The sequence below is a fragment of the Phoxinus phoxinus genome (genome assembly GCF_949152265.1).
Source record: "Phoxinus phoxinus genome assembly, chromosome: 18".
NCBI lineage: Eukaryota > Metazoa > Chordata > Actinopteri > Cypriniformes > Leuciscidae > Phoxinus > Phoxinus phoxinus.
This window is the reverse complement of record NC_136893.1, coordinates 2396058-2514953: the sequence shown is the minus strand read 5'-3', so window position 1 is coordinate 2514953 and position 118896 is coordinate 2396058. Positions and strand designations below refer to the sequence as shown.

Here is a 118896-nt window from a genome sequence, read left to right as displayed (position 1 = left end):
GGCCACCGGAGGAGTTTTGAGATCAATAGTCAAAAAAGACTTGACCCTCCCTTCGCCAGCAATAAATTTTTCTATGACCCTCCAAAATGATTGTGGAAAAAGGCATGACCCTCCCCGATCATTTATTGATTATTACTTCTGTACTGGTTTGCGCTTGGCAAAGATGTTCAGATATATCTATGCCTCTACACCAAACGTTCATTAAAAGACTCCTGCACACCCGCCTTTTTCAAACTGGCGCAGCGCTGACACGCGGTAGAAACTGCATGATTTGATTTGTTAAACATGAGGATTATCCGTCTGGCATGGCCGCTCACTCTAACATTAACCTAGATATTTGTTCGCTGTTCTTAGGCGCATAACCAAGTGTGTGTGCGGAGTGTGTAGCGCGCACTGCATGACATGGAGGCGCCGATGCGATCAACAGTGGAAACAACTTAAAATACTCTATTTATGGCCATACAGAAAAGAATAATGCATCAGTCGCAATACTTTTATTTGTGTAAACTCACAATAACAAGAAAACTTTTGCTTTCGTAAAATAAAATAAAACAATCAGGGTCTTTCATGGTCTCCGTGAACTGTAGCGCGTCAAAAAAAAAAAAAAAAAAAAAAACAGAAACATATCGTAGGCTATATAGCATACTAGCCTCAAATATATGAAAAAAATATCTATATAAAGCTTGATATGTCCACTTTTAAAAACGAAAAAAATCAAATCGAAAGCAAATATCATCTGATGTAATCCGTATGAAAGATGCATTTCTCTTAAAGGCGCACTTTACAGCGGAGATGTATGGAGACATGTTTGCAGCAGACACTGATTTAGAAAAAAATAGTTTATTAATAAACAATTAAAATGCATCGTTATTTTTAAATACATATTTGCCTGTTTTTGCGGCAAGATTATACATGCGCTTGAGCGCAGAATGGGCTATATCCCATGCAGTATTTAAGCAGAAATTAACGTGCGACTAGTCAAATATTTAGTAGTATATGGCAACAATACATTTACTATATTTGACATTATTTAATTAGTAAGTATCCAAAAGTATTTTGGAAACTATGATAGGCCTACATTTTTTCATGATTTTTTGATGAATAAAAAATTCAAAAGAAAAGCATTTATTTAAAAACGAAATATTTTGTAACATTACACATGTTTTAATGTCACCTTTGATAACTTTAATGCATCCTTACTGAAAAAAAATTCTGACTAGTCAAGTAAACCAACACATTTTTGAACGGCAGTGTACATTCAGTAGGTTATTATTTATTGCAATATAAACACTGTCAGATCAACAAGGTATCTCTTCATTTACCAGTCGAAGACGGAGCAACTTTCTGCTCTTATGTTTACTCCGTGCACTGTCAAGGTCTTCATATATTTATCGGTCTTTGCAGCAATTATTTTACCGCAAATACTGCATCGCACTGTTGGCATCGAGTCTGGAGAAATGTACCCACACTTTTGATCGACTTTTCCACATCTTTAAGGTAGCCTATTATGTGTGTGTCCTCGCGTCTCATATTAATATGTGCGCGGAGAGTTTGTGTGTGTCCTCCTCGCGTCTCATACAAGTATGCGCGTCGAGTTTGTGCGTGCGCGCGCGTCTCATATGAGTATGTGCGCGGTATCGAAATCTGGAACCGAACAACATGCCATTTTTCGATACTCGATAGTATCGAGGCAATTCGGTCGATACCTAAAAACTATCGAGACTCGGTACCCAGCCCTAAAGACCAGGTATAAATGCCCTCCGAAACGCATTTGAGACGGATTTGAATCCGATCGCTCAAACCACTTCAGGGGAGGTCTGGGCCACATTCCAGACAAAACTGAACAAGTGTAAATGCATCTGGTTGTTGAAACCACATATGTAAATTGTACTCCTCCCAAAAAATGCAATAAAATAAAAATAAATGTGAGAGCGTGTTATAGGCTGTCATGTTATAGCCAGATATGACGACGCTACTGCAACACGCACTGCAGATGAGCCAACGTGCAAACTATTTGAAGAATTGAAGATAGGATTTAAATCCGTTTTGCAAAAACGCATTTATGCGACCACACCAGATGTAAATGGAATCGTTTTGATAAATCAGATAGCTATCCGATCTGAGAAAACGCATGAAGTGGCCAGGTGTAAACAGCCCCAATGTAGCACGCGTTATTTGTGTTTGTTTTCAGACATGATAGCCTAACAGTTGTTTTATACTTGTCCTTATGCGATATCAAAATTTTTGATCGTGGATGATTTAATATCTCCACGATCTGCTTTTGAAGAAATGTGGTAGTATCGCTATCACACACACTACAGCGCACATTCTATCAGCTGCAGTTCTGGCGCCTCAGTCCCAAACTCGACGTAGGCTACATCGACGTAGGACACACTCACAGGACACTGCTTGTGATTCGCAATCACAAAAGTTTATTATTTGCTCGTGGTAAACATTTCATTGGCGTTCTGTTCTGACATGATGCACTTTTTCTGAGCGCGCGCGCACTGTTAAACAGCGCCAAACTGGACTTGATCTTTCGCGTCTGATTTTTGTTGGGTCAGACCCATCTGCTAGCTATGGGGGGACCGAGACTGAGAGAGCTACATGGAAAAATATGCACAAAACAAGCCACTTTGAAAGTTTGTTGTTTTCATGAATACAAAAGTTGGGTGACCCTCCCCCTAGACTAAAAAAAGTTGGATGACCCTCCCCTCAACAAAGAATAAAAAGGCATGACCCTCCCCTATTTTCCTCCGGTGGCCCATTCCATAAATACCGAACGGTCCCTAATCAAAGTTTGTTTCGGCTCTACAGCAGATCTAGAAGAAAATATTACTATATGATTTTGCAATGAAATGTGTGTTTGATCAGTTTGAGCAGGATGTCCTGGAAGCGTGTCTGTTCCTGATGGCGAGGGGTCGGGTCGCTATGACCGAATGGAGAGACCCGGTGATCGTGTCCAGGATGATTTCTGCTCTGGTGAGTCTCATTCACAAGACATGGACATCATGCATTCATAAACTGTCTAAACAACTGAGTAAAGTGATGGTTTAAACTAAGAGAACACTTATATCATAAATATACAGTACAGTTAAAACATATTCTCACCTAGGCTGCATTGATTTGATCAAAAATATAGTAAAAAATGTGTGAATATATAGTAAAGTGCAATTTATTCCTGTGATCAAAGCTGTATTTTCATCATCATTACTCCAGTCTTCAGTGTCACATGATCCTTCAGAAACTCTCTAATATGATGATTTGATGCTCAAGAAACAGTTATGATTATTATCAGTGTTGAAATGTTGTTCTGCTTCATATTTTTGAGGAAACAGTGATACATTTTATTTTTCAGGATTCTTTGATGAATATAAAGTTCAAAAGAACAGAATCTTTTGTAACATTATAAATGTCTTTCCTGTCACTTTTGATCAATTTAATGCGTCCTTGCTGAATGAAAGTATTTATATCTTTTTTTAAAAACATCACTGTTGATATTTGAAATCACCAAAACAAACACGCCCCTATCTTGATAGCTCCGCCCCCAAATTCACAAACTCTCTATCAAGCACAGACTCCTCCCCCCTCATGAGAGGACACGCCCCCCTTACTGCTGATTGGCTACAAGTTTGTTGTGGCGCTCAGTCCGATCCACTTTCAACAGTGTTTCTCAGAAACCTCTTTAATAAGATGCCGATTCCACACCTAAAAAGCACCCGTGTTGAAAGGTCTCCTCCTCTTCTCTGACAGGTGAACTCTAACGACGACCGAGGAGTGCTGACGGGTAATTGGTCGGACAGCTATGAAGGCGGGACGACTCCCACCGCCTGGAGCGGCAGCGGAGACATTCTCAAACAGTATTACAAGAGTTCAGGAAAACCCGTGAAGTTCGCCCAGTGCTGGGTCTACGCTGGAGTCACGGCCTCCGGTGCGTGCATAACCGCGGCTGTGTTTCTGTGGCATAAAACACGGGCACTTGCATAAAAACACCTGCTAAAAAACTGAATGTGATTGTTAACTGTCAAATGTGTTTATGCAAATCAGACGAGAATGATTGGCCAGCGCGTGATTGTTGTGATAACCGCCAGTCCTCAAGGGGGCGCTCTACATATAACAAACCTGGGAAAGTTTAAGAGAACTTCACCATTGTGTCGGCAGCCGTTCATAAAGTGTATAAATGTGTTTGTAATGCGCTTCTCTTTCTGTTTCTCTCTCAGTGTTGAGATGTCTCGGTATCCCGACTCGTTGTGTGACCAACTTCAGCTCCGCCCACGACACAGATCTATCCTTGACCACTGACATTTACATTGATGACAAGCTGGAATTAATTAAAGACAAGACCGATGATTCTGTCTGGTACGATAAAAACAACCATCCATCAATCAATGTCACATGTTCCTTTCATTACTGCCATTAATGTCATCAGTGTCATTTTATAATTACTGTATGTGTCATTTTTTTAAAGCATTTTTTAGATTATGTTTTTTAGATTTTCTTAAATAGAAGTGATCATTACTGACACTATCCATGAATATCAGACATTTCTGATTTTTGGAAAAGTCATGGGAAATCAGACATTTTCAGGGCCTATTTTATTCGACTACATCTGTGTAAATTGCCGAGTGCCAATGAGCTCTGTTCCTGTGTAGGAACTTCCACGTGTGGAACGAGTCGTGGATGACCCGGCCGGACCTGCCGGTAGGTTACGGTGGGTGGCAGGTGGTGGACGCGACCCCTCAGGAGCCCAGCCAGGGTTCGTACCGCTGCGGTCCCACGCCCGTCTCCGCCGTCCGCAACGGACAAGTCGACCTGAAATTCGACACGCCGTTCGTCTTTGCCGAGGTGAGCGCTTTGCCTTTTTTACCCTCATTTGCTGATCTGATGATTCATTTTGAGCACTGTATTAAATTTTATCTCTGAGTCAAAACATCTACTGAACTCGTTTAACTCTGTCTCAGGTGAACAGTGATAGGATCTACTGGCAGAAGAAACCCGATGGAAGTTTCAGTCAGGTCAGCGTGGAGAAGAACACCATCGGCCAGCGCATCAGTACCAAAGCTGTGGGATCGGAGGAGCGCATGGACATCACACACCTCTACAAATACCCAGAAGGTAACAAAACTAATGCATCTGTGTTCAAAACCTTCATGTAAAGCGTTTTTAGGAATCATAGACATATTTTTCTTTATTATCATGCATCTTTAATAGCAGTAAACTCTAAAATAATAACCCATTTCCATGCATATTTCATATTCATATATGGATAATTATGCATATTTAATTATTGTAATAATAATAATCTTAATTTCTATACAATAGCACATTTTATTCAAGAAATGCAGCTCAAAGTGCAAAGAGCAAGTAAAGAAATTCATTACTCATTACTGCTGTGATTTTCTGTTTGAAAATGTCTGATGAAGCTTTATTTCTTGTTAATTTAGCCACTGAATCAAATAAATACCTATGGTTGTGTTCGTTCTCTTTTAAGAGAGTTGAAAAGTAAGCAGATCTAGCAGTTTTTAAGGCCTTTCTGTATGCAATAGCACTATCCTTCCATGAAATGCGAAAAACCTCTAGTTCTGTTTTCTTCCAGCTGCTCTCCATTTTTTCGGGTGTGCTAGTTATACCACGGCGTTTAACTACTTTCCTTAATCTTCTAGTATTTGGAGCCGAGCTAATACTCCAACTCTTAAATAAAATGCAGCAACTCACACTCCTCATTCATTCTCTCCCTTTATCTTCCTGTCTCTCAGGATCGGAGGAGGAACGCATTGCTGTGGAAAGAGCCAGTCGCTTCGGCTCCAAGCCGACTCTGTACCCATCACCCACCGCCAACGACGTGAGCATTGAGATAGTCATGGAGGGGGCAGGACCTCGTATCGGTGGAGACGCCAAACTCTCCATCGTCCTGAAGAACAAGAGCTCAAAGCAGCGCACGGCCAGTATGCTGTACGAGGTGCTGGTCATGTACTACACTGGAGTGCTGAAAACCACCGTGAAGAAGGACCGGATTAATGTCGACCTCAAACCGCTAGAGAGTGAGTGGAGTTTGACTTTTAAATCTCCCTAAATTTAAGGTAAATTAATGCAACTTAAAGCTAGGGTAGGTAATGTTGGAGAGCTAGCCAGATTTGAAAGTGGCACCTCTTCTAAGCTCCGCCCCCTCCTGTCAGTGCTCCGTCCAAAGCTACACCCCCCCACAAACATGAACGCGCATCCACATTTGGAGTCAGCTGCAGGTCACAGGAAAGCCGAGTACTTCAGCACATTATGGGCATCAACTGTATCACGTAGCTAACAAAACACATATGCCACATCACCACAGTTGTCCCATTTATAAGCAATATATTAACGTCATTTTATCACAATTATAATGCAGAAACACTTGCGACTATGGCTGTGCAATATGTTCAAAATGTCATGTCCTAAAAGTCAGCTAAGCTGTATGTACCTACGACCTGTAACGCAACTGGCTTACACCGACAGAGAAGCTACTGTTAGCATTGGGCTAATACAAGATACAACAGTAACTACGTATCCTAACGTAACATATATCATGGAAATAACAAATCCCCCCGAAGCAAAACAAATAATTGCAGCCTTTTCTGTCTCAGACTTTCTTTTTTTAGCCTTTTTGTCAGGGCGAGTAGTTACAAGCAAAGCTGGTATTGGTAGTTTTGGCTGCATTTTTTCTGCCATTGTGCTGCAAACTCCTGCTTAGTTGGTCTAGTGAGCTAAATGTTTCCGGAAACGGTGACATGTGATTAGTGCACGCAGGGGTGCTCGGGCACGAGACATGAAGGCATCTGATTGGTTCTTTACATTCGCACCGAATGGCAGTGATTGGTCAGAGTTTTTACTGTCCTACAGCTGCTACAGAGGTCAGATTTTTTTCATTCCTTTTTCTGAACACATAATGTATTGACTACTATCAGAATGGAACGACGATTTCACCAAGTATAAAAAAAAATGTTTCTGAACAGGATTACCTACCCTGGCTTTAATGCAACCTTTAGCTAATCAAGATCCATAAATCTCAGGCCAATCGAAGTGATAAAGATGCTGTTCACGTACAGTTAGTCATTAACCAACTATGCTGGATTATTTACTGGATTATTTACACAAAAACTTTTCACAAAAACAAAAACACGCATAGCCTATTAACATTTTCACTACAAAATCCCAGTTTGTTCCTCACTTTTGATGTTGGATGAAATCCATGGAATTTGAGGAATATGAGGATATATATATATATATATATATATATATGAGGCATTTTATAAATATTTTATTTACTCTTTATAACACAGGCAGTCTACTCCAAAACTTCTGTGGAAAGTGACACTCAGTTGTTTTTATGGTTGTCATTAATGCCATGTTGTCTCCCTTCAGCCAAGACGATTCCCTGGACTCTGCTGTATAAGGAGTACATGAATCATCTGGTGGATCAGGGCGCTCTGATGCTCACGGTCACCGGACGGGTCAATCCGACCAAACAGATTCTGGCCACACAGTTCAACTTCAGACTGCGCACACCAGACCTCATTATCACTGTAAGCCAATGAGACTCGTCGTTATTTGTCACGTGTAAAAAGCACAACATGTTTTTATGTTTAGTGATGTTGTATTTTGGTTGCAGTTACATTATGTTACTGTAAAGTGTCATTATAGTAGTGCATTATATTCTGACTTGTTCACTATATTCCAAGACTTCTGAAGTCATATAATGCTTAAAGAAAAGGAACAGACTCAACATTTATTCTCTCTATCTTAGATCTAAAAACTCATTCTCTATTTTGTGTGTGTGTTCAGTCACGTCACGTGTGAGAAGCTGGTGAAGCACATCTAAAGGCACCATATTTGAATTGTACACAAGTGCGAATGAGATTTGAGAGTTGCAGGGGAGAGAAAATAAATTTGTATAGTTATGCTCAGTTAAAAACAGCGTAAAAAGTGGTTTTAGAACGAAAATGATTTGCATGTCTTGTGTCCGTAATTTCTGTCCATTTATAAAAGTGTTTCACCTTTGCTTTTACTTGAATACAAACACTACAGGCGAATTCAGATCATCACAAAAATAATCTCTACATCTGTTTGTGTTTGTGTGTTTCAGCCTCTAGGGGACGCTGTGGTGGGTAAAGAGTTGACGGTCAAGATCACGTTCCAGAACCCGCTGTCACATGTGTTGAGGAACGTTTTGTTCCATATAGAGGGATTGGGAATGCAGAGCGTCAGAAAGGTCCCGAATGGGTGAGTGTTTAACAGCAGTTTAATTTCAGCTGTGACGTGTTCACACTGTAGATATGCTTCAAAACATTAAATATGATATTTAAAGAGTGAAAAGCTTCCAGAGAGTTGATATTGTCTTTGTGTCTGTCAGTGATGTGGAGAAGCTTGCGACGGTTACACTGATGGAGAAGTTTGTTCCCACCGTCTCCGGCTCTCAGAAGCTCCTGGCATCGATGGACTGCCGTCAGCTCACTCAGGTGCACGGATTCGCTGATATTGTGGTCAAAGCAAAGTGAAAAACACTGTCATTGTGAAGCCTTCTAATGCTCTCTGTAAAGCCTTCTAATGCTCTCGCTTCTCTTGAAGAATATGTACTAGATTTAAGGGTCATCTGCATTGAATAATAATTCAGTATTTTCATTCACATTAATGTATTTCAACAATAAAGATCCTCCATGTTTTAATTATATCCTGTCTGTCTGTTGTAATGTTTATATGAGCAGATATTCATTGTTCTCCAATGTGTATTTGAATAATAATTAGCAAGCTGTTTAGATTATACTCGACATCAGTTATAGAATTGAACACTTGTCTTTATTCAGATGATGCAGTTATTACAATATAAATCAAGAACCTCAATATTTCACAATTCAATATTTACAGCTGGAGAGGAGAGAGAGAAAATGGCTTCAGAGATTTCCATACAAAGTAACATGTAGAAACACCTTTACAGGAAATGTAGTATATTATGTCAAATGTAACCATATATAATATTAAATCATATGTCAATTTCATAGTATATTTGAAAAGCAAAAGCAAAGTATAAATGAAAGAGAAAAGCAAACAAATCATTGCGTTGATTAGAAATATATAGACTCGTAATGAATTGGCCATTCAAATGTAGCCGTGATGAAATATATTTGATTATAGTTGATGTTTTTTTGCACTTGTATATATATATTTCATAATTGTAAGTAAAATCGGTAACAATTTATAATAAGTATACAGTAATAAAGTATTTACAAATCATTTGCAAACTGTTAGTTTATAGTTGATTAACAATTTATAGTTAATACATTAATAGACTATATTCAAATAATGAGATCTTCATTCATTGTCACTTTAATTAACAAAGTGTTATTGTTTAATTCGCTATTATATAAAGAGTTAATGCTTTGTTAACAACTTATTAACCATAAATAGAACTCACTTTAGATTGTCATTAAATTAAGTGCTAACTTTATTAGACATTAAAGGGGTCATGAACTGGATTTTTATCTTATTTTATAATGAGGTGCACTTATAATGTTAATATAATTTTTACATAAAAAAATGGTCACAATTTAGAAACAAATGGCCGTTTTATTTCCTGATTTTAGCCTCTGATTTCTGTTTGAAGAGGCGTGTCTGTGTGAGACTTCAGTGTAAACGCCCACTGCTGTGATTGGCTGTCAAGTCAAGTCAAGTCAATTTATTTATAGAGCACAACATAAACACAACATTTGTTGATCCAAAGTGCTTTACAGACGGTCAATCTTATATATTGTTAAAAAAACAAACTAATAAAAGAACATTTCTACGTACATATACACAGTGTACCATACACAGCGTCACTCAAATGCCACTCTCTTTTCATACATATAACATATATATAAAAGTGAGTCTTTTGTATGCGAGAGCACAAATGACCAAGCAAATAAAATAATATAAAAGTGAGTCTTTAGACTAGATTTAAAAATGTTGAGCGATGGAGAGGCCCTGATATTAAAGGGTAAGCTGTTCCAAAGTTTAGGTGCAGCAACCGCGAAAGCTCTGTCGCCTTTGGATTTGCAACGTGAACGAGGGACAGATAAAAGAAGCTGGTTACAGGATCTTAATGACCTAGAGGTTGTATATGGCTGGATAAGTTCACAGAGATAAACCGGGGCTGATTTTTGTAGAGCCTTATATACAAAAAGAAGGACCTTAAAATCAACTCTGAATTTGATAGGGAGCCAGTGCAGTGAAGCAAGAACAGGAGGGATATGCTCCCGTTTTTTTTTGTCAGTAATCTGGCTGCCGCATTTTGGACCATCTGAAGCAGAGATAGAGTGCTTTGAGGAAGACTGACATACAGGGAATTACAATAGTCAATTGTACAATTGTGTGGATGACAATTTCAAGATCTTTTTGAGAGAGAAAATGTGTTACCTTCACAACAGATCTGAGGTGGAAGAAGCTACTCTTTACAACCGTGTTTACCTGTTTGTCAAATTGTAGTGAAGGATCCAAAAAGGACCCCTAGATTTTTTACATAGGGTCGTAAGCTATCACTAAGGGAGCCTAACTTACTTGTCAGAGTAGTATTGAGTGCAGCGGGGCCTAGCAGAAGCACCTCAGTTTTGTCAGTGTTTAGTTGCAGTGAATTGTTCGCCATCCAAATTTTCACTTCATCAAGACATGAGAAAAGACGTTGTATAGAGAAATAATTTTCAAGTTTGATTGGAAGGTAAAGTTGTAAGTCATCGGCATAGCAGTGATAGTTAATGCCATGTTTCTGGAGAATGGGGCCCAGGGGAAGCATGTATAGTGAAAACAACAAAGTGCCAAGAATAGAACCCTGGGGAACACCATAAAGGACGGGTGCAGTAGGTGAGGTAAACGACCCGATATTTCCTGAAAAAGTCCTACCCTTTAAATAAGAGTTAAACCATTGTAATGCCGTGCCTTGAACCCCTACTGTATTTTGAAGTCGTTTCAAGAGGATGTCATGGTCAATAGTGTCAAAAGCTGCACTCAGATCTAGCAGTAACAGAATGACAGATGACCCTGAATCAGTAGACAACAATAGATCATCCGTAACTTTAAGCAAGGCTGACTCTGTACTGTGAAATGTTCTGAAACCAGATTGTAGCTTATCCAAAATGTTAAAAGCATCTAAGTAAGAAGTAAGCTGTGAGAGCACTGCCTTCTCTAAAACCTTTGAGATAAATGGGAGTTTAGAAATTGGCCGGTAGTTACTAAGAACAGATGGATCAAGGTTAGATCTTTTTAGCAAAGGCTGTACAGAAGCATGTTTAAAAGACTCAGGTGGCTGTGACACTTCAGTGTAAACGCCCACTGCTGTGATTGGCTGTGACACTTCAGTGTAAACGCCCACTGCTGTGATTGGCTGTGACACTTCAGTGTAAACGCCCACTGCTGTTATTGGCTGTGAGACGCCAGTGTAAACGCCCACTGCTGTGATTGGCTGTGAGACGCCAGTGTAAACGCCCACTGCTGTGATTGGCTGTGACACTTCAGTGTAAACGCCCACTGCTGTGATTGGCTGTGAGACGCCAGTGTAAACGCCCACTGCTGTGATTGGCTGTGAGACGCCAGTGTAAACGCCCACTGCTGTGATTGGCTGTGACACTTCAGTGTAAACGCCCACTGCTGTGATTGGCTGTGAGACGCCAGTGTAAACGCCCACTGCTGTGATTGGCTGTGAGACGTCAGTGTAAACGCCCACTGCTGTGATTGGCTGTGAGACGTCAGTGTAAACGCCCACTGCTGTGATTGGCTGTGAGACGCCAGTGTAAACGCCCACTGCTGTGATTGGCTGTGACACTTCAGTGTAAACGCCCACTGCTGTGATTGGCTGTGACACTTCAGTGTAAACGCCCACTGCTGTGATTGGCTGTGAGACGTCAGTGTAAACGCCCACTGCTGTGATTGGCTGTGAGACGTCAGTGTAAACGCCCACTGCTGTGATTGGCTGTGAGACGCCAGTGTAAACGCCCACTGCTGTGATTGGCTGTGAGACGCCAGTGTAAACGCCCACTGCTGTGATTGGCTGTGAGACACCAGTGTAAACGCCCACTGCTGTGATTGGCTGAGACGCCAGTGTAAACGCCCACTGCTGTGATTGGCTGAGAGACGCCAGTGTAAACGCCCACTGCTGTGATTGGCTGTGAGACGCCAGTGTAAACGCCCACTGCTGTGATTGGCTGAGAGACGTCAGTGTAAACGCCCACTGCTGTGATTGGCTGTGAGACGCCAGTGTAAACGCCCACTGCTGTGATTGGCAAGAGAATAGTGATCTCATCATTGCAACGCCATTTCACGAATGCTTTTCACCATAAATAACAATGCAAACACGATGTAAGCGTTTCGTTGTGCAGTAACAGCATTATTGATTACATAACGGGAGTTTTGGCAAGTGTCCAGATAAACACTGTTTGATTGACAGCTCCAGCGATTGTAAAGGGAGCGTTATTTGATCGCTTTCTGTATATATTTTAATCACAGTTTAAATAACAGATTATGTTCATGCTACTAAGACAAACAGTGTGAAGTTGATAGTTTAATCACTGGCTTGATTTACTAATGCATAATAAAAATGATTTTGAGACAAAGAACATCTTTCTGAACTTGAATAATTGTGTCTCTCGTGCGTGCGAGAGTGTGTGTGTGTGTGTGTGAATGAGTGAGAGTGTGTGTGTGTGTGTGTGAGAGTGTGTGTGTGTGTAAGTGTGAGTGTGTGCGAGAGAGAGAGAGTGTGTGTGTGTGTGTGAGAGTGTGTGAGAGTGAATGAGAGTGTGTGTGTGTGTGTTTGTAAACATTTTAAATTTTAATGTAATTAATGTCCAATAAAGGTTGGATTAAAACATTTAATTAATAACTTTTTCTATGACAAAAATAAAATAAATATAAAATAAAAATAATAAAATGATCTGTGACTCGAGTCTCTCAAACACTGTACAAACTACAGTGTAAACTGTTAATTAACTATAAACTAATAGTACAGTACTATTACTTACAGTAAGTTCTTTATTACGGTATTATTATAAATTTATGGTAAAATCTACTTGAATGTGGTTTAGTGCAAAATCTCTTTTGGTTTTCATTTAGATTTTCTAATCCAGTAAAGGTGAGACAGGAGTGATGATCAGTGGGTTTGAGTTTTCACCTTCATCATTAAGGCCTGGGTTGAAATATGGATAGAGTTTCTCAGTGAAAGTCTGACCAGTGAAAGAGTGGATATGAGATCTGGACTCCACGTCATAAAAAGAGACCAGACCCTCTTCATAATCCACAAACACACCAACCTTCTCAGGTTTCACTCTCAGAGATAAAGAGACATGTGGATCATCACAAGCTTTATATTCATTCTCATTCCTCAGAATCACAGTCCAGAATCCCTTCTTAGGACTCAGTGGGATCCACTCCTTCCTGTTATTGGATTCTCTGGCCACTCCTAAATCCCACTCAGTCTTTCCCTTCACCTGCACCTCATAGTAAAATCTCCCTGAACTGAATCCCTGCTTTGACAGAACACAACAATCCACATCAAATCTCTTTGGGTTTTCTGGGACGTCCTGCTCAATGTCTCCATCACTGACTTGTTTTCCATCATCAGACAGGATGAGATATGGATTCGCTGTATCAGGATCCAGAGTCAAATCCACTGAGAGAGATCAGACATTATCAATCAACTTCAGAACAAACATTTTCAGATGTACAGTATATAATACAGATTATAAACAAAGTATTGCAAGTGTATTGAAGAAAATGGCATCAGTCACACTGTACCTGCAAACTTCTGCACAAACTTCAACCCTGTGGACACAGATGACAATATAATGATGAATTATTTACAGCAATAATTTCATGTTAACAGCGAGTTTCTCTCTATTAGCAGCATCAGTGGCATGAGAACATTTCACTAATAAAACCAAGAGACACATTTCCCTCATTTGTTAAGGAAACTTAAGCAGTTTTGAGTGAAGGGAAACATCTGTTAATGTTTAATGTTCAGTAATGTTTGACATGTGAAAGAGTTTCTGTTATGTTGAAGTTTTGATCGTCACCATTGAAGAGTAGAGCTTATGGATTGTGAATAACTGTATGTACTAATAATATGTTGCTTTGTTCAATAAGCAATAGCTTTGCTAATGTTAGCGCAGGAACAATTGTGTTTATTGTGCTGTGCTGAGCAGCATACTGTCTTTTACTTCTACAACATACTTAAGTCAAGTCACATTTATTTATACATCGCTTTTTTACACTACAGAGTGTTTCAAAGCGGCTTCACAGAGATAACAGGAAAATAATGCAACAAAGTTTGTGTCTAGAAGAAAATAGCGTCACAGTCCAGATTAAGTGAGTTCAGTGATGGATCATTTTTGTTGTAAAAAGTTATTCAAAAGGTAATTTCCGTTCACTAAAAAGTCAACTTAAATTAAAAAAGCACATTTCATGAAGAAAATATTGAATTCATTGTGTCATATATATTACATAATTTAGGAGATTTTACATGATTTATTCAGGTAGATTTCATTTAAAAAAAATCAAGCCTTAAAAATTCATCAAAAATATTACGTGTAATATTGTTACCATAATTTTTGTTTTATTATGTAACATTTTTTTACAGTGATTTGTATTAGTGTTTGTTCATGAATAGTCTCATCATATCACTTACATGTCTCTAAAGTAAGTTAAAGTAATACTGTAATAACTGGTTATAACAGTTCAAGTTTGGATATATCTGTACATAGACTACGTTTAGTAAGTGATTTTATCTTATAAGTGATTGTAACGGCCACCAGACGGCTCCACATCAGACTATTGTCATTCCCTCACGAACTACATCTCCCATAACTCCCTGCCCGGACTCTTCATCCATGATCACATTCACCGGTGTCTCATCATCTTGTTTAGCTCACCCCACATAAGCCCGGCTTTCTCCTTCATTATCTGTGAAGTCTTGTTTATTGTTACACTGCAATTCTGAGCTTTCTCCCTGGTTCTGGATTTCTTGCCCGCTCCGTGGATTACTCTTTTGCCGTGTTGTGTGTGTCTGCATGGACTGTGCCTGTGTTTGACCCTGCCTGTCCTGGATTACGTCTTTGGATTTCCCTGATCAATAAATACTGCATTTGGATCCTCGTCTCGGAGCAGTTCGTGACAGTAATGCTGACATGGCAAGTTTAAGTTATGACTATATTTTTCAAACATTGTGATCTTTTGCAGACTGAGACAAAATAATTGTGGTGATCTCATAATATTCCTGGAAAAACATAATTTCAAATAATTTAATAACAAAAATAATCGATACACTGTATTTGATATTCACATACCAGTTTGACTGATTTTTTCATTCAGTGTCTCATGAGTTTTCTTCAGTTCAGTCAGAGCTCTACACAGAGAGTTCACATTCACATCAGAGTCAATCCTGATCTCAGTCCAGTTCTTGGTGTGTGGACGAGTGTTCAGGGATGAGCTCATCTACAGCAGGAGAGAGAAGACTGGTAAATATGATCATTATTTTTAAAGCAGTTCAATATGTTTTACACAAGCTTTCTAACACAGTTGAGGCAAAACCTCTGTACGGATGGATATCACCATTCTTCATCTTGATTGATTACATGAAGAATTGCTTATATTTTCTGTATTAAAACAATTCTGAAATATTTAAATATGCAAATGAAGCATTGTCTAATTGAATATGCACTGATTTGATTAAATATCCAAAATTAAATATCAAAATCTAAATATTGAATAAAGTCAGGTTCAACATTCTTCTTTGATTTTGTTGACATATTAGAGGTAAAGGTTTTTACTGAGGGGATTTTGGACTTCTTTTTTCTTTTCTTTTTTTTACACCATAAATCAGAAGAGAGAAAAAAAGACAGAAAAAAAAATATTTGTTTGTAGGAATAAGATGTTGTATAAATCAGGTGAATGATATATGAACAAAACCTTTAGAATATAGACAGGAATAAAACTGTAAAGTTTGGTGTGTGTAAAGCTGCAGACGTGGACTGACTGAGGGTTATTTTAGTTTACACACACACACACACACACACACACACACACACACACACACACACACACACACACACACACACACACTTCTTCTTCTTTGGTAGTCCATCGTATCCGATGATGACATTCCACCTCATTTGCGGTGTACTCTTTCATGACTGTAGAGTCCAATCCTTGATCCACAAATTTTATGACATATTGAGCATGTAAAGTCCGAGTTTGTAGGGGCAGGCATGGTTGTATGTCTCCGTAGTCTTTTTTGATGTTTCCTTATATTTCTCTCAGATTCCAGCTGCTCTACTCCTGTGTGGCAGAGCTGCTTCCAGGTGGTTCGGTTTGCTGCCAATTCTTCCAGGCGTGATGGATTAATTTGACACTTTCTTAGTGATGTTTTTATTTGGTCCTTGTACCGCTTTTTCTGCCCCCCTGCAGAACGGCGGCCCGACACACACACACACACACACACACACACACACACACACACACACACACACACACACACACACACACACACACACACACACACACACACACACACACACACACACACACAGCCAAAACACTTGAGTTCAGTTTAGTCTTAATTGCATCCTAGTTAGTCACTAACTGGTAACTGATTACGCTCAGCTGTCTGTCATTGTTTTTTTTTATTTTATATTTTAAGTAATATTTTAGTATCTTTCATTTTAAAGTTAATAATTAAAAAAATAAAAATACATTTGTATATAATTTGTGTTTTAAATGTCTATAGTTTTGATTAATTTTTATTTCAGTTGTAGTTTCAGTAACTTTAGGACATCAAGTTACACTTGTGTGTGTGTGTTAAATAAACATAATAAAATAACTAGATAAATATACATTACCAATAATCTATTGGCATTCCAACCTAAATTCAAGGTCAAGATAAAATTGAGTCAAAGTGATAAAAGTGTAATTGAAATTAAATCACTCTGCACACTGAAAAGACAGAACACACAGGAGACCTTCTGCCACACCTCTGGACACTGACGTTGGGTCAATTGGGTGGACCTTAAAGAACAGAGTGTTTGTCCTGTAATATTGCACATAGACTGAGACAGTTGTTCACAGACCTGTATGAGACGTAGATGATCGTCAGTGTGTGAGAGCTGCTCCAGCTCAGTGTTTCTCCTCTTCAGCTCAGTGATCTCCTGATGCAGATCTTTAATGAGATCTTCAGCCTGTTTCTCTGCTGCTTTCTGCTGTTCCTCCATCATCTTCAGCAGATCAGACTGACATCTCTCAATGGAGCGGATCAGATCAGTGAAGATCTCAACACTGGAGGATTTCTCTTCCTCTGTGTTTCTCTGATGAACAAAACCATTTCTATTTGTTAATCTATTCCGTATTCACATATTATTTACAGGGATAGTTCACCCCAAAATTAAAATTCTATCATCTTTAATTAACCTTAAATCACATAAAATGTGTGACACAAAATAAATGTTTTGCTGCTCTTGAGGACTAGCTGTAGAAGAACTCCAATATAACTCCACACAACAGATTTGTGCTCTATGGGAAAAATAATGTGTTTGGAGCAACATGAAGGTTACTAGATGATGGCAGATGCCTTTATTAAATAGATTGAACTATTATGATGCATATCTTTTTTTTTATGTCTTTTCTGCTAGGATAGTTAGAGAGTGAACAGAAAGTGAGAGAGGGATCGGAAACGACCACGAGTCAGGATATGAACTCGGGTTGATCGAAGCACAAACCTTTCTCAGCTCTACTGAGTGTTGGATCTCTTGAATCTTCTTCATTCTGTCCTGGATCATCTGATGAACATCTATCTGTGTCTGAACCAGCTGATTCTACATACAGAGAAAAACATAGACACATTTATCACTGAATATAGCTTTCCATCTTCTTACAGTCTTTTTGTTTTTACCATTTAAAGATCAAATGAATTCAAAAATTATAGTTTGAATCTTTTAGTCCATGTCTGACTGTTTTGAGAGTGACAAAATCAGCTTTATCAGATGTAATGAAAGACTATTGGATTTAGCTGTTTTTTAAATAAAAAGGGACAGGTTCTTCAACATGTCAAGACACCGGAAAGAAAATGTCTAGGTTACTAATGTGTCATTTGGTGACTCTGAACAGATAACAGTGGCATGCACTTTCAGAGTGGAGGGAGACAGCCTTCGCTCCAACCTGTTTTGTAGGGCATCTACGGGGGTCTTCCCTGCGAGAAGAACACCAATCAACAAATGGGCTCCACTTCAAAGCATAAGCGTGCCTCGTAGAGGGGGCTCTCGCTGAAGTGATTGTGTCAACAGATGCCTCCAGCACGGGCTGGGATGCTGTATGCGACGGGCAGGCAGCCTCGGGTTCCTGGACAGGACCTTGACTACAGTGGCAGCTGAAGGGGACAGCGCAGCCAAATCTTCATCCCCAGAGGACTCAAGCCCGCCCGATGATGCAGCGATCGACATCCGGTCCTCTGCAGGAGCTCCGAATGAGATGCCGGGTCCCCCATGGGAAGGACCATCAACCACAGCCGGACTCCACCTTTTTCAAGGTATCTCAGTCTTTATCTCAACATCAACGATCAACGCAGTGGGTGCATGACTCATCAATGAATGCAACCTCAGCATGCTTAGATCCCAGACACGCGAGGCAGTGATCGTGGCCGTCAGATGGTGCCAGGAAACGACCACATCCAGAAACACAGGGGTGGAATGACATCTTGAAAAAGACGCAACGCCACACCTTTGTTTACTGTTTTAGAGAAATTTCTCTTTAGATGTTGAAGCGCCCAGGGGAACAGCCGCTGCACTTAAAGGGATAGTTCACTTTAAAATTATAATTCTGTCATCATTTACTCACCCTCAAGTTGTTTCAAACCTGTATTAATTTATTTCTTCTGCTGAACACAAAGAAAGATATTTTGAAGAATGTCAGTAACCAAACAGTAGTCTGTACCCATTGACTTCCATAGTAGGAAAAAAAAATACTATGGAAGTCAATGGGTACAGACTACTGTTTGGTTACTGACATTCTTCAAAATATCTTTCTTTGTGTTCAGCAGAAGAAATAAATTAATACAGGTTTGAAACAACTTGAGGGTGAGTAAATGATGACAGAATTATAATTTTAAAGTGAACTATCCCTTTAACCCTGCAAACACTCATCAACCGCTTTCTTATATACCAGGAAGCAGGAAGTGGCTTGCGATGCACATCTCATTCGCCAATGTGCATTGGCTTGTTCTGTTATCACCCGATGGTGATTGGGCTCTCAGGCGAGATCTCTATACATCAGTATATATGTAACATCGAATGTGACTGACTGATAGAAACTGCATTTCATGGGGTGTTTAAAGTGTTGTGTTTGTATCTCTTTACCTTCTTCTCTCGACTCTCCTCCTCTATAGGAACAGTGTTGTGAGTCCTGTGTTCTCCTTCAGTGCAGAACAGACAAACACACGTCTGGTCATCTCTACAGAACAACTCCAGAGGCTTCTCGTGTTTCTGGCATATATAATCCTCCAGATTTTCCACAGCATTGATGAGTTTGTGTTTCTTTAGACGTGGGACTCTGAGATGAGGCTCCAGATGAGAGTCACAGTAAGAGCTTGGACACGTCAGGCAGGTCTTCACCGCTTTCTGCTTTCTTTCATCACAGAAGTCACAGAACACCTCAGATTCTCCTAGATTGAGCTTCTCCTTAAAGTGTTGCACAACCTCTCTGAGTGTTGTATTAATCTTGAGATCTGGTCTTTTGCTGAATGTTTCTTTACAGAGTGGACAGAAGCAGGTCTGTGTGTTCGGCCAGCAGTCGCTCAGGCAGGTCCTGCAGAAGTTGTGTCCACATGGAGTGGTGACTGGATCAGTGAACTCTTCCAGACAGATGGAGCACTGGAGCTCCTCATTTAGTGCTGGACCTCTAGAGGATGCCATGGCTGAAAAGATAAGAAATGTCAATATATCTTCTACATTGCTGAAGAGAGCAATTTTGATTATTGTACTGAGTAAATTAAGCTATGTATGTTGCATGTTAAATATGTAGAAAAAAACCTAAAGAAACTAAACTAGGAAAACTAGAAACTAGGAGCCATAGTACAGCAAATGTAACAGGTTTTTACAACATTTTAATACCATCATAAGATTTATAAAAGACAACACAGAAAATGAGTGGAACTATAATTTTTCAAACAAATAACTTACTAAATAAACATCTGTAAACACTGTGTCATTTCTGTTTAATACAGTTTTCACTTTTCACTGAACTTTGTTTATTCTGTCTGCAGTTCAAGTACTTCCTGATTCTGATATGTTACATGAACACAGACTTTAATTTTACAAACGTTCTTATACTGCGTCATGCTATTAAACTAGAGAACTTACATTTCCATCGCTTACCTGTGAGTGAATATCAGATTTTATCGTTAATGTCAGAGATTCGGAAAATAAACGTTGTTTGAAGAAGCTTCCAGTTCATCTGTTCAGTTTCACTTTCACTGAAATCGTTACACACATGCAGTGACGTCATGTAGCTCCGCCCATAATCATAAACATGAAACGGTTCCTAATCCATCCATGCTGAGTGAGTAAACAGTGTAAGAAACTTTTAAAATATATGTGTAGTTTTGTTTAGTTCCTTAATTTTTGAAGAGAGCAGTGGCAAATGTCAAGTTACCACATACAATTGAAGTTTGTTTGAAAATGCACACACTCAATATTTTTAAAAGTTTTGAGGAAATAGCATTAAATAAAAGTCCTTAACTTTTTTCTGTTCAAAATGTACAAAATTTGTACAATGAGCGAGTTCATCATGAATCCATTTTCCAATCCGTGGTTTTGTCTTATCTTGAACCACTATTGTACTCCTATAATAAGTGTTTACATTGGGACTATTTTACACTGGTTCGGATCGCTGCCGCTGCGGAGTAGCCCAGCCCCAGGATCTGCGTGACTCGTCATAGACGTACACAGAGAGAAGTAGTTCCGGCTACTATGTTCTTCCGAAAGACGCATTATTCAGTTAATAAACGCAAGTTTATTATCGCTCGCTGTAGCGCCAAAAATAAAGCCTCACATTGATAAACTAAAGCCTCTCAAATAACATGCAAGTATTGACGTCCCAGACAGCAGTCATTTAGTAATAGCCTATATTCATTCTTTTTTTACCTACACACCAGTGTGAATAGGCCTACTGATAATTTTGTTATTGCATTTCAAATAGGGCCAATTAATAGGCTACTCCTAGGCTTATGTTTTTAAATTACAAAGGGCCTACCGATGTTTTTGTTATTGTATTTTCAATAGTATAGGCTATTATTTGTGCATAAACATATCTGGTTATAGTAGCTAAACATACCGTTTGTTTGAAAAGAATATATTTTGTCATCCTTTCTGTAAGCTTACAAGAGCGATGATATCATTAAACGTGAAGGGGGGCCCCCAAATATTTTCTTGGGAAAAAGGGGGTCTCAGACAAAAAAAGGTTGGGAACCACTGGTATAGAGTATATGTGACATAGAGTATGTACATAGAGTATGTTATAGCATACAGTATAGTATAGAGTATATGTGACATAGAGTATGTACATAGAGTATGTGTTACAGCATACAGTATAGTATAGAGTATGTACATAGAGTATGTGTTATAGCATACAGTATAGTATAGAGTATGTACATAGAGTATGTGTTACAGCATACAGTATAGTATAGAGTATGTACATAGAGTATGTGTTACAGCCAGGGCTTAATTTGAGCCGGAACACGCCGGAACATGTTCCGGCACCTCCGACATTGGATCCGGAACCTTTTTTATTGGATCCGGCACCTCCTGTGTCACTAAAGTTTGTGTAGTGTTCAATGTTTGTGACACATGACTTGCGCGCTTGTTGTACGAGTTGAGATTGCTGTTAGCCTCAAACGTTTCACTCAGGGGAAAAATGTCAAAAAGACAGGAAAGTTTGCTTAACTTTTTCAAATACGCTGGACAGTCAGATCCCAAACAAGCAAAAATCGTTTCCGCTGATCAAAAAGGAGACCACGGTGGACACAGTATAGTATCGATATCTCGTTATTTCGACATAATAAGGGGACATTCTAATCTGCATTAAGCCACATTAAGCGTTCTTATAGCCTAATGGTTTTCTATGGGAGAAAAATGCTTAACCATTCATATTGCGCTCATCTGGTTTTTTGTACATAGTAGCCTATTTGTTAGGATTTTAGTATCATAATGATTAGGCTAATAAATGCACGCACAATTATCCGTGAACTTTTTTTTGAACAAATGCCTTTCAACTTGTGTGTGCAAAATTCAGAATTAAATTAATGTGCAGAAATTTGTACAAATAGAGAGTAGGCTATGTAGGCATACTATACTGTTGTAGCCATTAAAAAAAGCGCGTTTCATATTTGTTAAAATATTATAATGTTTTTTGTTTTTTTTTTCATTTATGTTGATTTATGAAAAGTGAACAGCACGACCGAGTAAGATGCGCAATGTGAGACATGGAGCGGGTCAGACATGATTTTGACCGATGAAGTTGTTATAGAAAGCCTTTCTTTAAAACGAATTTCGTTTTGTATAAATTGTATCTTAATTTTAATCAATTTTTCATCAACCAATTGCCTGTATTTAATGAATAGGCCGACGAAACAAATATAACGGAGGCGCCCGCGCGCTCACTTGTATTGCACGTGAACTAGAGCACATTCTAACTTAACGAAACTCAGTGTATGCCTCACACAGACATGACAAATACATAAAATACACAAAGCTTGAAATGTCTTTAAACGAAATAATTCAAAACGAAAAAAGAAAAAGGCTACTCTCTGATAATCCATTATTAGGCTTATTTATGTGCATTTCTCTGCACATGCTGTCCCTGCAGAGAAGCTACGTAGCCAGTGTAATTTTTTTTTTTTTTTTTTTTTTTTTTTTGCTCCGTTACCTCCAACCCCCGTTTTGAGTCGCCGGATCCACCCCCCCTCTGCGCTCCGGGACCTCCCACTTTACAAATTAAGCACTATAGTATAGAGTATGTACATAGAGTATGTGTTACAGCATACAGTATAGTATAGAGTATGTACATAGAGTATGTGTTATAGCATACAGTATAGTATAGAGTATGTACATAGAGTATGTGTTATAGCATACAGTATAGTATAGAGTATATGTACATAGAGTATGTGTTATAGCATACAGTATAGTATAGAGTATGTACATAGAGTATGTGTTATAGCATACAGTATAGTATAGAGTATGTACATAGAGTATGTGTTACAGCATACAGTATAGTATAGAGTATGTACATAGAGTATGTGTTATAGCATACAGTATAGTATAGAGTATGTACATAGAGTATGTGTTACAGCATACAGTATAGTATAGAGTATGTACATAGAGTATGTGTTATAGCATACAGTATAGTATAGAGTATGTACATAGAGTATGTGTTACAGCATACAGTATAGTATAGAGTATGTACATAGAGTATGTGTTACAGCATACAGTATAGTATAGAGTATGCACATAGAGTATGTGTTATAGCATACAGTATAGTATAGAGTATGCACATAGAGTATGTGTTACAGTATAGTATAGAGTATGTACATAGAGTATGTGTTATAGCAGTCTCTATGGGATTGACAGGAAGAACGAAAGACCCGGCCGAACCCGAAGACTCGAGAGATGAACTGATCATTTCTGTTTCCGGTACAGAACCTCGGTAGTCCCGAGTCATATTAAAGATTCGTTCATGAACGACACATCGCTACTATACATTTATTTTTTGCACTTGTATCACATATTCATTTTCTTAATAATTTGAAGTAAAAACTTCTTGATTGTGGTTAGTGCAAATTCTTTTTTGGTTTTTATTTACATAATAAAACAGCACATCCATAGTTAATCTTTTCAGACTTAAGTTATTTTGTCCGTTTCATCCGACAGGAGTGATGATCAGTGGGTTTGAGTTTTTACCTTTATCATTAAAGCGTGGGTTGAAATATGGATAGAGTTTCTCAGTGAAAGTCTGACCAGTGAAAGAGTGGATATGAGATCTGGACTCCACGTCATAAAAAGAGACCAGACCCTCCTCATAATCCACAAACACACCAACCTTCTCAGGTTTCACTCTCAGAGATAAAGAGACAGGTGGATCATCAAAAACGGCATATTTATCCTCATTTATCAGAATCAGAGTCCAGACTCCATCCTCAGGTCTCAGTGTGATCGTCCCCTTCCTGTTAATGGATTCTCTTATCACTCCTAAACCCCACTCAGTCTTTCCCTTCACCTGCACCTCATAGTAAAATCTCCCTGAACTGAATCCCTGCTTTGCCAGAACACACAAACTCTTATCAAATCTCTTTGGGTTTTCTGGGACGTTCTGCTTAATGTCTCCATCACTGACTTGTTTTCCATCATCAGACAGGATGAGATATGGATTCGCTGTATCAGGATCCAGAGTCACATCCACTGAGAGAGATCAGACATTATCAGTCAACTTCAGAACAAACATTTTCAGATGTACAGTATATAATACAGATTATAAACAAATTATTGCAAGTGTATTGAAGAAAATGGCATCAGTCACACTGTACCTGCAAACTTCTGCACAAACTTCAATCCTGTGGACACAGATGACAATATAATGATGAATTATTTATAGCAATAATTTCATGTTAACAGTGAGTTTCTCTCTATTAGCAGCATCAGTGGCATGAGAACATTTCACTAATAAAACCAAGAGATACATTTTCCTAATTTTTTAAGGAAAATTTGAGGAACCGATTAAGCTGATTAAATTAAGGAAAGAAGGCTTTATTAAGATAATTAGTTAAATCATGCAGTTTTATTTAGAGACACCATTGTTAGTTCCCAGCATGCTTTATAAATATCGGAATTAAGTGTTATTTTATGTGTTTTTGAGTGAAGGGAAACATCTGCACGTTGACTGTGACTGTGTGTGGAAACGAAGCTTCGGACGTCACAGATCACGTGGTTATGGCGAAACTAATCAAGCTCCGATACACTGCTTCAATGTGAGACGGTTCGTTTTTTTTGATACAAGCTTCGAAGCATCGGTGCCGAACGTCACATCACTGGATTACTCTTTTGCCCGTGTTGTGTGTGTTTGCATGGACTGTGCCTGTGTTTGACCGTGCCTGTCCTGGATTACGTCTTTGGATTTCCCTGTTCAATAAATACTGCATTTGGATCCTCGTCTCGGAGCAGTTCGGGACAGTAATGATATGGCAAGTTTAAGTTATGATTATATTTTTCAAACATTGTGATCTTTTGCAGACTGAGACAAAATAATTGTGGTGATCTCAAAATCCTTGAAAAATGTAATTTCAAAAAAGTTAATAACAAAAAAATAATCTATACACTGTATTTGATATTCACATACCAGTTTGACTGATTTTTTCATTTAGAGTCTCATCATGAGTTTTCTTCAGTTCAGTCAGAGCTCTACACAGAGAGTTCACATTCACATCAGAGTCAATCCTGATCTCAGTCCAGTTCTTGGTGTGTGGACGAGTGTACAGGGATGAGCTCATCTACAGCAGGAGAGAGAAGACTGGTAAATATGATCATTATTTTTAAAGCAGTTCAATATGCTTTACACACGAGCTTTCTAACACAGTTGAGGCAAAACCTCTGTATGGATATGGATGATATCACCATTCTTCCTCTAGTTGATTGATTACATGAAGAATTGCTTATATTTTCTGTATTAAAACATTTCGGAAATATTTAAATATGCAAATGAAGCATTGTCTAATTGAATATGCACTGATTTGATTAAATATCCAGAACAGAAATCTAAATATTAAAATATTGAATAAAGCCAGGTTCAACGTTCTTGTTTGATTTTGTTGACATATTAAGAGTTAAAGGTTTTTACTGAGGGGATTTTGGATTTCAATCTTTTTTTTCACACCATAAATCAGAAGGGGAAAAAACAGACAGATTTTTTTTTTTTTCATCATGTTTGTAGGAATAAGATGTTGTATAAATCAGGTGAATGATGTATTAAGAAACCCCTTAGTAAACACCTTCAGAATATAGACAGGAATAAAACTAAAGTGTGGTGTGTGTAAAGCTGCAGACGTGGAGGTTTCTGACTGAGGGCTATTTTAGTTTACTGAAAACACACACACACACACACACACTTTTCCCTGTTTCCCCCATAATCCAAAGACGGCAACATTTCTAATTTTTCATTTAGTGTAACTTGATGTCCTAAAATTACTGAAACTGCAACTGAAATAAAAACTATAAACATTTAAAGCATAAATTTTATACAAATGTCAAAAAACAACAAAATGATTAACTTTACCTAAAATGGAAAATACAAAAATATTATATAAAATAATTAGTTACCAATGAGACTAACTAGAATGTAATTAAGAGTAAGGCCCTGTTTACACGAGAACGCTCGCGGGTGAAAACGTAAAAATATTTTATCGGATGTTTACACGGTGACGGCATTTTTGGGGCTTAAAAACGCAAAAAAGTGAAACCACCCTCCAGAGTGGAAATCTTAAAAACGCTCCACCATCGCGTTCCCGTCTAAAGGGTAAAAACGCGAAAGTCTGCAAGACAGTGAAGGCGTCGCATACGCGTTTACGTCACAGGCATGCGCCAGTACAGGAAAATAACAAAACATTATCAAACTAAAATATAGCATTAATTTCATTGACAAAAAAAAAAAAAAATTCTGTCATTTTTTAGCGACACGAAGAGCAGCGAGGGTTAAAGCAGCAGCTTTACCGTATTAAACATGAAGAACTGTGTCAGCGTCTCTTTCACTTTCAGTGCTCCACATCGCCACCTAGCCGTCTGGAGTGCACACTACATCCAATCTCACACACTTTTGCGTCACCATATGCACGCAGATTTCCCCCCCATTACGCTCGTCTAAACGCAGAATAAAAAGTGATAACGCAACGCCACTTTTGCGTTTTCTCTTCAGATCGTTTCCGTGTAAACACAGCCTCAAGTACAAGTTTTTAAAAACGGTCTCCGTGTAAATGATAAAAACGCAAATCTCTGAAGACGATGACGTCATGCACATGCGTATTATGTGTTCAGTCTATAGTGTTTCATCGCCATCTAATGGCCTGGCAGCAGAATACAGGGTTTTATATTTTATCCCTTCGCTTCAATCAGAATGATTACATGAAAAATACAATGTTCTGTCAATGCAAGTGGATTTACAGTCATGTTTGGTATCATTTGAATGTCTCAGTGTGATTGGTACAATGGTCTCAAGTCCAGAGAAAAAGACCAAAAGCTACAAGTTACAGAGTTTAGAGAGTAATACTTTAGTTACTGTCGAGGGAGAGGGATTTACCAGTGTCTTTCATCCAAATCACCTTCTCTCCTCAATAAGGTGTAAACTACACAAATCTGGGATCTTGATTAATGCAAACTCCAATTGTTAGTTCATGCCATTTGGAGGATGTTTTGTCTCGGTCTGAGTATTTATAGAAATGTTGGACTCAGGGTGATTCTGTAGTCTGATCAGCCCGTAATGCTGAAGGTCTTTTATACATAATGAACTTTATATTTCAACCAAATTGTTGTGGCAAAAATTCATCAAACAAACATCACTGCGTAAGGGAGAATTATACCTTACCCAGAGATATGTTGTTCGGAGCCACCTGAGTTCTTTGATTCCAGTGGTCGATCCCCCCGGGGCTCTGACATCGGCCGGCCTCTCTCTCTCAAGTTTACGAGGTAGAGCTGGAACTTACTCAGTCCAGGTGGCCAAACACCGTCCGATCTCAGGTCCAGGAGGCACGTCCAAGGAATCCCACTATTCTGACACCACATCTCAGACACGGTTTTAATTATTCTTATTTCTTTTGATTATTTTAATTTCTTCTATGTAAAGCACTTTAAATTACCACTGTTTAGCTTTGCATTTACTAAATGAGCACTGTGCCACTGTTCGTCCGACTGTTTGCACTGTATTTTATTTTCTAAACTGTTTTAATTATTCTTATTTCTTTTATTATCTATGTAATTATCTTAATCTCTTCTATGTAAAGCACTTTGAATTACCACTGTGTATGAAATGTGCTATATAAATAAACTTGCCTTGCCTTGCCTTGCCTATTTCATGTCAGGAATGCATATTTGACTCTTTATTTCTGAGCATTTTGTATTGTTTTGTATTTATTATCTTCGACATAATTATGTAATTGGCATTATAGATTTACCTGATTTACCTGATATTATTGAATCTACTCGATTATGTGGTATCCATGTTTCCGCTAATCTGTGTCCAGGGTTGATTACATACTAGATCTCAGGTTAGATTGAGCATGCAGCACATCAGGCGAGATACTAGATGTCTGACTAACTGCTTGACTTTAGTTAAGTTGTTATATAGTTGCATTCACTATAGGGGGCTAGACAAACATACAATTTAAATAATAGCAAGCAACATTACTTCATAGAATTAGCCATAACCTCTGGTTATTATTTATTTTGAAAAATAATTAATAATTAAAATACTGGCAAGCATGGGCGGCCTATTAAATATTATTAGTCATAACCTCTGCTCCGACTAATGATCAGACTGGCGAGTTTGTGACCGTGAGATTCAAGTTAACGGCCGGCGTGAGACTCTGAGCAACATTACAATCCGTATTAACAAGTACAATCTAGAGGAAAGAGTTAAATAACATAATAAAATATCTAGATAAATTACCAATAATCTATAGGAATTCCAAGCTAAATTCAAGGTCAAGATAAAATTGAGTCAGATAAAAGTGTAATTGAAATTAAATCACTCTGCGCACTGAAAAGACAGAACACACAGGAGACCTTCAGCCACACCATTGGATATCATCGTTGGGTCAATTGGGTGGACCTTAAAGAACAGTGAGTTTGTCCTGTAATATTGACAGTTTTTATACATAATGTACATAATGACAGTTGTTCACAGACCTGTATGAGACGTAGATGATCTTCAGTGTGTGAGAGCTGCTCCAGCTCAGTGTTTCTCCTCTTCAGCTCAGTGATCTCCTGATGCAGATCTTTAATGAGATCTTCAGCCTGTTTCTCTGCTGCTTTCTGCTGTTCCTCCATCATCTTCAGCAGATCAGACTGACATCTCTCAATGGAGCGGATCAGATCAGTGAAGATCTCAACACTGGAGGATTTCTCTTCCTCTGTGTTTCTCTGATGAATGAGAACAGTTATATTTGTTAATCTATTCCGTATTCACATATTATTTACAGGGATAGTTCACCCCACAATTAAAATTCTATCATCTTTAATTAACCTTATGTCACTTAAAATGTGTGACACAAAATAAATGTTTTGCTGCTCTTGAGGACTAGCTGTTGAAGAACTCCAATACAACTCAACGCAGCAGATTTGTGCTCTGTGGGAAAAATCATGTGTTTGGAGCAACATGAAGGTTACTAGATGATGGCAGATGCCTTTATTAAATAGATTGAACTATTATGATGCATATCTTTTTTTTATGTCTTTTTTGCTAGGATAGTTAGAGAGTGAACAGAAAGTGAGAGAGGGAATGGAAACGACCATGAGTCAGGATATGAACTCGGGTTGATCGAAGCACAAACCTTGCTCAGCTCTACTGAGTGTTGGATCTCTTGAATCTTCTTCTTTCTGTCCTGGATCATCTGATGAATGTCTATCTGTGTCTGAACCAGCTGATTCTACATACAAAGAAAAACATAGAAACATTTATCACTGGATATTAGGGGTGTAACGGTACGTGTATTCGTACCGGACCGTTTGGGTACAGGGCTTTCGGTTCGGTGCACGTGTGTACCGAATGACTGAATGCAATATTTTGTGTGCGGAACATAGGTACATTTTCGTGTTTCCACACGAACATATTAAGTGGCGGAAGTCTCCGCGTTCAGCGCAAATCCCGCCCTGCAGCTGATTCTAAAGTTTTACCAGTGTTTTACCCGTCGTCACTGTAACCTAAACCAATGAAATAGACTGCAGGGCGAAAAAAAGCTTTTCCGCTCTGCGTGCGCCGCCGCACTCTCCGTTCCGTGTGTGTGTGTGTGTGTGTGTGTGTGTGTGTCGGCCCACTGCGCTCTCTGCTCAATGTTCGAGTCCGTGTTTGCGCTGCGCGTTCTGCTCTGTCGTTAACGGCCCAAACACTCCAATCATGTACCGATCACGCACTGGAAAAGCAAAGTCCGCTCAAATAAGGTGAAATTTCTCAGTAGTACACTTCTATTTGCTGAGCTGGTATAGTTATATATATTTGAGGAATTGCAATTTATAACAGCAAATTGTGCAATTAATTAGTTAATTTTTTTTATCGATTCCCAGCCTTAATTTTTAAATATGAGCAGGCCTACAAGCTGGGATTGGTAATGCTGCACTGTAATCATAGTTATTTATTTATATTTTTCATTATATTTTATTATGTGATATTGGTTTGAGACTGAGAGTATTTTATTTAGTGGAGAACTTTGCAGCAGTATTTTATTTCTTATTCTTTTTTTATTTTATATATATGTTATTATATTTTATTAAAAAGTGTTTAAAAAAGTGTAAACAAACTGTTAAAAAAAAGTTTATAGTAATAAACAACCTGCAGTTTAATGTTTGCATTTCTTTCCCTTACTGTACCGAAAATAAACCGAACCGTGACTTTAAAACCGAGGTACGTACCGAACCGTGATTTTTGTGTACCGTTACACCCCTACTGGATATAGCTTTCCATCTTCTTACAGTCTTATTTTTTACCATTTAAAGATCAAATGAATTCAAAAATTATAGTTTGAATCTTTTAGTCCATGTCTGACTGGTTTGATCTTTATCAGATGTCATGAAAGACTATTGGATTTAGCTGTTTTTTTAAATAAAAAGGGACAGGTTCTTCAACATGTCAAGACACAGGAAAGAAAATGTCTAGGTTACTAATGTAACCCCCCATTCCCTGAAGGAAGGAACTGAGACGTTACATTGGACTGAACTGATGTAATGCGATCTCAGATTAGAGCCCAATCACCTTTGAGTGGTAACAGAACACGCCAATGTGAAATTTGCATTGGGTATATAAGGCAGTGTGCAAACTCTGACATTAAGTTTTCTGCTGAGGAGATGAGACGGGGTCCCAGACGTTTCTGCGGAGCTACAGGTGTTGTGTACAGGCATCTAGGTTACATTAGTAACCTAGACCTTCCCTATCAGTCAGTCATGTTCGACATAACGCCGAACTGAACTAACAAATTGGGAGGTGGAGTCAATACCGTTACAAAGATCGCAGAGTGGACTCTGCCGAGTGAAAGGCACGGGATCGCCAACAGGGAAGCCATACTGTGGAAGAATGCACATATGGGATCCTCTAGGAGGGGAACCACAACATATAGGCATCTAGTCTAGTACAGGGGCTGACCAACCGGGCATACACACAAGTACTAGACCTGGCGTCAGATTACTCGGCCGCATTTGACTGCCGAGGATGCTGGAGGAACTCCACCAGGGTTCAACAGTCGAGGAAATCGCCTGAGGAGCAGAATAGGTGCTCGTATCCCATCCTTAGAGGGGAATGGCACAGCAAGCGAGACACAGAGCCAGCCTATCCTCATATTACCTGTTTGTACCCAACACATGGGAAGAAACCGGCTCCATTTAGGTGTTGCCCAGCCTGCAGCTCTGCATATGTCTGCCAGAGAGGTGCCGTGCGCCAACGCCTAGGAGGAAGCAACTCGTCGAGTGAATGAAGTCCACCACCTGGTCTCTGAAAGGAGTGGTGGGAACTGTGGGAACGTTTCCAGGCAGGGACTTGATTTCCAGGCACGCTTCGTTGACCGAAATGGCCTACAGGTCCCCCTGCCTCTTAATGGATGTGAAAAGAGTCAGGAGCAGTGTCTTCAGAGACAGAATCTTGACCTTTACTGACTGCAAGGGCTCAAAGGGTGCTCTCTGTAGGGCCGTTAAGACCAGAGAGAAGTCCCAAGAGGGGATGAGGCGTGACTGAGGAGGAATCAACCTCCTGGCGCCTCTTAGGAACTGATGACCAAGTCGTGTTTCCTCAGAGACTTACCGTCTACTGCGTTGTGATGTGCTGCGATTGCGGCAACATACAAGTCAAGTCAGATTCATTTATATAGCGCTTTTAACAATATGAATTGTTTCAAAACAGCTTTACAGTGATAATAGGAAATTATAGTAACAGAGATTGTTTTGGCTTTACAGCAGACCTAAAGTCACTTCCGTTGCGAATATCATTAGGTATTAACTAAGGCTTGAACGACACCGTTCTAACAGAAAAACCTCAACGCGCTTCGGCCGCCCATCCGCACAAAATAGTGCCAGGTGGCTCGAGAACGCACTCCCAAAAATAGGTTCCAAGGTGCAAACGATTATCAGTTATCTCTGCACAAACCTACGCAACCTCTGCGCAAACGTCTGTGCAGACACCGACGTTGCGCACATGCACATCACGTGTTCAGTCCATAGGTATGCGCGTTTGAATATATATGTGCGCAGGCGTGTAGTCCTTCTTTACAAATCAACCCTCAACAAACTACTTGTCTGGGCTTAAAAATGTATAATACAGAATTATTTATCGCTTCCGTGTAGCCATGTGGTGGAGGGAGACAGCCTTCGCTCCAACCTGTTTTGCAGGGCATCTACGGGGGTCTTCCCTGCGAGAAGACCACCAATCAACAAATGGGCTCCACTTCAAAGCATAAGCGTGCCTCGTAGAGGGGGCTCTCGCTGAAGTGATTGTGTCAACAGATGCCTCCAGCACGGGCTGGGATGCTGTATGCGACGGGCAGGCAGTCTCGGGTTCCTGGACAGGACCTTGACTACAGTGGCAGCTGCCTTCCTGCCCCTGAACAAATTCAAGCAGTTCAGCACTGACTGTGCGCACTCATTCGTGAGACGTGCTGTCATGTCTAACTCCATACCGAGAAAAGAGATTCTCTGCATGGGGGAGAGTTTGAACTTTTCCCAGTTGACCCGAACCCCCAAACGGCAGAGGTGCCTGAGCACCAGGTCCCTGTGTTCGCATAACTGATTTTGCGACTTTGGCCCAAATGAGCCAGTCGCCGAGATACGTCAGAAAAGTATGTGTCTTTCAGGTCGATCACTGCAAACCAATCTTGGAGGCGAACGCACGTGAGGATGCATTTCTCCGCAGGGACAGAATTTCAGGTCGGGTTTTATCTTAAAATGACTTAAATACTTGAAATTTGGAGTGTTCCACTCGAGCCCAATGCTCGTGGCGGCCTGGGAAATCATGGCAGTGAGCTCTGGGTCAAGTCGAACAATGCTAGTGATCGTGGCCCTCAGATGGGGCCAGACATCCAGAAACACACGGGTGGAATGACATCTTGAAAAAGACGCAACGCCACACCTTTGTTTACTGTTTTAGAGAAATTGCTCTTTAGATTTTGAAGCGCCCAGGGGAACAGCCGCTGCACTTAACCCTGCAAACACTCATCAACCGCTTTCTTATATACCAGGAACCAGGAAGTGGCTTGCGATGCAAATCTCATTCGCCAATGTGCATTGGCTTGTTCTGTTACTACTCGTAGGTGATTGGGCTCTCAGGCGAGATATCTATACGTCAGTATAGATGTAACATCGAATGTGACTGACTGATAGCTCGAAACTGCATTTCATGGGGTGTTTAAAGTGTTGTGTTTGTATCTCTTTACCTTCTTCTCTTGACTCTCCTCCTCTATAGGAACAGTGTTGTGAGTCCTGTGTTCTCCTTCAGTGCAGAACAGACAAACACACGTCTGGTCATCTCTACAGAACAGCTCCAGAGGCTTCTCGTGTTTCTGGCATATGTAATCCTCCAGATTTTCCACAGCATTGATGAGTTTGTGTTTCTTTAGACGTGGGACTCTGAGATGAGGCTCCAGATGAGAGTCACAGTAAGAGCTTGGACACGTCAGGCAGGTCTTCACCGCTTTCTGCTTTCTTCCGTCACAGACGTCACAGAACACCTCAGATTCTCCTACATTGAGCTTCTCCTTAAAGTGTTGCACAACCTCTCTGAGTGTTGTATTAATCTTGAGATCAGGTCTTTTGCTGAATGTTTCTTTACAGAGTGGACAGAAGCAGGTCTGTGTGTTCGTCCAGCACTTGATCAGGCAGGTCCTGCAGAAGTTGTGTCCACATGGAGTGGTGACTGGATCAGTGAACTCTTCCAGACAGATGGAGCACTGGAGCTCCTCATTTAGTGCTGGACCTCTGGAGGATGCCATGGCTGAAAAGATAAGTAATGTCAAAATATCTTCTACATTGCTGAAGAGACCAATTTTGATAATTATAGCCTATGTGAATTAGGCTATGTATGTTGCATGTTAAATACTATTATAACTTACAACAATAAAGTATGTCCAACGATATCAAAGTCAAATACTATCGAAGTGCCTCAGACACTAATCCTAACCACACTGAGCCTAGGGGTGTGCGATATTACGATTTTTGATCGTGGACGATTAAAATGTCTCCACGATCTGCTTTTGAAGAAATATCGTAGGATCGTCCATTTTATCAGTTTGCATTTCTGGCGCCTCCGTCTCAACATACTGTACAGCGCGACGTATATCCACATGAAATGCAGAGGAACGGGACACTGTAGTTCATAAAAATTAATTATTTGCATGCGCTTTAAAGCCTTGCCGGTTAAACATGTCATTCGCTGCTGATGAGCTGTTCTAACGGACGCTTTTCTGAAACACCCGACGCGCACATGCACTAAAAGCATGTCTAACAGCGCCCGTTACTGAACTAAGTTATCTTTCGAGTCTTATTGCGCTAATACTGTCAAATACACACAAGGTTTACATAAACAAAGTTGGTTATGTCTAAAGTGAAAGAACAATAGAAAAAATGAAGAAAAAATCTGCTTGTCAAATGCGTGTAGACTCGTTGCGCACAGATCTTAAAGTGACAGTAGCCCTAATAGTAAACATGCTGCCGCTTGTCCTTAAAGGGACAGTTACCCAAAAATAAAAATTCTGTCATTATTTACTCACTCTCTAATGTTGTTCCAAACCTGTATTAATTTGTTTCTTGTGCTGAACACAAAAGAATATATTTTGAGGAGTGTGGCTAACCGGGCGGTTGCTGGTCCCTATTGACTTCCATAGTAGGAAAAAACTATTATGGAAGTCACTGGGGTACATCAACTGTTTGGTTACCCACATTCCTCCAAATAACTTTTATTTTCAACAGAAGAGGGAGACTTATTCGGGTTTAAAGCGGCTTGAGAGAATTTACATTTTTGGAGAACTATCCCTGTTAATAAAACAACAAAATACAAAGAGCATCTCACTCACTCTTGACTGAGAACTTTAATAGTAGCTTTAATAAGAATCAATGTAAAATTTATACAGTGAAGTCGATGTTGTGTTTTATTTTCATATTTGTTCATTTAATTACTTTCTTCAATGCTGTTAAATACACCTGTAGCTGAAAAAAGCACTGTTTATTTAATTTGTATATTAAGTTGTGTATGTGTATCTTTGTTCTTAATTTTTAATAACAAAGAAAATGACACAGATTTTTTATCTTCGCCACTTTGGCCTAAATGTCTGCCATTCTTTTTTATTGTATATTTTGTTACCTAAGGCTTTGTTTTTAAAATAGGGACATTAGTTTGGCTGTGATGCTCAGTCACTTGCAAAATAGTAAAACCAACATGAAAAGGAATCGTGATAAAATCGTAAATCGTGATTTTCCTGAAAAAAATCGTGATATGATATTTTTGCCATATCGCCCACCCCTAACTGAGCCTATAAGCTCTACCTTAAAGGTGCTCTAAGCGATGTCACACATTTTTTAGGACAAAACTTTTTTTTGTCTCATACAGCAAACATCTCCACACTGTAAAAAAAAAAAAAAGTGGTCACTGTAGACAGCCCAGGCTCCACAAACAGCAACAAAAACAAACTGGCCCAGCCTGGACCACGAAACATAACAAGCAGTGTTCCAGCCAATAACCGACAATATTGATTTGGGGTTAGGGGACGGGATGAGGAGGGAGGGTCTAGCTAGCCTCCATTTTGTTTGGCAATACTTCAAACGTCAACAAGGCTCAGAGCACCTTTAACTTCTGGTCTGAGACTGCTGGTTTTGTTTTAGATGGGCTCTGTGGCACTGCAGTTGTATTGAGTAATATAACAAACCCGAAGAAACTAAATAGAAACTAGGAGCCACAGTACAGCAAATATAACAGGTTTTTACAACAACATTTTAAAGTCCGCGTGAACCGAAAGTTGCAAACGACTTGAAGTGTTGTGACGCATTTCCGAGTGAAACGGAATATTGAACAGAGGGCAGGGTTTTACTTTAGCGCTCCTCCTCTCCATCTCTCGCCCATAGCAGAGTAACAGTTTGAGGGGAGTGGTTAAGCGATTAACCAACCCAAGCCGTCAAGCCTATGTCATCAGAAAAAGAACCATTCCAGACCCGGAAGTAACTTTTCAGACTTTGATTAAAGATAACTTCGGCAAACAATTTTTTTAAAGCGGCACTCTGTAACTCTAGCCACCGCTTTACTGATTTTCTCAACGAGCTCCCCCTACAGCTGCGGTGCGTATATTTTTCACATCACTGTCCTAAAGTCACTTGCGGCGCGCCGGCACCCTCCTCCCCCTTTCTACCGCTGCTCATGTGGTTGGAGCCGGTGTGGTGAACAAATGAGTCCCAGACGCACCAACTTTATCGTGTGGAGCTATGACTACCGAGGTGGGTAATACATCATAAAGCAGTTTGTGTTTCTCGTTCTTTCTCGCTCGTTCTCGCTTCTCACGAGACTTCCTATTTTCAACTTACCGGGACGTTAGTCCCAATGTTGCAAGGCTGGTTTTCCGCCTGGGAACGCTGGGGGGAGCGGGGAAAGTAACCATTCTCACCAGAACAGATTATTTAACCATCCAAATGATTTCTAAACGGATTTATTAAGCTTAAAAAGTTACCAAGAGCACCTTTAACTTGCACGGATTAATTGTTCACCACAAGACTAGTAATATCCGCTAACAAAGTAAATAGGGTCAATTTTGATTTAATGCCGACTTTAATACCATCATAAGATATATAAAAGACAACACAGAACATGAGTGAAATTGTAATTTTTCAAACAAATAACTTACCAAATAAACATCTGTAAACACCGTGTCATTTCTGTTTAATGGAGTTATGATTTTCACTGAACTTTGTTTATTCTGTCTGCAGTTCAAGTACTTCCTGATTCTGATATGTTACATGAACACAGACTTTAATTTTACAAACGTTCCTATACTGCGTCATGTTATTAAACTACTGAACTTACATTTCCATCGCTTACCTGTGAGTGAATATCAGATTTGATTGTTAATTTCAGGGTTTCGGGAAGGAAATGTTGTTTGAAGAAGCTTCCAGTTCATCTGTTCAGTTTCACTTTCACTGAAGTCGTTACACACATGCAGTGACGTCTTGTAGCTCCGCCCATAATCATAATTATTAAACAGTTTCTAATCCATCCATGCTGAGTGAGTAAACGGTGTAAGAAACTTTTAGAATATATGTGTAGTTTTGTTTAGTTCCTTAATTTTTGAAGAGAGCAGTGGCAAATGTCAAGTTACACCACATACAATTGAAGTTTGTTTGAAAAGGCACACACTAAATAAACACATGATTCAGTGCAATTTGCTTTGATTTCCTGGATCGGTAAAACAATAAAACGTATAAAAGCTTCGAATAGCTAACAAAAAAAAAAAAAGATTGTTAGTTGTTTTTAAAATCAACCTCACGGAGATAAAATGCTGAGCGTTGTCTGGCAGTGCACACACACGTCACGATCCTGAAGCGCGAATCTCAGCCATTTCAATTTAACGGATATTTTGGCCGTCCGCCTGAGGGAAATGTGATTTTACCCGCCGGTAAAACCACTAAAGAAAGAGCTCACGGGAGGATAAAACATATTAACACATTTAAAATATGCTTACAGTATAGTCTGCAGTGCTTGTTGTTTGCTATGGACGGTGAGGCTCAGTGTGGATTCTGGAGAAGCTGGAAACGACGATGACTCCCTGGTACCTGCAGAGATGAAGGCTGTTTTCTGGTCCATATAGGCCTGCTACCAATAGGTGGCGCTAATGCACTATTTAGTAGTTTATTATCCACTGTAAACGAAGCAGCAGCTGCTCACTCACTTTTGAAAGTTCACACAGTGCTCACAGATTCTGAAGAAATCTGTCTGTCAATCCTGGATATTAATATTTTCATCACAGAAATCCGTCAGCTGAAGAGAGAGAAGGAGCCACTGATGGAGAGAAACTGAAGGGATCGAGAGGTTTGTACAGGATAAAGATTCACTTCATCCTTAAATGCCTGAATTACCTGAAACTCTGTGTTTGTTTGTCTTTCCCCCGTTTTTCTTTTCTTTCTGCTGAGTAATGAACTAATCAAATTGATGTAACGTTATTGATTCGATTCTTACAATTCCAACATCTTGATATGACTGCAGATTATGACTGCAATGTTTATATGTACAATGAACATGTGATTGAACGACTATGATAGATACTGCTATTTTGACATATCTAAAATTGTTACATCCAGTCTGCCAACAGTTTATTATTCTTTAAAATAGTCTCCTTCAGAGGAAGTTGTTATATAAATTGAAAGTCGCTGTGATTCTGTGTTCCTCAGGAGCTGGAAGAGGTTTGAGTGTGTGTGACTGATGGACAGGATTCAGTGGAGCGTCAGAGATCAATTCTCTGAACACACAGAGATCCAGAGACACACACACTGGACTCACTTTACTCTGTTACACAGACGCTCAGGAGAGTGTGTGTGACAGTCATGGATCCACCGATTAAACCTGCTTGACTGTAACGCTGGAGAACAACAGATGAAGATGAGGAGAGAAACCACAGCTGAGGAAGAACAGAGCGATGATGATGACGATTTTATTCATTCAGGTATGTTTCTTCATTTTATTACTTTTTCATAATGTTTTACATTTGTAATTTCAGAACCTGTAACAAGAAAGATGGTTTCACTTGAGTCAAAGACAACAATTTTAAAAAGGCTAACAAGTGTGATTTTTATTGTAGCTTCAAAAGTTCTCAGTCCTCTTTTAACATGTGCACTTTTTATTTGCGATCATTATTTGAAGCTACAGCAGTTCTGCAAGGGAACTGACTCTGGGTTGTGAAGCACAGACATTTAACAACACATAACTGATGTTATCTAGATGTTCTGTTGTATACATCCACAAAGGCTAATGTGGAAAAAGCCTCGGATATTTTATGTAAAGTGGTACACCGGCTTCAAAGCATCTCCCCTGATGCACCTAATATTGTGATGGGAGATTTTAATCATTGTAAAATGAAAACATCACTTACACACTTTGAACAATATGTGGACTGTCCTACCAGATATGGAAAATGTTTGGATCTTTCTTTGTTATGGGTCTATTAAGGGGGCATATAAGTCGTCATTAAAGGAACACTCCGACTTTTTGGAACTTTAGCCTATTCACCTTATCCCCCAGAGTTAGATAAGTCCATACATACCTTTTTCATCTCCGTGCGTGCTATAAGTCTGTTTGACGCACCCACCGCTAGCCTAGCTTAGCACAAAGACTGGATGTGAATGGTTGCAGCTAGCATACTAATCCAAATAAGTGACCAAAATAACGCAAACATTTTTCTATTTACATGTTGTGATTTGTATAGTCACAGAGTGTACAAAAAATAAAGTCACATGAGACAGACATATTTTAACCGTATAAATCCTGGGAACTATTCTGAAGGCAAAGCACTGCTACTTGAGCGGAGTGATAACCGCAGCACCTGAGACGCGCCGTTGTTTCTTCTGTCAACAAAACCAGCGTGACATCTCAGGTGCTGCGGTTATCACTCCGCCCAAGTAGCAGTGCTTCGCCTTCAGAGAATATAGTTCCCAGTATTTATACGGTTAAAATATGTCTGTGTCTCATGTGACTTTGTTTTTTGTACACTCTGTGACTATACAAATCACAACATGTAAATAGAAAAATGTTTGCGTTATTTTGTCACTTATTTGGATTAGTATGCTAGCTGCAACCATTTACATCCAGTCTTTGTGCTAAGCTAGGCTAGCGGTGGGTGCGTCAAACAGACTTATAGCACGCACGGAGATGAAAAAGGTATGTGTGGACTTATCTAACTCTGGGGGATAAGGTGAATAGGCTAAAGTCCCAAAAAGTCGGAGTGTTCCTTTAAGAGCCCCTTTGGGCAAGTCTGACCATTAATGTTGTTTATCTAGCCTCTACTTATTACTTATTGTAACTTATTGTTTTAAAAAGGGAAAAAACAGAGAAGAAATTAGTTCCTGTTTGGTCTGAAGACTCAATTCAAGAGTTGATGGGATGCTTTGAATGTACTGATTGGGACTTTTTCAAATCCGAATGTACTGACTTAGATGATCTTACTGAAACTGTTACTAGCTATATTGAATTTTGTGAAGACTTGGTAATTCATAAAAAAACGTGTATGGTTTTTCCAAACAATAAGCCTTGGATTACTAAACAAGTTAAAAGTTCTATTAACTTAAGGAATATTTATTTTAAACAAGGCGACAGTATTTGGTACAAAGAGGCCAATGAACAAGTTAGAAATGAGGTGAAATTAGCAAAATTGCGGTACAAGGAAAAGATAGAAACTATGTTTACAAATGGAAAGTCTCATGTAGCTTGGGACGGAGTGAAGTCTATTATCGGAACTAAATAGAAGAGAAAATGTATTAGTTTAGGAGGGAAATCTGATTATGAATTAGCAGATGTTTTTAATTCGTTTTATGTAAGTTTTGACGATCATGATTTTTCAAGAGAATTGTCTGATTATAGGGGAAATTCTGTGATTCAGAACACTCCTGTTAAAATTCAAATTAATGAGGCTGATGTACGTAGCTGTTTTAGTCAGGTCAAGGTTAGAAAGAGTCCAGGCCCTGACCACATTGGTGGTAGGTTGTTGAAAAACTGTGCAGAGCAGCTTTCAGGGATTTATTCATTTATTTTTAATGAATCATTAACTTTCTAAAGTCCCTCGTTTATGGAAAGATGCCATTGTGGTACCAATTGCGAAAAAAATTAATTCTTCTTCTCTTAAAGACTACAGGCCTGTTGCATTAACCTCCTTGATTATGAAATCTTTTGAAAAAATAGTAAGGAAGGAGATTTTAACCCTAACACAGCCAGCACTTGATCCTATGCAGTTTGCATATAGATCTGGTAGAGGAGTTGATGATGCTACTTGTACCTTGTTGAATATGATTTTAGGACATTTAGAAGGCAAGAAAAGTCATGCACGTTTGCTTTTTATAGATTTTTCTTCTGCTTTTAATTGTGTTCAGCCTCACATTTTGGCAAAAAAAATTGATTGATACTTTCCAACTGGATTTAAATATTGTGTGCTGGTTGGTGGATTTTCTAACTAATAGATCCCAAAGAGTACGGGTCAATGGAGTGTTGTCGAATATTTTTATGTCCTCCACGGGTACGCCACAAGGTTGCGTTTTGTCTCCTCTTTTGTTTTCTTTATACACTGATGATTGTCGTAGTGTTTTTAATGGGAGACACATTGTTAAATTTGCGGACGACTCTGTGATTGTGTCTCTTCTCACTGAGTCTGAGCCAGATGTTGGGCCAGTGATCGATAATTTTATTCAATGGTGTGATGATTCATTTTTAAAAATGAATGCTTCAAAAACAAAAGAGATGTTTATTGACTTCCGTAAGAAGAGCTCTGCACCTGTGTTGCCTTCAATCATAAAGGGACAGCAGGTAGAAGTAGTTAAAGGGACACTAAGTATCTTTTTAGGTATTTTATTATCTAAAATCAATATTTTTATTCATAAATATGTCCTCAATGGTGTACAAATACCTCGGCCAATTATCTGACTTATCCTTATAAATGAAGAATTAATTATCTTTATATACATGGGACGGGTAGGTCCACGGAGGCTTCCATGTAGTTCCGCCATCTTGCAAAACTATAATAGCAGAGAGGGACAAAAAGTACTAAGCCAACACGTTTCCACAACGCGTTTTCGTTCAGAGCCAGCCAGTCACGTGACGTGACTGAAACCAGCCGAAACGCAGGTGCAGAGCAGTGAGAGGCGCTTGAAACTGCACCGGCAAGTTTAAAAGTCTGGATTACATTGTTATTATGGACCATACGCCAAGCCACAGGAGAAGAAAACATCGTCGCCAAAAAAGTCAAAAATAGAACGTAAAATGCGTGGGATATCCCCCTTTCTGGTCAAGTATCCCTGCCTCTGCTTAATTATTATCCTCCCCTCAAAGTGATCATAGTGCTAACAGACGGATCACAAAACTTATCACGGATCCGTGGTTTGATTAAAGTCAATTTTATTTTAAAATGATTACTCACTCACTCTTGAGCGTCTGGCGCGAGTGATTTCAATGTAAAGACGCGTTTATGCGCGTCTAGATGTCCTGTGGCGCGTTGTTTAGCGCGGCGCGGTAGACGCGAGCCTCATTCTACTCCAGTTTGCGCGAATGAGGCGAATTGCTATCACAGATAATGTCTTTCTATCATTTCACTGTAGCTCAGCATCGCGATGTAAAGTTAACGTTATTGCATGATCACAGTTCATATGTGTGGGGAAAGATAAGCTATTAGAGTAAAAATATTGCGTTATAGGCTACTTCAGTTAATAAGAAAAAAGATTTTACAATTCCTGCACATGCAGTGATGAAGTTCATGTTCTCATGATTTATTTGTATTAATAACAATGTTTCAAAACACCCCCCCTCGACGAATTGCTATTAGAAGACATCCTGTCAAAGCTTTTTGGTACATATCGCCAACCGTAGATGCAATGCGCATTTGAAAAAGCGAGGCGCTGGAGAGCAAAATTAGTTTGGATGCAAAATACGAATTCACCACTAGATGGGAGTAATTCCTACTTAGTGTCCCTTTAAACAATATAAATATTTAGGGACTATAATTGATGATAAACTACAATTTGAGGAAAGTACTGATATAATTAGAGGAAAAGCTCTTCAGTGTATGCATTTTTTAAGGAAACTTCGACTTTTTAACATGGATGTTTCTTTTATGAAAATGTTTTATACATGCTTTATTGAAGCCGTTTTAAGTTTTTCCATCGTCTGCTGGTATGGTAACCTTAATGTAAAGAACAGGAGGAAGCTGACAAGCATTGTGACAATGTGTAGCAAGATAGTGGGGACCGATTTAAGGACTATCTCACAGATTTATGAGTGCAGGACAACTAGGAAGGGCCAGGTAGTGCTTTCTGATGTTACTCATCCATTGTGTGCTGAATTTCAACTCCTTCCTTCAGGGCGGAGATTCAGACTCCCCTTGTGTAAATCAAATAGATATAGAAATTATTTCATACCGGCGGCAATTAAGTTTTTTAATGATTTTTTGGTAATTTATGGTAATTTATGTGTTGTATTGTTATTATGTGTATGTGTATGTGTTGTTATGGAAATTTTACATTTAGATGTGTTTCTTTTGCTTTTGTATGGGTACAACTTCCATTAACGATGAAGATTAATGTTTACTCATAAGAATTTAAAAGAATATAATCATATAAGCAAAAAGCACATTATTAAAGATATAAAACTAAGTTTTTATATCTTATATATAAGTTAGAACAAGCTTGAAGAAACAAAATGTTCACTGAGATGTGTGAAAAATGTGTGCGCAGCTTTGATCGAACTAAAGATAGACAAGATGTGTGAAAGAGAGCAGCAGCTAACAACAGGAAACTTTTGCAGACATGACGTTGCTCAGACCAGTTAGAATTTTGGGTTGGACATGAGCTAATGAGCTAAGACATCTCCATTTAAGGTAACAAAGGATTTTTACACAGGGTGTGTTAGGGTATATAACCTGGGCGAAAGGGACTAGCCTTCGCCTTCTCATGTCAGATGCTCTCTGCGTGAGAATGCCATGGGCCTTCTCATACTTAGACACTGTCTGTATGTTGAACGCTTATTTCATGCATGAAATAAAATACTTTGTTTAATCTCTTGAGAATCGACTTTGTCTCCTTCATCCAGGTTTTTGAATATTGATAATTTCCACAACAAATGGCGACGAGGATGGGATTGCAAAACCGATGATCGTCGTGAGGGGAACAGTTGACTGGCCATCCCGAGAGAACACTCTACGGCTCGAAATCCTCAAGTTTAAGGAAAGAGAATTGTTCAACTCCTCACGACGACCTAGGGGGACGCAATTAAAGAACTCACAGACAGTGAGACTCACAAGACGGTGAGAGGAAATTTCTTATGTAACAAATAAGACAAATTTTGTTGATTGATATTTGCGTATTGAATATTTTTTCCTAAAGAGTCACGTTTGGGATAGACCTGATAGCAAGTTCCCAAACAGGTCCGGGATAAGACCACAAAACGTATTAAAATTTCCCTAAAGAGCCAGGGTTTTGAGAATAGGCCTGGAAATAATTTCTCAAACACCAGACAGAAGCACTGGTCTGGGAAAGACCTATATTGACGAATAAAGGCAATTTGGAAAGACCTGCATCGACGGATGAAGGCAGGGCGTGGGGTGGCTGCGCCAGGGAAAAGTTAATACGTAGAGGAGAGCGTGGGTGGCTGCGCGAGGAAAATTGATAGATAAATATAAAGTAATAAAAGAATAAATAAAATTACGCAAATATAAATTGAACAAACAAAATTGTAAAAGTAAAAATGGGTAATGAAAATTCAAGAAGGAAAGATGAAGAACATGTTGATTTCTCGAAAGGTTCATGCAAAATGCAATATGGGTTAATGGGGGTTTAAGTGTGTCACATTTGACTAAAACTAAAGAAAATTGGTCGACTCACGTTGTCAAGAAGAAAGACAAAACACATAGCAATCTTGAAAATGACGGATCTGACATTGTTTCTTCTTCTCCCTATTATGGCGATTTTTGTTTTGTTTTGTTTTTGTTTTGTGAGAATAAGAGAGGAGGACAGGACGCATCCGGCTCATCTTCCAACTCCTCGCAATCCTAACCAGATTCCAGCCGCCGCAGAAGGACGGGGTCAAGCAGTTCCTAACGCACCACACAAAGAACCATGCCACCACTCTGCAGCCCTCCAGAAAATGAGAGTAAAGACTTTGTTCTTGGATGGATTGGACAGTGATAGTTCAAAAGCAATTCAAAAGAGCTGTGTCGGATGGCAATTTGCCTCCACAGTAGAAATGAGACAACACGCAAGACATCATGAAAGTGCAGCGGAAAATCAACGCAGCCAAGCAAGACAAAGACCTCATGTGGGCCCTGGTGACAATGCAAGGTGTGTATATGGGCAACAACAACTCCAACCATCACCAAATGAACCAGAGAGGCAATGGCAGAGGAAGAGGAGAGGACGTGGTCGGGGAAGAGGACGAAGCTTTCCACAAATGAGACGAGGACAAAATGATTCGGACATATGCTTTAACTGCAGACGTAAAGGACATTGGCGTGATGAATGCCCACACGGTGAAGGCGGGGGTCAGGCGGATTGAAAGGAGAAGGGGGTGAGCGACGGGGTTCCTGTCTCTCCAGCAGATGAGTATAATTTACCTTTATTTTCTGATTTCTGCTCTATGCAATGAAGACTTGCTTGCTAGGGTTTTTCTATAAGGCTAATATTTCTTTACCCTTGATAGAAATGACTGTTAATGACGTATCTTTACTATTTCTGCTTGACACGGGAGCTTCCAATTTGGTAATTAAAGCGACAAAGTTTGAAAAACCAGTTCCACTATCTGGGAAGACGACTTCTTCCAGAAGTGCAACTGGTCATGTGGTCATAGAACAATATTCGAAAACCCTTGAGTGTTCAATTGAAGGGGGAAAATAAAATAAAAATTAAGCATTGTTTTTTAATTACTAAGTTATGTCCAGTGAATTTAATGCGAAGGGATTTACTTTGTAAGTTGGGTGTTTCTGTTCATTGTAGTGATCAGGGCTTATCAGCTGACATGAGAATGACGCATGAAACTGAAAGCACAGAGGATTTTTCTCTGTTTGTATATGAATGGCAAATTTCTGACACATGTCTGACCACAAAGCGGCTCATGACAGAGTGTTGCCATCTTCTGAATCTATGAGAGACTCAGATTTACATTGCACTTCTCATGTAAGCACTGATCATGATGATGAATATGCACAGCGATGATTTAATGTTGACATAGAAATTGTGACGACTGACTATGTGTATGGGACTGACCAATGGTGTGTTTTGAATGTGAAATTGACTGACAAACAGACAGTGTTTTATGACATGGAAAATGCACTAGCCTCATATCGCTGGCCAAACCAGTGAAGGCTGAATGGCGTGACGCGGGTCCCTTCATGGCCAGGTGCCATGAACTGACCGACTGGGTCATAATAGATCAAAAAAAAAGAATGATCTGCCAAAGTGAAAATACCGTTTGATTTAAACAGCCATGTCATGAAAGACTGAGAGTTTGAGAGCAGTCACAGTGTTGGATGAGGAAGTGAAACTAAACAGACTGAGTTTAACACAACTCCCTGTCATAACAGACGGGTTGGAGAGAGTTTCCAAAATGTTTATGGGCTACTGATAAAAAATGATGTCTGATTGCAGATTGTGAGCCGATTCAAATAAAGACCAAATCCGACTATAGACCAAAGGAAAATGCAGTATCCACTAAAAAGGAAGTGGCAGTTTGTAAGTGCCAGGCTCATACTTCGGGTAGTGATGACGTTTCTAAAGGAAACAGGGCAGCAGATTTACAAGGCAGGCCGTGAATATAAAAAATGGACAATGGGGCCCCAGCTAATAATAATAAACCATGTTTACCTTCTCATTTTCTTTCAGGTATATGCAAGTTTGATGCATGGATTGGACCATGTCTCAAAAGGGAGGATGTTTACTATTATGCAAAATAACTGATTTACCAAAGTTTTTTCCACAGTGGCAGCAGATTTTTGCAGCAGATGTTTTGATTTGTGGTATTAACAATGTGGGCAGGGGTCAGGCAATGAGACAGGGGGCCATCCCAGGCCGCAGAGACCATTCTCAAATGTAATGCTCGATTATATTGAATTATTACAATCTGACAAAAAGAGATACTGCGTAGTGGCAGTCGACATGTTTTCAGAATGGGTAGAAGCCATGCCAACAACAAAGGCAGATTAAAAAAGGAATGGCAAAACTATTCCTACAAGAAATTATCCCACCATGGGAATTTCAAATCCTGAAAAATTATTAAGTGGCAATGGTTCACATTTTGTAAACAGTGCAATTTCAGCAGTTGAAGCATTCCTGGGTACATCCGGAATGGGGAGGAGCTAACTTACATGAGAATGAGAAAGAGGGGCTGGGAAGCACGAAATCCTCGAACATTGCCTGACACCACTATTTGTGAGCATGACATGTTGCAATATTGTGTTGAACGGGATAAGGTGTTCTGTGATATCTCAAAACAGGTCCAGGCAGCAGTTCCAGAGCCAGCTGAGACGGCCCTGCACAGCATCCGAGGAGAGTTCGTGTTGATAAAGGATCTGAGACGAAAGCATTGGAAGGCGAAAAGGTGACAGGGACCATTCCAGGTTTTGCTGACAACTCACAATGCGGTGAAAGTCGAGGAGAGGGCTTCGTGGATGCCATGGGACGCACTGTCGAGAAGCATCAGCTCATGCGGGTAGCTGCAACGGAAGAAGAATCCCACTCAAAGCTAACGAGTGCCAAACAGAGATCAGACTAACCAGAGACGTGTCATACCGTAGGTTACCAATTTGAAAACCACCGTCACTGGAGAGCAGACGAATCAATAGTAAGAGACGATTGTGCAATTTCAGGAGTGATCAGAACTGTATCAAGGACTTTGTGGAACTTTAACGGCGTGGGCATTGAAATAACCTGTCTGATCATATCAACTAGACCTGCCCTGAGACCAAAAATACATCGAGAAACGGGACTGATATCGTTCAAACAAGAACATTTTCTCGCCTGACAAGGTTGTAATGTGTGGCAATAGGTCACTAAATCTTATCCTCTTAATTGGTGTGGCTGTAAGCCTAGCACGAGATGATAGCATATAGAGGTGAAAATGACAAAGGGAAAATGGGGTAAGACCATGTATTTTTGTAAGGATCCATGTCAAGGGCAATATGTGTACGGAGGTAATCAGTACCTGAAGTACTGATAAAAGTACTGAAAAGAGTTTTTGGAATTAGAAGAAATCACTGAAAATTTAGGAGAATTAATAGGGTTAATTCCATGTACTATGTAGAAATTACTGAATGTGAAAATTCTATAGAAATCAAATTATCTCCAAAGAAAGTCAAAAGTCAGAACCCATCAGAACACAGCACTAGAGACTTTGACAATGTATGGGCAGTGAAACCACAATTAGGCGACGTATGTTTATGTAAATTAGGGACCCAACAAGGGGCAATAATGGCTGGTACAGCACACTGTAAAACCACGATAATCATGAATAATAACAAATGTATAACATCTAATGGTACAAATATCACATGTCCAGGTGACGACGATGACCTCGGAGAGACAACAGCTTGAAAAGTATGTGCACACCCTTCCTAAGAAATGGATGGGGTGCTATTATCCAGGACTTTTAGATGTAGGAACGGAGGTTTATTTGAAAATATGCAAAATGTTAGTAACCTCTTGTTGTTTTAATTTGACTGACGTCTATCAAAATGTATCAGACATAATAGAACCCATGAAAATGGCCATAGCCACTCCAGATGAAATGTAATCTTCACTAGATAATTGGTTCTTGGGCCTGCAGGGGTGGACGAAATTGTTAATAAGTACCATTATGCCAATCGGATGTTTGATTTTGATTTTTCTTTTAATGATTCCATGTTTAATGAATTGTATTTCTAGAATCACTGCTAAGGCAGTGACTGCCACAATGGTGAGAATGAGTCCAGGGGAATACACAACAGTGATAAGTAGAGCACCAGAGGACGAAGTTAAGGTGTTAGTGGCTGATGATGATGAGGATTATGAGAACAAGAGCGAACATGAGTTTGACTAGGAAATTAAGTAACCATGAGAAAATTTACCTGTTGTGAATTACTATGATTATGGAAGAGTAAATGTAAAATTGTGTGTATGTTCTTTGAATGAACATATGGGGGATTGTTATGGAAATTTTACATTTAGATGTGTTTCTTTTGCTTTTGTATGGGTACAACTTCCATTAACGATGAAGATTAATGTTTACTCATAAGAATTTAAAAGAATATAATCATATAAGCAAAAAGCACATTATTAAAGATATAAAACTAAGTTTTTATATCTTATATATTAGTTAGAACAAGCTTGAAGAAACAAAATGTTCACTGAGATGTGTGAAAAATGTGTGCGCAGCTTTGATCGAACTAAAGATAGACAAGATGTGTGAAAGAGAGCAGCAGCTAACAACAGGAAACTTTTGCAGACATGACGTTGCTCAGACCAGTTAGAATTTGGGTTGGACATGAGCTAATGAGCTAAGACATCTCCATTTAAGGTAACAAAGGATTTTTACACAGGGTGTGTTAGGGTATATAACCTGGGCGAAAGGGACTAGCCTTCGCCTTCTCATGTCAGATGCTCTCTGCGTGAGAATGCCATGGGCCTTCTCATACTTAGACACTGTCTGTATGTTGAACGCTTATTTCATGCATTAAAATAAAATACTTTGTTTAATCTCTTGAGAATCGACTTTGTCTCCTTCATCCAGGTTTTTGAATATTGATAATTTCCACAACAGTGTATACTACTGCTACTACTGCTGTCTACACAAAGAATTTCCTTTAAGGACAATAAAGTTTAACTAACTAACTAGACACACACGTAAAAGGACATGATGATTTTTCAGATTTTTCTCAGTGTTATTCTGCCTAACTCACACCACATCTACTGCCTTCTGCCATCTCTCACATTACAAAGTGAATACAATTAATAAACACAGACAAATATAAATGATGCGTACTTATGAGTTTCTTTACAAAACCAAGAACGTCACAGAGAAGATGTGAGATGATTTGCAGTGCTTAATTAATGCGCTCACACACTGTAAACGAGACGTAAACACATTTCATGGCATCTCTATCTTTGCTTAAGATCCTCTTATTGGGTGACAGTAAAGACAGTGCAGAGTTTTTTGAGGAGAAGAATCTGTAGGTTTATCGAGCTAAAATTTTAGTATTTTATGTACATTTGTTTTTTAAATAACTGCACAAAACTTACATGTTGAAACTTTTATAAGCAGGTAAAGTGTTCATTAGTCTTCATCATAGAATTTATGGAATTCTTGTAACAATCTATTGTTGATTCTAGTGCCGGTAAAATCATAATCATCGTTTTGAGGTTGTTGTTTAAAGTATCAGTTCAGGCACCGGTACCGTTTAAAAGTATCGATTTGGCACCGGTATAAAAAAAACTCCTGACGATACCCAACCCTATCAAGCAGTGTGTTGACGTCTGGGTCGGTGTGCTGTGGTCGTTCTGTCACTTCTGTCTAGTTTATTTCTTGGTTTTGTGACAGAGCTCTGACGCTCTTCTCTTGTCTTTGTCTGAGTGCCCGATATGAAGCGTGATCGAGCCGTGCGCTCTCTTGTCTGTGTGCCTTGTTTCATGTGCGGAGCGTGGTGTTCGGATCCCGGCACTTTCACACTGGGCTCGTTTGCTGCGGTCCGAGCCCGAGCGCGATTGTTCGAAATTGCCATCACTAGTTTTTATTTATTTATTATTAATAAAAAGCCCATTGCTCTGCATTTAAGCCCTCGCTCGTTTCATCAACCCCGGGGTTTTGATAAACAGCCGCTGTGGACGACGTGAGATTGACAGCGCAGACTTCATCATACGGTAAACACATCCCATCATTCCTCACTCACTCACTGACCACAACACACCCGTTGGGTTTCATTCATCCTTCATGTCAGTTTTACTTTTCTCTCTCTTGCAGGATTAATTTGGCAGCGGTTAATGACAGTGATGTTGGACTGAAAACAGACCTGATAACCATCAAACCCAGTCAGATTTGGTCAGTACACACACACACGCGCACACACACACACACACACACGCACACACACACACACACACACACGCGCACACACACACATATATATATACGCGCACACACACACATATATATACACACACACACACCCACACACACACACACACACACACATCATTCATAAAAACAGCTTTAACATTTTAATGAAGACATTTCAGATTGTTGGTTCCAGCTCACCACGCCCTTGGGAGTTTAAAAACCATCTTGTTTCGTCAAAACCACTGTAGAGTCAGGAGTTGCGAGTAAATGGTAAATGGACTGCATTTATATAGCGCTTTCACAGACCCAATGGCCACCAAGCGCTTTACAATATTGCCTCACATTCACCCATTCACTCACTCATTCATACACCGACGGCGGTGTCAGCCATGCACGGCGATCCAGCTCGTCGGGAGCAGCGGGGGTTAGGTGTCTTGCTCAAGGACACCTCGACACTTGGTCAGGTGGAACCGGGGATTGAACCACCAACCTTCCGGTTTGTAGACAATCTACATGAACCACTGAGCCACTGTCGACCCGTATTGAAAACGATCAGGATAGAGTATTTTCAACATGACATCATGCATAAACATACACGCCACTGCCAAGTGGTTTAGGATTAGTTGTGGGTGAGGGGTTAGGATTAGAAGTGCGGTTAGGATTAGGGAATCAGGTACTGACTTCAACGAGGGGGGTAATAATGTGGCAGGGAGTCAAAATTCGGCACAACATCTGTCAAATGTTCTGAGCGAAACTAACCATCATCCCCGGATGTGATTCCGCGTGCATGTCTACACCGAAACTAACCATTTCCCCAGATGTGATTGAAAACACGCCAAAAACCGATTATGCGTCTTGATAGCACGCCGCATGGAATACGAATTGGCGTGTCATACATACGCCATTTCATGAGACCAGTCTGGTATTTTAGCATCTATTTAGCATAGCATTTATATAGTTAGATTATTAGATAGATAGATTATTTCGTGTAACCTAGATAGTTAATTAGCATAGTTGTTAGTGTAGTATTGTTAGAAGCTTAGTTAGTTAGTAGCGTAGTATTGCATCACAGTTAGGATAGCTTCAAGTTAGTGTGGATTTATCTGTATTTAGTACAGTGGTCGGGATGGTACGATGGTGTAGTGTTGCATCATGTTACTATGGGGCATGTTGTCACATTTCACTTCCATTCTTTCGGGGTAAATCAAGAAAAAAGTATACACTGTATTAATGAAACAAAACCACATAATTGTAATAGACGTGTGTGAAATTAATGTGGTAAAAAATGTATTCTCTGAACCCCAAGTGGATTTACACACACTGAGAAAGTCAGAGAGTGTTCGGTTGTCCCGCTCTCCTCTATCAGGTATAGAATTGAACACTTGTCTTTATTTACATGAACCAAGAACCTCAACATTTCACAAGTAAATTCAATGTTAACAGTTAAGGTTAATGTGTTTTTATTATTATTATAGTTGTTATTATATATATACATATAATAATAATAATAATAAAAACACACCACAGATGCACAAGAAACATTTAACAATAAAGAGACGGACAGGGACATTAACAAGATGGAATTTTTTATTTTTTATTACAGATAATGTTTATTGCATATATATTATAATTTTATGTTAATTCCTATATCTAAAACAATATACATTCAGACGCAGTCAATAATACATATCTAATGTTGTATTTGTAGCGAGATACCAGCGGTCACGTGACAAAAGAAACCCGAAACAGAAGAGTGAGAAGACTCGAGAGATGACCTGATCATTTCTGTCTCCGGTACTTACAGCATACACAGGGTTCCTACGCAGTTTGGAAAAGTATGGAAAAAAGAAAGCAGAGTATGGAAAAATATTTGTCCCTATTTAGTTTTATATAATAGAAAATTAAGAATTTAATGAACATAAATGTATCATAGAAGTGTGTTTTCATGGCAGCTGTTTAGTGATTGTCAAACACGACTGAATTTAAGGTGCACTTCATATTAAAGATTCGTTCATGAACGACACATCGCTACTATACATTTATTTTTTGCACTTGTATCACATATTATTTTTTTTTTATAATTTTAAGTAAAAACTTTTTGATTGTGGTTAGTGCAAATTCTTTTTTGGTTTTTATTTACATAATAAAACAGCACATCCATAGTTAATCTTTTCAGATTTTGTTACTTTGTTTGTTTCATCCGACAGGAGTGATGATCAGTGGGTTTGAGTTTTCACCTTCATCATTATCGCATGGGCTGATATATGGATAGAGTTTGTCAGTGAAAGTCTGACCAGTGAAAGAGTGGATATGAGATCTGGACTCCACGTCATAAAAAGAGACCAGACCCTCCTCATAATCCACAAACACACCAACCTTCTCAGGTTTCACTCTCAGAGATAAAGAGAAAGGTGGACTTTCACCAGCTACATATTGATTCTTATTCCCCAGAGCCACAGTCCAGTATCCATCCTCAGGACTCAGCCAGATCTCCTCCTTCCTGTTAATGGATTCTCTTATCACTCCTAAATCCCACTCAGTCTTTCCCTTCACCTGCACCTCATAGTAAAATCTTCCTGAACTGAATCCCTGCTTTGCCAGAACACAACTGGCATCAAATCTCTTTGGGTTTTCTGGGACTTTCTGCTTAATGTCTCCATGTCTGACTTGTTTTCCATCATCAGACAGGATGAGATATGGATTCGCTGTATCAGGATCCAGAGTCACATCCACTGAGAGAGATCAGACATTATCAATCAACTTCAGAACAAACATTTTCAGATGTACTGCATATAATACAGATTATAAACAAAGTATTGCAAGTGTATTGAAGAAAATGGCATCAGTCACACTGTACCTGCAAACTTCTGCACAAACTTCAATCCTGTGGACACAGATGACAATATAATGATGAATTATTTATAGCAATAATTTCATGTTAACAGTGAGTTTCTCTCTGGCCGCATCAGTGGCATGAGAACATTTCACTAATAAAACCAAGAGATACATTTTCCTAATTTTTAAGGAAAATTTGAGGAACCGATTAAGCTGATTAAATTAAGGAAAGAAGGCTTTATTAAGATAATTAGTTAAATCATGCAGTTTTATTTAGAGACACCATTGTTAGTTCCCAGCATGCTTTATAAATATCGGAATTAACTGTTATTTTATGTGTTTTTGAGAGAAGGGAAACATCTGCACGTTGACTGTGACTGTGTGTGGAAACGAAGCTTCGGACGTCACAGATCACGTGGTTATGGCGAAACAAATCAAGCTCCGATACACTGCTTCAATGTGAGACGGTTCGTTTTTTTTTATACAAGCTTCGAAGCATCAGTGCCGAACGTCACATCACTGGATTACTCTTTTGCCCGTGTTGTGTGTGTCTGCATGGACTGTGCCTGTGTTTGGCCCTGCCTGTCCTGGATTACGTCTTTGGATTTCCCTGATCAATAAATACTGCATTTGGAACCTCGTCTCGGAGCAGTTCGGGACAGTAATGATATGGCAAGTTTAAGTTATGATTATATTTTTCAAACATTGTGATCTTTTGCAGACTGAGACAAAATAATTGTGGTGATCTCAAAATCCTTGAAAAATGTAATTTCAAAAAAGTTAATAACAAAAAAAATTATCTATACACTGTATTTGATATTCACATACCAGTTTGACTGATTTTTTCATTTAGAGTCTCATCATGAGTTTTCTTCAGTTCAGTCAGAGCTCTACACAGAGAGTTCACATTCACATCAGAGTCAATCCTGATCTCAGTCCAGTTCTTGGTGTGTGGACGAGTGTACAGGGATGAGCTCATCTACAGCAGGAGAGAGAAGACTGGTAAATATGATCATTATTTTTTTAAAGCAGTTCAATATGTTTTACACACAAGCTTTCTAATACAGTTGAGGCAAAACCTCTGTATGGATACGGATGGATATCACCATTCTTCCTCTAGTTGATTGATTACATGAAGAATTGCTTATATTTTCTGTATTAAAACATTTTGGAAATATTTAAATATGCAAATGAAGCATTGTCTAATTGAATATGCACTGATTTGATTAAATATCCAGAACAGAAATCTAAATATTAAAATATTGAATAAAGCCAGGTTCAACATTCTTGTTTGATTTTGTTGACATATTAAGAGTTAAAGGTTTTTACTGAGGGGATTTTGGATTTCAATCTTTTTTTTCACACCATAAATCAGAAGGGGAAAAAACAGACAGAATTTTTTTTTTTTCATCATGTTTGTAGGAATAAGATGTTGTATAAATCAGGTGAATAATGTATTAAGAAACCCCTCAGTAAAAACCTTTAGAATATAGACAGGAATAAAACTAAAGTTTGGTGTGTGTAAAGCTGCAGACGTGGAGATTTCTGACAGGGCTATTTTAGTTCACTGAAACACACACACACACACACACACACACACACACACTTTTCCCTGGTTTCCCCCATAATCCAAAGACGGCAACATTTCTAATTTTTCCTTTAGTGTAACTTGATGTCCTAAAATTACTGAAACTACAACTGAAATAAAAACTATAGACATTTAAAGCATTCATTTTATACAAATGTCAAAAAACAACAAAATTATTCAAATGTTACCGAAAATGGAAAATACAAAAATGTTTAATACTATTTTAATATTAACCCTCTGGGGACCAAAAACGCGCCCCCGCGTTCTGCTCGTGGTTTTTTTTAGCAATGCAAAATAAACTCAAAATGCTCTGTTAATTTTGATCTTTCATTTTCGTGTTATACATCAATCGATCCTGTTCAGTTTCAAAAATAAAATTCTGTATACTCACAATAAAAATAAAGTGTTTTGCTTTTTGCCAAATAAAGAAAAATCAACATGATGCGAGTTCTGCACTCTCTCTGTCAATATGAACTCCAATTTGAAACGCGTTCGAAAATGATCTGTAACTCCGCGGAAATTCAGTCAAACAGGCAAACATACCCACGGGCATAAAGCTTGAGATCGCATCTTTCAAATTAAGTCATTTATATTAAAAAAAAGAAATATTCTCAGCTTCTGTAATCTGTATGAAAAGAGAGCGATTCCAGTCGAGCTCATTACGAGCTCATTGACTTTAATTTGTTCACGCCTACTGACGGAGCGCGCTATTCACAAGATAATGTGTTAAGCCATCTATGCAAAACAGGTAAACGCCCCCAAGCAAATGCATTAAACGCTTCAAGTATTATCATTCAGTCACCTGCGCTTTGGGAAGATGGCACGATACAATAATATTCTTCAACTTTTTTTAAAAGGAATGTAGCTTCATCACTTCCTCCGCCTGCAACCCGGAGTGCGCTTAGCGACACAGTCAGAAATCAGAAAGAGTAAGTACATTTACCCACTATTATTACAGATATTATTTACAGATATTTTCACAAATTAATATGGGAAACATGTCGATTTTACTGGTTTTCTAAAGCCAAATTAGAATCTGGAATTGATATTTTTCCCGCAGTGCTGAATGAGAACAGCCATTAATATTATTAATAAACTATTGTTTTCTAAGTGGCTAAAAACATCTCCATCTCCGCTGTTAAGCAGATGCGCTTTTAGAGAGAAATGCACCTTTCATTCGCATTAAATAATCAGAAAGTATTAGCTTTCAATTCGAATTTGTTCATTTTAAAGTGGACATTTCAAGCTTTAGCCTACATAGGCTATATTTAGTTTCAGTTCTCGCGCTCCAGTTCACGGAGATCATGAAAGCGCGCCTGATTGTTTTATTTTATTTGACAAAAGCACAACGTTTTCTTGTTATTGTGAGTTTACACAAATAAAAGTAGTTATGAATAATGTATTATTATTTTCTGTAAGACCAGAAATGATAAGAGTATTTTAAGTTGTTTCCACTGTTGATAGGAAAATGCAAGTGTTCGCGTCCGTGCCATGCAGTGCGCGCTCCACACTCCACACAAACCCTTGGATATGCATCAAAATCTTGTGTTTATTTGTGATAATCTTAGCCCTGTATTATTATTGTCTAACCTGTATTATGAATGACATTTGACGAATTGCTTTGTTCCTTTTTTGGATAAAAGCATCTCTAAATATGTAGCCTAATAAATGTTATAATAATGATGATAATTATTATTATTATTTGCGTTCACGGACCCCAAACACACCGTGTCTTCTAAGTCAGGTGACTGTAAATGCGCAAAAACTTTTTTCATTGCAGTTTTGCGAAATATTCCTTTTTGCACAGTTGGTCGCAAGATTTGTGTGCTTTGCAAAGGACAGCTTGGTAAAAGGCACCACACTCTCTCCGGAATTCTAGGACTGCATTTCCCATCTCTCCCCCCGGTCATTATCTATTCCCATCCCTGCCTGGTTTGTCATATCATTCTCATCACCATCACCTGTTGATCATTATCTTCCCTTTATCTGGACTGTCTCCCCCATTGTTAATTTGCGAAGTCTTGTTTTGCCCTGCTGACATTACCGAGCGTTATTCCCTGTCTCTAGTTATCATCTGTCCCTTTGATCCCCGCCTGGACTCTGTTCTGTGAACCTTTGCTGCCTGCCTCGACCTTCGCCTGTGTTTCGTTACGAGTTCTGGATTGTCCCTTAAACTGTGTCTGCTCCAGTACATGTCTGCTTCTCTCTGCTTTATTACTTGTGTGAATAAAATACTGCAAATGGATCTGCAAGCCTCTGACTCACCCTTACAATATTATACTATTTATTTCTGAGCATTTTGTATTGTTTTGTATTTATTATCTTCGACAAAATTATGTAATTGGCATTAAAGATTTACCTGATTTACCTGAGATTATTGAATAGATTATGTTGTATCCATGTTTCCATTAATCAGTGTCCAGGGTTGAGTACATACTAGATCTCAGGTTAGATTGAGCATGCAGCACATCAGGCGAGATACTAGATGTCTGACTAACTGCTTGACTTTAGTTAAGTTGTTATATAGTTGCATTCACTATAGGGGGCTAGACAAAAATGCTATTTAATTAATAGCAATCAACATTACTTCATAGTATTAGCCATAACCTCTGGTTATTTTTTGAGCTTTAACTAAGTTATTATATAGGCGACCAAACGGAATTACTATTTAAATAATGGCAAGCATGGGCAGCCTATTAAATATTATTATTATTCATAACCTCTGCTCCGATCAATGATCAGACTGCCGAGTTTGTGACCGTGAGATTCACGTTAACGGCCGGCGTGAGACTCTTAAGCAACATTAGAATCCGAATTAACAAGTAGCCTACAATCTAAAGTAAAGAGTTAAACAGAATAATAAAATATCTAGATCAATATAAATTACCAATAATCTATTGGCATTTCAACCTAAATTCAAGGTCAAGATAAAATTGAGTCAGATAAAAGTGTAATTGAAATGAAATCTCTGCACACTGAAAAGACAGAACACAGGAGACCTTCTGCCACACCATTGGATATCATCGTTGGGTCAATTGGGTGGACCTTAAAGAACAGAGTGTTTGTCCTGTAATATTGCACATATTGACTGAGACAGATGTTCACAGACCTGTATGAGACGTAGATGATCTTCAGTGTGTGAGAGCTGCTCCAGCTCAGTGTTTCTCCTCTTCAGCTCAGTGATCTCCTGATGCAGATCTTTAATGAGATCTTCAGCCTGTTTCTCTGCTGCTTTCTGCTGTTCCTCCATCATCTTCAGCAGATCAGACTGACATCTCTCAATGGAGCGGATCAGATCAGTGAAGATCTCCACACTGGAGGATTTCTCTTCCTCTGTGTTTCTCTGATGAACGAGAACAGTTATATTTGTTAATCTATTCCGTATTCACATATTATTTACAGGGATAGTTCATCCCAAAATGTAAATTCTATTATCTTGAATTAACCTTAAATCACATAAAATGTGTGACACAAAATAAATGTTTTGCTGCTCTTGAGGACTAGCTGTTGAAGAACTCCAATATAACTCCACACAACAGATTTGTGCTCTATGGGAAAAATAATGTGTTTGGAGCAACATGAGGGTTACTAGATGATGGCAGAATGCTTTTATTAAATTAAATAGAACTATTATGATGCATATAAAAAAAAATGTTAAATGTATTTTTTGCTGTAGTTAGAGAGTGAACAGAAAGTGAAAGGGGGAATGGAAACGACCATGAGTCAGGATATAAACTCGGGTTGATCGAAGCACAAACCTTTCTCAGCTCTACTGAGTGTTTAATGTCTTGAATCTTCTTCATTCTGTCCTGGATCATCTGGTGAACATCTGTCTGTGTCTGAACCAGCTGATTCTACATACAGAGAAAAACATAGAAACATTTATCACTGGATATAGCTTTCCATCTTCTTACAGTCTTTTTGTTTTTACCATTTAAAGATCAAATGAATTCAAAAATTATAGTTTGAATCTTTTAGTCCATGTCTGACTGTTTTGAGAGTGACAAAATCAGCTTTATCAGATATCATGAAAGACTATTGGATTTAGCTGTTTTTTAAATAAAAAGGGACAGGTTCTTCATGATGTTGTCGTGTTGGCCCCTTCAGACCAGGAACTTCAGCATGCACTGGGACGGTTTGCAGCCGAGTGTGAAGCGGCTGGGATGAGAATCAGCACCTCTAAATCCGAGGCCATGGTCCTCAGTCGGAAAAAGGTGGGTTGCTCACTTCAGGTTGGTGGAGAGTTCCTGCCTCAAGTGGAGGAGTTCAAGTATCTTGGGGTTTTGTTCACGAGTGAGGGAAGGATGGAACGGGAGATTGACAGACGGATCGGTGCAGCTTCTGCAGTAATGCGGTCGATGTACCGGTCTGTCGTGGTGAAGAAAGAGCTGAGCTGCAAGGCGAAGCTCTCGATTTACCGGTCAATCTACGTTCCTACTCTCACCTATGGTCATGAGCTTTGGGTCATGACCGAAAGGACAAGATCCCGGATACAGGTGGCCGAAATGAGCTTTCTCCGCAGGGTGGCTGGGCGATCCCTTAGAGATAGGGTGAGGAGCTCGGTCACTCGGGAGGAGCTCAGAGTAGAGCCGCTGCTCCTCCACATCGAGAGGGGTCAGCTGAGGTGGCTCGGGCATCTGTTCCGGATGCCTCCTGGACGCCTTCCCGGGAAGGTGTTCCGGGCGCGTCCCACCGGGAGGAGAGCCCGGGGAAGACCTAGGACACGCTGGAGAGACTATGTCTCCCGGCTGGCCTGGGAACGCCTCGGTGTCCCCCCGGAAGAGCTAGAGGAAGTGGCTAGGGAAAGGGAAGTCTGGGCATCTCTGCTTAGACTGCTGCCCCCGCGACCCGGCCCCGGATAAGCGGAAGAAGATGGATGGATGGATGGAGGTTCTTCAATATGTCAAGACACAGGAAAGAAAATGTCTAGGTTACTAATGTGTCATTTGGTGACTCTGAACAGATAACAGAGGTATGCACTTTCAGAGTGGAGGGAGACAGCCTTCGCTCCAACCTGTTTTGTAGGGCATCTACGGGGGTCTTCCCTGTGAGAAGAACACCAATCAACAAAGGGGCTCCACTTCAAAGCATAAGCGTGCCTCGTAGAGGGGGCTCTCGCTGAAGTGATTGTGTCAACAGATGCCTCCAGCAAGGGCTGGGATGCTGTATGCGACGGGCAGGCAGCCTCGGGTTCCTGGACAGGACCTTGACTACAGTGGCAGCTGAAGGGGACAGCGCAGCCAAATCTTCATCCCCAGAGGACTCAAGCCCGCCCTCTGATGCAGCGATCGACATCCGGTCCTCTGCAGGAGCTCCGAATGAGATGCCGGGTCCCCCATGGGAAGGACCATCAACCACAGCCGGACTCCACCTTTTTCAAGGTATCTCAGTCTTTATCTCAACATCAACGATGAACGCAGTGGGTGCATGACTCATCAATGAATGCAACCTCAGCATGCTTAGATCCCAGACACGCGAGGCAGTGATCGTGGCCGTCAGATGGTGCCAGGAAACGACCACATCCAGAAACACACGGGTGGAATGACATCTTGAAAAAGATGCAACGCCACACCTTTGTTTACTGTTTTAGAGATATTTCTCTTTAGATGTTGAAGCGCCCAGGGGAACAGCCGCTGCACTTAACCCTGCAAACACTCATCAACCGCTGCCTTATATACCAGGAAGCAGGAAGTGGCTTGCGATGCAAATCTCATTCGCCAATGTGCATTGGCTTGTTCTGTTACTACTCGTAGGTGATCGGGCTCTCAGGCGAGATCCCTATACGTCAGTATAGATGTAATATCGAATGTGACTGACTGATAGAAACTGCATTTCATGGGGTGTTTAAAGTGTTGTGTCTGTATCTCTTTACCTTCTTCTCTCGACTCTCCTCTTCAATAGGAACAGTGTTGTGAGTCCTGTGTTCTCCTTCAGTGCAGAACAGACAAACACACATCTGGTCATCTCTACAGAACAGCTCCAGAGGCTTCTCGTGTTTCTGGCATATATAATCCTCCAGATTTTCCACAGCATTGATGAGTTTGTGTTTCTTTAGACGTGGGACTCTGAGATGAGGCTCTAGATGAGATTCACAGTAAGAGCTTGGACACGTCAGGCAAGTCTTCACCGCTTTCTGCTTTCTTCCATCACAGAAGTCACAGAACACCTCAGATTCTCCTAGATTGAGCTTCTCCTTAAAGTGTTGCACAACCTCTCTGAGTGTTGTATTAATCTTGAGATCAGGTCTTTTGCTGAATGTTTCTTTACAGAGTGGACAGAAGCAGGTCTGTGTGTTCGTCCAGCACTTGATCAGGCAGGTCCTGCAGAAGTTGTGTCCACATGGAGTGGTGACTGGATCAGTGAACTCTTCCAGACAGATGGAGCACTGGAGCTCCTCATTTAGTGCTGGACCTCTGGAGGATGCCATGGCTGAAAAGATAAGAAATGTCAATATTTCTCAATATATCTTCTACATTGCTGAAGAGAGTAAATTAAGCTATGTATGTTGCATGTTAAATACCTGTAGAAAAAAACCTAAGAAACTTAATACAGAAACTAAACTAGGAAAACTAGAAACTAGGAGCCATAGTACAGCAAATGTAACAGGTTTTTACAACATTTTAATACCATCATAAGATTTATAAAAGACAACACAGAAAATGAGTGGAACTATAATTTTTCAAACAAATAACTTACTAAATAAACATCTGTAAACACTGTGTCATTTCTGTTTAATACAGTTTTCACTTTTCACTGAACTTTGTTTATTCTGTCTGCAGTTCAAATACTTCCTGATTCTGATGTTACATGAACACAGACTTTAATTTTACATACGTTCTTATACTGCGTCATGCTATTAAACTAGAGAACTTACATTTCCATCGCTTACCTGTGAGTGAATATCAGATTTGATTGTTAAATTCAGAGATTCGGAAAAGAAATGTTGTTTGAAGAAGCTTCCAGTTCATCTGTTCAGTTTCACTTTCACTGAAGTCGTTACACACATGCAGTGACGTCATGTAGCTCCGCCCATAATCATACATATTAAACAGTTTCTAATCCATCCATGCTGTGTGAGTAAACAGTGTAAGAAACTTTTAGAATATATGTGTAGTTTTGTTTAGTTCCTTAATTTTTTAAGAGAGCAGTGGCAAATGTCAAGTTACCACATACAATTGAAGTTTGTTTGAAAAGGCACACACTAAACACATGATTCAGTGCAATTTGCTTTGATTTCCTGGATCGGTAAAACAATAAAACATATAAAAGCTTTCGAATCTAACGAAAAAAAAAAGATTGTTAGTTGTTTTTAAAATCAACCTCACGGAGATAAAATGCTGAGCGTTGTCTGGCCGATGTACAAGTGCAGACGTCACGATCCTGAAGCGCGAATCTCAGCCATTTAAATTTTAACGGATATTTTGGCCGTACGAGGGGAAATCCGATTTTACCCGCCGGTAAAACCACTAAAGAAAGAGCTCAAGGGAGGATAAAACATATTAACATATTTAAAATATGCTTACAGTATAGTCTGCAGTGCTTGTTGTTTGCTATAGGTGTGTGAGGCTCAGGATTCTGGAGAAGCTGGAAACGACGATGACTCCCTGGTAACGTTACCTGCAGAGATGAAGGCTGTTTTCTGGTCCATACAGGCCTGCTACCAATAGGTGGCGCTAATGCACTAGTAGTTTATTATCCACTGTAAACGAAGCAGCAGCTGCTCACTTTTGAAAGGAGTTCACACAGTGCTGCTCACAGATACCGAAGAAATCTGTCTGTCAATCCTGGATATTGATATTTTCATCACAGAAATCTGTCAGCTGAAGAGAGAGAGTCACTGGAGTAAAGATGATGGAGAGAAACTGAAGGGATCGAGGGGTTTGTACAGGATAAAGATTCACTTCATCTTTAAATGCCTGAATTACCTGAAACTCTGTGTTTGTTTGTCTTTCCCCGTTTTTCTTTTCTTTCTGCTGAGTAATGAACTAATCAAATTGATGTATTGATTCGATTCTCACAATTCCAACATCTTGATATGACTGTAGATTATGACTGCAATGTTTATATGTACAATGAACATGTGATTGAACGACTATGATAGATACTGCTATTTTGACATCTAAAAATGTTACATCCGGTCTGCCAACAGTTTATTATTCTTTAAAATAGTCTCCTTCAGAGGAACAGTTGTTATATAAATTGAAAGTCGCTGTGATTCTGTGTTCCTCAGGAGCTGGAAGAGGTTTGAGTGTGTGTGTGACTGATGGACAGGATTCAGTGGAGCGTCAGAGATCAACTCTCTGAACACACAGAGATCCAGAGACACACACACTGGACTCACTTTACTCTGTTACACAGACGCTCAGGAGAGTGTGTGTGACAGTCATGGATCCACCGATTAAACCTGCTTGACTGTAACGCTGGAGAACAACAGATGAAGATGAGGAGAGAAACCACAGCTGAGGAAGAACAGAGCGATGATGATGATGATTTTATTCCCTCAGGTATGTTTCCTCCTTTTATTACTTTTTCATAATGTTTTACATTTGTAATTTCAGAACCTGTAACAAGAAAGATGGTTTCACTTGAGTCAAAGACAACAATTTAAAAAAGGCTAACAAGTGTGATTTTTATTGTAGCTTCAAAAGTTCTCAGTCTCCTTTTAACATGTGCACTTTTTATTTGCGATCATTATTTGAAGCTACAGCAGTTCTGCAAGGGAACTGACTCTGGGTTGTGAAGCACAGACATTTAACAACACATAACTGATGTTATCTAGACACACACGTAAATTTTTCTCAGTGTTATTCTGCCTAACTCACACCACATCTACTGCCTTCTGCCATCTCTCACATTTCAAAGTGAATACAATTAATAAACACAGACAAATATAAATTATGCGTACATGAGTTTCTTTACAAAACCAAGAACTTCACAGAGAAGATGTGAGATGATTTGCAGTGCCAAATTAATGCTCTCACACACTGTAAACGAGACGTAAACACATTTCATGGCATCTCTATCTGTGCTTAAGATCCTTTTATTGGGTGACAGTAAAGTGCAGTTTTTTGAAGAGAAGAATCTGTAGGTTTATCGAGCTAAAATTTGAGTATTTCATGTAAATTTGTTTTTTAAATAACTGCACAAAACACATGTTGGGACTTTTATAAGCAGGTAAAGTGTTCATTAGTCTTCATCAGAATTTATGAAATTCTTGTAACAATCTATTGTCGATTCTAGTGCCGGTAAAATCATAATCATCGTTTTGAGGTTGTTGTTTAAAGTATCAGTTCAGGCACCAGTACCGTTTAAAAGTATCGATTTGGCACCGGTATCGAAAAAAAACCTGACGATACCCAACCCCATCAAGCAGTGTGTTGACGTCTGGGTCGGTGTGCTGTGGTCGTTCTGTCACTTCTGTCTAGTTTATTTCTTGGTTTTGTGACAGAGCCCTGACGCTCTTCTCTTGTCTTTGTCTGAGTGCCCGATATGAAGCGTGATCGAGCCGTGCGCTCTCTCGTCTGTGTGCCTTGTTTCATGTGCGGAGCGTGGTGTTCGGATCCCGGCACTTTGGAGCGCGATTGTTCGAAATTGCAATCACTAGTTTTTATTTATTTATTATTAATAAAAAGCCCATTGCTCTGCATTTAAGCCCTCGCTCGTTTCATCAACCCCGGGGTTTTGACAAACAGCCGCTGTGGACGACGTGAGATTGACAGCGCAGACTTCATCATACGGTAAACACATCCCATCATTCCTCACTCACTCACTGACCACAACACACCTGTTGGTTTTCATTCATCCTTCATGTCAATTTTACTTTTCTCTCTCTTGCAGGATTAATTTGGCAGCGGTTAATGACAGTGATGTTGGACTGAAAACAGACCTGATAACCATCAAACCCAGTCAGATTTGGTCAGTACACACACACACACACACACACACACACACACACACACCATTCATAAAAACAGCTTTAACATTTGAATGAAGACATTTCAGATTCAGTTTGTTCAGATATGAGTTTAAGATCTCAGATTCTAGTTTTTAATGAGAGCTATTTCTCAATAAAATAATTCTAACTACAGTTTTTTTCAAAATTTAAAAATTAACTAAATTCGGGTCCTTTTCAGACTGTATTGTAAATTTGTTAAAGATGTATTCTAGTTGAATATAATTTATACTTCATGGTTATGATTTGACTTATCCATATAATCCATAAATCCATATATAAATGGGAACATTGGGAAACAGATCTGTGCCATCTCATGTCTCCAAACTATTTTTTGGATTACAGTAATATTCCTAAAATTAGAATAATTTTCTTTATGCACGATGCATTTGTTTTTGTTTTTACTTTTACTGACGGGGAGACGTGACCTGACATGTTCCTGTTGTGTGTTTCTGGTCTGATCACAGCAGGGTTTTACTGCGGTATTTCTGCAAAACAAGTATGTTAACAAATCTGCTCTATATATGTGTATATAAATTGTATTGTGCAAACTCGTTTATGTATCACATTAACAACATGGTCAATCTAGCAATTGGGAAGTAATGTGAACAGTATTTTATTAATCTTGATTAAAATTAATTGATAAATATAGGGGAGAGCGGGGCACAAACTAACGCAGGTCTAGTTTTAACACACATGGTCTAAATACTTCCACACATGCAGCATGACGAAACTTGCCGTATTTATTAGTTGACATATCAACACTATATAGAGGAAAAATTGCGCCAAAATTAAGAAATCTTTGGAAGATATCACTGAAGAATTATTTAGCAAAAGTAAATTTACATGTTATTTTTTTCATCTCTGTTTTTTGTTTATTTAAAATTAGACAAATCTGATATTGTTTTAATCTTATATCTGTTATTCAACAGTTGATATTGTTGGTTACTGCTGATCTAACCAGCAGAAGACACTCGCCGGGTTTAAATCCCAGTTGTGCCGGCGGGGCATGTTGTCACACTGCGTTACAATGTGTCCCTATTAGAACTATTAGAACTACGTTATTCTATTCTAGACTTTTATGATTTCTATTGAGAAACCATGAGAAAAAGGTCAATAAAGACTGAGAGTCAATGTTCAGAAATTATTAATTATTATTATTATGTTTTGAAGTATGCTGTGTTTTACGGTGTTTGTTTTATCACACTCAAAAATAAGTTTATTTCTAATTATTAAAAAAAGACATTATTTTATTTGAAAAAGTTACTAATTGTATTTTATTGACAAAATATTTGAGTTTGTCTTGTAATTTTTATTTTATTAGATCAGATAACATTTTAATCTGTCATTTGGTCATGGGGCATGTTGTCACATTTCACTTCCATCCTTTCGGGGGAAAATCAAGAAAAAAGTATACACTGTATTAATGAAACAAAACCACATAATTGTAATAGACGTGTGTGAAATTAATGTGGGGAAAAAATTAATTCTCTGAACCCCAAGTGGATTTACACAAACTGAGAAAGTCATAAAGTGTTCGGTTGTGTCCCGCTCTCCTCTATCAGGTATAGTGTAAATTCAATGTTAACAGTTAATGTTAATGTGTTTTTATTGTTATAGTTGTTATTATATATATATAATATATATATTTCATTATATATATATAATATATATATATAAAAATATATATTTATACTACAGGGCCGTTGAATGCTTGAATCTGATTGTTTGACGAACGTTCTACGGTGTGCAATTATTTTCAGGGAGCCGCGCGGCTAAAGTAGTTCCGGCAGGTCTTGACCGCATCACAGCTCCATATCACTGCGCGTAGTTCACTGTAATAACGGAACATAGGATACAATTCATAACAAGAAAAACCGCAGCCCCATGCGCTTGATCTGCGATGTTCAATGTCTAACTTCAAAATCAATGGAAACATGCCGTTTCATTTTAATAAATATAGTATATAGTCCTATATATAATCAATAGAAAATTAAACTGAATATTTAAATAAATAGATAGTCCTGCTGCACGGGTTTTTCATAATAATTGCAGATATTATAACAAATAAATAATTATTGATAGGCCTATACTTGTTAAAAGGGCTTTGTGTTTAATTTATTAGGCTAGTCTACTGTCACTAATAGAAAAAAGAATGAATGAATTAATTAAACCGAATTGAATTAATAAATAAATAATAATATTGACGCACATGCTTATCTCTCTCTCATAACTGCATTAATAAATGCATAAAGCCGGGGACACACTTACTGTAAGGCCGGTTATGAATGTAATTTGATACTTATGACTGATCGTGCGTGTTCAGCGCGTTCAGTGTGTGTTCACAGCGGTGTTTAAAATCTCCTGCGTTCACAGTCAGAGAGTGTGTCAGTCGTGAAGTGTGTGAACAGCATTACTCTGCTCTCAGCGGCTCAAACCGCCGCTAACTCTACAATGACGTTCTGGAATCAGCAGCGGATGGGTTTAGATGCGCAAGGAACTAGTCCTACATACAAGAGCGTTTTAATGACAAAAACTTTACAAACGTCTTAAAATACATCATCTGAACAATATTTCGAGGTGTGGTAACATAAGCGGAATAATTGACTCCAGGCCGTTGAATTATTAGAAAAATAATGCACACCCGAGGAGTAACTCGCAGTAACAGCGCAGACTTCATCATACGGTAAACACATCCCATCATTCCTCACTCACTCCCTGACCACAACACACCTGTTGGTTTTCACTCATCCTTCCTGTCAATTTTACTTTTCTCTCTCTTGCAGGATTAATTTGGCAGCGGTTAATGACAGTGATGTTGGATGTTGAAATACATCATCTGAACAATATTTCGAGGTGTGGTAACTGTAGTATAAGCAGAATAATTGACTCCAGGCCGTTGAATTATTAGAAAAATAATGCACACCAGTGGCGTAACTCCGCTTCGCGTCGTGACCGCATTACCACCTCGTGCATTATTTTTCTAATAATTCAACGGCCTGGAGTCAATTATTCCTTACGTATATATATACATATACATATAATAATAATAAAAACACACCACAGATGCACAAGAAACATTTAACAATAAAGAAGAGACGGACAGGGACATTAACAAGATGGAATTTTTTTATTTTTCAGATAATGTTTATTGCATATTAGAGTGCGGATCGGGCCGACTTTTTCAGTCCGAGCCCGGCCCGCGTCCGACAGAGCAGTAACCGAACCCGACCCGAGCCCGACAGGCATAAAGATATTTATGTTCGAGCCCGACCCGAGACCGGCAGTTAAAATCCCATTTTTTTCTCATACTAATGACAATTGTACGTTTGTTTGTGTGGAAAGCCCGCTTTTATTAAGCAACTGTAGGAAGGCAATCAGAAATGTCAACAGGACAAGCGCATCAGCGCGCGGAGCAACAAGCGCTCTTAACACCTGGCGCGCGCACATTATAACGTGTTTCGTTGTCACGGCTAAATAAACAAATGTCCACACACAGGAAGACAGATGTTATGGTAATATTTGACATGTATTTTAATCACAAAAACGAACGTTTGCATCAAGTGAAAGCAGCAGGCACATCGGCTGCCTACATAAGCTGTTTTAAATTTAAAATGTTCAATGCCTTATCGCGCTGATGTGACCGAGCCCGACCCGAACCCGAACATCATTTCTAAATATCTGTCCGAACCCAGCCCGGCCCGTCGGGTACCGGCGGGTCCCGTCGGGCTCGGGTCGGGTATCCATCCTCTATTGCATATATATTTTGATAATTTTATGTTAATTCCTTTAATATATAAAACAATATACATTCAGACGCAGTCAATAATACGAATCTAATGTTGTATTTGTAGCGAAGATACCAGCGGTCACGTGACAAAAGAACGAAGGTCTCCGACCCGAAACAGAAGAGTGAGAAGACTCGAGAGATGACCTGATCATTTCTGTCTCCGGTACTTACAGCATACAGTATAGTATAGAGTATATGTGACATAGAGTATGTGTTACAGCATACAGTATAGTATAGAGTATATGTGACATAGAGTATGTGTTACAGCATACAGTATAGTATAGAGTATATGTGACATAGATTATGTGTTACAGCATACAGTATAGTATAGAGTATATGTGACATAGAGTATGTGTTACAGCATACAGTATAGTATAGAGTATATGTGACAGAGTATGTGTTACAGCATACAGTATAGTATAGAGTATATGTGACATAGATTATGTGTTACAGCATACAGTATAGTATAGAGTATATGTGACAGAGTATGTGTTACAGCATACAGTATAGTATAGAGTATATGTGACATAGAGTATGTGTTACAGCATACAGTATAGTATAGAGTATATGTGACATAGAGCATGTGTTACAGCATACAGTATAGTATAGAGTATATGTGACATAGAGTATGTGTTACAGCATACAGTATAGTATAGAGTATGTGTGACATAGAGTATGTGTTACAGCATACAGTATAGTATAGAGTATGTGTGACATAGAGCATGTGTTATAGCATACAGTATAGTATAGAGTATATGTGACATAGAGTATGTGTTACAGCATACAGTATAGTATAGAGTATGTGTGACATAGAGTATGTGTTACAGCATACAGTATAGTATAGAGTATATGTGACATAGAGTATGTGTTACAGCATACAGTATAGTATAGAGTATATGTGACATAGAGTATGTGTTACAGCATACAGTATAGTATAGAGTATATGTGACATAGAGTATGTGTTACAGCATACAGTATAGTATAGAGTATATGTGACATAGAGTATGTGTTACAGCATACAGTATAGTATAGAGTATATGTGACATAGAGTATGTGTTACAGCATACAGTATAGTATAGAGTATGTGTGACATAGAGTATGTGTTACAGCATACAGTATAGTATAGAGTATATGTGACATAGAGTATGTGTTACAGCATACAGTATAGTATAGAGTATATGTGACATAGAGTATGTGTTATAGCATACAGTATAGTATAGAGTATATGTGACATAGAGTATGTGTTACAGCATACAGTATAGTATAGAGTATATGTGACATAGAGTATGTGTTACAGCATACAGTATAGTATAGAGTATATGTGACATAGAGTATGTGTTATAGCATACAGTATAGTATAGAGTATATGTGACATAGAGTATGTGTTATAGCATACAGTATAGTATAGAGTATATGTGACATAGAGTATGTGTTACAGCATACAGTATAGTATAGAGTATGTGTGACATAGAGTATGTGTTACAGCATACAGTATAGTATAGAGTATGTGTGACATAGAGCATGTGTTACAGCATACAGTATAGTATAGAGTATATGTGACATAGAGTATGTGTTATAGCATACAGTATAGTATAGAGTATATGTGACATAGAGTATGTGTTACAGCATACAGTATAGTATAGAGTATGTGTGACATAGAGCATGTGTTACAGCATACAGTATAGTATAGAGTATATGTGACATAGAGTATGTGTTACAGCATACAGTATAGTATAGAGTATGTGTGACATAGAGTATGTGTTACAGCATACAGTATAGTATAGAGTATATGTACATAGAGTATGTGTTACAGCATACAGTATAGTATAGAGTATATGTGACATAGAGTATGTGTTATAGCATACAGTATAGTATAGAGTATATGTACATAGAGTATGTGTTACAGCATACAGTATAGTATAGAGTATATGTGACATAGAGTATGTGTTACAGCATACAGTATAGTATAGAGTATATGTGACATAGAGCATGTGTTACAGCATACAGTATAGTATAGAGTATATGTGACATAGAGTATGTGTTACAGCATACAGTATAGTATAGAGTATATGTGACATAGAGTATGTGTTACAGCATACAGTATAGTATAAAGTATATGTGACATAGAGTATGTGTTACAGCATACAGTATAGTATAGAGTATATGTGACATAGAGTATGTGTTACAGCATTTAGTATAGTATAGAGTATATGTGACATAGAGTATGTGTTACAGCATACAGTATAGTATAGAGTATATGTGACATAGAGTATGTGTTACAGCATACAGTATAGTATAGAGTATATGTGACATAGAGTATGTGTTACAGCATACAGTATAGTATAGAGTATATGTGACATAGAGCATGTGTTACAGCATACAGTATAGTATAGAGTATGTGTGACATAGAGTATGTGTTACAGCATACAGTATAGTATAGAGTATGTGTGACATAGAGCATGTGTTATAGCATACAGTATAGTATAGAGTATATGTGACATAGAGTATGTGTTACAGCATACAGTATAGTATAGAGTATGTGTGACATAGAGTATGTGTTACAGCATACAGTATAGTGTAGAGTATATGTGACATAGAGTATGTGTTATAGCATACAGTATAGTATAGAGTATGTGTGACATAGAGTATGTGTTACAGCATACAGTATAGTATAGAGTATGTGTGACATAGAGCATGTGTTATAGCATACAGTATAGTATAGAGTATATGTGACATAGAGTATGTGTTACAGCATACAGTATAGTATAGAGTATGTGTGACATAGAGTATGTGTTACAGCATACAGTATAGTGTAGAGTATATGTGACATAGAGTATGTGTTACAGCATACAGTATAGTACAGAGTATATGTGACATAGAGTATGTGTTATAGCATACAGTATAGTATAGAGTATATGTGACATAGAGTATGTGTTACAGCATACAGTATAGTATAGAGTATATGTGACATAGAGTATGTGTTACAGCATACAGTATAGTATAGAGTATATGTGACATAGAGTATGTGTTATAGCATACAGTATAGTATAGAGTATATGTGACATAGAGTATGTGTTATAGCATACAGTATAGTATAGAGTATATGTGACATAGAGTATGTGTTACAGCATACAGTATAGTATAGAGTATGTGACATAGAGTATGTGTTACAGCATACAGTATAGTATAGAGTATGTGTGACATAGAGTATGTGTTACAGCATACAGTATAGTATAGAGTATGTGTGACATAGAGCATGTGTTACAGCATACAGTATAGTATAGAGTATATGTGACATAGAGTATGTGTTATAGCATACAGTATAGTATAGAGTATATGTGACATAGAGTATGTGTTACAGCATACAGTATAGTATAGAGTATGTGTGACATAGAGCATGTGTTACAGCATACAGTATAGTATAGAGTATATGTGACATAGAGTATGTGTTACAGCATACAGTATAGTATAGAGTATGTGTGACATAGAGTATGTGTTACAGCATACAGTATAGTATAGAGTATATGTGACATAGAGTATGTGTTACAGCATACAGTATAGTATAGAGTATATGTGACATAGAGTATGTGTTATAGCATACAGTATAGTATAGAGTATATGTGACATAGAGTATGTGTTACAGCATACAGTATAGTATAGAGTATGTGTGACATAGAGCATGTGTTACAGCATACAGTATAGTATAGAGTATATGTGACATAGAGTATGTGTTACAGCATACAGTATAGTATAGAGTATGTGACATAGAGTATGTGTTACAGCATACAGTATAGTATAGAGTATGTGTGACATAGAGTATGTGTTACAGCATACAGTATAGTATAGAGTATGTGTGACATAGAGCATGTGTTACAGCATACAGTATAGTATAGAGTATATGTGACATAGAGTATGTGTTATAGCATACAGTATAGTATAGAGTATATGTGACATAGAGTATGTGTTACAGCATACAGTATAGTATAGAGTATGTGTGACATAGAGCATGTGTTACAGCATACAGTATAGTATAGAGTATATGTGACATAGAGTATGTGTTACAGCATACAGTATAGTATAGAGTATATGTACATAGAGTATGTGTTACAGCATACAGTATAGTATAGAGTATATGTGACATAGAGTATGTGTTACAGCATACAGTATAGTATAGAGTATATGTGACATAGAGCATGTGTTACAGCATACAGTATAGTATAGAGCAGGGGTCACCAAACTTTTTTCTCTGGGGGCCACATTATCGTTCCTGACTGTGATGGGGGGCCGGGGCCGGGTCAGCTATATAACATAGAATTGTATAACCCAGACCAAAATGACCACCAGCAGGCCTCATTGTGTAGTAGAGATTACTAGCCTGGCACAGCCATCCCCACTACTATATCCACACTACTATATCAACACTTGATTCATGGTACATATTTGTTTATCTTTACTAGTGGTTTGCAAAAGTTGTAACCGAGTCTTCACACTTTGTTTTATTTAAAGTTATTCTTCACAAATAATCGTTGGTCCACTGTTCTTTGAAAACTCTGCACTCTCTTTTAGGGGTGGAACGGTACACAGAAGTCACGGTTCGGTTCATACCTCGGTTCTGACATCACGGTTGGTTACAATAAAGGGAAAACAAAACAAAAATGCAGAAGGCTTGTGCATGTCTCAGGCTGGACCACCAAAAGAAAAATAAATGTCTTAAGCCTTGTACTTTTTTAAAAATAAGTTTTATTAATAAAGTAAAGGCATAGAACCAGTTTATTTGTAGTGCACTCACTGACAATAGTTTTATATAATTAGTTCATTAATTCAATTAATAAAAATACCTTGATATGTTTGGTAATTGTACCTGAATTAATTGAAAATTAATCTGCTACATTTCAGATTAATATATTTGTTTTCCTTAAAAATGTAATTAACAGTAACTTAAACACTTTGCAGTTTGAATGATGTCCTGCATAAACTAAATGACGGAGTATGTTTTTATGTTTCCACTGTTCGATCGTGGCCGCGCCACACACACACACACACACACACACACACACACACACACACACACACACACACACACACACACACACACACAAATATAAGTAAACACTTTACGACTTTTCGATCGCGCCCACACCTCTCTCTCAACATATTCCAGCATTGCAATCTTTACACCGCAGCCTGCTTCAGAGCTTCAGAGCTAAGGCGGAGCTACAGATTAGGTGTCCCTAAGAATCCGCGTATCTAACAGTAGTTCCGCATTACATTAATTAAATTGCACGCAAGTTTTATTTATTTTATACCGTGTATTCTCGGTGTAAATGTATGCACCAAACTGTGACGCCCGTACCATGACGACTTTTGGGGATTGTCTCATAGGGCCGGTTCAAGTAGTGGGGGGCAGAGGGGCTGTGGGGCCAGTCAAAGGGGGGTGGCGGGCCTGAGTCGGCCCGCGGGCCTTAGTTTGGTGACCCCTGGTATAGAGTATATGTGACATAGAGTATGTGTTACAGCATACAGTATAGTATAGAGTATATGTGACATAGAGTATGTGTTACAGCATACAGTATAGTATAGAGTATATGTGACATAGAGTATGTGTTACAGCATACAGTATAGTATAGAGTATATGTACATAGAGTATGTGTTACAGCATACAGTATAGTATAGAGTATATGTGACATAGAGTATGTGTTACAGCATACAGTATAGTGTAGAGTATATGTGACATAGAGTATGTGTTACAGCATTTAGTATAGTATAGAGTATATGTGACATAGAGTATGTGTTACAGCATTTAGTATAGTATAGAGTATATGTGACATAGAGTATGTGTTACAGCATACAGTATAGTATAGAGTATATGTGACATAGAGTATGTGTTACAGCATACAGTATAGTGTAGAGTATATGTGACATAGAGTATGTGTTACAGCATACAGTATAGTATAGAGTATATGTGACATAGAGTATGTGTTACAGCATTTAGTATAGTATAGAGTATATGTGACATAGAGTATGTGTTACAGCATACAGTATAGTATAGAGTATATGTGACATAGAGTATGTGTTACAGCATACAGTATAGTATAAAGTATATGTGACATAGAGTATGTGTTACAGCATACAGTATAGTATAGAGTATATGTGACATAGAGTATGTGTTACAGCATTTAGTATAGTATAGAGTATATGTGACATAGAGTATGTGTTACAGCATACAGTATAGTATAGAGCATATGTGACATAGATTATGTTACAGCATACAGTATAGTATAGAGTATATGTGACAGAGTATGTGTTATAGCATACAGTATAGTATAGAGTATATGTGACATAGAGTATGTGTTACAGCATACAGTATAGTATAGAGTATATGTGACATAGAGTATGTGTTACAGCATACAGTATAGTATAGAGTATATGTGACATAGATTATGTGTTACAGCATACAGTATAGTATAGAGCATATGTGACATAGATTATGTTACAGCATACAGTATAGTATAGAGTATATGTGACATAGAGTATGTGTTACAGCATTTAGTATAGTATAGAGTATATGTGACATAGAGTATGTGTTACAGCATACAGTATAGTATAGAGTATATGTGACATAGAGTATGTGTTACAGCATACAGTATAGTATAAAGTATATGTGACATAGAGTATGTGTTACAGCATACAGTATAGTATAGAGTATATGTGACATAGAGTATGTGTTACAGCATTTAGTATAGTATAGAGTATATGTGACATAGAGTATGTGTTACAGCATACAGTATAGTATAGAGTATATGTGACATAGAGTATGTGTTACAGCATACAGTATAGTATAGAGTATATGTGACATAGAGTATGTGTTACAGCATACAGTATAGTATAGAGTATATGTGACATAGAGCATGTGTTACAGCATACAGTATAGTATAGAGTATATGTGACATAGAGCATGTGTTACAGCATACAGTATAGTATAGAGTATATGTGACATAGAGTATGTGTTACAGCATACAGTATAGTATAGAGTATATGTGACATAGATTATGTGTTACAGCATACAGTATAGTATAGAGCATATGTGACATAGATTATGTTACAGCATACAGTATAGTATAGAGTATATGTGACAGAGTATGTGTTATAGCATACAGTATAGTATAGAGTATATGTGACAGAGTATGTGTTACAGCATACAGTATAGTATAAAGTATATGTGACATAGAGTATGTGTTACAGCATACAGTATAGTATAGAGTATATGTGACATAGAGTATGTGTTACAGCATACAGTATAGTATAGAGCATATGTGACATAGATTATGTTACAGCATACAGTATAGTATAGAGTATATGTGACAGAGTATGTGTTATAGCATACAGTATAGTATAGAGTATATGTGACATAGAGCATGTGTTACAGCATACAGTATAGTATAGAGTATATGTGACATAGAGTATGTGTTACAGCATACAGTATAGTATAAAGTATATGTGACATAGAGTATGTGTTACAGCATACAGTATAGTATAGAGTATATGTGACATAGAGTATGTGTTACAGCATACAGTATAGTATAGAGCATATGTGACATAGATTATGTTACAGCATACAGTATAGTATAGAGTATATGTGACAGAGTATGTGTTATAGCATACAGTATAGTATAGAGTATATGTGACATAGAGTATGTGTTACAGCATACAGTATAGTATAGAGTATATGTGACATAGAGTATGTGTTACAGCATACAGTATAGTATAGAGTATATGTGACATAGATTATGTGTTACAGCATACAGTATAGTATAGAGCATATGTGACATAGATTATGTTACAGCATACAGTATAGTATAGAGTATATGTGACAGAGTATGTGTTATAGCATACAGTATAGTATAGAGTATATGTGACATAGAGTATGTGTTACAGCATACAGTATAGTATAGAGTATATGTGACATAGAGCATGTGTTACAGCATACAGTATAGTATAGAGCATATGTGACATAGAGTATGTGTTACAGCATACAGTATAGTATAGAGTATATGTGACATAGAGTATGTGTTACAGCATACAGTATAGTATAAAGTATATGTGACATAGAGTATGTGTTACAGCATACAGTATAGTATAGAGTATATGTGACATAGAGTATGTGTTACAGCATACAGTATAGTATAGAGCATATGTGACATAGATTATGTTACAGCATACAGTATAGTATAGAGTATATGTGACAGAGTATGTGTTATAGCATACAGTATAGTATAGAGTATATGTGACATAGAGTATGTGTTACAGCATACAGTATAGTATAGAGTATATGTGACATAGAGTATGTGTTACAGCATACAGTATAGTATAGAGTATATGTGACATAGATTATGTGTTACAGCATACAGTATAGTATAAAGTATATGTGACATAGAGTATGTGTTACAGCATACAGTATAGTATAGAGTATATGTGACATAGAGTATGTGTTACAGCATACAGTATAGTATAAAGTATATGTGACATAGAGTATGTGTTACAGCATACAGTATAGTATAGAGCATATGTGACATAGATTATGTTACAGCATACAGTATAGTATAGAGTATATGTGACAGAGTATGTGTTATAGCATACAGTATAGTATAGAGTATATGTGACATAGAGCATGTGTTACAGCATACAGTATAGTATAGAGTATATGTGACATAGAGTATGTGTTACAGCATACAGTATAGTATAGAGTATATGTGACATAGAGTATGTGTTACAGCATACAGTATAGTATAAAGTATATGTGACATAGAGTATGTGTTACAGCATACAGTATAGTATAGAGTATATGTGACATAGAGTATGTGTTACAGCATACAGTATAGTATAGAGCATATGTGACATAGATTATGTTACAGCATACAGTATAGTATAGAGTATATGTGACAGAGTATGTGTTATAGCATACAGTATAGTATAGAGTATATGTGACATAGAGTATGTGTTACAGCATACAGTATAGTATAGAGTATATGTGACATAGAGTATGTGTTACAGCATACAGTATAGTATAGAGTATATGTGACATAGATTATGTGTTACAGCATACAGTATAGTATAGAGCATATGTGACATAGATTATGTTACAGCATACAGTATAGTATAGAGTATATGTGACAGAGTATGTGTTATAGCATACAGTATAGTATAGAGTATATGTGACATAGAGTATGTGTTACAGCATACAGTATAGTATAGAGTATATGTGACATAGAGTATGTGTTACAGCATACAGTATAGTATAAAGTATATGTGACATAGAGTATGTGTTACAGCATACAGTATAGTATAGAGTATATGTGACATAGAGTATGTGTTACAGCATACAGTACAGTATAGAGTATATGTGACAGAGTATGTGTTATAGCATACAGTATAGTATAGAGCAGCCTTTCTCAAACTTTTTTCAGTCAGGGCACCTTTCAAAAGTGCATAAAATCTCAAGGCACCCCAGTGTAAAATATAATTTAAAACACTGCATAACCCAAATATAAATGCAAAAGTCCTGTTTATTTAAACAGGACAGTAATGAACAGAGCATAATACGAACTGTAAATAACAATAATAATAATAACTTTATAGCAACTTTATAGCACCTTTAAAAACACAGGTTTGCAAAGTAATTCACAAAATAATTAATCAGAGACACAAATGCCATAAAACCGTAAGAGGTGGACCGCCCAATACAAGAACCCAACAACAAATCCAGACCAGGAGAACTAAAATGAAGTGCAGAATGCAGTTAAAATAAAATAAAAAGGGGCAGACATGACAAAAATAAATAAAATCAGATACAATACGATAAGAAAAAAATGCATGTTAAAAAATGCACCAGAGATAAGCAGGAATGTGTTTCCATATAGTGCTTGTTTTCATCCGTGCCATATGCGCATGCACACACACCCACACCCACACACACAAACAATAATCCGCAACGAGAGAGGGAGAAAGATCTACATGCGCGCATGCACAAGCCGGGGGTATTATCCCTATTATTAGGGACATTAATAGTATTAATTATTAATTAATTATTAATATAATTATTATAATAGGTATATCTGACTATACCTACTTCCAAAAAAAGAAAATAGGGGAATGATATTGCATGCGCTTCATGAGGCACACGCGCACGGTCTCTTGCTCTCTCTCTCCCTCTGCCGTGCACGCGCTACACGGTTTGGAGCACAGTCTCTGTCTCGCGGGCGCGCTCGCTCTAGATTCCGGGAGATTTTAACGCGGGCATCAGTGAGCCGCTATCAATATGCGGGAGACTCGGGATGTCTGCATTTCTATACTGAAATGGTGGGAGCGGCGGCGCTGTCCTATAACGTTAGTTGTCACCCTGACATAACAGTGCGTAGAATTTGCCTATAATGTTATTTTATTCGAGCTTTCTATCTATTTGCTAAAAAATAAAGTGAAATAGGCATTCATTAGGCAAAATAGCAGCATGTTGAAAATTGAAATGTGCCAAAATGCGTTTTCTATAAATGCATTTGCTACAATGAAAATATTGTACAGTAGCCTATCAGATAAGGTTCAGGTTTGCCGAAGTGCGTTTAATTTAGACTATTTGTTTATTTGTGTCCCTGGCCTGTGCGCCGATCGGAGACGGAGTTCGCTGCTGATATTCTTAGGTAAGAGCTTTCTAGTCTCGCGGCTGTCATCAGCAGCGCTTTCTATCGCCCATCAGCGGATGGCGGGTGGGTGCGGTTTTGAAAATTGGTCAAAAACGCTGGTGCGGACGGATGGCGGACAGATGAGTTTTGTGATGCAAAACTTTGCGTATGAAATAATTGCCCATTCGCGTATCTCTAGGGCGCGGCTCCCTAGGGGGCTAGAGCAACCCCGGTGGGGACGTCATGACAGTTACTGAGGTGAGACAGATTTTTATGGTTAATTTAATATATATATATTTATCTAAAATGAATTTACAATTTTATTAACCCGTTCATATGTTTAAAAAGAAGAAGAATGTATTTATGTAAACTAAAATATATTTATATATGAAATGTAAATTATTATTATTTTTTTTTTTTGCCTTCGTAATTTTTTGGCGGCACCCCTGACACAGTCAGGGGGCACCCCAGTGTGCCGCGGCACCCACTTTGAGAAAGGCTGGTATAGAGTATATGTGACATAGAGTATGTGTTACAGCATACAGTATAGTATAGAGTATATGTGACATAGAGCATGTGTTACAGCATACAGTATAGTATAGAGTATATGTGACATAGAGTATGTGTTACAGCATACAGTATAGTATAGAGTATATGTGACATAGAGTATGTGTTACAGCATACAGTATAGTATAGAGTATATGTGACATAGAGTATGTGTTACAGCATACAGTATAGTATAGAGTATATGTACATAGAGTATGTGTTACAGCATACAGTATAGTATAGAGTATATGTGACATAGAGTATGTACATAGAGTATGTGTTACAGCATACAGTATAGTATAGAGTATATGTGACATAGAGTATATGTTACAGCATACAGTATAGTATAGAGTATGTGACATAGAGTATGTACATAGAGTATGTGTTACAGCATACAGTATAGTATAGAGTATGACATAGAGTATGTGTTACAGCATACAGTATAGTATAGAGTATGACATAGAGTATGTGTGACATAGAGTATGTGTTACAGCATACAGTATAGTATAGAGTATGACATAGAGTATGTGTTACAGCATACAGTATAGTATAGAGTATGTGTGACAGAGTATGTGTTACAGCATACAGTATAGTATAGAGTATATGTGACATAGAGTATGTGTTACAGCATACAGTATAGTATAGAGTATATGTGACATAGAGCATGTGTTACAGCATACAGTATAGTATAGAGTATGACATAGAGTATGTGTTACAGCATACAGTATAGTATAGAGTATATGTGACATAGAGTATGTGTTACAGCATACAGTATAGTATAGAGTATATGTGACATAGAGTATGTGTTACAGCATACAGTATAGTATAGAGTATATGTGACATAGAGTATGTGTTACAGCATACAGTATAGTATAGAGTATATGTGACATAGAGCATGTGTTACAGCATACAGTATAGTATAGAGTATATGTGACATAGAGTATGTGTTACAGCATACAGTATAGTATAGAGTATATGTGACATAGAGTATGTGTTACAGCATACAGTATAGTATAGAGTATATGTGACATAGAGTATGTGTTACAGCATACAGTATAGTATAGAGTATATGTGACATAGAGTATGTGTTACAGCATACAGTATAGTATAGAGTATATGTGACATAGAGTATGTGTTACAGCATACAGTATAGTATAGAGTATATGTGACATAGAGCATGTGTTACAGCATACAGTATAGTATAGAGTATATGTGACATAGAGTATGTGTTACAGCATACAGTATAGTATAGAGTATATGTGACATAGAGTATGTGTTACAGCATACAGTATAGTATAGAGTATATGTGACATAGAGTATGTGTTACAGCATACAGTATAGTATAGACATGGGTGCAAACAGCACGCTTTTCGGCGCCTCCCGCTTTTTTCACGTCAGTTTGGGTGACTTGTGTGAATCGTGCAGATCCGAAGAGTTTTTTTTTAAGGAGGGGGGGGGTTTGAGAGGGTCTGATTATAATTTAACCGACAGTAATTCTGGATTGCGTCCACCAACAAGTAAATAGGAAATAAGCGAATCAGAACACTGCGCGTATGTGCGCAAGCGTGAACCACTAGTGTTTCTGTCTCACTCTGGATCTGCCACTGACTGCATCACATTTCTCTCTGCGTGGCGTGGAGTGTCCGTTTTTATGTCGGCTCTCATGTTAACTGGTTAGAGCACAATGCCTGCTACGCGCAGTGCGTGTACGGAGCGCCGGCCCTGCCTGTGTGACACACACACTTCTCGAGCCGCGCCGAAACCGCGTGCTAGAAATAGAACCGCAACCGATGCCTATTTTTCATGCGACACGCAAGAGTGTTGGAAGTTTTCAGACAAAATAGAAGGCGCAAATACATATTAATAAATTACATTTTGATGCTTGAATGTCTCTCGGTTTTGACAAATGCATATATAATTGTAATTAAAAAAATAGGCCTAATTATCGATTTTCAAATATTGCCCGTCAGGCCTACAGAACGAAATATTCTGTAGCCTATTTTGCCGTCAATACTGCCGACGTTGTCTTTGCTGTATCAGGCTATATATAGGCTATTATGTTTCACATCCAAATGTAGATGGTCTGTCGGCGCACAGAGCCACACAGTCGCAGACAGCACGTGAAGTTCGTGAACACCGAATTCCCTTTTCTATCTTATCTATTTGTGTTTGAACAGACATGTGCACGAAAAAATAAGCCAGTGTCCGTCTCAACGAGTTTCCCCGTAAACGCAGTCAAAACGGATGCGTGTCATTACCAGTATACGTGCATTCGAATTAAAGGGACAGCACCCAATATACCTGCAGCTGTTTGTGTCACCAAAGTTAATCAAACAACAAAAGAGAAAGAGAAAAATCACGTTTTGTCAAAAGATAAACTGTATTAATACTTAATACAGTTAATTTACTTGAAAAACATAAAACACTGCTTTATTTCTCGTGTATTTGTGTTTTATTGTATTCATATTTGTATTTTGTTTATTAGTTTCTATGCAGATGCACTAGTCCTACCCTACACAATTACCCCAATCATCCTAGAATTATTAATTCTTTACAAAAAGAGCTATTCAAATCATCAGGTGAAATTGTTTTCATGAAATAGCAGTAATATATACCGGATATTTGCCGCGGGACGAGGGCTTCGATTACCTCTCTCTTTTTTGACCATACATGTGTTTGCACCCCTGTATAGAGTATATGTGACATAGAGTATGTGTTACAGCATACAGTATAGTATAGAGTATATGTACATATAGTATGTGTTACAGCATACAGTATAGTATAGAGTATATGTACATAGAGTATGTGTTATAGCATACAGTATAGTATAGAGTATATGTGACATAGAGTATGTGTTACAGCATACAGTATAGTATAGAGTATATGTGACATAGAGTATGTGTTATAGCATACAGTATAGTATAGAGTATATGTGACAGAGTATGTGTTACAGCATACAGTATAGTATAGAGTATATGTACATATAGTATGTGTTACAGCATACAGTATAGTATAGAGTATATGTGACATAGAGTATGTGTTACAGCATACAGTATAGTATAGAGTATATGTGACAGAGTATGTGTTACAGCATACAGTATAGTATAGAGTATATGTACATAGAGTATGTGTTACAGCATACAGTATAGTATAGAGTATATGTACATAGAGTATGTGTTACAGCATACAGTATAGTATAGAGTATATGTGACATCGAGTATGTGTTACAGCATACAGTATAGTATAGAGTATATGTACATATAGTATGTGTTACAGCCAGTGTTGTGGGTAACGCGTTATAAAGTAACGCGTTAGAGTACTCTAATTACCTTTTTCGTGAAATGTGTAACTTAACGCGTTAGTTTTGTGCGTTAAGTAATCAGTAACTTCGTTATTTTTTTTTAAAAAGTAATCCGTTATTTTAAGGAAAGGAAAATCCCGAATAAAAAAATTTCCCCAGGATCAAGACAGTGTTTCTGCGCTTCAATACCCCACCACCCTCCAGCTTCATTACGGCACACGCGCGCAGTCTCTTGCTCTCTCTCTCTCCCGCTCTGCCATGCACGCGCTGCGCGGTTTGAATTGGAGCACAGTCTCTGTGTCTCGCGGGCGCGCTCGCTCTAGATTCCGGGAGATTTTAACTAATTCACGGGCATCAGTGAGCCGCTATCAATATGCGGGAGACTCCCGGAACTTCCGATAGACTTGGGATGTCTGCATTTCTATACTGAAATAATATCGCCATTATAATTATTGATTTTTTTATTGAAATAATAGCCCATCCGCGCATCTCTACTACCCGGGCTGGGAAGGTGTGAATTTTGATTAATATGTTCTGTGATAATAAATAAATAAAACGCTATGTGGAATAGCCTATGACTGTCTTTCCTGTTATTGTTATCCTGCAGTGTTAATTTAGTCGGATGACTGACGTTATTCATTGCCAGGAGTCACGACTTCTAGGTGCATTTAATGGGGGCCGTGTCTGTCAATTAAGCTGCAGCATGTGTGAGGCGCTGCAAACGGCTTTTAATTTTTGGTAACGCATGAGTACTCTAACGCGTTACTTTTATGAATAGATAACGCAGTAACGTAACTGATTACTTTTAATTGATGGTAACGTTGTAACCTAATTAACTACTTTCCAAAGTAACTATACCCAACACTGGTTACAGCATACAGTATAGTGTAGAGTATATGTGACATAGAGTATGTGTTACAGCATACAGTATAGTATAGAGTATATGTGACATAGAGTATGTGTTACAGCATACAGTATAGTGTAGAGTATATGTGACATAGAGTATGTGTTATAGCATACAGTATAGTATAGAGTATATGTCACATAGAGTATGTGTTACAGCATACAGTATAGTATAGAGTATATGTGACATAGAGTATGTGTTACAGCATACAGTATAGTATAGAGTATATGTGACATAGATTATGTGTTACAGCATACAGTATAGTATAGAGTATATGTGACATAGAGTATGTGTTACAGCATACAGTATAGTATAGAGTATATGTGACATAGAGTATGTGTTACAGCATACAGTATAGTATAGAGTATATGTGACATAGAGTATGTGTTACAGCATACAGTATAGTGTAGAGTATATGTGACATAGAGTATGTGTTATAGCATACAGTATAGTATAGAGTATATGTGACATAGAGTATGTGTTACAGCATACAGTATAGTGTAGAGTATATGTGACATAGAGTATGTGTTACAGCATACAGTATAGTATAGAGTATATGTGACATAGAGTATGTGTTATAGCATACAGTATAGTATAGAGTATATGTGACATAGAGTATGTGTTACAGCATACAGTATAGTGTAGAGTATATGTGACATAGAGTATGTGTTACAGCATACAGTATAGTATAGAGTATATGTGACATAGAGTATGTGTTACAGCATACAGTATAGTATAGAGTATATGTGACATAGAGTATGTGTTACAGCATACAGTATAGTGTAGAGTATATGTGACATAGAGTATGTGTTACAGCATACAGTATAGTATAGAGTATATGTGACATAGAGTATGTGTTATAGCATACAGTATAGTGTAGAGTATATGTGACATAGAGTATGTGTTACAGCATACAGTATAGTATAGAGTATATGTGACATAGAGTATGTGTTACAGCATACAGTATAGTATAGAGTATATGTGACATAGAGTATGTGTTACAGCATACAGTATAGTATAGAGTATATGTGACATAGAGTATGTGTTACAGCATACAGTATAGTATAGAGTATATGTGACATAGAGCATGTGTTACAGCATACAGTATAGTGTAGAGTATATGTGACATAGAGTATGTGTTACAGCATACAGTATAGTATAGAGTATATGTGACATAGAGTATGTGTTATAGCATACAGTATAGTATAGAGTATATGTGACATAGATTATGTGTTACAGCATACAGTATAGTATAGAGTATATGTACATAGAGTATGTGTTACAGCATACAGTATAGTATAGAGTATATGTGACATAGAGTATGTGTTACAGCATACAGTATAGTATAGAGTATATGTGACATAGAGTATGTGTTACAGCATACAGTATAGTATAGAGTATATGTACATAGAGTATGTGTTACAGCATACAGTATAGTATAGAGTATATGTGACATAGAGTATGTGTTATAGCATACAGTATAGTATAGAGTATATGTGACATAGAGTATGTGTTACAGCATACAGTATAGTATAGAGTATGTGTGACATAGAGTATGTGTTACAGCATACAGTATAGTATAGAGTATATGACATAGAGTATGTGTTACAGCATACAGTATAGTATAGAGTATATGACATAGAGTATGTGTTACAGCATACAGTATAGTATAGAGTATATGTGAAATAGAGTATGTGTTACAGCATACAGTATAGTATAGAGTAGTGTTGTCACGATACTAGAATTTCTAACTTCGATACGATACCTTGAAAAATATCGATATTCGATACCATTTTCGATACCACAGAGAAAAAAAACTGCCACAATATTAAGGGGGTATTTTTTTATTTAAAGCTAAAACAAGTCTAGAACATGACAATGAGGTATATTTTACATGAACAAAAATGTCCTGAGTTCTATCTGTTAATATTTTTTAATTGGACCAGGGCTAACATGACCCATTGTATTTGTATAACCTACTGTTCAAAGATTAAAATATAGCCTACTGTAACAAAAAAGCACTTAACAGTATCAAATTGGAGGATAGAGTGTCAGTAATGTATAATAATAAGATTAAACATTCAATTTTCAGTTAAAGGCATTTCATTATTGAATTCAGAGATGCCGTCTAGCTGTTTAGTTTAATTAATATCTGTGTAATCAAATTGATGATAATCGCTAATGAAGGCAAATTGCAGAATTAAATAATAATTTTCTGAATAAAGTTAAATAGGCACAAGTTAATTTACATTTGACCACAGTTAAAATATTTACTTGTCTAAGATTCCTCAGTCAGATTGTTAACTTTAAGAATTACGGTGAAAAAACGCGACAACACAGACTCATATCAACAACAATACTAGGCCATCTTGGTTAATGTTTCAGAAAAGTAAAAATGAGAAGAGTTAGTGTTTACTTTAGGATTTTTTTAGCAGTGGGGAAAGGTCTGTCCAAACAACAAACACCCCTGATGCTGAGCGTAGCCTATGCTTGCTAAATGGTACCCCTGGAGCCTGTTCCTTAAGTCTGTTTACACCTATAAAATAATGAATGATGTGAGGGATTATTGATAGTCAAGCAATCTTTTGGGTGCCCGCAGCCCGCTCGCAGTGTGAAGCGTGTGTCTGCGCTATTCTCTGACATACCCGCTCGCAGTGTGAAGCGCGTGTCCGCGCTATTCTACGACATGCCCGCTCGCGGTGTGTAGCGCGTGTCCACGCTATTCTCCGACTCCGACATGCGTGCCCGCTCGCGGTGTTCTTTATCAATCAACCAAAGCCGGTCGCGGGGGCGCCGCGCTCGCCATCTTTCCATTCACTTCACTTTTGGTATTTAGCCAGAGCGAATGAGACGAGTGCGTCACGTGTGGTGTTTGTCAACGCGCCTTCTTTGGAGAGAAGTGAAAGTGACCGCTCGGCTAGTATCGATACTTCGGGAAATTAGTATTGGTACCGTTCAGATATTTCAGTATCGATATTTATCGAAATATCGATATTTTTGACAACACTAGTATAGAGTATATGTGACATAGAGTATGTGTTACAGCATACAGTATAGTATAGAGTATATGACATAGAGTATGTGTTACAGCATACAGTATAGTATAGAGTATATGACATAGAGTATGTGTTACAGCATACAGTATAGTATAGAGTATATGTGACATAGAGTATGTGTTATAGCATACAGTATAGTATAGAGTATATGTGACATAGAGTATGTGTTACAGCATACAGTATAGTGTAGAGTATATGTGACATAGAGTATGTGTTACAGCATACAGTATAGTATAGAGTATATGTGACATAGAGTATGTGTTACAGCATACAGTATAGTATAGAGTATATGTGACATAGAGCATGTGTTACAGCATACAGTATAGTATAGAGTATATGTGACAGAGTATGTGTTACAGCATACAGTATAGTATAGAGTATATGACATAGAGTATGTGTTACAGCATACAGTATAGTATAAAGTATATGTACATAGAGTATGTGTTACAGCATACAGTATAGTATAGAGTATATGTGACATAGAGTATGTGTTACAGCATACAGTATAGTATAGAGTATATGTACATATAGTATGTGTTACAGCATACAGTATAGTGTAGAGTATATGTGACATAGAGTATGTGTTACAGCATACAGTATAGTATAGAGTATATGTACATATAGTATGTGTTACAGCATACAGTATAGTGTAGAGTATATGTGACATAGAGTATGTGTTACAGCATACAGTATAGTATAGAGTATATGTGACATAGAGTATGTGTTACAGCATACAGTATAGTATAGAGTATATGTGACATAGAGCATGTGTTACAGCATACAGTATAGTGTAGAGTATATGTGACATAGAGTATGTGTTACAGCATACAGTATAGTATAGAGTATATGTGACATAGAGTATGTGTTACAGCATACAGTATAGTATAGAGTATATGTGACATAGAGCATGTGTTACAGCATACAGTATAGTGTAGAGTATATGTGACATAGAGTATGTGTTACAGCATACAGTATAGTATAGAGTATATGTGACATAGAGTATGTGTTACAGCATACAGTATAGTATAGAGTATGTGTGACATAGAGTATGTGTTACAGCATACAGTATAGTATAGAGTATATGTGACATAGAGTATGTGTTACAGCATACAGTATAGTATAGAGTATATGTGACATAGAGTATGTGTTATAGCATACAGTATAGTGTAGAGTATATGTGACATAGAGTATGTGTTACAGCATACAGTATAGTATAGAGTATATGTGACATAGAGTATGTGTTACAGCATACAGTATAGTATAGAGTATATGTGACATAGAGCATGTGTTACAGCATACAGTATAGTGTAGAGTATATGTGACATAGAGTATGTGTTACAGCATACAGTATAGTATAGAGTATATGTGACAGAGTATGTGTTACAGCATACAGTATAGTATAGAGTATATGTGACATAGAGCATGTGTTACAGCATACAGTATAGTGTAGAGTATATGTGACATAGAGTATGTGTTACAGCATACAGTATAGTATAGAGTATATGTGACATAGAGTATGTGTTATAGCATACAGTATAGTATAGAGTATATGTGACATAGATTATGTGTTACAGCATACAGTATAGTATAGAGTATATGTACATAGAGTATGTGTTACAGCATACAGTATAGTATAGAGTATATGTGACATAGAGTATGTGTTACAGCATACAGTATAGTATAGAGTATATGTGACATAGAGTATGTGTTACAGCATACAGTATAGTATAGAGTATATGTACATAGAGTATGTGTTACAGCATACAGTATAGTATAGAGTATATGTGACATAGAGTATGTGTTATAGCATACAGTATAGTATAGAGTATATGTGACATAGAGTATGTGTTACAGCATACAGTATAGTATAGAGTATATGACATAGAGTATGTGTTACAGCATACAGTATAGTATAGAGTATATGACATAGAGTATGTGTTACAGCATACAGTATAGTATAGAGTATATGACATAGAGTATGTGTTACAGCATACAGTATAGTATAGAGTATGACATAGAGTATGTGTTACAGCATACAGTATAGTATAGAGTATATGTGACATAGAGTATGTGTTATAGCATACAGTATAGTATAGAGTATATGTGACATAGAGTATGTGTTACAGCATACAGTATAGTATAGAGTATGTGTGACATAGAGTATGTGTTACAGCATACAGTATAGTATAGAGTATATGACATAGAGTATGTGTTACAGCATACAGTATAGTATAGAGTATATGTGACATAGAGTATGTGTTACAGCATACAGTATAGTATAGAGTATATGTGACATAGAGCATGTGTTACAGCATACAGTATAGTATAGAGTATATGTGACAGAGTATGTGTTACAGCATACAGTATAGTATAGAGTATATGACATAGAGTATGTGTTACAGCATACAGTATAGTATAAAGTATATGTGACATAGAGTATGTGTTACAGCATACAGTATAGTATAGAGTATATGTACATAGAGTATATGTTACAGCATACAGTATAGTATAGAGTATATGTGACATAGAGTATGTGTTATAGCATACAGTATAGTATAGAGTATATGTGACATAGAGTATGTGTTACAGCATACAGTATAGTATAGAGTATGTGTGACATAGAGTATGTGTTACAGCATACAGTATAGTATAGAGTATATGACATAGAGTATGTGTTACAGCATACAGTATAGTATAGAGTATATGACATAGAGTATGTGTTACAGCATACAGTATAGTATAGAGTATGACATAGAGTATGTGTTACAGCATACAGTATAGTATAGAGTATATGACATAGAGTATGTGTTACAGCATACAGTATAGTATAGAGTATATGTGACATAGAGCATGTGTTACAGCATACAGTATAGTATAGAGTATATGTGACAGAGTATGTTACAGCATACAGTATAGTATAGAGTATATGTGACAGAGTATGTGTTACAGCATACAGTATAGTATAGAGTATATGACATAGAGTATGTGTTACAGCATACAGTATAGTATAAAGTATATGTGACATAGAGTATGTGTTACAGCATACAGTATAGTATAAAGTATATGTGACATAGAGTATGTGTTACAGCATACAGTATAGTATAGAGTATATGTGACATAGAGTATGTGTTACAGCATACAGTATAGTATAAAGTATATGTGACATAGAGTATGTGTTACAGCATACAGTATAGTATAGAGTATATGTGACATAGAGTATGTGTTACAGCATACAGTATAGTATAGAGTATATGTGACATAGAGTATGTGTTACAGCATACAGTATAGTATAGAGTATGTGACATAGAGTATGTGTTACAGCATACAGTATAGTATAAAGTATATGTGACATAGAGTATGTGTTACAGCATACAGTATAGTATAGAGTATATGTGACATAGAGTATGTGTTACAGCATACAGTATAGTATAAAGTATATGTGACATAGAGTATGTGTTACAGCATACAGTATAGTATAGAGTATATGACATAGAGTATGTGTTACAGCATACAGTATAGTATAAAGTATATGTGACAGAGTATGTGTTACAGCATACAGTATAGTATAGAGTATATGACATAGAGTATGTGTTACAGCATACAGTATAGTATAGAGTATATGACATAGAGTATGTGTTACAGCATACAGTATAGTATAGAGTATATGACATAGAGTATGTGTTACAGCATACAGTATAGTATAAAGTATATGTGACAGAGTATGTGTTACAGCATACAGTATAGTATAGAGTATATGACATAGAGTATGTGTTACAGCATACAGTATAGTATAGAGTATATGTGACATAGAGTATGTGTTACAGCATACAGTATAGTATAAAGTATATGTGACATAGAGTATGTGTTACAGCATACAGTATAGTATAGAGTATATGTGACATAGAGTATGTGTTACAGCATACAGTATAGTATAAAGTATATGTGACAGAGTATGTGTTACAGCATACAGTATAGTATAGAGTATATGTGACATAGAGTATGTGTTACAGCATACAGTATAGTATAGAGTATATGACATAGAGTATGTGTTACAGCATACAGTATAGTGTAGAGTATATGTGACAGAGTATGTGTTACAGCATACAGTATAGTATAGAGTATGTGTGACATAGAGTATGTGTTACAGCATACAGTATAGTATAAAGTATATGTGACAGAGTATGTGTTACAGCATACAGTATAGTATAGAGTATATGTGACATAGAGTATGTGTTACAGCATACAGTATAGTATAGAGTATATGACATAGAGTATGTGTTACAGCATACAGTATAGTATAGAGTATATGTGACAGAGTATGTGTTACAGCATACAGTATAGTATAGAGTATGTGTGACATAGAGTATGTGTTACAGCATACAGTATAGTATAGAGTATATGTGACATAGAGTATGTGTTACAGCATACAGTATAGTATAGAGTATGTGTGACATAGAGTATGTGTTACAGCATACAGTATAGTATAGAGTATATGTGACATAGATTATGTGTTACAGCATACAGTATAGTATAGAGTATATGACATGGAGTATGTGTTACAGCATACAGTATAGTATAAAGTATATGTGACATAGAGTATGTGTTACAGCATACAGTATAGTATAGAGTATATGACATAGAGTATGTGTTACAGCATACAGTATAGTATAGAGTATATGACATAGAGTATGTGTTACAGCATACAGTATAGTATAAAGTATATGTGACAGAGTATGTTACAGCATACAGTATAGTATAGAGTATATGACATAGAGTATGTGTTACAGCATACAGTATAGTATAGAGTATATGTGACATAGAGTATGTGTTACAGCATACAGTATAGTATAGAGTATATGTGACATAGAGTATGTGTTACAGCATACAGTATAGTATAGAGTATATGACATAGAGTATGTGTTACAGCATACAGTATAGTATAGAGTATATGTGACATAGAGTATGTGTTACAGCATACAGTATAGTATAGAGTATATGACATAGAGTATGTGTTACAGCATACAGTATAGTATAGAGTATATGACATAGAGTATGTGTTACAGCATACAGTATAGTATAGAGTATATGTGACATAGAGTATGTGTTACAGCATACAGTATAGTATAGAGTATATGTGACATAGAGTATGTGTTACAGCATACAGTATAGTATAGAGTATATGTGACATAGAGTATGTGTTACAGCATACAGTATAGTATAGAGTATATGTGACATAGAGTATGTGTTACAGCATACAGTATAGTATAGAGTATATGACATAGAGTATGTGTTACAGCATACAGTATAGTATAGAGTATATGACATAGAGTATGTGTTACAGCATACAGTATAGTATAGAGTATATGTGACATAGAGTATGTGTTACAGCATACAGTATAGTATAGAGTATATGTGACATAGAGTATGTGTTATAGCATACAGTATAGTATAGAGCATTGGTTCCCAACCTGGGGTCCGCGCCCCCCTCAGGGGGGCGCCAGAGTTCACAGGGGGGGGGCGCGGGAGCGGATGCTTTGAGGTGAATAAAGATGCATAAAATGTTCTACTAATAATTTTATATACAAATATTTTTTCAAAGTTTAAAAAAAATCATATGCTAACAATGCCGATTTCAATTACAATTTCGTTATTTCAAATGTAGGCGCGTTGCGCGTGGCAAGCGTGCTCCTAATGTAAGAGACGCCGGCGCGACCACAACAGCGCCCAACATCAAATGGCAAACATAATGCAAGCGGAACGAAACTGCTCGTTATTGTGTGGTTGACGGACCGTTTATCACCGTTTATCAGTGCAGCGCGAGCCGATCGTGATCATGCGACGCTGTTACTACACAGCGCTAATAAGAGATCCAGTAAAGAAAGCATTTGAATTTGCCACAGAAGTAATAACATCGCTGCGAGATCTAGAGAGAAACATTCACATTTCTCCGTTATTAACGGATCAAACAGCGCATGGAAACCAGGAAGAAACATTGTGCCGTGAATGAACTATCCAGTGTCCAGATCTGCAACATTCACCATGGATTTACTGTAGTAACACTAACTGCAACCATGAAAGTTTGGCAGGAATAGTAGGCTATAATGCCTTCAAGTAAAATTACGTCGGTTTTATTTTTACATTATGAATACAATTGCTGCCCTCAAATGTTAATCATCTGAAATAAAATAAACCTTGGATTAGTGCTGGGAAAAAAATTAATTGCATCCAAAATAAAAGTTTGAGTTTGCATAATATATGTGTGAACTGTGTATAATTATTTTGTATATAAATACACGCATATGCATGTATTAATTAATTTTTTTTGCATGTATATACTGTATATACATTTATACATAATTTATATTATATATAAATATAAATAATTTATATATAAATAAAAATATTAAATATATACATGCATATGTGTGTATTTATATATACAAAATAATTATGCACATATATACACAAACTTTTATTTTGGATGCGATTAATTTTTTCCCAGCACTAATATATATATATATATATATATATATATATATATATATATATATACACACACACACATATGGGGGGGGGGGGTCCACGGATTGTTAAATATGTACATAGGGGGGGCCCCAAGGAAAAAGGTTGGGAACCACTGGTATAGAGTATATGTGACATAGAGTATGTGTTACAGCATACAGTATAGTATAGAGTATATGTGACATAGAGTATGTGTTACATAGAGTATGTGTTACATAGAGTATGTGTTACATAGAGTATGTGTTACATAGAGTATGTGTTATAGCATACAGTATAGTATAGAGTATATGTGACATAGAGTATGTGTTACAGCATACAGTATAGTATAGAGTATATGTGACATAGAGTATGTGTTACAGCATACAGTATAGTATAGAGTATATGTGACATAGAGTATGTGTTACAGCATACAGTATAGTATAGAGTATATGACATAGAGTATGTGTTACAGCATACAGTATAGTATAGAGTATATGTGACATAGAGTATGTGTTACAGCATACAGTATAGTATAGAGTATATGACATAGAGTATGTGTTACAGCATACAGTATAGTATAGAGTATATGTGACATAGAGTATGTGTTACAGCATACAGTATAGTATAGAGTATATGTGACATAGAGTATGTGTTACAGCATACAGTATAGTATAGAGTATATGTGACATAGAGTATGTGTTATAGCATACAGTATAGTATAGAGTATATGTGACATAGAGTATGTGTTACAGCATACAGTATAGTATAGAGTATATGTGACATAGAGTATGTGTTACAGCATACAGTATAGTATAGAGTATATGACATAGAGTATGTGTTACAGCATACAGTATAGTATAGAGTATATGTGACATAGAGTATGTGTTACAGCATACAGTATAGTATAGAGTATATGACATAGAGTATGTGTTACAGCATACAGTATAGTATAGAGTATATGTGACATAGAGTATGTGTTACAGCATACAGTATAGTATAGAGTATATGTGACAGAGTATGTGTTATAGCATACAGTATAGTATAGAGTATATGTGACATAGAGCATGTGTTACAGCATACAGTATAGTATAGAGTATATGTGACATAGAGTATGTGTTACAGCATACAGTATAGTATAGAGTATATGTGACATAGAGTATGTGTTACAGCATACAGTATAGTATAGAGTATATGTGACATAGAGTATGTGTTACAGCATACAGTATAGTATAGAGTATATGACATAGAGTATGTGTTACAGCATACAGTATAGTATAGAGTATATGTGACATAGAGTATGTGTTACAGCATACAGTATAGTATAGAGTATATGTGACATAGAGTATGTGTTACAGCATACAGTATAGTATAGAGTATATGTGACATAGAGCATGTGTTACAGCATACAGTATAGTATAGAGTATATGTGACATAGAGTATGTGTTACAGCATACAGTATAGTATAGAGTATATGTGACATAGAGTATGTGTTATACCATACAGTATAGTATAGAGTATATGTGACATAGAGTATGTGTTACAGCATACAGTATAGTATAGAGTATATGTGACATAGAGTATGTGTTACAGCATACAGTATAGTATAGAATATATGTGACATAGAGTATGTGTTACAGCATACAGTATAGTATAGAGTATATGTGACATAGAGTATGTGTTACAGCATACAGTATAGTATAGAGTATGTGTTACAGCATACAGTATAGTATAGAGTATATGACATAGAGTATGTGTTACAGCATACAGTATAGTATAGAGTATATGTGACATAGAGTATGTGTTACAGCATACAGTATAGTATAGAGTATATGTGACATAGAGGTGTTAGAGGTGTTAGAGGTGTTAGTGAGGCCAGCAGGGGGCGCTCACCCTGTGGTCTGTGTGGGTCCTAATGCCCCAGTGTAGTGACGGGGACACTATACTGCCAAAGAGCGCCGTCCTTCGGATGAGACGTTAAACCGAGGTCCTGACTCTCTGTGGTCATTAAAAATCCCAGGATGTCTTTCGAAAGAGTAGGGGTGTAATCCCGGCATCCTGGCCAAATTTGCCCAGTGGCCTCTGTCCATCATGGCCTCCTAATCATCCTCCTATATATATATATACTAATTGGCTTCATCACTGTCTCCTCTCCACCAGTAAGCTGGTGTGTGGTGGGCGTTCTGGCGCAATATGGCTGCCGTCGCATCATCCAGGTGGATGCTGCACATTGGTGGTGGTTGAGGAGATTCCCCCTTCTATGTAAAGCGCTTTGGGTGTCCAGAAAAGCGCTATATAAATGTAATGAATTATTAATTATTATTATTATTATAGAGCATGTGTTACAGCATACAGTATAGTATAGAGTATATGTGACATAGAGTATGTGTTACAGCATACAGTATAGTATAGAGTATATGTGACATAGAGTATGTGTTACAGCATACAGTATAGTATAGAGTATATGTGACATAGAGCATGTGTTACAGCATACAGTATAGTATAGAGTATATGTGACATAGAGTATGTGTTACAGCATACAGTATAGTGTAGAGTATATGTGACATAGAGTATGTGTTACAGCATACAGTATAGTATAGAGTATGTACATAGAGTATGTGTTATAGCATAGTCTCTATGGGATTGACAGGAAGAACGAAAGACCCGGCCGAACCCGAAGACTCGAGAGATGAACTGATCATTTCTGTTTCCGGTACAGAACCTCGGTAGTCCCGAGTCATATTAAAGATTCGTTCATGAACGACACATCGCTACTATACATTTATTTTTTGCACTTGTATCACATATTCATTTTCTTAATAATTTGAAGTAAAAACTTCTTTATTGTGGTTAGTGCAAATTATTTTTTGTTTTTTATTTAAATAATAAAACAGCACATCCATAGTTAATCTTTTCAGAGTTAAGTTACTTTGTTTGTTTCATCCGACAGGAGTGATGATCAGTGGGTTTAAGTTTTTACCTTCAACATTAAACCACGGGCTGAAAAATGGATAGAGTTTGTCAGTGAAAGTCTGACCAGTGAAAGAGTAGATATGAGATCTGGACTCCACGTCATAAAAAGAGACCAGACCCTCCTCATAATCCACAAACACACCAACCTTCTCAGGTTTCACTCTCAGAGATAAAGAGACAGATGGATCATCAAAAACTACATATCGATCCTCTTCCATCAGAATCAGAGTCCAGACTCCATCCTCAGGACTCAGTGTGAACTCCCCCTCCTTCCTGTTAATGGATTCTCTGGCCACTCCTAAATCCCACTGAGTCTTTCCCTTCACCTGCACCTCATAGTAAAATCTCCCTGAACTGAATCCCTGCTTTGCCAGAACATAAGGACCCACATCAAATCTCTTTGGGTTTTCTGGGACGTCCTGCTCAATGTCTCCATCACTGACTTGTTTTCCATCATCAGACAGGATGAGATGTGGATTCGCTGTATCAGGATCCAGAGTCACATCCACTGAGAGAGATCAGACATTATCAATCAACTTCAGAACAAACATTTTCATGTGTACATTATAAACAAAAGTACTGTGAGTGTGTTAGTGTCAGTCACAACTGTACCTGCAAACTTCTGCACAAACTTCAACCCTGTGAACACAGATGACAATATAATGATGGATTATTTATAGCAATAAACAGTGAGTTTCATCATGGAAATGTTGATCGTCCATCAGTTTGTTAAAACAAAATGCAGAATGTTATTGCAGTAAATATACGTACAATGGAGATCTATGACATTTACATTTATTCATTTAGCTGACGCTTTTATCCAAAGCGACTTACAAATGAGAAACAATAGAAGCAATTAAACTAGCAGTAGGCCAACATTATTTAAGTGCTATGACCCTTCACAGTACAATCCAACGAAATATATATATATATAATTTTTTTTTCTTTTTTTTTTCTTTTTTTAAGAATAGATAAGAAAGTGTTAGTAGTATTGGATCAAGTGCTCAAGTGTTGGTGAAAAAGATACGTCTTCAGCAGTTTCTTAAAAAGAAGACAATCATATGATTGTCTTATGAGACATAACAGATGGTTTAAAAGCAGAAATGTCAAGTTGTATTTTTATTAAACCTGTAATAATAATTATTCAGTGTAAAAAAAAAAGTGTTATTGTTTGTCTATGTTGTCCTTCTGAGGTGTGAAACCTTTTAGTCAGTTTATTTTGTAGTCAGACTTCTGGTTGTGTGTCAGTGACGGGATCTCTGTGCTCACCGCGTGCGTTTTGTTTGCTCGTTTGTCTGCTTGTTTTAGATCTTAAGTTTGTTTTGAACAGTTCTTTTGGTTTGATGTGGATTACACTTGCTGGAAACGACATTTGACCCTTTATTCTGCCATGAATTTCACACCACTATGATATTATTTTGCCTTACGACATTCGTGCCTGGGAATAACGGCTGAACAGAGCAACACAACACCTGAGCACCTGTTGTCTTTACGCCGTATTGTTTTGCAGTCCAGCGGCATGACGGATGGCTGAAGTGTGAAAGAGAGGAAAAAGTGGAGGTGTGTGTGAGACACGACTCTGGAAACACTGGATCAGGTTTCCTTTGCCCATCATTACCATCAAACCTGCGTTCGGTAATGAACTTATGCTAAGAGCTGAACATGATTGTGAATTCAGGCCTTGTCCTCACTAATACGGTTTCGTTTGAAAACATATTTTTCTCTCTGTTTTGGCCTTCCGTCCACTGAGACAATGTTTTTAGCAGAGGTGTCAAAAGTATTCACATTCATTACTCAAGTAGAAGTACAGATACTAGGGTTTAAAATGACTTCTGTAGAAGTTGAAGTATCAACTCAAGCTTTTTACTCAAGTAAAAGTGTAAAAGTACTGGATTTTAAAACTACCTAAAGTATAAAAGTAAAAGTAATGCAAGGCAAAAAATGCCATTAAGGACAAAAACTTAGACCGTGCCAAAGGGGCCTATAGTGCATCCCCAAAAAAAAATTCTAAGACCATAATGACTATAATGTTATATATATTAAAATGTAAATGTTGAAAAACTTGTGAGGCACTAGGCTACCTGTTTCAGCCGCATATAAGGATTTTGGATATTGCCATCTTTGTGTGGATATTTTGACACAATGGTTGCGCGCGCACACACACACACACACACTCTCTCCTCTCTCTCTCTCTCACACACACTCTCTCTCTCTCTCCTCTCTCTCTCTCACACACACACGCACGCACGCACTCTCTCACTCACACACACACACTCTCTCTCTTCTCTCACACACTCTCTCTCTTCTCTCTCACACACACACACACACACACACTCTCTCTCTCACACACACACACACTCTCTCTCTCTCACACACTCACACACACACACTCTCTCTCTCTTTCTCTCTCTCTCACACACACACACACACACACTCAGTCTCCCTCTCACACACGCACACACTCTCTCTCTCTCACACACAGACGCGCGCACGCACATACACACTAACGATTATGTTTGCCACTTATTCCACGATTGTCATACAGTAGGCAATATTGTAAAAACGGCTGTCCCCAAAGCAATATTTGACGCGATTTGCCCCGTATTCTTGAGCACAAAACTGTTAATTTCTCCCTCGCTTACCGCATCTACAGTAGGTTTCCTTCGGAGGAGTTTTGCCGCTTCGCAGTTCGCACAACCAAATGTAACTACAGCGCCGCGCGGACAGCCTCTCACAAGTTAGAAAGAAAACACAAAGCCAATCAGTTTAGCGATGTGTGTTCAGGAGGCGGGACTCAGATCTATCGTATAATTGCCCATTTTTTGAACGACGACAAGCCGGAATGAAAACAAGCGGGAATGAAAACAAGCAGAAATGAAATAGGAGTAACGAGGCTATTTTTAAAATGTAAGGAGTAGAAAGTACAGATAATTGCGTGAAAATGTAAGGAGTAGAAGTAAAAAGTCGGCTGAAAAATAATTACTCCAGTAAAGTATAGATACCCAAATTTTCTACTTAAGTAATGTAACGAAGTATTTGTACTTCGTTACTTGACACCTCTGGTTTTTAGCAATACAAATTATGCTTTTTTAAAACGCTCTCCAAATTGGATACATTTGAAAACGCAGTTTTCGCGTTGTAGTTTGGACTGTCAAAACGGAGGTATTTGAAAACGATGACGTAAGTTTAGTCATGTGACACATATTGAACCCATAGATATTCATGTTTATACCGGTATTGTGCCCGTTATGTGCTATTCACTTTCACACAGTTGCTAAAATGTTTCTTTGCATTCAAAGTAGGGTGCATTCAACCCTGTGCCATGGGTTTGCAACAATACGAGCATACCGACACAAGCTTAGATCACTTAAATCCATCGGAGGGCTGTGTGTGTTTGCTTACAATAGCTGGGCCACACAATGTACGAGAGGAAGTGTGCACACCGGACTTTGAGATTTTAACTATTTTTAGTTTCTAGATTTTACTAGGCCATTTTATCTCTCACGGAAGATTGGCAATATCACGGTCAGATTTACTAATGTACTCGGACCGAACGTTGATGCTGCAGGCGAGAGAACAGCGAAGATGATGCACTCGCTCTGCAGGTCAGCCTGTTTTAATTATTGTAGACTTTAATTTATGTGACTGTCCCACTCGTTTAAACTGGACTACTGTATTACGTTGTATATCAAATTTTGATAGATTCAGAAGATATTGTCTGAAACTGAAAATTTCCCCAAATTGTTTTCCCCCAAGCTTGTCATTGTTAACAAGCTCTCAATAACAAGGCCAGTCATTTGACCTCCACTTTGGCGTCATTACTAGATCCACTGCAGTTCACATTACATATAAGAGAGACAGATGATGTTGTGCTAACCCTGCTTAATACAGTTACTAAACATCTTATGCATCCTAAATGATATGCCAGAGTTTTATTCATAGATTTTAGCTCCGCTTTTAATTCAATGAAGACACACATTCTGCTGAAAATGCTGATTGATCTCAATATTAACACAGGGTTATTGGTCCACAACGCTGCGTTCTCTCCCCTGTTCTTTTTTCTCTTTTAACAAAGGACTTTTTGATCAATGAGAAACACTTATGCTGATGACACGGCCTTAGAAAACACAACCCCCTCAGCTGATGCTGCCTGTCTGACTCACATTAAGGCCCTTGAAACATAGTGTTGCTCTAGCCTGTTAAAAATTAATGTTGCCAAGACAAAGGAATTAATCTGAATTGAAACAAACTATATTGTTAAAAGCTATATAAATTAAGGTGACTTGACTTGAATTAGGGTGCTTTCACACCTGCCTCATTTAGTTGGGTTGAATCGCACGAGTTCGTTCTCCCCATTGGTGCGTTTGGTTTGGGCCGGTGTGAATGCAGCAATCACACTCGGGTGCGCACCAAAACTCTGGAGCGGTTCGTTTGTGGTGAGAACGTGATCCTACAAAGTAAAATTTTTCGCCCTTGGTCAACTACATATGTGAAAGCACCCTTAATTATTTTCACAGAACAAGATATGATAATTGAGCTAGTTTCACTTAATGGCCAACATGTTGAAATTGTGGAAAACTTATATCTTGGAACAATTCTGGACTCCCAGGTGAGCTTCTCTGGAAATACAGAGTATGTAGATGTTTTATGTGTTGGTGAGCCATAGACAAATTTCCACTCCGGTGGACAATAAAGATATTTAAATTTAAATAAAGTTTATACAAGCATAGTTACATATGTCACTAAAGTTCACATAATGCTTCTTTAAAGCTGCAGTCCATAACTTTTGGGGCTTTAGCGGTTAATAAACAGACCTGCATGCGCCTTGCGGGAGAACGGAAGGACACAGGCGGGCGCTGCACAGTGGCGACCAGCAGTACAGGCTGTCTGTCTCGTTCTTTTGTTTGTTTGATTAGTTATTTGTTGCGATCATTTTCGGTACAAACCATCCTTAGATGCACTGTCTTACAAGATCGTTACCATAAGTCATTATGAGTCGCGTATGGGAGCTGGCTTTGATAGTCGGGTCGATATTGTTTGTTATCAGCGTGGCATGTGAACCGGCCAGCAACGCGGAGTCACATGTACGCTACAACAGAGACTTTCTCTTAACTGAGCGCCTACGCGGGCTACTGTAATTATACCGATGTAAACATACCCACAGAGATAATATGAACTTTCAATGACAAGGAACACAAGAGAAAACGAGGGAAGAGGGGAGAAGTGCGCCAAAGACTCAGGAAGAGGAAAACAAAAGTTCCTCTTCCAACTATCATTCTCTCAAACGTCCAATCGATAAAAAGAAAAGCAGACGAGCTGCAAGCAAACACTCGTAACCTGCATGAATACAGGGAAGCCTGTGTCTTAGCCTTCTCTGAAACTTGGCTTAATGATTCTGTGCCAGACTCCGAAGTTTGTCCTGACGTTTCTATGCGACCCTCCTATCTTCCCCTGTTGTCTATATACATTCAAGAGCAGACATAAACAAGGCAGCAGACATTATTTTTAATATCACCCAAGAATTGGATGAAATCTCACCAGATGCGCTCAAGTTTATAATGGGGGACTTTAATAACTTTACCCTCAAAAAACTCTGTCTACCTATTCGCAGTATGTCACCTGTCCAACACAAAAAAATGAAATCATTGACTTATGCTACGGCTTGTAGTAGCAATTTGAATCTTTTATTTCTTATTTTGTTTTCTCAATGATTTAACATATGAATGACGTGTTCTGTATTTGGAATTCTCCTGTTGTAACGTTGCTTAGAAGACCCGAGGCTAGGGAGGGGTTAATGCAACCATAGGGGGTCCTGAGTTCCTGCCTTTTGGGGTGGGTGTTTAAAGAATGCCTTTGATGAGAACATTATAAGACTCCAGAAAGAACACCTATCTTGGTCTCACTCTGCCTGCATACTGGGCTGTTAGGGTTGGTGGGTTTCACCCTCACCCTGCAGCTGGCCTGTGTGGCTAGAATGGGAACTATTCTGCAGAATAAATGTATATTTTCTTTTAAATACAATTTGAATATTGACGTCTCTTTTGCCTGAGAATGCTGCGTTTGTTAAATATTGTTTTGCCACAACAGGCTCCATCCCCAAGGCATACTCATCCAGTGCCAGGGCCCCCCTGGGTGGCTCAGATCACAACACCGTCCTTCTAAGACCCACTTATAAACAGGTTTTGAAAAGGGTTAAGCCTGTGGAAAAGCATATCCAGGTGTGGGATGAGGACAGTGTAGAGACGTTGAAAGGATGCCTGGAGTGTACAATCTGGACCATCTTCGAGGACTCTTCAGCTGACTTGCACGATCAGACAGAAGCTGTCTCAGGCTATATGTGACCCGCCACGGAAAGTAAGGACACAAGTCGGCAGCACAACTTTTGAGCAAAATGAGAAAGAAGCGTTTTTTTTTCAAAACTGGTGATTTTTGCTTTTTTGCAGAATCTGTTAGTTGAGATCACGAAGAAGCCTCTCCATGTTTTAGATATCAATATTGGCATATTTAAAATCGTACATTTTTAGGTTGAAATCGGCTTGTTTTGTGAGATTCTAGCTCGCAGTAGGGGGCGTGTCATTGTCTGTGTGTATTTCCATACTGGATAAGCCGGCTTTTGTTTCTTTTGTTATTGCCCCCGCCCTCCAAGGTAACAGCGTGGTAGGACTGGGCGATATAATATCGATATAAAAAATATATTGATATATTTTTTAAATGGGATATGGAATTAGACCATATCGCATCGATATAGTTCAAAGTTGCGCTGTGATACTTGCTGCAAGCAAGCTGCTGCGTGCTTTTGTAGCAGTCTGCGTCTCAACAGCCCAGTGTACAACGCGACAAATACTCACATTAAATGTTTACGCAGAGGAACAGGACACTGCAGTTCTCAAAAGTTCAATATTTGCATGTGCTTTAAAGCCTTGCCGGTTAAACATGTCATTCGCTGCTGAAGCGCTGTTCTAATGCGCTTTTCTGCGCGCAAACAGCCGACGCGCGCATGCACTAAAAGCCTGTCTAACAGCGCCTGGATACTGGACTAAGTTATCTTTCGAGTCTTTTTGAGCTAATACTGTCAAATACACTCAAGGTTTACATAAAGAAAGTTGGTTATGTCTAAATTGAGAGAAATCTGCGTGTCATATTATGCGTACATATTAGACGCGTTGCTTTCAGGTCTTAAAGAGACAGTAGCCCTAATAGTAAACATGCAGCCGCTTGTCCTTAAAGGGATTGTTCACCCAAAAATAAACATTTAGTCATTCTTTACTCTAATGTTGTTCCAAACCTGTATTCATTTATTTCTTGTGCTGAACACAAAATAAGATATTTGGAAGAATGTGGGTAACCAGACAGTAGCTGGTCCCCATTGACTTCCATAGGAAATAAATATAGAAGTCACTGGGGAACATCAACTGTTTGGTTACCCACATTCTTCCAAATAACTTCAACAGAATAAAGAAACATATTCAGGTTTAAAACAACTTGAGAGAGTAAATGATGACAATTAACTAAACATTTGGGGAGAACTATCCATTTAATGTTAATAAAACAACATGTGCTTTACAGCTTTACAGGGGGAGCTTTACAGGGGGTATGGCTTATCTAAATGAGATGTAAATGAGCCCTATTGTCACTCCCAGCAGCAGAAAGGTGAGAACTGCTCAATCTTTAGAGGCAGATTTTTCCACTTTGAATTTTTTTGAGTGCCTACCTTCAAATGGCCACAACTTCTCCAAATATTATCAGATTACCATGTGTTACACATCGTTGGAAAGCTTGGAGACTACACTTTCAGAATCTATGAATAACTCAAAATGCTCCAGAACCGACTTGTGTCCCTACTTTCCGTGACCGGTCACATATAGACTTTTGTGTGAGTGCGGTCATTCCAACAAAGACCATCAAGGTGTACCCAAACAATAAACCACATCAGTGTGCGTGTATAAATAGGTTAAGTGCTCTGCGGCGGCGTGAAGCCCTCATCGTGTGAAGACCGAAGAGTGTAAAGACCAACAACTCTACCTGTGCGACTCCACCGAGTAAGGACACTTACAAGGCACTTGAGTAGTAATTTCTCGTTATTTGTTTTATCGTTTCCTCTCTTTTCTAATAAACTTTCACCTGATCTTTCTATTTGTGAGCTCTTACACCATGTGTCTTCTAATCCCTACTATTACTAACATCCGTAAATCCAATGCCACACGTCAGAGGCATTACAATCCTAACAACCTGCGAACTCTTCCAATGTCTTCTAGTACCATTTTCTCTTTTCCTATTGCTCTCTGGAATTGCCAATCTGCAGTAAACAAAGCGGATTTCATTACATCTATTTCTAGTCATTTAGGTCTCAGACTTCTGGCCCTGACTGAGACCTGGATCAGACCAGAGGACACTGCCACATTGGCTGCCCTCTCCACTAAATTCACTTTCTCACACACCCCTCGCCTGACTGGAAGGGGTGGAGGTACTGGTCTGCTCATCTCAAACGATTGGAAATGTAATCATTTACCACCTATGTGTAACAACAGCTCATTTGAATCACATTCTATTACCATCACTAGTCCCATTAAAATCCATTGTGTAGTTGTATATCGTCCCCCAGGTCAGCTTGGCAGTTTCTTAGAAGAGCTTGATGTACTACTCTCATCCTTCCCCGAGGATGGTACTCCTCTCATAGTTCTTGGAGACTTCAGCATTCACCTTGAAAAACCTCAAGCTGCTGATTTCCACACTCTGCTTGCCTCATTCGACCTCAAGCAAGTATCTACTGCGGCTACTCATAAATCAGGAAACAAACTGGACCTTATTTACACGCGCTACTGCTCCACTGACCATACACTGGTCACTCCACACCACACTTCAGATCACTTCCTCCTCACTCTCAACCTCAACCTGCCCCAGAACACAACACACACTCCTCCAAAGGTCACCTTTCGGCGGAATCTACGCTCACTCTCACCCTCTCGTCTATCCTCTTTGGTCTCATCCACACTTCCTCCTCCAGACCAGCTCTCAGCACTAGATACTAACAATGCAACTGATACTCTTCCTCCTCACTCTCAACCTCAACCTGCCCCAGAACACAACACACACTCCTCCAAAGGTCACCTTTCGGCGGAATCTACGCTCACTCTCACCCTCTCGTCTATCCTCTTTGGTCTCATCCACACTTCCTCCTCCAGACCAGCTCTCAGCACTAGATACTAACAATGCAACTGATACTCTTTTCTCCACTTTAACATCCTGCTTGGACAACTTTTGCCCTCTCTCCATCAGGCCAGCCCGCGCCACACCCTCTGCCCCCTGGTTATCTGACGTTCTCCGTGAACATCGTTCGAAACTCAGGGGTGCAGAGAGGAAGTGGCGCAAATCCAAAGATCCTACTGACCTTGGTCTTTATCAATCCCTCCTCTCTTCCTTCTCTGCTAACATATCTACTGCTAAAACTACTTACTATGACAACAAAATTAACAATCTTCTGACTCTCACATGCTCTTCAAAACCTTCTCCTCTCTTCTTAACCCTCCTCCTCCTCCTCCTTCGTCAACCCTAACAGCTGACGATTTTGCAACATTCTTCATAAATAAAACATCCACCATCAGCGGTCAATTTACCAATCCACAAACTAACACACACATTTTACCAGCTAACACACACACTCTACCCTCATTCTCTTTGCTTTCAGAGACAGAAGTCTCAAAACTCCTCCTTTCCAGTTGACCTACTACCTGTTCGCTCGACCCTATTCCCACTAACCTACTTCAAGCTATTTCTTCCTCTGTTGTACCTGCACTCACACGCATCATAAACACCTCATTTCCCACAGCATTCAAGCAGGCTCGGGTAACCCCACTGCTTAAGAAACCCACTCTAAATCCAGCACATCTAGAAAACTACAGACCGGTATCCCTCCTTCCATTTGTCACAAAGACACTTGAACGAGTCATTTTCAACCAGATCTCCTCCTTTCTTACGCAGAACAACCTCTTGGACAACAATCAGTCTGACTTCAAAAGCGGACACTCAACTGAGACTGCTCTGCTCTCAGTAATCGAAGCACTGAGACTGGCAAGAGCCGCTTCCAAATCCTCAGTTCTCATCCTGCTGGATCTGTCTGCTGCCTTTGACACAGTTAACCACCAGATCCTCCTGTCAATCCTAAAGAGAAAAGGCATCTCGGGAACTGCACTCCTGTGGTTCAAGTCTTACCTCTCAGGTAGGTCCTTTAGGGTGTTGTGGAGCGGTGAGGTGTCTAAGACCCTACATCTAGCTACTGGTGTGCCTCAGGGCTCAGTGCTTGGACCACTTCTCTTCTCCATCTACATGACATCACTAGGATCTGTGATTCAGAAACATGGCTTCTCCTATCACTGCTATGCTGATGACACACAACTCTACCTCTCGTTCCAGCCTGATGATCCGACGGTAGCCGCTCGCATCTCAGCCTGCCTGACAGACATTTCCGGCTGGATGAAGGACCACCACCTTCAACTAAACCTTGCGAAGACAGAGCTACTTGTAATTCCCGGCTAACCCAGCAATTCATCACAACTTCACCATTCAGCTAGGTTCGTCATCCATAACTCCATCAAGATCAGCCAGGAACCTTGGAGTTGTAATTGATGATCAATTGAACTTCACAGACCACATTGCTAGCACTGCCACTGTCATGCAGATTTGCCTTGTACAACATCCGAAGGATCAAGCCCTTCCTATCAAAGCGTGTTACACAACTGCTTGTTCAGGCACTTGTTCTATCCAGACTAGATTATTGTAATGCTCTCCTGGCCAGTCTCCCAGCTTGCACTGTCAAACCTCTGCAAATGATCCAGAATGCTGCAGCTAGAGTGGTCTTCAACAAGCCGAAGAGAGCACACGTCACTCCCCTCCTCAAAGAATTGCACTGGTTGCCAGTTGCCGCTCGCATCAAATTCAAGTCATTGACGTTTGCCTACAGAACAACCACTGGTACTGCTCCCCTGTACCTAAACTCATTACTTCAAACTTATGTGCCATCCAGAAACTTGCGCTCTGCAAGCGAACGGCGTCTTGTGACGCCATCACAAAGAGGCACAAAATCTCTTTCTCGGACCTTTACCATGACTGCTCCCTGCTGGTGGAATGGTCTGCCTAACTCAATCAGAGCTGCTGAGTCTGTAGCCATTTTTAAAAAACTGCTGAAGACCTATCTTTTTTGACAGCACTTGATCCAGTAACACTAACTCTTTCTCCTCTATTCTATCTTTATAAAAATAAAATAAAAACTGTGTTAGATTGAACTGCGAAGGGTCATAGCACTTACATACTGTTGTCCTACTGTTAGTTTAATTGCTTCTATTGCTCTCATTTGTAAGTCGCTTTGGATAAAAGCGTCAGCTAAATGAATAAATGTAAATGTAAACCGTGGGTGACGAAAGAACTAAAGGACATACTAAATGAGAAAAAGAGAGTCTTCGCTTCAGGAAGCTTACCGAACAGAAAAGATATGCAAAAGAAGGCCAATAAGGAGATCTATAAGGCCAGGTGTCAGTACAAGGACAAGGTACAGAGTACCCTGGCTGCGGGGAATTCAAGGGCTGCATGGACTGGTATAAATTTGATGGCCAACGCCCCCTTTAAGACAGGGAAAAAGTTGATTTTATGGATGACACAGCATCCTTTGCTCTGGCCAACAACCTAAATGAACATTTTACCCGCTTTGAAATAAATGCCAGTGATAAAGGCTCTGCCTGGAAACAGATTGTGTTAAACGATGCTGGGATGTAGAGCTCTTCGATCATCAAGGAGGAGATGGTCCATCATTATATAAATTTGATAAATTAAATAAATAAATAAAAGTAATGGACTGCAGCTTTAACTGGTTATGACATGAGTTGAAGATATAACTTTAAGTGATTTTATAATGATGTGGTAATCACCAGCACATCACAGATGCTTTCAATTAATTTAACTCTTTAAAAAATAAAAGTTAGACAAATACCCTGTATTTGATATTCACATACCAGTTTGAGTGAGTTTTTCTTTAAGCTGTTTCTTCAGTTCAGTCAGAGCTATTTTCAGCACATACACATCCACATCAGAGTCACTATCAATCTCAATCCAGTTCTTGCTGTATGAAAGGCTGTACAGGGATGAGTACATCTACAGGAGGAGAGAGAAGACAATTAAATATGAATTATATTCCACATTATCACTGATGAGACAGATGTTGACAGACCTGCATGAGATGTAGATGATCTTCAGTGTGTGAGAGCTGCTCCAGCTCAGTGTTTCTCCTCTTCAGCTCAGTGATCTCCTGATGCAGATCTTTAATGAGATCTTCGGCCTGTTTCTCTGCTGCTTTCTGCTGTTCCTCCATCATCTTCAGCTCAGTGATCTCCTGATGCAGATCTTTAATGAGATCTTCGGCCTGTTTCTCTGCTGCTTTCTGCTGTTCCTCCATCATCTTCAGCTCAGTGATCTCCTGATGCAGATCTTTAATGAGATCTTCAGCCTGTTTCTCTGCTGCTTTCTGCTGTTCCTCCATCTTCAGAAGCTCTGACTGACATCTCTAAATGGAGCAGATCGGATCAGTGAAGAGCTAAACATTGAATGATTTCTCTTTATGGGCTTTTGTTTGTTCCCCGTGGGGAAAAACAGGTCAGCTTGCTTTGACAGGACAAGATTTGGTTGCAGGACATGACATCAGGATCAGGACACAAGGAATGTAAAACAACGAAATTGCACAGAACCGAAAACACAAGTAGCAGCTAATGAGAACACTTATTGCTTTCTTGTAGTGTCACCAATGCTATATTTTCCAAATGCCATAACCATTTGTTAACAAACAAGTATTCATTACTTCAATGAGCTAATTGTATCTGCATTAAATTATTATTCTTTAAATTAATGGATTTTTAGTTAACTGTGACTTTGTATATGTACATTTCTGAAATACTTAGACAGTGAGCTCTGATAACAGATCACTCTAAATTGTAATATGGACTCATGCACTTTCTTTAAAGCTGCTTTGAAATGATGTGTATTGTGAAAAGCGCTATACAAATAAACGTGAATTGAATTGAATTGTGTGAACACGTGGCGGATGAAAACTTGAGCGTGCAACACCACGAGAAAACATGCGGCTGATTTAAACATGACCTGCGTGCTACACAGAACACAACAACACATGCGGACAGAAGAGCGTACGTCCCAAGTGAACTCTAAACATCTCGGTTACATATGTAACCCTCGTTACCTGAAGGTGACCGACAAATAGAAATCTCTCTAGAGAGACCAATATACCGAGCCGGTTGACCTGGCTGCCCCAGTGGGGCACAGCAGATGTGGTGACGTCTCCGTTCCCTCCTTCAGGGAACTAAGGTTACACATGTAACAGACGTTCCCTTTCAGTCGATCACTCTCATCGTCACGTCTGTGACCGACGAATAGGAATCGCCTACCAAAGCACCACAGCTGCTGACCCCATCCAGCGTCCCTGGGTAAGCCTCCTACTCCCTCTTACCTGATGGGACAGGGCTTACACGGAGAAGAAAGGTGTGTGTCTCTTTTCGAGGTGGTCCGGAGTGAGGTCTGAGTGTGCTATGCAACACTTACATGGTTCCACGGTTGGGCAGAAGGTGTGTGACAAGGCTCCGCTGCTTAGGTGGAGAATGCTGCTGCGGAGAGGGGGCAGACGAGGGAGGGCGCCCGCCGGGGCAGGCTGTGTGAGATCGCCTCACTCTGCTTCTGGGCGGCTGAGAACTGCTGGGCAAAGCTCTCGCGCCGCCAAAGAGGCCGGAATTAAGAAACCTGACCTTGTTGGTTTCCCTCATTTTGGCCAGACACGGCCAGAGATGCTGGGGTCCATCACAATACGAAGTTCATGCAGAACTTCTGAGTCATGACCACCCTCGTGGAGGTCCTTCAGTGCCTTTGCCTGATGGACCTGCAACAACACCATGACGTGTATGGCAGAGGCGGCTTCCTCACAGGGCCTGGTAAGCCTTGCTGGTTAAATACAACGAGTGCTTACAGGCCCGGGAAGGGAGACACAGATTCCCCGCCAGGTGGAGTTAGGGCACAGTTGCATAGCAATGGCCCGTTCCATGGGGGAAATTGACGTGTAACCTTTAGCAGGCACCATCAAGGCTGGTGAGGGGGGAGGAATTACCAAGAAGGTTTCAGCCAGTAAAAGGTGCCGTCCACAAACTAGTGAGCGCCTCAGGCACCTCCGGAAAGACCGTGTACGCACCAGCACGAAGGTTCCTGCACCAAAAATTAATCGCTGTGTGGGTGGGCGGTCGTCTGTTGAGTGTGAGAGACCCCATTTCTGTGTGTGTTGTGGTGGTGTGCATGGCATTGTTTGTAACTTTGTAAGAAAAAATTACCTTCCAGCTTACGAAGATGCACGACTTTGAGCCGATTCTATCCGAGCAGGTACGTTGTCTACCATCAAGCACCCAGTTTGCACATGTCCAAATTAAATGCAAATTAAATACTTACATTTCCATAATGAGCCTACAATAGCAGAAATAAGCCTTTTTATTGAAAATAAAGATCCATGTTTAAGAAAATATTGTTGTTTAACTTAGTGCTATTCATATGTTCTCATATCCATATATTTTGTTCTAATGTCACAAGTAATAATCTCAAGGTTTACTGCTTTACACGATTCTTTGTAGTGTGGTTTTGATGAAGGTTACTAAACATAAACATCGGCTGAATCCGAAATCGCCCCCTAAACCCTCAATCACTATTCCCTAGATTAGTCCACTAATACACTTCACTTGAAGTAAATGAAAACGAGTGAGTGAATTAGGACAGCCGTTGAGCGTACATCGGTTGTACACATTATTGCAGTGTATAATGTTGGATTGAATTGGTGTACTCAATAACGTCCACTATGGTTTCAGATACAAGTCAAGTCAAGTCAAGAATATTTGTATAGCGCTTTTCACAATACAGATTGTATCAAAGCAGCTTCACAGTATTAAATTAAAATAATAATAAAACGTCCATGTTTGGTAATGCTAATCAATAGTAATATTGATTGATTCATTAAATTGAATATCCCCAACTGAGCAAGCCAAAGGCAACAGTGGCAAGGAAACGAAAAACTCCATCAGGTGACCCAATGGTGACCTAAAACTCCATCAGGTGACCTAATGGAGAAAAAAAAACTTGGGAGAACCCAGGCTCAGTCGGGGGCCAGTTCTCCTCTGGCGGTTATGAACTAGAGGCCGGATTTAACGGTAAGATTAAAACATTTATATGAATGCCTGGTTAAAGAGATGCGTCTTTAATCTAGTTTTGAACTGGGAGAGCGAGTCTGAGCAACGAACAGTATCAGGAAGGCTATTCCAGAGTTTTGGAGCTAAATGTGAGAATGCTCTCCCTCCTTTGGTGGACTTAGATATCCTAGGTATAACCAAAAGCCTCGAATTTAGCGATCTTAAAGAGCGCGATGGATTATAGGGCGATAGAAGATCCGTTAAATAAACTGGAGCTAAGTCGTTTAGGGCTTTATAAGTCAGTAACAATACCTTATAATTAATACGGAACTTTATAGGTAACCAGTGTAGAGATGATAAGATCGGTGTTATATGATCATATTTTCTTGATCTGGTAAGAACTCTAGCGGCTGCATTTGTAGATACAACTACAAATGGCTGTCCCTTCAAATAGGGCCCTTCTCAATAGTGCTCCATTTGAGGGTATAGGGGCCATTTCGGATTTAGCTGTCGTCACGGATTTAGCTGTGTCCTGATGATTTAGAGGACAATTACTCCGATTCGCACCCTGTCATTTCAAGGAATATTACAACGACAAGCGCGTCAAGTACAAACGCCTCGTCCGTTTGGGGAGAAGTGCATGGAGTCAACGGAGGCTTGCGCTGTGGAGCCGGGCGAAAGTATAAACAAGGCTTCAGAGTTCTCTCATCAAAACCCCTAATAAACAGACCGAAGTAACAGAACACTGACACTGTTTTAATGTTAAATGACCAACAGTATTATCAAGTGATGCAAACCAATTTTTGTTGTTGGTCAAAATTAGATGTTTTTAATTGAAATTTTCAGTTATGTGATTTATGTAATTCATTGACTGGGAGGAGACTAGAAGACTAGATTTTTTCCGGTTTGTATTTTCAACATATTAGGTATATGAATATAACTGAATAGGGGCGTATTTTAAAAAATAGGCTATATATGTTTATATTATTTGCAAACAGTAACCAAAAAAACATTATTTTGCTGCTCTTTTTATCTTTTTGTTTTCCCCCTAATTTATATATTTTATTTATTTATTTTAACCTCCAACCAAACTGCTAAGACCATCACATTGTTCAAGAAGCAGCTGAAGACACACGTAACCGCAAGTACCAAACCACTCACTCCTAAACCAACTTACACACTCTTGCACACTCACAGTGTATTGTTCTGGCAAGGTGATCAATGCTGCTACCAACAGGACACCCAGACCAATAATCATCCAGTTGGAAATTTGGACGGTTCGAAACGAAGTAAGGAAACGATCATTGGAGGCGAGAGTCTGCAAAAAGAGGAAGATTCAGTTCAAGCAACACTTCTCGAAGAAAGATTGCAAAGCTTGTGATAAGTTGTGGCTCAAAGTGCAAGAAGCCAAATGATTCAAATATTATTTTTTCACTCACTTTTCTCAGCTCTACTGAGTGTTTGATCTCTTGAATCTTCTTCATTCTGTCCTGGATCATCTACATACAGAGAAAAACACAGACATATTTATAACTGAATTTAGCGTTCGATCTTCTGAGAAAACAATTCTTATTTAAATAATAAATGTTAGACCCCATAAATTAAATGTCTTTTATGGCTTTTATACATATGGTTTTTAGTCCATGTCTGTCAGCTTTGAGGGTAACATTGCATTCTCAAAAATGTACAAAATTAACTTTTAGCTGATTTAGGATGCATTTCATGGGGTGTTTAAAGTGTTGTGTTTGTATCTCTTTACCTTCTTCTCTCGACTCTCCTCAATAGGAACAGTGTTGTGAGTCCTGTGTTCTCCTTCAGTGCAGGACAGACAAACACACGTCTGGTCATCTCTACAGAACAACTCCAGAGGTCTCTCATGTTTCTGGCATATATAATCCTCCAGATTCTCCACAGCATTGATCAGTGTGTGTTTCTTTAGACGTGGGACTCTGCGATGAGGCTCCAGATGAGAGTCACAGTAAGAGCTTTGACACGTCAGGCAGGTCTTCACAGCTTTCTGCTTTCTTCCATCACAGAAGTCACAGAACACCTCAGTTTCTTGATTAAGCTTCTTAAAGTGTTGCACAAGCTTTCCAAGTGTTGTATTAATCTTGAGCTCAGGTCTTCTGCTGAATGTTTCTTCACAGAATGGACAGAAGCAGGTCTGTGTGTTCGGCCAGCACTTACTCAGGCAGGTCCTGCAGAAGTTGTGTCCACATGGAGTGGTGACTGGATCAGTGAACTCTTCCAGACAGATGGAGCACTGGAGCTCCTCATTTAGTGCTGGACCTCTGGAGGATGCCATGACTGACAAAGCAATGACAATATATGGAATTTCTGAAGAGATAAATTAGGATAATGCTTAGGTAAATAAATATGTTAAGTATTTCTCCACTGATGGCCCTTCAAAAGTAGCTGTATATTCTGACAAAATATTTATTTTCCAAGTGCATGTAAATCACAAATATTTGTCGATCTGTCATCCATGGCTCATGGGCTGTGTGCACTCTTGTGCTGCTTTCCAATTCAGTTCTTTAACAAATGAAAGCTTTAGCGCAAGTTCTGCCAGGAAGACTCAATCAGCGCGCCACGTCAATCATGTGCTAACACTCACAGTATAAAAGATTGGTACTTACATTCGTCTGAGTTCGCTGACGCTGCCAATTACCTCCATCCTCCCCAACCTCCACCAAGATGGTACCTTCCCCCTCATCCTCCCCACCACCACCAGGATGGTCCCTTCCCCTTCATCCTCCCCATCACCACCAAGATGGTACCTTCCCCCTCATCATCCCCACCACCACCAGGATGGTCCCTTCCTTAACCTCCAGGGGAGTCGGCTGCGCCCCAGCCTTCGTCTTCAGGCAGGATATGCAGATTCCGCTACCCTCACATTGCTCTCTAAGGACGGGGCCTACGCCAAAGAACTTTATAAATTCATGCTTGCTGGGCTGTTAATAAATATACGCTGTTATACCAATTTATCTCCCGAGTCTTTCTGGTAGAACTAACTAACTTTTAAGCAACCACATGTATGACAGCACTTCAGCAGCTAAGTTCCTATTCAGTCTTGTAAACTGGTCTAACTTGTGGGGCAATTGTGCATTTCCCCTTCAAAAAACTGACATTAAAGTAAGTTCAATGTCATCATACTCATATTTATCTCATACAAACACCTATAAAGGTAACAAAATAAGATACTTGTTATGTTTGAAGTTAAAATAATACAGTGATCCTATTCATAAAAGTTAAACTAGTAACCACCTTTTATATTAAAGTTAGTAATTGATTGTCGTCTCTGTCCTGTAGAAGAAAAAACAAAAGATGTGTCTAGGAGAAACCGGTCTCACAACATTAGACTATCATAACACAAGTTTCTTTACATGAAAGACAACGCACAACAAAAGCTATTTTTATTTTTCATGCAAATATCCCAGAGAATCCACCACAAAATAAAATTTAATTGAATGTAGTTGAATTATGATTATGTTTCTGAAGTCTTTTAGTTGTATGACATGACAGAAGACATCAAACTTTACAGCAAACTGAATGATATAATCTGAAACTATTTTATTGTTTAAAACTACTGAACAAGCTCTTACATTTCCATCACTTACCTGAGTGAATATCAGCTGTGATCACTAGTTTCAGTGCGTGTGAATAAAGAGCTGTTCGTTTGAAGAAGCTTCCAGTTCATCTGGTTAATTTAGTTTCACCTTCACTGAATTATTTCACTCGCCTGCAGTGATGTCATGCAGTAGCTCCGCCCCTAATGAATATTGAATAGTCCATAATTCATCCCTGCTGAGTGTTTTCTAGAATGCATGTGTTGTTTTGTTTAGTTCCTCCTTTTATTACAGAAGTGGCAAATATCGAGTTATCACAGTTTTAATGTAACAATTATTTTAGTACTTAATTTAGTATATTTTGGAAAGGGCAGGTATATTGCTTAAATGCAGGCTTGGTCAGGCTAATTTCTAACTACACTCTAAAAAATGCTGGGTTGTTTCAACCCAAATTTGGGTCAAATATGGACAAACCCAGCCGTTGGGTTAATTTTTTTTTAATTAAAAATGGTAGTCCATATTTGACCCAGATTTGGGTTAAAACAACCCAGCATTTTTTAGAGTGTAGCATTTGATGTAGCCTATCCTAAAGGCATACAATTATAACTCAAAGTTATAGAAACATGTGTATAGGGAGAGAATAGAGATCGATAGAGATCTGGCCTGTGCAAAATAAAAGAAAGGAAACAGCGGAGCAGTGCACCGGGATAAAGAGTGAGTGAACAGTAAAAACATGGATCAGATAAAGATACAGTTACAGTTACACTCGCTCTTGTATATAATGGGGGAGAAAAGAGACGATATAATACTTTACCCCCACGCGAGTGAGCACTTTATTGGCAGACAACATTCCCTGCCCTTCCTCTCCTGTAATATCAGGACATGTAATTAGCAGAGTTTCCACCTTTAAACTGCTTGGAGTTCAAATTTCTTCTGATCTGTCGTGGGGCGCACACATTAAGTACATGATTTCGAAGGTGCGTCCTAGAATCCACTATCTCTGTGTTGCTAAAAATGCAGGTCTCCCATGTGATGTTTTAATGAAAATGTATTTGACATTTATACGGCCAGTTCTTGAGTACGCTAGTCCAGTATGGGGTGGGCTACCCAAAGGTCTCTCTGATGAGTTAGAGAGGGTCCAGAAACGTTGCTGTCGGATAATAGGTGTTCCAACTTCTTCTCTCCCATCACTGAGTGAGAGGCGCGATGAGGCCACTATACGTACCTTTACAAAACTACTCAAGGACAGTTCATCACCACTGCATTGTTTCCTGTCTGTGGCTCCAACACCTACTTACCTACTACGGCAGCGTAGGGAATTTGTTGTGCCCAGGAGTAAATCAAAAAGACATGAACTTTCTTTTATTCCACGTGCTCTTAAACTGTTTTATAAATAACTTACATGTTCTCTTTGTATGAAGCCTAATGTATTTCTGGTTTTTCTATGCACCTGTTTTGCTCCTCCTGATTGTTACTTCTATTTTAATTTTTACATTTTGAATTAGGTACATAAGGTTGTTCTGAGTATGTGTTCTGTTTGATACATTTCAGGGTTTTGTCCTTCAATATCCTGCCTTGTCAAACTTCTAAATAAACTAAACTAAAAAAAAAGACATAACGTAATTTATGAGAGAGTCAAATTCAATAGCAGATTCCAACGGCCTGGTGAATCTGCAGAGAGTTTCACTATAGATGTGTATAAGCTTGCAGAACATTGCAGATATATTGCGATCTACATGAGGAAATGATCGGAGACTGTATCGTATGGGCATAAGAGATGCCAAGCTCTCTCAGAAACTGCAACTAGATCCAAATTGATATTGGGCTAACTCCGATCAGGCAAAACAACGAAATAAAACGTCAATAATATGACGAGAAAAGTCTGAAGTGAGAGAATTGAACATCGATGGAGTCATGAAGAGAGAATGTCTAAAGCAAAAGTGACATTGCAGAGAGTAGAGAGGTGTTGTGTTCTGTGAATCGGTGTGATACTACTGAGTATGTTCGCTAGAGGAAATCATAAGAAAGGGACTGAGTGAGTGAGATGATGAAGAAGTGAAGTGGTTGAAGATAATGCCCTGTTGACTGATGTTTGCTACATTAAAGACAGACGTTCGGAGTTAGTTTTTGGGTTTCATTCTTTTACATCCTACAACACCACAAATTGGCGACGAGGATGGCTGTTAATGTTCCTGCGCCAGCAATGTTTTTGCCCTGTCCGGGAGAACCATCGATGCCTTTTGATATGTGGCTGCGTATGTTTAATAACTACCTGCTGGTGATTAATGCGAGGGGGATGCTTGGCCAGACATCCGCAAAAGAGCCACACTACTCCATTGTCTAGGAAAATCGTACGTAAAATCGGCCTAATTATCCTGTCGTGTGAACCAGGCTTTAGTGTTGATGCTCAACCTGATGAAACATCTAAAGACGTCGTGTCTGGATTCAGGTCATCACACAAAGAACCTCTAGACCTGTAGATCTGTGTTTGTATGTTTCAGCCTCTAGGGGACGCTGTGGTGGGTAAAGAGTTGACGGTCAAGATCACGTTCCAGAACCCGCTGGCACATGTGTTTAGGAACGTTTTGTTCCATATAGAGGGATTGGGAATGCAGAGCGTCAGAAAGGTCCCGAACGGGTGAGACTTTCAGTGTTTCACAGCAGTTTCATTTCAGCTGTGACGTGTTCACACTGTAGATATGCTTATAAACATAAACTGTACTGCATTAAATATGATATTTAAAGAGTGAATCTTCCAGAGAGTTGATATTGTCTTTGTGTCTGTCAGTGATGTGGAGAAGCTTGCGACGGTTACACTGATGGAGAAGTTTGTTCCCACCGTCTCCGGCTCTCAGAAGCTCCTGGCATCGATGGACTGCCGTCAGCTCACTCAGGTGCACGGATTCACTCATGTAATATTGTGTAATAAACGCTGTTTTTTT

At 38.5% G+C, this 118896-nt stretch overlaps 6 protein-coding genes across 15 annotated transcripts in view; 3 read left to right on the top strand and 3 right to left on the bottom strand.

The window, feature by feature from the left end:
- Nucleotides 1–8536, top strand: part of tgm1l4 (transglutaminase 1 like 4) — a 15878-nt gene extending 7342 nt beyond the window's left edge. For all 4 annotated transcript variants that reach the window (XM_079589563.1, XM_079589562.1, XM_079589564.1 and 1 more), the window contains 9 exons: nt 2875–2982; nt 3754–3931; nt 4221–4359; nt 4653–4845; nt 4962–5115; nt 5757–6041; nt 7396–7556; nt 8117–8253; nt 8384–8536. In XM_079589563.1, coding sequence (XP_079445689.1) covers nt 2875–2982; nt 3754–3931; nt 4221–4359; nt 4653–4845; nt 4962–5115; nt 5757–6041; nt 7396–7556; nt 8117–8253; nt 8384–8528 — 1500 coding nt within the window. In that variant the 3' untranslated portion in view covers nt 8529–8536. The remainder of the gene's footprint in view (nt 1–2874; nt 2983–3753; nt 3932–4220; nt 4360–4652; nt 4846–4961; nt 5116–5756; nt 6042–7395; nt 7557–8116; nt 8254–8383) is intronic.
- Nucleotides 8537–12914: 4378 nt separating this feature from the next.
- Nucleotides 12915–38293, bottom strand: LOC306986000 (uncharacterized protein). Its single transcript, XM_079588832.1, has 15 exons — nt 37976–38293; nt 37336–37515; nt 33692–34248; nt 29615–29710; nt 28971–29204; nt 25417–25567; nt 24608–24634; nt 23953–24482; nt 22961–23012; nt 19389–19945; nt 17757–17852; nt 17112–17345; nt 15333–15480; nt 13786–13812; nt 12915–13660 (listed from the first exon to the last, which is right to left on the bottom strand). The coding sequence occupies exons 3-15, from the start codon at nt 34244–34246 to the stop codon at nt 13110–13112; spliced, it is 3258 nt and encodes a 1085-aa protein (XP_079444958.1). The 5' UTR covers nt 34247–34248; nt 37336–37515; nt 37976–38293; the 3' UTR covers nt 12915–13109.
- LOC306986383 (alpha-2,8-sialyltransferase 8E-like) lies at nt 38184–53381 on the top strand. Of its 2 annotated transcripts, XR_013794967.1 has the most exons (6): nt 38184–38322; nt 38682–38953; nt 50780–50864; nt 50965–51042; nt 52769–52854; nt 53268–53381. XR_013794967.1 is itself a non-coding variant. In XM_079589578.1 (5 exons), the coding sequence occupies exons 2-5, from the start codon at nt 38884–38886 to the stop codon at nt 52788–52790; spliced, it is 255 nt and encodes an 84-aa protein (XP_079445704.1). In that variant the 5' UTR covers nt 38184–38322; nt 38682–38883; the 3' UTR covers nt 52791–52873. The 2 variants fall into 2 exon arrangements, 1 of the variants encoding a protein (XP_079445704.1); XM_079589578.1 differs by lacking the exon at nt 53268–53381 and having other exon boundaries at nt 52769–52873.
- LOC306986380 (E3 ubiquitin-protein ligase TRIM39-like) lies at nt 52633–63179 on the bottom strand. 2 transcript variants are annotated; one of them, XM_079589576.1, is made up of 8 exons: nt 63007–63179; nt 62373–62552; nt 61356–61912; nt 59242–59337; nt 58593–58826; nt 54724–54874; nt 53918–53944; nt 52633–53792 (listed from the first exon to the last, which is right to left on the bottom strand). In XM_079589576.1, the coding sequence occupies exons 3-8, from the start codon at nt 61908–61910 to the stop codon at nt 53257–53259; spliced, it is 1599 nt and encodes a 532-aa protein (XP_079445702.1). In that variant the 5' UTR covers nt 61911–61912; nt 62373–62552; nt 63007–63179; the 3' UTR covers nt 52633–53256. The 2 variants fall into 2 exon arrangements, with proteins under 2 accessions (XP_079445702.1, XP_079445701.1); XM_079589575.1 differs by having other exon boundaries at nt 62988–63140.
- Nucleotides 62841–82178, top strand: LOC306985999 (uncharacterized protein; the record flags this gene model as incomplete). The annotated part of the gene is made up of 8 exons (XM_079588831.1): nt 62841–62940; nt 63021–63361; nt 63714–63987; nt 65136–65220; nt 65321–65398; nt 65903–65934; nt 68222–68296; nt 82123–82178. Exons 3-8 carry the CDS (start codon nt 63918–63920, stop codon nt 82176–82178), a joined length of 396 nt encoding a protein of 131 aa, XP_079444957.1. The 5' UTR covers nt 62841–62940; nt 63021–63361; nt 63714–63917.
- Nucleotides 82179–96816: 14638 nt separating this feature from the next.
- LOC306986378 (E3 ubiquitin-protein ligase TRIM39-like) lies at nt 96817–116081 on the bottom strand. 5 transcript variants are annotated; one of them, XM_079589566.1, is made up of 9 exons: nt 116006–116081; nt 115653–115691; nt 114148–114725; nt 113828–113887; nt 113584–113706; nt 109394–109726; nt 109179–109317; nt 97789–97815; nt 96817–97684 (listed from the first exon to the last, which is right to left on the bottom strand). In XM_079589566.1, exons 3-9 carry the CDS (start codon nt 114691–114693, stop codon nt 97143–97145), a joined length of 1770 nt encoding a protein of 589 aa, XP_079445692.1. In that variant the 5' UTR covers nt 114694–114725; nt 115653–115691; nt 116006–116081; the 3' UTR covers nt 96817–97142. The 5 variants fall into 5 exon arrangements, with proteins under 5 accessions (XP_079445692.1, XP_079445693.1, XP_079445695.1 ...); XM_079589567.1 differs by having other exon boundaries at nt 114148–114695; XM_079589569.1 differs by having other exon boundaries at nt 109394–109471; nt 113566–113706; nt 116006–116059.
- Between the last annotated feature and the right edge of the window lie 2815 nt (nt 116082–118896).

Bases quoted from the DNA above. Each gene is read 5' to 3' on its own strand.
- LOC306986000 (XM_079588832.1), bottom strand. From the start codon at position 34,246: ATGGCATCCTCCAGAGGTCCAGCACTAAATGAGGAGCTCCAGTGCTCC. The intron at 24,483-24,607 runs GTACAGTGTGAC...GATCTCTCTCAG, and splicing joins GTTTGTGCAGAAGTTTGCAG to TGGATGTGACTCTGGATCCT. The intron at 13,661-13,785 runs GTACAGTGTGAC...GATCTCTCTCAG, and splicing joins GTTTGTGCAGAAGTTTGCAG to TGGATTTGACTCTGGATCCT.
- LOC306986383 (XM_079589578.1), top strand. From the start codon at position 38,884: ATGAAGATGAGGAGAGAAACCACAGCTGAGGAAGAACAGAGCGATGAT. The intron at 38,954-50,779 runs GTATGTTTCTTC...TCTGCATTTAAG, and splicing joins TGACGATTTTATTCATTCAG to CCCTCGCTCGTTTCATCAAC. The intron at 50,865-50,964 runs GTAAACACATCC...TCTCTCTTGCAG, and splicing joins AGCGCAGACTTCATCATACG to GATTAATTTGGCAGCGGTTA.
- LOC306986380 (XM_079589576.1), bottom strand. From the start codon at position 61,910: ATGGCATCCTCCAGAGGTCCAGCACTAAATGAGGAGCTCCAGTGCTCC. The intron at 58,827-59,241 runs GTTTGTGCTTCG...CTCGTTCATCAG, and splicing joins ACTCAGTAGAGCTGAGAAAG to AGAAACACAGAGGAAGAGAA. The intron at 53,945-54,723 runs GTATGTGAATAT...CTGTGTCCACAG, and splicing joins TGAAAAAATCAGTCAAACTG to GATTGAAGTTTGTGCAGAAG.
- LOC306986378 (XM_079589566.1), bottom strand. From the start codon at position 114,693: ATGGCATCCTCCAGAGGTCCAGCACTAAATGAGGAGCTCCAGTGCTCC. The intron at 113,888-114,147 runs GTAAAGAGATAC...CTCTGTATGTAG, and splicing joins AGGAGAGTCGAGAGAAGAAG to ATGATCCAGGACAGAATGAA. The intron at 97,685-97,788 runs GTACAGTTGTGA...GATCTCTCTCAG, and splicing joins GTTTGTGCAGAAGTTTGCAG to TGGATGTGACTCTGGATCCT.